Below are 144,179 nucleotides of genomic sequence, written 5' to 3' on the forward strand. Positions count from 1 at the left end.
GCGGGCATCCTCCACCATATGCATTTTGCTGGGGATTGCCATTAGCAATGGGCCACAAGTGCAGGATTTGCTCCCCTATATATATGCACAACTGCATGTGGGTTTGAGCACCTCCTGCGTATGCCAACCTGTCTTCTTAGTTTGTATATGTGTATAGGCAGTGTCACTCACGCAAGGTCACTCTGCATGAAAAAAATGCAGAATGTACAATGTAAATGGTTCCATGTGAAAAACTCAACCAAATGCAGGACGTACTGATTCAAGTCAATGTGTCAGTAATAGAAAACTGGACCACACTGTGGGACACTCTGTTTTCACTGATAGTCGTTAGGACATGCTGTGTGTTATTCCTCAGTTTTTTCTTTTTCATATGCATGAAAAACATAAAAACTAAATGCTTCGGGACAGAAAAAAACCAAGAACTTAAGTCCCCTTTCACACGGGGCGAGTATTCCGTGCGGATGCGATGCGTGAGTTGAACGCATTGCACCCGCACTGAATCATGACCCATTCACTTCTATGGGGCTGTGCACACGAGCGGTGATTTTCACGCATCACTTGTGCGTTGCGTGAAAAACGCAGCATGCTCCTCTTTGTGCGTTTTTCAATACAGAATGCATAGTAAAATAGGGCTGGAGGGGTTAAAATAAAAAATATATAATTTACTCACCTTAATCCACTTGTTCGCGCAGCCAGCATCTCTTCTGTCTTCATCTGTGAGCAATAGGACCTTTGATGACGTCCCTACGCTCATCACATGATCCATCACCATGGTGATGGATCATGTGATGGACCATGTGATGAACGCAGTGACGTCATCAAAGGTCCTACTGCTCACAGATGAAGACAGAAGAGAAGTCGGGCTGCGCGAACAAGTGGATTAAGGTGAGTTAAATTTTTTAAATTATTTTTTAACCCCTCCAGCCCTATTGTACTATGCATTCTGTATTCCAGGCATGCTCAACCTGCGGCCCTCCAGCTGTTGTAAAACTACAACTCCCACAATGCCCTGCTGTAGGCTGATAGCTGTAGGCTGTTCGGGCATGCTGGGAGTTGTAGTTTTGCAACAGCTGGACGGCCGCAGGTTGAGCATGCCTGCTGTATTCAGAATGCTATTATTTTCCCTTATAACCATGTTATAAGGGGAAATAATACAATCTACACTACAACTAACCCAAACCTGAACTTCTGTAAAGAAGTTCAGGTCTGGGTACCACAGTCGGTTTTTTATCACGCGCGTGCAAAACACATTGCACCCGCGCGATAAAAACTGAACATCGGAACGCAATCGCAGTCAAAACTGACTGCAATTGCGTTCCTACTCGCGCGGGTTTTCCGCAATGCACCGGAACGCATCCGGACACGCTCGTGTGAAAGAGGCCTAAGGCGACTTTCACGCTATCGTTTTTGTTGAATCCAGCAGGGTTCAGCAAAAATGCTTCAGTTACTGATAATACAACCGCCTGCATCTGTTATGAACTGATCCGTTTGGATTATCTGTAACATAGCCAAGATGGATCCGTCATGAACTCCATTGAAAGTCAATGGGGGACGGATCCGTTTTCTATTATGTCAGATTTTCCCCATTGACTTGCATTGTGGGTAATGACGGATCCGTCTTGCTCCGCATCCCAGGACGGAAAGCAAAAAAGGAGCATGCTGCGGTTTGTTCTCCAGTATGAGAACGGAACGGAATGCATTTTGGAGCATTCCGTTCTGTTCAGTCACGTTTTGTCCCCATTGACAATGAATGGGGACAAAACGGAAGCAATTTTTCCGGTATTGAGACCCTATGACGGATCTCAATACCGGAAAATATTAACGCTATTGTGAAGGTAATCCAACTTTCACTGACCGAACTCACGCGAGTTTAATGCCACTCATGTGCATGAGCCCTAAAACACAAGACAGCACTGCGTGTGAAACCTGCCTGTGTGCATGAGCCCTAAACGCACCACACTTATTAAGAGCCGTACATCTTTTAATAAAATAGGAGGAATACTCATGAACTACCCAGTCAAAATATGCCATTAATATATGTGGGACATTGGTGCCAATTTTGTTCTGTAAAGAAAGTCCTACATGTCTAGCAAAAATAGAAGGAATATTTTGAAAGACTAAGACATAGATGGCCCGATCTTCATGTGATGAAATACTGTACATGTAATGTAAGTGGTAAGAAACTCATATTATGACTATGTTGTATATGCCACTCTCAGTGTATACAACATCTAAAGTCATTCAATAAAATGAAACGCTGATTATGTTCTGATCTAAAAATCCTATATGCTTGTCACTCAAGATATAGAAGATTTGTACCATCCAGACAGCACTTATTCACTGCCCATCAGTACCTTCAGCAACGTAGGAGTTAATCCATCAGTATGCCACTAAAAGCTTGCCTTTGCTCTATCTGCCTGATAGGAGCTTTCTAGTTTACAAGGATGCTGGCCAGCATTATCCAATCAAGACCTGCCTTCCTGAAAAGGGAGGAGTGGTAGGCAGCTAATGGAGAATCAATCACCCTCCTCCTCCTCGTCTTCCTGTCTCCTCCATTGCACATTCACAATAGCTGGTGCATCAGCTGCTAAACCTGGACCAGCTGTGAGCTGATGACCCAGAGTCCTACACGTAAATTCTCTAGGCATGACCACTGCGCCGAGGACTAATTCACCTAACACATCCCAAAGATGAGGGATTGCAGCATCTTCAAGGGCCTTTCAGCACACAACAAAAGTGCTGTATTCTCTATGATGTAAATGAATCGTTTCAGTGATGTTCCCCTGGCAGATGAGGGCTAAGATGGAAGACGTTTCTACGTAACAATTTTCCATGATTATTTACTTTGCAATCAACTGAATCTTCCTCTGGGAAGACAGGTAGGTCTCTAATAATCACAATGCTATAGATGTACCTGCCCCTGTGATATCATTTTTCTGAGGCATGCTCCCCATCGTATGAGTAAACTATAAGGCCCAGTGTATTACATGGAGACAGTCCTACCAGGAGATTGATGGTGAGGATACTTATATTATGTTAAGTAAACCTGCCATGTGGAAAATTCAATACTGTATGCATTCAGTGATAAGTTTCTAATTAGACCACAGATATGTGTAATGTCTGACATGTTTAGATCATATTAGACAATATAAATAAAAAAAGACTCTTCCCTTGAATTGAGCAGTGGTGGTGTCAGTAGATGAGCACCGCTCAAGATAATACATAATGCAAATACAAGTCAGCCATGTGCATGGTGATGAGGGCCTTAGCAAGTTTAGTAGTATTGCAGGGCCTCCGAGTTTATTGAGACCTGAAGGAACCAAAAGTGCATCTTTAAACTTGACCTAATGAATGGACAGTACAGAGATCTCTCCAATGATCTATTTGTAGCCAAGACTGTAGCTGTAAAAAAGGGACATCCAGTATGTCTTCTACAAAGATTTCTACAGGCACATAGAAAGGGATTCTTTATGGTAAGAGCAGTGAAATTATGGAACTGTCTGCCAGAGGTGGTTGTGATGGTGAACTGGTGAACTCACTAAAAGAGTTTAATGGGGTCCTGGATATATAATTAAACATTTTCAGGTACTAGATTTTTGGACATGGGGTACTGATTTATTTGGTGCTAGACTTCTTTATTAAGGGAAATTTATCAAAGATGGTGCAATGGAAAACTGCTTTAGTTTAGCAACCACTCAGATTCCACCTTACATTTTTCAAAACTCATTTGGAAAATGAAAGGTGGAATCTGATTAGTTACTATGGGCAACTAAGCCAGTTTTCTTTACAACAGTTTTGATAAGTCTACCCCATTGGTTCTAATTTTACTTTTGACAAATTACATGAAAGCTGCCTTTGTTATCCTTTGTTTAGGGCTATAATCTGGTTTGATATTCCTGCAATACCTGCTGAACAGTACGAAGAGATGGGGACCACAGAGGCCACATTGCGTATGGAAAATGTTGATGTGGAAGTTAAAGAAAAATGGCAGGATGAGGACTTTCCAAAGTGAGTTCCTTAAGTGTAAGCGTTTATGTGATGTTGTATAACAGAGGAGAAATGTATTGTGGGTTAATCTAAACAGAATATAAACTATAAATAAAATAAAGCTTAGCACAAACATAATACTCTAGATACAAAATTATTAAAAGCATTATTATTTTTGGGTGGAATATCACTAAGAACCCCTGAAGACATTACTGAAGTCTTCAGAGACTCTGAAAGATCCCAGTGTATATTAAATGCCAATAGACCATATGAAGGAATCTCAAGACTTTGAGTCATACATTGGAAGTTCACTGCATCTTTTTATTGCTGGACCAAGATAGAACATCCATTTGGTGAACAAAGAGCACTCTTCCTAGGGATAGGTTAACATGCGACAGATTTGATGCAGAAATATCTGCAACTGTCCTGTTTATCTGAATGTGGCATGCATAAATCAATGCACATGCTGCAGAAACAATCCCATTCACATACAGTACAGACCAAAAGTTTGGACACACCTTCTCATTCAAAGAGTTTTCTTTATTTTCATGACTATGAAGGCATCAAAACTATGAATTAACACATGTGGAATTATATACATAACAAACAAGTGTGAAACAACTGAAAATATGTCATATTCTAGGTTCTTCAAAGTAGCCACCTTTTGCTTTGATTACTGCTTTGCACACTCTTGGCATTCTCTTGATGAGCTTCAAGAGGTAGTCCCCTGAAATGGTCTTACAACAGTCTTGAAGGAGTTCCCAGAGATGCTTAGCACTTGTTGGCCCTTTTGCCTTCACTCTGCGGTCCAGGTCACCCCAAACCATCTCGATTGGGTTCAGGTCCGGTGACTATGGAGGCCAGGTCATCTGGCGCAGCACCCCATCACTCTCCTTCATGGTCAAATAGCCCTTACTTTCAAAGTTTTCCCAATTTTTTGGCTGACTGACTGATCTTCATTTCTTAAAGTAATGATGGCCACTCGTTTTTCTTTACTTAGCTGCTTTTTTCTTGCCATAATACAAATTCTAACAGTCTATTCAGTAGGACTATCAGCTGTGTATCCACCTGACTTCTCCTCAACGCCACTGATGGTCCCAACCCCATTTATAAGGCAAGAAATCCCACTTATTAAACCTGACAGGGCACACCTGTGAAGTGAAAAACATTTCAGGGGACTACCTCTTGAAGCTCATCAAGAGAATGCCAAGAGTGTGCAAAGCAGTAATCAAAGCAAAAGGTGGCTACTTTGAAGAACCTAGAATATGACATATTTTCAGTTGTTTCACACTTGTTTGTTATGTATATAATTCCACGTGTTAATTCATAGTTTTGATGCCTTCAGTGTGAATCTACAGTTTTCATAGTCATGAAAATAAAGAAAAATCTTTGAATGAGAAGGTGTGTCCAAACTTTTGGTCTGTACTGTATATGGAATAGATTTTCAGTAGCAAATGTTTCTGCAACAAAGTCAACATTCTTGTCCATGGACTCATTGGATGTTAACCTTTTAACAGTCCCATTAAAATTGGAAAAACTCTCCCAAAAATGTCACCTTTTTATTGAAGATTTTTAATGTGTCTGCAGTAAATCTTGTTCGTGCACAACTCAGGGGACATTGCATTTTTAACTAGTGTTGAGCGAACTTGTGTTTGAAGTTCCGCATCTAAAGTTCGGGTTATCGAAGTATCACATTGTGGATTCCGCTACCATGGACCATAACGGAATTTAGAATCCATAACGGGATACTTCGATAACCCCAACCCGAACTGTAGACGCCAAACTTAAAACACAAGTTCGCTCAACACTATTTTTAATCTCTTAGTGACATAATTTTAGCCTTAAGGACCAATAATATTTCCCCCCTTTGTGTTCTAGCAGTCATAACTTTTTAATTTTTTCTTCTATATTTTTTTATTTTGTGGGATTAGTTGTAGGTTTTTTATGAACTATTTTAGGGTATAAGATAAATGAACTTTCAGAGAAGCTACACCAGCATTCTACTGGAGCCCAGCCTGTCAGATACCAGCTGAACAAAAATTTAATCAAATACTCAATTAGGCTGGCTCAGAGTATCTTTGCATCCATATAAATTTATTAAACAGATAAAAGAATGAATTTAAAAACACTTTGATGCATAACCACGTTCCATATTAACATGCAAAAATGCAGAGCTCACGCATATATCAAATAAAACTGGAGTACTCCTATTAAAATGACCACTTTGCTCTTAAAAAATTGTCTTATATGACAATAATTTCTCTAGTATATGTAACATTCAGCCAGTTGGTTGAATCAGGCTGACTCTATTAATGTCATGTAACTTAAAAGTAACGTTACCAGATGTTGGAACCTTCCTGGTTCGGAGGTTTGTGTCTTTGTTCGATTGCTGATGTTTTCAGATGTTCAAAGTTGCACGCACAAACCGCTTCTTTCCTGCCTCGATTCCCGATGAACCACCTGCGAGTCACCGTGGAGTCCACGTGACCACCCGAGGGAGCGGATACAGCAATCCGGATTGGTTCGGCACACTGCAGGCCGCAGTGATGTAAGACGTAGCCGATATAGCAGAGTTCTGTTAGTATAACAAACTTCAGTAGATGTAGCAGAGTTGAATCGGTATAATAGATACACTGGTCCGTCTCAATGTCATTTGGCCGTGCTCTGGACTCAATGCATACAGGCCCGAAACAGAGAGTGTCAGTGTGAATTCTCAGTAACAGCCAACAGGAAAACGTTCAGAGAGCTGGGTCGCATACAGAAAAGCACCCAGGAATTTTGTCTGGGGGGGAGGGGTCCGAAAGGCAAAAAATGTGGCACATGTAGCATGCTGTACCAATTCTTTTGCCAGCCCCTTTTTCAAAGCCCCCTTCATATTTAAAATGCGGCGCGCATAGTGTGCCACGCTGATTCTTTTGCCTGGCCATTTCTAAAAGCCCTGTAGGAGTGAAAAAACGGGGCGCGCGCAGCGTGCCGCGCACATTTTCAGCCCTGCCCATTATTAAAAGTCCATCCTACATATAATAGGCCACTCCCAACAAACACTGTAAAGCTGAAATTCTATTGCTAAAGCCTGTCTCTACACATCATATGGGGAGGGGAGGGCGTGTTCTGGCTGCACTGCCTGCTTCACATTATACAATAAACAGCAGGCTACAGCCAAGAAGCTCCTCCGCTCTCCTCCCTCCCAAAATCCTGCTCAAGGCCTGTGGTTCCCACCATCTGCCACCCTTCCGTGGCCTGCTGCCCACCTTAGCCGTCCTCACACAGCTCTGAATCCTCCTTCTGCAAATGGCAGGGGGAGGATCCGGAGCATCTCCTCTCCTACATAGCGCCCCATATCTCTTACATCCAGTGTTGTAGACGTTCTCTTTCCTCATCTTCTCCATTCAGACCAGACCGCCTTAATGATTTTTCAGCCATCTCCTGTCACTGCAGAGATTGACAAACAGACATTAGTTTCCCACATTTCCATCATCTTGACATCTTCTGAACACCCTTTCCTGACACCCCCAATACTATACTAAAGAAAAAGTTCCCCTGGAAATACTACTACCACACAGTTAGTGCCCCCTTCAACAATTATTGGCACACAGTGCTCTAAAAAACAACTGCGCCCAGACACTAATAGTATAAAGATAATGTCCCCCAAAAATAATTGTGCTAAGCTGATACTGTGCCAGGGTGCCCCCCAAAGTAACAGTCCTCCCCAAAATCCCACCAATAGAAATAATTCTCTGCCAGAGTACACTTAGTAGTAATAATGCCCCTATAGTGCCCATACTAGTTATCATGTTCCTCATGGGCCCCAGTAGTATTAAAGCTCCCCATAATACCCCCTAGTAGTAATAATTCTCCTTATAATATGGCAGTACATGAAATACCCCTGCTTAGTGTCCGCAATTGATCTAATGTCCCCATAATGTATGCCAGTATAAAATACCCCTATATAGTGCCCCAGTAAATGCCCTCATAGTGCTCCACTCTCCCATAGTGCCCTTAAATAATGCCCCATAGTGCCGCTCTCCCCTATAGTGCCTCCCATAATGTGCCAGTAAAAAATGCCCCCTAGTGCCATCAGATGCCATAGTGCCCCCCATCATGTGCGAATAAAAAAGGCCCCTTTAGAGCCCCCAGATGCCCCCATAGTGCTCCTCTCCCCCATGGTGCCCCCCACAATGTGCCAGTAAGAAATGCCCCCATAGTGCCCCCCCCCAAAATGGGCAAGAAATAAATACCCCCAAAGTGCCACCCCCAAAAATATGGGCCTGTAAGAAATGCCAGATGCCCCCATAGTGCCAGCTCCCCCCCCCCAAAAAAAATTAAATAAAATACTTACGCTCATCAGCAGTGATGCGGCCTGTGTCCCCCGCTGTGTGCTGCCAGGCTCATGCGGCGCGATTATAATGACATCATCCCGCCGCCTGAGCGCGATGATAATGACGTCATCGCGCTGCCTGAGCATTAGTGCCTGCGGCCTATCAGAAGAACAGGGAAGGGAGACGGCTCGCCCTCCCGTGCCCCGCTGCAGCACAGCCATCTGTATCGCTGTCCTGAGGACGGCGATACAGATGACTATGGAGATGAGCGCTTATCTCCTACTGCCCCCCACGGCCCCGGCAACTAGAACCAGGGCTGCGCCGCTTGTGGTGATAGGCGGTGCGGCCCTGAGGGATAAAAATAAATAAAAATATTTTCTGGTTGTTCTGGGAACTGTCGGTGCGCCACTGGTCGCATACACACTAGACGCATTTCGGAGCAATGTAAATTGTGTAATGGTTAAATAAGGACCTATTGGTTATGCTATTTATACTCTCTTGTTCTAGATGTTACAGGGAGGGGGGAGAAGGTGCAGGAAGGTGCTCATCCCCTGTAACATCTAGAACAAACTACTGAATTTTCTATGTTTTTTTTATATTGATATACATTTTTTATTGATTATATTTTAGTCTCCATAATGTGTCTACATTTTTTATCTTTTTTTGTATATATTAATTCATAAGCATGAGTATAAATGACAGCTATGAATGGCAATGGCAACCAGTTTGAAATGTTTCATGTTTTACAGCATACTCAAAGAGAGTATACCGTATTTTTTGCCCTATAGGACGCACCGACCCATAAGACGCACCTAGGTTTTTGACGAGGAAAATAAGAAAAAATATATTTTGAACCAAAAGGTGTGCTTTTGGTGGGTTTTGAACTAATGGTGGTCTGTGGATGACACTTTTATGGGGGATCTGTAGATGACATACTGTTATGGGGTCTGTGGATGACACACTGTTATGGAGGCTCTGTGGATGACGCACTGTTATGTGGGGTCTGTGGATGACGCACTGTTATAGGGGCATCTGTGGATGGCACTGTTATGGGGGCATCTGTGGATGGCACTGTTATGGGGGCATCTTTGGATGGCATGACACTGCTATGGGGGGGGATTTGTGGATGACACATAGCATCTTATGCTATGTGTCATCCACAGATCCCCCCCTTAACAGTGTCCCTGTATAGTGAATGACCCCCAATACAGGGGGTGGGGGTCGGCATCTTGTTTTGTAAAGCAGCGGGGCCCGGTGCAATAACTGTATTCTACTACACCGTGCACCGCTCACTGTAGTAATCATATAGGCAATGTTAAATCATCTCCAATCCAGGCTGTAGTACGGTACTTACTACTAACTTCCATAGTAGGCAGGAGGCCGGGCGAGCGGGCGGGAGGCGGCAGCGTAACTCACTTCTAGAGTTGAGCGGACACCTGGATGTTCAGGTTCGGCAGGTTCGGCCGAACTTGAAAAAAAAGTTAATGGGGACCCGAACTTTTGGCCACTAAAATGGCTCTAAAATAGCCCTGGAAAGAGCTAGAGGGCTGCAAAAGGCAGCAAAATGTGCTTAAGAGCATGGCAAATGCTCTGCAAACAAATGTGGATAGGGAAATGTATTAAAAAAACATAAAAGACCTTAAAAAAATAAAAATTAGGAATGATGTAGGAGGAAGAGGTTGAGGAGGCGGTGAATGGGTGGATGTGGTTGTGTAGGCTCACGTGGCGGTCTAGGTGGAAGCGGTGGCGAAGGAGGAATAGGTAGCCAACACAGATGTGTGTTATTTTGCATTTTTACATAGGGGTATCCCCCAAAATATTGGGACATATAAAATAAAAAAAAAGGAATAAGTGCACTTGAGTACAAGAATAGATGGTTGAGGCTGTTAGAACTGTCTATTCTGCACAAGGTACAGACAAGTCTTGTGGGATCCAGGCCTGGTTCATTTTAATGAACGTGAGCTTGTCCAGGTTGGCTGTGGACAGGCGGCTGCGTCTGTCTGTAATGACGCCTCCTGCCGTGCTAAATACACGTTCAGAGAGTACACTGGCTGTAGGGTAGGCCAGCACCTCCAAGGCATACAGGGCAAGCTCTGGCCATGTGGACAATTTGGACACCCAGAAGTTGAATGGGGCAGAACCATCAGTCAGTACGTGTAGGCGTGTGCACAGGTACTGTTCCACCATGTTGTTCAAATGCTGCCTCCTGCTAACACGCTCCATATCAGCAGTTGTGGCGAGGTGACAAAGCTTTTCCACACGTCGGCCATGCTAACCCTGCCTTCTGAGGTGCTGGCGCTGACACAGCTGCGTGGGCGACCTCTTCCTCCTCCCCTGCCTTCGCCTTGTGCTTCCACTTGTCCCCCGACATCAGTCGGGAATGCTCTAAGGAGCGTGTCTACCAGCGTGCGCCAGTAGTCGCGCATCTTCCGATCACGCTCCAGTGAGGGAATTAAGGACGGCACATTGTCTTTGTAACAGGGATCCAGCAGGGTGGCCACCCAGTAGTCAGCAGACGTTACAATGTGGGCAACTCTGCTGTCGTTGCGCAGGCACTGCAGCATGTAGTCGCTCATGTGTGCCAGGCTGCCCAGAGGTAAGGACAAGCTGTCCTCTGTGGGAGGCGTATCGTCTGCATCCTCTGTATCCCCCCAGCCACGCACCAGTGATGGGCCCGAGCTGCGTTGGGTGCCACCCCGCTGTGAACATGCTTCATCCCCATCCTCCTCATCCTCCAGTAGTGGGCCCTGGCTGGTCTAATTTGTACCTGGCCTCTGCTGTTGCAAAAAACCTCCCTCTGAGCCACTTCTAAAAGACTGGCCTGAAAGTGTTAGAGATGACCCCTCTTCCTCCTCTTCCATCATCATCCTAAGTGTTTTCTCAATGAGACATAGAAGTGGCATTGTAACGCTGATAACTGCGTCATCGCCACTGGCCATGTTGGTGGAGTACTCGAAACAGCGCAACAGGGCACACAGGTCTCGCATGGAGGCCCAGTCATTGGTGGTGAAGTGGTGCTGTTCCGCAGTGCGACTCACCCGTGCGTGCTGCAGCTGAAACTCCACTATGGCCTGCTGCTGCTCGCACAGTCTCTCCAGCATGTGCAAGGTGGAGTTCCACCTGGTGGGCACGTCGCATATGAGGCGGTGAGCGGGAAGGCCGAAGTTACGCTGTAGAGCAGACAGCCGAGCGGCGGCAGGATGAGAACGCCGGAAGCGCGCACAGACGGCCTGCACTTTACGCAGCAGCTCTGATTATGTCGGGGTAGTTGTGAATTAATTTCTGCACCGCCAAATTCAGCACATGCGCCAGGCAAGGGATGTGCGTCAAACCGGCTAGTCCCAGAGCTGCAACGAGATTTCGCCCATTATCGCACACCACCAGGCCGGGCTTGAGGCTCACTGGCAGCAACCACTCGTCGGTCTGTTGTTCTATACCCCGCCACAACTCCTGCGCGGTGTGGGGCCTGTCCAAACACATCAGTTTCAGAACGGCCTGCTGACGTTTACCCCTGGCTGTGCTGAAGTTGGTGGTGAAGGTCTGTCGCTGACCGGATGAGGAGGTGGTAGAAGAGGAGGAGGAAGCCAAGTAGGAAGAGGAGGCAAAGAATGTTGCCCTGCAATCCTTGGCGGCGGAAGGGCGTGCGCCAAACAGCTCTCCGCCTGGGGCCCAGCCGCCACTACATTTACCCAGTGTGCAGTTAGGGAGATATAGCGTCCCTGGCCGTGCTTACTGGTCCACGTATATGTGGTTAGGTGGACCTTGCCACAGATGGCGTTGCCAGTGCACACTTGATTTTATCCGATACTTGGTTGTGCAGGGAGGGCACGGCTCTCCTGGAGAAGTAGTGGCGGCTGGGAACTACGTACTGTGGGACAGCAAGCGACATGAGCTGTTTGAAGCTGTCCGTCTCCCCCAGCCTAAATGACAGCATTTCAAAGGCCAGTAGGGTGGCTAGGTGGGAATTTACGCTTTCTCTCCAAGGTTTGTGAGATGGAGAGCTGAACGCTTCCGTGTGACATGGTGGAGATGCTTGGTGACGGAGGTGGTGGTGTTGGTGGCACATCCTCTGTTTGCTGGGTGGCAGGTGCCAACGTTCCTCTCCTCCAGAGGTGGAGGAAGAGGCAGAGGCAGCAGCAGAAGAGGGAGCAGGAGGGGCCCTTTCTTGGTTTTAAAGGTGCTTACTTCACTGCAGCCCGTGTCTCGCATGTAGATGCCTGGTCATGCAGGTTGTGCTAAGGTTCAGAACGTTAATGCCTCGCTTCAGGCTCTGTTGGCACAGCGTGCAAACCACTCGCGTCTTCTCAGCACATTGTGTGAAGAAGTGCCATGCCAGGGAACTCCTTGAAGCTGCCTTTGGTGTGCTCGGTCCCTGGCGACGGTGGCCTGGCCAGGGCCGGATTAACGTAGGGGCGGATGGAGCTGCAGCTCCAGGCCCCTGCATGAAAACAGGCCCAGCAGCCCGCATAGGCCAACCGGAGCTAGGCCCCGTGGCCAGACGTCCGGTTTTAGGCCGGACCGTCCGGTTTTTAGACTCCTGGTCCTCCGTCCGGCCGCAGGCCAGGACAGACGGCCAGAAGTCCTCCTTTTCTGAGGTTATTGGCAGAATGGCAAACGGCAGGTACTGGCACTTTAAGTAACCCTACAAAAAAAAAAAATCGGCCTGCACTCACATTTCAATTTGTCACATCCCACAGACAGTGCGCACTGCGCACTGACATCACACACTGCCTGCTTCGCGCCACTAAGTCACTCTCACGCAGCAGAAGCACACAACAGGTTAGAGCAGCTTGTCGGAACTCCAGTCTCTGTCCACCTCCTCTCATGTTGTCTAGACAGTAGTCTTGTGTTGAGCCGCCTGCCGCCCGGAGATGAATTTTATTATAGTCCTGTGAGTAACTCCTTCCTGTCCTTCTCCTGCAGTCAAACAGCTCCTCAGGTTGGAGCTTCTTCACTTGTGTACTGCGGTGGTGACTCTCAAATTCTCAATCAGCACCTGGTTGGTTGCTCACCTGGTTGCTATGCAATAATGCATCGTTTGATTCGTTTAGACCCTCAGCATCTTCCTCAGACAAGTAGCTGCTGCGTTAACACCTGGTTGCTATGCAATAATGCATCGTTTGATTTGTTTAGACCCTCAGCATCTTCCTCAGACAAGTAGCTGCGTTTAACACAGGTAATTGTCTCAGGAAGATGCTGAGGGTCTAAACGATGCATTATTGCGTAGCAACCAGGTGTTAACGCAGCAGCTACTTGTCTGAGGAAGATGCTGAGGGTCTAAACGATGCATTATTGCATAGCAACCAGGTGCTGATTGAGAGTCTATCTAAGGCTGCATGCACGTGACAGTGACTAATGGCCGTGTGTAACGCCCGTCACACAGCCATTTTTAGCACCAATGAAAGTGTATGGGGCTATTCACATGGCCACTCTTTTTAACGGCCAGTGAATAGCGTCCGTCCAAAAATAGGACATGTCCTATTTTTGTCTGTTTCCACGGCCATGCGGACCCTATTGAAATCAATGGGACCGTTTTTTTTACGATAGACAGGAGTGCACCCGTCTAACAGCCGTTAAAAACGGGTACACTTTAATTAGGAGTTTAAAAAATTGTCCCCCATTGTTTAAATAATGCCCCCATAGTGTCCCGCAGCAAAAAAATATATAAAACTCACCTCATCCACTTGCTTGCGGTGCAGCAGTCTCTTTCTTCATTGAGCAGGACCTGCGATGTGCATGGTGACGTAACCACATGGGAGCGCGCAGTGACATCATTGCGCACATTTGCAGATCCTGTTCAGTGAAGATAGAAGAGACTGCTGCAGCGAGAGCAAGTGGATGATGTGATTTTTTTTTTTTGTAAAATCAACAAAACAAAAACAGGGGTGGGCCATTATGGGGGCATTATTTAAGATGGGGCATTAAAAAATAATTACTACACTATGAGGGACATAATTTAAGATGGGGACCTACATTGGGGGCATTATTAAAGAAGATGTATAACTTATACCAGCTGTACATATATAATTATATACAGGAGATGCCCAGGTTATACCAGCTGTACATATATAATTATATACAGGAGATACCCAGGTTATACCAGCATGCTCCATATCACTATATACAAGAAGATGTATAACTTATACCAGCTGTATAATGTAGTATCTTGCATGGTGTAATATTGAACTATTGTGTGCCACTGTCCCCGATACGATGTCCTCCTTTTCAGGGTTTGATGTCCTCCTTTTTGGGGTTCCGCAAGTGGCCACCCTCGCCCGCATAGGCCGCCTAGCTGAGGTTGCCTGGCGGCCGCCCCGCAGCCCTTTAGTAGGACCGAACCGTGCCGACTGTCAGATGATGACAGGGCCGGCGCGCAAGGAGAAATCTCCCAGGCCGGCCCTTTACAGAACTCACCAGGACAGTGACAGCTGACAGATCAGGTCAGGTGACAGGTCAGCTGTGCACGCCGTGCTGCGTCGTCACGTCAGACTGCTCCCCTGGTGCCTAGGCCATGCCGTAAAGTGAAAGACCGTGACGGCTGCTGCGCGCTGGAAGTTCAAAATTCTTCCTGCGTGGAGTCAGGGGTGCTGCCAGCGGTGAGTCGCGTTCAGCAGCCTTCAGTGTACTGCCCAGAAAACAACTCATAGGCGGTAAGTAAATCAGCATTGGCTCACCTCACCTATTATACACTGCGTGCAGAATTATTAGGCAAATGAGTATTTTGACCACATCATCCTCTTTATGCATGTTGTCTTACTCCAAGCTGTTTTAGGCTCGAAAGCCTACTACCAATTAAGCATATTAGGTGATGTGCATCTCTGTAATGAGAAGGGGTGTGGTCTAATGACATCAACACCCTATATTAGGTGTGCATAATTATTAGGCAACTTCCTTTCCTTTGGCAAAATGGGTCAAAATAAGGACTTGACAGTCTCAGAAAAGTCAAAAATAGTGAGATATCTTGCAGAGGGATGCAGCACTCTTAAAATTGCAAAGCTTCTGAAGCGTGATCATCGAACAATCAAGCGTTTCATTCAAAATAGTCAACAGGGTCGCAAGAAGCGTGTGGAAAAACCAAGGCGCAAAATAACTGCCCATGAACTGAGAAAAGTCAAGCGTGCAGCTGCCAAGATGCCACTTGCCACCAGTTTGACCATATTTCAGAGCTGCAACATCACTGGAGTGCCCAAAAGCACAAGGTGTGCAATACTCAGAGACATGGCCAAGGTAAGAAAGGCTGAAAGACGACCACCACTGAACAAGACACACAAGCTGAAACGTCAAGACTGGGCCAAGAAATATCTCAAGACTGATTTTTCTAAGGTTTTATGGACTGATGAAATGAGAGTGAGTCTTGATGGGCCAGATGGATGGGCCCGTGGCTGGATTGGTAAAGGGCAGAGAGCTCCAGTCCGACTCAGACGCCAGCAAGGTGGAGGTGGAGTACTGGTTTGGGCTGGTATCATCAAAGATGAGCTTGTGGGGCCTTTTCGGGTTGAGGATGGAGTCAAGCTCAACTCCCAGTCCTACTGCCAGTTTCTGGAAGACACCTTCTTCAAGCAGTGGTACAGGAAGAAGTCTGCATCCTTCAAGAAAAACATGATTTTCATGCAGGACAATGCTCCATCACACGCGTCCAAGTACTCCACAGCGTGGCTGGCAAGAAAGGGTATAAAAGAAGAAAATCTAATGACATGGCCTCCTTGTTCACCTGATCTGAACCCCATTGAGAACCTGTGGTCCATCATCAAATGTGAGATTTACAAGGAGGGAAAACAGTACACCTCTCTGAACAGTGTCTGGGAGGCTGTGGTTGCTGCTGCACGCAATGTTGATGGTGAACAGATCAAAACACTGACAGAATCCATGGATGGCAGGCTTTTGAGTGTCCTTGCAAAGAAAGGTGGCTATATTGGTCACTGATTTGTTTTTGTTTTGTTTTTGAATGTCAGAAATGTATATTTGTGAATGTTGAGATGTTATATTGGTTTCACTGGTAAAAATAAATAATTGAAATGGGTATATATTTGTTTTTTGTTAAGTTGCCTAATAATTATGCACAGTAATAGTCACCTGCACACACAGATATCCCCCTAAAATAGCTAAAACTAAAAACAAACTAAAAACTACTTCCAAAAATATTCAGCTTTGATATTAATGAGTTTTTTGGGTTCATTGAGAACATGGTTGTTGTTCAATAATAAAATTAATCCTCAAAAATACAACTTGCCTAATAATTCTGCACTCCCTGTACTGTATACTGTATAATTTATACATGTCATTCAGGAGCATGGAAAAGCTGGGTGATGATTTTTTTCACCTAGCTTTTCCATGCTCCTGAATTGCATATCTGCTTATAGGCATATATATCTTTATAATAGCTGAGCCTGATCTATTATAAGCAGATATGCCATTCAGGAGCATGGAAAAGCTAAGTGAGAAATAGTCACCTAGCTCTTCAATGCTCCTGAGTGGTATATCTGCTTATAATAGATCAGGTATTATAAACAGATATGCCTATAGGCAGATTTGCCATTCAGGAGCATGGAAAGGCTAGGTGACTGTTTCTCACCTAGCTTTTCCATGCTCCTGAATGGCAGATCTGCATATAATAGCTTGGCTATTATAAACATGTATGCTTATAAGCAGATATGCCATTCAGGAGCATGGAAAAGCTAGGTGACTGTTTCTTGCCTACCTATCTTTTCCAAGCTCCTCAATGGCATATCTGCTTATAATAGATTAGCTTTTATAAACACATATGCCATTCAGGAGCATGGAAAAGCTAGACGTGAATAGGGGGGTGGCTATACATAATACAGGGGGGTGGCTATACATAATACAGCCATCTATATAGATGGCTGTATATTTAAACTGTGGCCAGAGATGTACACTTAGGCGAAGTTCACACAGCAGATTTTTCACACGCAAACCGGTGCGTAAATCTGCTTCAAAATTACGCATGAACTTTAGTCCAATAGACTTGAATGGAATTACGCAGACCCGTTCACACTTCAAACTTTATGCATGCGTATTTTCACATGTGTAATTTTGCGTAAATTCACACTTTATTTGTGCTATAAAAAGTTGCTCTGCGTTGCGTTTTCATTTTCTATAAAAAGGCCCATTAAAATCTTCTGCACCAGGCCCATGATGCTCTTAATCCGGCCCTGGGCCTGGCCAGTAGCAGGCGAACTGTTTTGGCGACGGCTGCTCTGCTTTTGCACCCTGCTCCCTCTTTTGCTACGCTGTTGGCTCGGTCTCACCACTGCCTCTTCCTCTGAACTCTGAAAGTCAATGGCACGACCTTCATTCCATGTGGGGTCTAGGACCTCGTCGTCCCCTGCATCGTCTTCCACCCAGTCTTCCTCCCTGACCTCCTTTTCGGTCTGCACACTGCAGAAAGATGCAGCAGTTGGCACCTGTGTTTCGTCATCATCAGAGACGTGCTGAGGTGGTATTCCCATGTCCTCATCAGGAAACATAAGTGGTTGTGCGTCAGTGCATTCTATGTCTTCCACCCCTGGGGAAGGACTAGGTGAATGCCCTTGGGAAACCCTGCCAGCAGAGTCTTCAAACAGCATAAGAGACTGCTGCATGACTTGAGGCTCAGACAGGTCCCCCCGATATGCACGGGGGTGATGTGACAGACTGATGGGCATGGGTTTCAGGCGCCACCTGTGCCCTTTCTGCAGAAGACTGGGTGGGAGATAATGTGAACGTGCTGGATCCACTGTCGGCCACCCAATTGACTAACGCCTGTACTTGCTCAGGCCTTACCATCCTTAGAACGGCATTAGGCCCGACCAAATATCGCTGTAGATTCTGGCGGCTACTGGGACCTGAGGTAGTAGGTTCAGTAGAACGTGTAGCTGTGGCAGAACGGCCACGTCCTCTCCCTGCACCAGAGCCTCCACCAACACCACCACCACGACCATGACCGCGTCCCTTATTAGATGTTTGCCTCATAGTTAGCGTTCACCAAGCAAAGTAAAAAGTGGTTAAGTCTGTTAAAAATAATTAACCGCCAATAAAAACCCTGATGTAGGGTATTGCACAATTATTTTTTTAACTCTATATGACAGCGGTATTTGTGGCCTAAATTTCACAGTAACTTATGCACCTCTAATCACAGATGTGCAGTATATCAGAGTTTTTTTTTTCCTCCAGTAAGCAAAAGCCGTATTTGTGGCCTAAATTTCACAGTAACTTATGCACCTCTAATCCCAGATGTGCAGTATATCAGAGTTTTTTTTTAACCCCAGTAAGCAAAAGCTGTATTTGTGGCCTAAATTTCACAGTAATTTATGCACCTCTAATCCCAGATGTGCAGTATATCAGAGGGTTTTTTAACCCCAGTAAGCAAAAGCCGTATTTGTGTCCTAAAATGAACAGTCCCTTATGCATCTATAATCCTAGATGTGCACTATATGAAACAGAGGGGTTTGTTTCACCCAGTATGCCAAAGCCGTATTTCTGGACTAAATGTGACACTCCCTTATGCACCTATAATCCTAGATGTGCACTATATGAAACAGATGTTTTTTTTTCACCCCAGTATTTTTCCTTCAGTTGACTAACTGAAGGAAAAAAAGTTCGTTTTCAGTAGTAGTTGGCTCAGGGCAGGCTTAAAACAATTGTGCACTGCACCCACAAAACACATTTGCTGTAGATCGCTGAGTAAAGAAGCAGTTCTTCATAAGATTTCTCCCTGATTCCTCCCTCACAGCAGCTGCATCCTCTCCCTACACTAATCCGAGCAGAGTGACGGGCGGCGCTACGTGACTCCAGCTTAAATAGAGGCTGGGTCACATGCTGCAGTTGGCCAATCACAGCCATGCCAATAGTAGGCATGGCTGTGATGGCCTTTTGGGGCAAGTAGTATGACGCTTGTTGATTGGCTGCTTTGCAGCCTTTCAAAAAGCACCATTAAAATCGCTGAACACCGAACCCGAACCCGAACTTTTACGTAAATGTTCAGGTTCGGGTCCGGGTGCCGAAAAACCTAAAGTTCGGTACGAGCCCGAACTTTACAGTTCGGGTTCGCTCAACTCTACTCAATACGTCACGCACCTGCGCCGCCTGCTTCATTCATAAAGTGGGCGGAGCAGGCGCGTGACGTAGTGAGTTAAGCTGCCGCCTCTCACCTGCTCGTCTGGCCTCCTGGCTGCTATGGAAGTTAGTAGTAAGTACCGTACTACAGACTGGATTGGAGATGAATTAACATTGCCTATATGATTACTACAGTGAGCGGGGTCCGGTGTAGTAGAATACAGTTACTGCAGTGTGCCCCGCTGCCATTACAAAACAAGATGCCGGCACCCAGTTCCTCCTCCCTCCCGCTGATACACACGCCGGCCACGTTGTGCAGCAGCGCGGCAGCGATGTATCAGTGTAAAATTGCAGCATTCGCCCCATAAGACGCAGTGCTATTCCCCCTCCCCCCCAAAGGGATTATCCAATACTGATAAAAGTGCTCCCCATTTGCCAGGCCTCCCACGCTGAATAAACTTACCCAGCCCCTGCTCCCTGCGCTGCTCCTGGTCCCTGCACCACTGCTGCTGCTTCTCCCCGTTCAGGGATGAAAACATTCAGTGTCAGGGGTGAGAAGAAATGGCAGGTGGGGACGAGCCACCCTAGTATCAACCACGATGCTAGGGAGGCTCGTCCTTGTCACCGCCTGCCATTGGCTGCCCCGTGCATGTTTTCATCCGTGCACGGCGAGAAGCAGCAGCAGCGGTGCAGGGACCAGGAGCAGCGCAGGGAGCGGGGACCTGGGTAAGTATATTCAGTGTGAGGGGCCCAAGCATATGGGGGGGTTAGGATTGGATAACCCCTTTAAGCACTTTTCCCACGGCTCAAGCTGAGCTCGGGCAGAACAATTAGGTGGTTAAACAATGCTGTTCCAGTTGCTGTGGTGCCCAAGATCTGTTCTCATGGTCTGAATTACTGTACGGTGCCTCTTTCAATACTTTATAAAAATCTAAGTCATGGTGATGATTCTGTGTAAATGTTTGGCTAGCCAGAATGTATGGGCACTATACTGTATGTTGTATGCATCAAGAGAATTTTCCAGCATATAAACCCAAATGTGGTGTGAACCTAATGCTCCAGAATGGACTTCGTTTGCCCTCTTTTGGGCAGCTGACAACATGCAGTTCTTGATGCAACTTGGTAATGATAGTGCTAATTTACCATCATTTTGCAGTGTTTCTATTTTGGAAACATATGGCTATGGTTAGAACAGGGTGACTTGACATTTGCTGCCGCTTATCTCGGGAAACAATGTAGTCGGACTGATTGAGTTTCAGCCTGTCCCATCTCTGTATCTCCTAATGGCTTCACTAGTGAGGACACTCCCTCTATTAGTCAGAGTGGAGAGCCACTGCAACAAGAAGCTCTCACTCCGGAACAGCTTTACTCAAAAAAGCCAGTGATTTCAATAACTGCCAAAACAGGATCCCCATTATAAACTAATGGCTTGGGGATCTTATAGAAGCAGAGGGGTTGTCCACACTAGACCATTCCTTTGATATGGTGGTGGTGTTTGTGGAAAGAGGAGGCTCTGTGTAAGTTCAAGCATCCCTTAGGAAGGGACATAGGTGCCACCTACCAGTGGGCATCATAGAAGTAGTAGTTGGTTCCTTTATGAGATGCATGTCCTGTAAACAATTCATCCCGGATTTTTTTTTTTTTTATATATATAAACTATTTCCTACTAAAGCAGGAAGGAAGAAGTAAATATATAACGCTCATGTACTATGCTGGCCAATAAAATAAGTAGTTTATCTACATATTTTAAAATGCACAATTCAAAGTTCAGTTTCATGGTCTTTTTGATCAGGTCCTGCTAGCTGCAGCTGCAATGTAAGCCATGGTCTTTTAGCACATAATGGCTTAGTGTCTACAACAGGAAACACTTTGTCTAATGTCCATTCATTCACGTCTAAGCAGATGCAGTCTTACAGATGCAAACTAGTGTAAATAAAATAACTATAGAATGATGAATTATCACCACTGTTCATCTGGTGAAATGAAAAAGAATGATATGCATCATATTTATCAGAAATAACATTCCTTAAAGGGGTTGGCCACTTTCTGGTTACTGATAACCAATGTGTATGTAAGATGATTACATGGCACTTACTAGTATAGCCTTTGTTTAAGGGCTCTTTCACACTTGCGTTGTCCGGATCCGGCATGTACTCCACTTGCCGGAATTACACTCCGGATCCGGAAAAACGCAAGTGTACTGAAAGCATTTGAAGACGGAACCGTCTTCCAAATGCTTTCAGTGTTACTATGGCACCCAGGACGCTATTAAAGTCCTGGTTGCCATAGTGGGAGCGGGGGAGCGGTATACTTACAGTCCGTGCGGCTCCCGGGGCGCTCCAGAATGACGTCAGAGCGCCCCATGCGCATGGATGACGTGTCCAATGCGATCACATGATCCATGTGCTTGGGGCGCCCTGACGTCACTCTGGAGCGCCCCTGGAGCCGCACGGATGGTAAGTATACTGCTCCCCGCTACACTTTACCATGGCTGCCAGGACTTTAGCGTCCCGGCAGCCATGGTAACCATTCAGAAAAAGCTAAATGTCGGCTCCGGCAATGCGCCGAAACAACGTTTAGCTTAAGGCCGGATCCGGATCAATGCCTTTCAATGGGCATTAATTCCGGATCCGGCATTGCGGCAAGTGTTCCGGATTTTTGGCCGGAGCAAAAAGCGCAGCATGCTGCGGTATTTTCTCCGGCCAAAAAACGTTCCGTTCCGGAACTGAAGACATCCTGATGCTTCCTGAACGGATTTCACTCCATTCAGAATGCATGGGGATAAAACTGATCAGGATTCTTCCGGCATAGAGCCCCGACGACGGAACTCTATGCCGGAAGAAAAGAACGCAGGTGTGAAAGAGCCCTTACTTGTGTGCCATTTCTATATTCCATAAAGTATACTCCCTTGCCAAGTCATTTGTGCTGTCCACACAGAGATCCTGTCCATAAAATGGCTGCTGATGGAGGGTCATGTGATCAGGCAAATCACCTTCATTTCATGCCTCCTCTATTCAAATATACTGTACCTGCTCTTGAACTGGTGGGAGTTTAGTGTAGGTGCAGTGTAACATTCCATCAGTGGCCATCTTATGGACAGGACCTTTGTGTGGAAGCACACAAGATTTACCAAAAAAGGGGACAAGGTTTATGAAATATAACAAATGGTAAAATTACCAACAAAGGCTATATAAGTAAGTGCCATAATTGTACATACACTTTGGTCACAAGTAGCCACAAAGTGGCCAACCCCTTTAAAACTAGGGATGTTTGTTGTACATGGATTCTGTTCTGAAAAAAGTGTGCCAGGATTTTTTTTTTCATAATGATGGCTGGCTGATTTTAGATGGCCATAAGGTGGCTGCAATACCCAGTTTTATGTGGTTCTGCTCAACAGGACTTAAAGGCATTATCAGGGAGTAAAATATTGATGGCTTGTCCCCACCAATCAGCTGTTTGGGGCTGCAGCTTTAAAAAATATTTTTTTCAGTTTTACACAGTAAAAGCATTTTTTTAAAAATGTTTTTGTGTGGCCATTTTCTTTGAGCCCTATTTTTTTTTATTTTTCTGGCGATGGTCTTGTGTGACGGCTCGTTTTTTGTAGGATTTTTAAATTACTTGATGGGGCACTTTTTTTATTTTTATAAACCTAAACATTATTTTATTTTTTTTAGTTTTTTGTGTCTCCTAGGTCATACAAGACAGTTGGGGGACATTACTTTTACTTTTTTATTGCTGATTTCTCCTGTAACTGGGGCTGACATAGTATTCCCAGTTATAGGGGAAATACAACCTCCAGAGAGGCTGTACAATGTTATATACACAGCCTCACTGCAGGGCTGATCGAGGTCTCAGGAAGATCCAGCAGCTTCCCAGACCAGAATAGAAAGCAGCATAGCGCTTCCTGATCTCTATACACAGCGCTCCTTCAGTGCTGTGTATACAGCGATCCAGGAGCAATGTCCCTGTCTTCTTTTTGGGGTGCCCTGCTGTCACTGATGGTTGGCATGCAGATGCAATCTCTGAACGGACATTCCAGAACGTTCTGACTGCCAGGACGTTTATAGTCTACGGGCGGTCAGGAACTGGTTAAGCCCTTAAAGGGGTTGTCCAGCTTTTTTATTTTAACTTTCAGCAGCAGCCCATTGTACTTGTTGTAATAATACGCAGTCACTTTGCTCTCTGGGATCGCCATCTTCTCATTTTAGATTGTTGGCAAACCTCAAGAAACCACTGCAGCACAATGAATTTGGGTGCAAACTAGCTGCAACCAGCTTTATTCCCTTTTTCAGGAATCTCCAGCAAAACATAAACTGTACAAAATAAAATCCTCAGCTGTCTGGCCCCTAACTACACAATAGTTGTTCCTAACTACCAGGGCCTGACCACTCAGTGTCTCCCAACACCCATTACAGAAGTCATACCCAAATGTCTTGCGCTGGGCTCGGGCAGAAAGTGGAGGGGGAGGGCTGCTTTAGGTGCTGCTTTCTCCTGAATGGTAGCAGCTAGAAACATTCAACTGGTCTTGTTTGAAAGCACTCTTAGGCCCCTTTCACACGGACGAGTATTCCGCGCAGATGCGATGCGTGAGGTGAACGCATTGCACCCGCACTGAATACCGACCCATTCATTTCTATGGGGCTGTTCACATGAGCGGTGATTTTCACGCATCACTTATGCGTTGCGTGAAAATCGCAGCATGCTCTATATTCTGCGTTTTTTACGCAACGCAGGCCCCATAGAAGTGAATGGGGTTGCGTGAAAATCGCAAGCATCCGCAAGCAAGTGCGGATGCGGTGCGATTTTCACGCACGGTTGCTAGGAGACGATAGGGATGTATATCCGATCATTATTATTTTCCCTTATAACATGGTTATAAGGGAAAATAATAGCATTCTGAATACAGAATGCATAGTAAAACAGCGCTGGAGGGGTTAAAAAAAATAAAAAAATAATTTAACTCACCTTAGTCCACTTGATCGCGTAGCCCGGCATCTCCTTCTGTCTCCTTTGTTGAATAGGACCTGTGGTGAGCATTAATTACAGGAACAGGACCTTTGATGACGTCACTCCGGTCATCACATGGTACGTCACATGATCTTTTACCATGGTGATGGATCATGTGATGACCGGAGTGACGTCATCAAAGGTCCTGTTCCTGTAATTAATGCTCACCACAGGTCCTGTTCAACAAAGGAGACAGAAGGAGATGCCGGCTACGCGATCAATTGGACTAAGGTGAGTTAAATTATTATTATTTTTTTTTTAACCCCTCCAGCGCTATTTTACTATGCATTCTGTATTCAGAATGCTATTATTTTCCCTTATAACCATGTTATAGGGGAAAATAATACAATCTACAGAACACCGATCCCAAGCCCGAACTCCTGTGAAGAAGTTCGGGTTTGGGTACCAAACATGCGCGATTTTTCTCACGCGAGTGCAAAACGCATTACAATGATTTGCACTCGCGCAGAAAAATTGCGGGTGTTCCCGCAATGCACCCGCACATTTTTCTGCAACGCCCGTGTGAACCCAGCCTTAGAAATCGAGTCAGGAGTAATCGCGGGTAAAACCTGCTTTTACTTTCACTTTCAGCTTCATTCACAGCATCCCGATTTCTATCAGTGATATCTTCCCCTGTACTGAATATATTAATGTCATTCTGGTATTGTCTGAAAGCTTGGAATGTCAGCCCTTCCCCCTCCCCTTCAGTTTGGAGGAGAATGAGGGAGCAGCTGCAGGGCTGACAGGCTGCTGGAGGAGAGGAAAAAACTGTAAAAATATATAGAAATGTGACATCATCATTGTAGTGACCCACATAATAAAATTGTTATTTTTACCCCATAGTGAACACTGTAAAAAAAAATCCACAAAATAATGTAACAATTGCTGTTTTTTAACCTTTCCCCTAAAAATAAAATATTTTTTTTTTTAATACAAAATATATAACCCCAAATGGTTCCTAAAAAACCAACACCAAATCCCCCAAAAAAAAAAAAAAAAATGTAGAACAAAAAATTAAAGTTATAACTGCTAGAACACAAAGGGGGAAAATATTATACCACTAAGGGGTTAAAAATGCAATAGTGTCCCGTAAATTGTGTGACAGCAAAATTTACTGCAGATGCACATTAAAAATCTACAATAAAAAAGTGACATTTTTGGGAGAGTTTTTCCAATGTTAAAGGGACTGTTAGGAGGTTAAGGGACCAGTGGAAAGGGAAAGGAGACGTTAATGAAAGCTGTTGTTATAAGGTAATTAAAGATCTTTTGACAGACTAGGGGTGGGTTCACACTAGCGTTAGGGATTCTGTTATGGCTTTCCGTTATAACATGGTTATAATGGAAAATAACAGAATGACCAGACAGAATGCAAAACGGAAGCCTTTAAAAGGCATTCCGTCCTAATAGAAGTCTATGGGAAAGCATAACGGATTCGTCTGGGTCCCGTTATGCAAGACGGAAAACAAAGTCCTGTTGACAAGACTTTGTTTTCCGTCTTGCATAACAGGACCCAGACGGATCAATTTTGATTCCCATAGACTTCTATTAGGACGGAAAGCAAACTGAATGCCTTTTAAAGGCTTCCATTTTGCATTCCATCATAATGCAAGTCTATGGGCAGAAGAACGGATCCGTCCTTCCGACTTATGGGTTCTGTTATTTCCTGTTATATAATGGAAAGCCATAACAGAATCCCTAACGCTAATGTGAACCCACCCTAACTGGGGTATATATGCCTAGCTCTAATAAACTAGCAATAAAAAAAATGACAGTTACACTTTAAATTAATGCATTACATGTTTATTGGGTCTTTTCCTGTAACATTATATATCATTCTGCTCAGTTCCTATTGCTCTATAATGTGCTTTCTGGTACCCAACCTTTCAACAAACTTTTCATTAATCAATAGTACAATCTGTGTACATGAGGGCACTTGCTGGCCACTATATGACTTGTATCTGGATTTTTTTGTATCTTTTTTTTTTAGCAGTTTTTCCTTGTGCATGCTGAATGTTTAGTTCTCAGTTCTCCTAGATCTGGTCGGTAGAGACTAGCTGCCATCCACTGCACACCAAAAGTAGACATTAGAGTGGTACTGACCTGTATGGTTGTGAATAAAGCACTTGGGCTGAGATATAAACTTCCTTTGTAGCTACAGCAGTCTCTTTAGGAATCCTGTCTCTCTCAGTACTTTCTCACTCCTCCTGCCTCCCCTCGTCATAGACGTCTATTGACACATCTGTAATATGATACTGCAATGGAGCAGATCTGTTGTGGATGGGTTTAGGACATTTTTCAAATAGAAAAGCCATTACCAAGTGGGGAGAGTAAACAGCTGATAATAGGAGAACTAGACTTTTTTTTACTGGTAAGTCATATTACAAAGTTCCTTATGGTCGCTTGTACTATTGATTTATGCAAAGTTATGTGAAAAGTTGGTGACTGTTTAGGTCATATTATAACTAAACACGTTTTTCCATCTTCTACTCTGCTTACATCATGATGTTTAACTGCAACTATTTGTGTATTGGGCTTTATATGTAGAAAAGAAATGGTCTTCATACTCTGTATCAGGCCTCTTTTGGCTGTAATGCCAGTACAGCCTTGAAATTTTTTTATTTCTATCATTTATACTACCTATATTTACACGTCCCAGTATTTCCATGATGGCACTTCTTAACCTCTGATAATTCATCTGTATCATAGGGACAATATGAGGATCCATATATCTGTCCTGTTGACTGCAAAATCAAATGATCCTGTCATATGTAAAATCTGCATAAATGCACAAGATTCTGATTCTGTTAAACTGTAGTATCTAATCCACAAAGAGGATTACATGGCAGTTCACAAACTGTGGTTATTGGCATAGGACAGGCAGCTGCCATACAGTGTTTCTGCTCCAGTGGAATATAAATACATCTGCTGCAATGTCTAGTCCAAAGAAACGTGAATATAGGAGGGGTAGCTGCTGAGTATCTGCTGCTCGCCTACATGTTTATATAATAACGTTTAAGGATGATAGAAGCACAGTTTGCATTCTTTTAGTAACTTAAAAAAGGACACCAAGAATATAAGTGTGTGTGTGTGTGTGTGTGTGTGGGAAGGGGGGGAGGCAAAATCTCCTTATGGAGAATGCCTAGTAGGCATAAGGAGACTTATAGGCCATACAATGCTCCTCCGGGGAAAAAGATATGCAAATTTGCCATTTTCCAAAAGCTACTCTATTAGTCAATGTCTAATGTTTAAATAGAATACAACTGTCCAGAAAGTGTAAAAAATAAAAAAGTGAAAAAAATAAATAAACTAAAAACAAAAGTAAAAAAAAATCCTATATCCACACACATAATTGGTTAAAAATAAAAAATAAATGTAATACACTACACATGTTTAGTATCACTGCGACTGTAACAATCTGATCTATAAAAAGATCATGTTACTTTTACCACACTGAGAACGCCATAAAAAAAAAAAAACCTGATGGAATTGCAATTTTGCCCATCTCACTTCCCAAAAAATGGTATAAAAAGTGATCAAAAAGTCATATGTGAATAAATTAATTTAGTGGCTCACCTGTCTATAGTTATCGATATGGTGCTCTGTCAAATTGATTGACCCCGTCAATACTTTGTAGGAAAACAGTTATGGCAGAGACAGGCACTCCTCATCTGAAAACACTCAGAACCAACATGCTTTCTATACAAACATTTATTGTGCAAACATTTCATACATTTTTATATTAATTAAAAACAAAAACTAAACATGACATGATTGTAAAATACAAAAAATATTAAAATAAAATATAAAATACAAATATATAAAAATATTTTGAATTGAAATAGCCCCTAATGGAGCCGGAAAAAGGGGATACCTTCAATGCCAATAAGGACCAAATTGGGTCCACAAATAAACCACTTATATATAAACCTTATGTGATACTCCAACTTCAATAGGTGAATTTGGGCTGTCCATATATTGGATGTTCATATAGTACTGATGTTGATGCAAAAAAATGGATACTGATAATTTATGTATATATACAGCCCAAAATCACAACTATATTCAGTACGTTAGTTTCTCCACGGATATTCAATAACTGGGATAAAAAGCTGATTAGTTCAACAAGTCTTCTATTAGTAGTTCCACTATTCATCCATACAGTTTGATGCGATTAGTAGGTGGATATGTACTACTAGTTGTGGTATGGCATATATTCAATTTACAGTATCTACCTCTTGACGGTTGTCTTCATAAGAATGTCCACCATGTCTATATGCCACACTCTTTTGATGTATATATTATGTCCGCTTTTGGGACATTAAATGGTTGGTGCATATATTTTTTGTAGCATACAGTAGTGGGTATATATATACAGTACAGACCAAAAGTTTGGACACACCTTCTCATTCAAAGAGTTTTCTATATTTTCATGACTATGAAGGCATCAAAACTATGAATTAACACATGTGGAATTATATACATAACAAACAAGTGTGAAACAACTGAAAATATGTCATATTCTAGGTTCTTCAAAGTAGACACCTTTTGCTTTGATTACTGCTTTGCACACTCTTGGCATTCTCTTGATGAGCTTCAAGAGGTAGTCCCCTGAAATGGTCTTCCAACAGTCTTGAAGGAGTTCCCAGAGATGCTTAGCACTTGTTGGCCCTTTTGCCTTCACTCTGCGGTCCAGCTCACCCCAAACCATCTCGATTGGGTTCAGGTACGGTGACTGTGGAGACCAGGTCATCTGGCGCAGCACCCCATCACTCTCCTTCATGGTCAAATAGCCCTTACTTTCAAAGTTTTCCCAATTTTTCGGCTGACTGACTGACCTTCATTTCTTAAAGTAATGATGGCCACTCGTTTTTCTTTACTTAGCTGCTTTTTTCTTGCCATAATACAAATTCTAATAGTCTATTCAGTAGGACTATCAGCTGTGTATCCAGCTGACTTCTCCTCAATGCAACTGATGGTCCCAACCCCATTTATAAGGCAAGAAATCCCACTTATTAAACCTGACAGGGCACACCTGTGAAGTGAAAACCATTTCAGGGGACTACCTCTTGAAGCTCATCAAAAGAATGCCAAGAGTTGTGCAAAGCAGTAATCAAAGCAAAAGGTGGCTACTTTGAAGAACCTAGAATATGACATATTTTCAGTTGTTTCACACTTGTTTGTTATGTATATAATTCCACATGTGTGAATTCATAGTTTTGATGCCTTCAGTGTGAATCTACAATTTTCATAGTCATGAAAATAAAGAAAACTCTTTGAATGAGAAGGTGTGTCCAAACTTTTGGTCTGTACTGTATGTCCCCAGTTAATGATTATACATCACTTCCCATCAGGTAAATATGTCCGCCGTTAGGTATCATTGCAGTCATTTTGATGTTGATTATAGTGGTTAATACCACTTACAGTTAGTAGATCCTTCTATAAAACCTGGCGTCCCACGTAATGAATATTGAAATAGAAGCGCTGCTCGTTGGTGATAGAGCGGGTACTGATACCTATCTGACAGTCTCGTCCGCGCAGTTTGATCTCGGCGTCTCACATGTTCCCAGCGTGTAAAGGGGTCAGACGCACTGATTTTAATCCATCGGAGTCTTCATACAATGCAGGTGGGAGAAGGAATGCCCACAGAGAAAAGCTGATGTCTCCTCCCTGGTGTTCCAATGCTGTTACTTAGCATACAGCGCAGGAGCATGTAACGGGGGCCACAGCGGCGCCCAGAAATAATAGTAACTGCAAGGACATCCCCCATGTATGCCCTACATGTCCTGCTACTTAGTTAATAAAGTATGGACCCATGAAAGGTCCTCCAGTGGCCAGCGGGGCTCAAGAGGCAGTTGCCTTGGGCCCCCCAGGAGCAACTGGGCCCAAGGCAGCTGCCCCTTTTGCCTCGCGTTGAAGACGGCCCTGCCTATGGTCCGGGGACAAAAAATACCAAAGCTGATGCGTTATCCTGAAGTTTTCCAAGAGGGGGTGATGTGGTTGATCCGCTGCCGATTTTACAAAAGGGGATGGTGTTCTCTGAGTTACACTCAGACCTGGAGGGGAGGGTGTTGGAGGCTCAGGAGGACGCCCCGGTTTCCTTCCCCCCCAGGAAAGTTGTTTGTGCCTTTGAACTTGCACCTTGAAATATTAAGAGAACATCATAACTCTGCACTCGCAGGGTCCCCGGGTAGTAGGGCAACCTCGGAGCTATTGTCTCGTCGTTTTTGGTGGCCGAGGTTGCATCAGGATGTAGTTGATTTTGTGTCCACCTGTACTACCTGTGCATGCACTAAAGTCTCTCATACTCGTCCGGCGGGGTCCCTGTTACCACTGGTCATTCCCAACCGGCCGTGGGCACACCTATCGATGTACTTTATCACTGACCTACCTGTATCTGCGGGTAAAACTGTTATCCTGGTAGTTGTAGACAGGTTCAGTAAAATAGTGCATTTCTTTGCTAAGACCCTGGTTTTATCAGTGAAATTGTGAAGCTTTTGATGTTGTTTTGGATCGAGAAACCCAGTTTATTTCTAAATAATGGAAAGCTTTTTGTTCTCGTCTGGGTTTGTCTTTTTCCTCAGCCTTTCATCCGCAGTCAAACGGCCAGACTGAATGCACTAACCAAAACCTAGAGACTTACCTTAGGTGTTTTGTGTCTGAAAATCAGGAGGAATGGTCATCTTACTTACCTTTTAGAGTTTGCTATAAACAATCGCCGTCAAGGATCAACTGGTAAGTCACCATTTTTTGGTGCATATAATTTTCATCCTCAGTTTTGTACTTTCAGTGAGGGGGAGCCGTCTGGGATTCCTGAAGAAGAACGGTTTACGTCATCACTCTTCTCTGTATGGCAGAAGGTTCAAAGCATTTTGAAAAATATAGAAGGCAGATATAAAAGTATGGTTGATAAGAAACGTTCGCCAGGTCCGGACCTAGGGGTGAATGACTATGTGTGGTTGTCGACTAGAAATATTAAGTTAAGTTGATTTTTCACTGACGCTATGCCTGTTGATTTTTTATTGATGCTATGTCGGTTGATTTTCACTAATGCTCTGTCGGTTGATTTTCAAGGCATTGGTACTATTCTTAGCAGCCATGAGTGACGGCCGAAAAAGGCTATGTGGAGCAGGTTACCGAAAAAATGCAAAAATTAGGCGTGAAAAACAAGCCAGGGAGCTTGAACAGACAGAAAAATTTGAACTATTTTTCGCGAAACCTGTGGCTTCTTCTAATACTGAGCAGGGTGAGGAGGTAGTTGAAGATTTAACTGCTGACATCTGTGAAACTGATGTTGCTACATGCAGTTATGATACTTCAATAGCTACCAGTAGTACTAATATTGCCAGAGAAACTGAGACTTCTGAATCAGGTCCTTCGAGTTCAGTAGAATTTGATGATCCTGCTGTACAAATAGGAGTGAGCTCTGACCTTGCTGAATGGGTTTTAAATGATTGCACCAGAGACCATGTGGCTAAACATGGAATAATTCAAAATGAGAATCTGGACTTTACACAGTCGAGAAGGCTGTATGCTGACCATTCTAGGTTGCTAACTAAGCACCTTTTTGAAAAAGAAAACTTTAATGGAGAGAAACAAAAAAGGAGCTATTTGGTTTCCTCCAAAGCAAAGGAGTAGTGTTTTGTGCTCCATGTCGTTTGTTTGGTGGCAAATCCCAGTTGGCAGAAAGTGGCTTCAATGACTGGAAAAATGGCACGGCTCGATTAAATGAACACGAGCGTTCAGCTGAACACAAATCCTGCGTGCTATCTTTAAAATCAAGAGCATGTACACTGGGGACAGGGGCGTAGCTATAGGGGGTGCAGAGGTAGCAGGGATCCTGGATCCTGAGGGGGCCCAAAGATCCTTGTGGTGCATATCAAGACACCGGTATAATAGAAAGTGCATGCTGGTCCAGTTACACCTCTGGCTGGAGGGAAGGGGTTAGGTCAAGAATTTGGCATGGGGGGTTAAAGTTTAAAATTTTTGCTTCAGGCAGCATGAAGGCTATGTGCTCCCCTGCAGGGCCAGTGCTACCATAAGGCAGACCAAGCGGCTGCCTTAGGGCGCACCCTGGGGGAGGGCGGAAAGATGAACCTGTGAGTGAGGGCCATTCGGCCCTGCTCCTCACTCACAGAGCAACACGGCAGCATGGTCACGGGGTCAGGCCAGGGAGGGTGTCACTGGCGAGTGGCGCAGCGGCGGCGGGCGACAGCAGGGACTGGAGCTGACTGTGTCTGTAAGTCTGACTCTCACACAGCCAGATTGCCGCAGCAGCAGGACAGGTGGGTAGGTGATCACTGATGAGCACACTAGCGCCAAGGTGCACGGCATAAATGTGTTTTAAAAAAATTATTACACAAACAACAATCATAAATGGAGGGGGGGTGGTGACCGTGACATGATGGGAGGGGGGACAATGTCTCTAGTCTGTAACAAGGGGATGGGGCCAGGGCCGGCCGGCCGGGATGATGTGCCATAGGGGGGGACTGAAATGTGACACAATAGGGGGTAATGATGTGATCATGATGTGACGGTTTGGAGGGGGAGAAATGTGACATGGATGGAGGGGGAGAAATGTGACATGGAGGGGGGGAAATGTGACATGGAAGGCTGATGTGACATAGGGGGATGATTTGACATGGAGGGGGAGAAATGTGACATGGGGGCATGATGGCTTACATGGAGGGCTGATGGATGGGGGCTGATGGCTGACATGGGGGGCTAATGGCTGCCATGGGGGCATGATGGCTGACATGGGAGCATGATGGCTGACATGGGGGGCTGATGGATGGGGGGTGATGTCTGACATGGGAGTCTGATCTGAGGCATTGGGGGTCTGATCTGAGGTCTGATTAAAATTGGGGGTCTGATTGCTGGTCTGACCTGAGGTATAAAGGAAAATATTATTTTCTTATTATCCTCCTCTAAATCTTAGTTGCGTCTTATGGGCCGGTGCGTCTTAGAGGGCGAAAAATACGGTCCTCAAACCAGCGATTGTCGGAAGCAGAGAGAAGATACCAGGACCACACAGAGGAGAAGCCAGCTGCTGTCGACGGGACCAGGGCCAGGTGAGCTGCGAGGGGGGCGCCAAAATGTAGCTTCGCTTGTGTTGGCAAAAATCCTTGCACCGGCCCTGCTCCCCTGCCCCTGGCCACAAAGCACTGAGGGGAGGGGGCCCAAGGTGAACTCTTGCACCAGGACCCATGAGCCTTTAGCTATGCCCCTGACTGGGGAGAATTGATGAAAGTCTTACCAAGCAGCGTTCTGATGAAATTCAATATTGGAGAAATGTTTTAAAAAGAGTTGTTGCTGCAGTTAAGGCACTTGGCACTCGAGGACTTGCTTTCAGGGGGAAAGATGACCGTTTTGGTTCCACACACAACGGAAACTACATGATGATGTTCGAATTTCTGTCAGAATTTGACCCATTTATAGCAGAACACATTGCCCATTACGGCAATGCAGGAAAAGGAGTCACATCTTACCTCTCATTCACTACCTGTGAGCAGTTTATTCAGCTTATGGCAGATTCTGTTACAAAGCAGATAGTTAAGGAGGCAAAGGCTGCTAAATATTACTCTATCAGTGTTGATTCAATACCTGACAGCTCCCACACGGATCAGCTGGCCTTCATCTTAAGGTATGTCAAGGAAGATGGCTTACCGGTTGAGCGCTTTCTACATTTTATTCCAAATCCTGGACATAAATCGGAACAACTGGCTGAAGTGGTCCTCACCACTCTTAAGTCATATGATCTTGATATTGCCAACTGTCGTGGTCAATCATATGATAATGCAAGCAATATATATGGCCATTATAGAGGCTTGCAAGCCAGAATTCTGGAAAGAAACCCACTTGCTGTGTATATTCCATGCTCTGCACACTCTTTAAATCTAGTAGGGAAGCATGCTGCTGAAAGTTGTCCTGAAGCCTGTTCATTCTTTGGTCTCCTACAATACCTTTAAAAAATTTTTACTGCTTCCACTCACAGATGGGAGATTTTACAAGAACATTTATCATCTGTGCCAAACACTGTAGCGGTAAAGAGATTATCTGACACACGGTGGTCAGCCACGGAAGATGCCTGTCGAAGCTTAAATCGAAACCTTAACAAAAATTAAGGAAAATACTGCAGAGGCACCAGGAACATGCAAGGAAGCTGAAGGTCTTCTGAATAAAATACCTCTGGAGACTGCACTTATGAGTGGTTTGTGGGGTACTATCCTGGATAGATTTGGTGCAGTTAGCAAAAAACTCCAAAGCATTGGCATTGATGTTGGAATTGTAGGGGAGCTGTATGAGTCACTGATCCAGTTTGTTCGAGAAACCAGAGGCATATTCCCGACTTTCGAAGCTGCTGCAATGGAAAAATCAGTTGTGAATAGTGTTGAGCGAACTTCTGTTGTGGTCCGTGGTAGCGGAATCAATAAGGGCCGATTATTGATTCCGCTACCACGGACCACAACGGAATTCGGAATCCATATCGGGATTCTCCGCTAACCGGAAGCCGAACTTTAGACGCCGAACTTAAAACAGAAGTTCGCTCAACACTAGTTGTGAAGGATTATGAGACTAAGAGGAAAGGTGTACAAGCAAGGAAAGGTTCAGCAACTTCCAGCAATGCACAGGCAGAGGTAGCCCAAGAAAACTTTTGCATTAACACCTTTTATGTTATTTGTGACAACTTAGTTGCTGAACTTATGAGAAGAAAAACGGCATATGACTCTTTCTTTGGAAAGTTTAAATTCATTACTGATCTATCAAAAATCATCAGCAATTTCACAGCATGCAAAAACCTTTGTTCTTCTTACAGCAAAGACTTGGTTGATGAGTGCCTCCACTTTCGTTCATACCTAATAAGTTCTTCTGCAGAAGATACCTCTGTTCTGGTGATGTCCCGAATGATAAGAGAGAGAGGATTGCAAAGTATTTATTTAAATGTGGACATTGCTCTCAGAATGTTTTTGTGTACAGCAGTAACAAACTGCTCAGCTGAGCGTTCTTTCTCGACTTTGAAGTAAGTGAAGAACTACTTGCGATCCAGAATGGGAGAGGAAAGATTGAACTCCCTGGCAGTGTTGGCAATCGAGTCTGAACTCACAAAATCTTTGGACTATGAAGAGCTCATCAACAGCTTTGCCACACAGAGAGTTCGGCGAAAGTCACTTTAGTTTCCAAGTATGATTTAGATCTAATAGTCTAATATTCAACAGTTTGCACTTAAGTCAGAAATGTTTACAGTTTTATTTGTTGTATTCAACAAGTTGCATTTTAGTTTAATATATTTATATATTTAATTAAAGTTATCTAAGTTATTAAAAACCTCATCTTGTCAGTTTCAGGATGAATTAATTGATGTAAGTAAATGGTGTGTGAAAGTCTGTGCTATGGCTAAAGTAATGTAAAGGACTGGATGTGTTGATATGTACAGTGGCATTGTCTTGTATGAATGACACAAATTGTGTATGCATGTCCAGTAACAGCTGTTGAAGCCTTGGTGCTGTTACTGCTCATGTGGACTGACCACGTGCTAATTCAAACAATTTGAGTGTCTGTGATCAATATAGTATAGTTGACCTGGATGACTGATCTTTGTAAAGTGGTTGAATTTACACTTTATATTATTATAGTCCTGATCAAAAGTTTAAGACCAAAAATCATATTTTACATTGTTGGATCTTAACAAGGTTCCAAGTAGAGCTTCAACATGCAACAAGAAGAAATGAGAGTGAGACAAAATACTTTTTGAGCATTCAATTAATTGAAAATAACGATTAAACTGAAACAGGCTGTTTTTCAGCTGATCCAAATTTTAGGACCACATGCCTTTAAAAGGCCAAATCTGTGCAAAGATGTGGATTCATTGTCATTTTCTGTCAGGTAGTCACACGCTGTGATGGCAAAGGCAAAAAAACTTTCCCTTTTTGAACGTGGTCGGGTTGCATAAGCAGGGTCTCTCACAGCGCGCCATCGCTGCTGAGGTGGGACGCAGTAAGACAGTCATTTGGAATTTCTTAAATGATCCCGAGGGTTATGGAACAAAAAAGTCAAGTGGAAGACCCAAAAAAAATTCATCAGCACTGAGCCGGAGGATCCAATTGGCTGTCCGTAAAGACACTGGGCGATCCTCGACCCAAATTAAGGCCCTTACTGGTGCTGACTGCAGCCCCATAACCATCAGACGGCATTTGAGACTGAAGGGCTTCAAAAACAAAAAAAGTCTTCAAAGACCTCGTCTCCTTGAACACTGCAGAACTGCTCATTTGGACTTTGCAAGAGAGCACCAAACATGGGACATTCAAAGGTGGAAGAAAGTTTTATTCTCTGATGAGAAAAAATTTAACCTTGATGGTCCTGATGGTTTCCAACGTTACTGGCATGACAAGCAGATCCCACCTGTGATGTTTTCTACACGCCACAGTGGAGGGGGCGCCATAATGGTCTGGGGTGCTTTTTCCTTTAGTGGAACAATAGAGCTTCAGGAAGTACAGGGGCGTCAAACGGCCGCTGGCTATGTCCAGATGTTGCAGAGGCCTGCAGGACAAGGGACTTCTTCCAGGAGAATAACATCACTCTTTTGGCCCATCCTGCGTGTTCCCCTGATCTAAATCCAATTGAGAACCTTTGGGGATGGATGGAAAGGGAAGTTTACAAAAATGCGTGTAATATACAGCGGCTCACCCTCGCTACGTACGGATAGGTGCTCACCCTCTAGTCCTACCCTCAGGACTCAAAGGATAAAGAAATATGTAGAAGATTGAGGGGGCACTCACACAAGGGATCACTAGATAAATGTGGTACAGATATTTATTAATAATATTAAGAACATCCCCTAAAAATCATTAAAACATAAATAAAATATATATGCACTGACAGTATTCACTGAAATAGTTCACTGACAATATTCACTGACACCAGACTCTAAGGATGAATATGGGATTGCCGACAATGTAATATAATGACACGGTAATTGTCCCAATATAAGTTCTGTTCCACCCAGGTGCAGGGATGAAGTCAATGATAATGCAATAAATACCGGCCTATTTGGAGCGGTGATAGTGCTAGTGTCCCTTTGTCCGTTTAGGACATACAGAGGTAGGTGGCAAGTTTGGAGACTGAACTCCAGTACTTACAGTCTCTTTGTCGCTTGCAGTACTCCGGTCTAACCCTTCCTGGCTGGCTCTATGCAGCGCTGATATCCCAGGCGGCCGTGCACTCACCGCGTCCTGCGTTGTGCACTCGGCCAAGACGTGGCGTCCCACGTGACCTGGTTCTTTAGGGTGCCGGCTGGACGCTGCGCTGACGTCACTGGTGTGCGACGTTAGCCTCCGATACTGTGCTGGAGCGCAATTTCATATGCCAATATCTTTAAAGTGAAGAGCTTGTTTCTTCTTTTCCAGAATCCACGCTCACTCTGTCTATGCCAGACGCGTTTCAGGGTCATACACCCCTTCCTCAGTGGCCAACTGAGTGAGTGGATTCTCACTCCTTATATGTGGGTTGTTGAATTTCCCACAATCCCACTTTTCTGGGCTTCACCTAATAGGTGGGGTGGATCACATTGTTGCTTAATTGTATCACTATTCACAGCACACTATAGCTTATTTAAAACATAATTAAATGAATTTTATAACCATAAATACCATTTCATATATTTATTAACAATGAAAATAAACATAAAAACAGGTTCATGGAGAGGGCTCAACGGTCAGAATGACATTTTGGAGAAAATCGCACATAAAACGCATCCAAACCGCATTCAGTGTGAACTGCGCCATATGTGCGGTTTCACTATTTTGCTACTTTGCAGGGTATTAGAATGGAGCCTATCCATGTATATTGTTTTGGCATACATTGATTGTTGATTTAGTTGCCAGATTTATTAATTGAGCCGCTGTATATTACACGCTTTTTTTCTAATATAGTACCCTTAACAGCTGAGCTCCCCCCGCTGCGAGATGGACATTTGGGAACACTTGGATAACAAGTACAGAAAAATTGAAGCTTTTACCTTCAATATAGAAGGTGAAGCATCAGCAGATATGAATAGATCAATGGATGATGTTTTTAGGGTTCTGGAGAGGACTCTGCAACGGCAGTTGCGCAACAAGTGGGAGATTCGATCACTTGCGCAATATCTAGATAAGGGCCTCATCCCTAGAGGTTTGTCACTCACCAAAACACCTGCATCAGATTTGGTGGATGAAAAATTTAAAAAAGAATGGGATGATTTCCTGAAAACACAGTCAGGGGCTCTTATACAGATGATTATAAAAAGAAGGATGCAAATGACAGATGAAATGACAGGGCAAATAGATAATTTAAAAAAAGAAATGGAAGCATTCCCAGATACTGATGCAGTTCGTAAATGGCATGAGAGAATCTGCAAAAATCTAGACATATTGGAAAGGGAAATAATGGGCAAAAAATCAAGAAAATTATACAATATGGAGAGGAAGGTGGTCACTGATAGATATGAACAAAGGGAAGTAGAGCACATTAGAACACAGGGACATTTTGATAATGTCAAAACCACAAATAGATTTGAGACACTTGCAACACCTCATTTTTTAGATGTTACACCCCCACATCACAAAACACGCACGAGGAGCACACGCACCCCTACCCCACCACGACAAGAGACACAAATACACAATCACCCAACACAGGGCTATGTTCACGATTACAACTTGAGGGAGCGTCCGAGGGAGTATGCACAGAACAGAGGGTATCACTTAACACACAGACAGGAACACAGACAGGAACACAGACACCATCAGAACACAGTGTATCACCACACACCAATAATGAACAGGCAGAGACACGAGCACAACGAACAACACGGAGAGGACGACATGCACAAAAAAAGAAAACACAGAAATTAGTAGCAATACCTACCAATGGAATAAATATCAGCGACACTGTCCTCACAGATATCCAGGCGCAACTTCTAAACAAAGGTCTGAAGTTTGCTCCCACTAATCCTATGGATAAATTTGCCACATATATTGGTGTGGAAAAGTTCATTAGACGCCTATGTCTTAAAAAATATTTCCTAAAAAATCCAATAAATAGGGAGGCGGATCTGTTGGGGAATACTATCAAATACCCACATACAGATCTAAAAGCCAGGTCAAAAAAATTCCCTAGACAGGAGATTAGTAGCGAAATGGCCACATTCAAGAACAACGTAGAACGTGACCTGAGAAGAATAAAAAGCTGTAGGGTCAATGCAAATATGAACAAAGAGGAAATTAGGGCCATTAAATCACTACAAGAAGCTAACAATATCACAATTAGGCCAGCAGATAAAGGCGGGGCCGTTGTGATACTCAACACAGTAGATTATATACAGGAATGCCGCAGACAATTAGGATCAGAGCACACATATCAGAGACTTAGAGGAGATCCAACACAAGAATATCATAAGATTTTAAAGGATTACTGCAGTAGGGGAACACAAGCAGGTTTTCTCTCAGAACAGGAAGCGAGATTTATCATGGACACCGAGGGGAGGATCCCGATGTTTTACTGTGTCCCCAAGATTCATAAGAGCCTTGAAGCACCTCCAGGCCGCCCAATAGTGTCTGGCATTCAGTCTATATCATGTAATCTATCTAGATATATTGACCAATGGCTCCAACCTTATGTTAAACAGGTGCCATCATACATCCGTGACACCACCGACATTATCAAAACATTGGAAAATGTCAAATGGATGGATGGATGGATCTTGGGGACACTGGATGTCGGATCCCTCTACACGGTGATAGATCACACCGGGGGGATTCAGGCATTATATGAACAACTATCGGGTGAAGCTAGGCTCCCCAGAGAACAGCTAGCATTCTTACTGGAAGGTGTGAGATATATCCTAACTCACAACTATTTTGCTTTCGAAAATGAGTTTTATCTGCAATGTACCGGGACTGCCATGGGCACCAGGTTCGCCCCCAGCTACGCCAATTTATTCCTGGCGCAATGGGAGAGGGAGGTTATTCTTCCCAAACTGGGGACGGACCTGGTGCTGTGGCGACGGTACATTGATGATATTGTATTCATTTGGCAAAACACAGCTGAATCCCTTGATTTGTTTCTAAACAATATCAATAACAATGATAAGAATCTAGTATTCAGCCCTACCACTAGCAAAGAAAAGGTTGAATTTCTTGACTTGGAAATATGGATTAAGGAAGATAAGTTACAATGTAATACGTTTTTCAAGCCAGTGGCCAAGAACAGCTTCATCAGGTTTGCCAGTTGCCACCTTCCACGGTGGCTGATCAATATACCCACTAGTCAGTTCCGCAGACTTAAACGGAACTGTACTAATGACAGCAAATTTGATGAAGAGGCCACTGTCTTGAAACAGCAATTGTTGGATAGAGACTATCCGGTCCAGGTTGTTAACAAATCATTGGCAAAAGTAAAGGAGATGGAAAGAGAACAATTCTTTATGGCAAGTGAGCCACAAGCACAGGACGAAACAATAAGGATCATTCTCCCATTCAGTTCCCAATATAGAGTGGTAGAAAAGAGTATCCGAAAACATTGGGGACATCTGCTGAATGATAAGATAATTGGGCCCCTTTTGAGCGATATACCAAAAATAACATATACAAGGGCCAATAATTTAGCAGGCAAAGTAGCCCCAACTGTTAAAGTGAATAAGGACAATCAGAAACAAGCCAGCTGGCTGACAATAAATGGGTTCTTTAAGTGTGGCAGGTGTGCGAATTGCAAAATAACAAGTTTCCCCAAAAAAACTACTGCAGTGGTGTCCACAGTCAACTCCTTTAGTCTAGAAATACAAGAGTGCTTAACCTGTGATTCAACTGATGTTATCTATGTATTGGAATGTGGATGTAGGAAACAGTACATAGGTAGGACAAAAAGAACACTTAAAAAGAGGGTAGCGGAACATGTGGCAAATATCAAAAAAGGCCTAGAGACACACTCCCTATCAAAGCACTTCAAAGTTCAACACAATTGTGACCCAATCAGCCTTAGATTCACAGCTATAGAAAGGGTCAAAAAACTATGGAGAGGGGGCAACCACATTGCCCACATGTCTAGGCAAGAATCCCGCAGAATCTTTGAATTTGACACTATCGTTCCCAGAGGTCTCAATGCCGAGATGGAGGTATTTGGGTTTCTATGAATATCGGGGGGTCGTCCGGTGGGGATGGGAAATCGCAGCACGCTGACTATCAGCGCTGTGATCTCCCCTCCTCACTGGAAGGCTCCTCTGAAACACAATTAATAAATCTGGCAACTAAATCAACAATCAATGTATGCCAAAACAATATACATGGATAGGCTCCATTCTAATACCCTGCAAAGTAGCAAAATAGTGAAACCGCACATATGGCGCAGTTCACACTGAATGCGGTTTGGATGCGTTTTATGTGCGATTTTCTCCAAAATGTCATTCTGACCGTTGAGCCCTCTCCATGAACCTGTTTTTATGTTTATTTTCATTGTTAATAAATATATGAAATGGTATTTATGGTTATAAAATTCATTTAATTATGTTTTAAATAAGCTATAGTGTGCTGTGAATAGTGATACAATTAAGCAACAATGTGATCCACCCCACCTATTAGGTGAAGCCCAGAAAAGTGGGATTGTGGGAAATTCAACAACCCACATATAAGGAGTGAGAATCCACTCACTCAGTTGGCCACTGAGGAAGGGGTGTATGACCCTGAAACGCGTCTGGCATAGACAGAGTGAGCGTGGATTCTGGAAAAGAAGAAACAAGCTCTTCACTTTAAAGATATTGGCATATGAAATTGCGCTCCAGCACAGTATCGGAGGCTAACGTCGCACACCAGTGACGTCAGCGCAGCGTCCAGCAGGCACCCTAAAGAACCAGGTCACGTGGGACGCCACGTCTTGGCCGAGTGCACAACGCAGGACGCGGTGAGTGCACGGCCGCCTGGGATATCAGCGCTGCATAGAGCCAGCCAGGAAGGGTTAGACCGGAGTACTGCAAGCGACAAAGAGACTGTAAGTACTGGAGTTCAGTCTCCAAACTTGCCACCTACCTCTGTATGTCCTAAACGGACAAAGGGACACTAGCACTATCACCGCTCCAAATAGGCCGGTATTTATTGCATTATCATTGACTTCATCCCTGCACCTGGGTGGAACAGAACTTATATTGGGACAATTACCGTGTCATTATATTACATTGTCGGCAATCCCATATTCATCCTTAGAGTCTGGTGTCAGTGAATATTGTCAGTGAACTATTTCAGTGAATACTGTCAGTGCATATATATTTTATTTATGTTTTAATGATTTTTAGGGGATGTTCTTAATATTATTAATAAATATCTGTACCACATTTATCTAGTGATCCCTTGTGTGAGTGCCCCCTCAATCTTCTACATAAGTTTACAAAAATGGACAACAGTTCCAGACAGTAGATGGCCTTCGTGCGGCCTTCTTCACCACTTGGAGAAATGTTCCCACTCACCTCATGGAAACGCTTGCATCAAGCATGCTGAAACGAATTTTTGAAGTGATAAACAATAACGGCGGAGCTACTCATTACTGAGTTCATGTTTGGAAGTTGGATTTCAGTTTTGGGGGGTTTCGTTTTTTTTTTGGAGGTGTGGTCCTAAACTTTTGATCAGCTGAAAGACAGCCTGTTTCAGTTTATTTGTTGTTTTCATTAAATTGAATGCTCAAAAAATGATTTGTCTCACTCCCATTTCTTCTTGTTGCATGTTGAAGCTCTACTTGGAACCTTGTTAAGATCCAGCCATGCTAAATATGATTTTTTGCCATTTTTAAAGTGGTCTTAAACTTTTGATCAGGACTGTATATGTAAAGATTCTCTTAAAATAATAGATGCAACATTTGGTACAGAAAACACAAAATACTGGCCTTCGTTATTCACTTTTAAATACAGAAAGGAAGATGTGAAGCTCTAACAAGAAAGGGGTGGGGCCTAAAGAGGAAGGGGTGGAGTCTACAGAGGAAGGGGTTTGGCTTTGACAGGAAGAGGTGGGTCAAATTTATATTAGGGGGTGCCCGAGTTTAGTCTTGCCTAGGGCAGCACAAAACCAAGATACACCACTGAGTAGATACTGTAGGTTAAATATATACGCCATACCACAACTAGTAGTATATATCAACCTACTGATCGCATCATAAACTGTATGGATGAATAGTGGAACTACTAATAGAAGACTTGTTAAACTAATCAGCTTTTTATCCCAGTTATTGAATATCCGTGGAGAAACTAACGTACTGAATATAGTTGTGATTTTGGGCAACTACTTAAGTTGGAGTATCACATAAGGTTTATATATAAGTGGTTTATTTGTGGACCCAATTTGGTCCGTATTGGCATTGAAGGTATCCCCTTTTTCCGGCGTCATTAGGGGAAATTTCAATTCAAAATATTTTTATATATTTGTATTTTATATTTTATTTTATTTTAATATTTTTTTGTATTTTACAATTATGTCATGTTTAGTTTTAGTTTTTAATTAATATGAAAATGTACGCAATGGTTGCACAATAAATGTTTGCTCTTTGGATCTCATCTTGAGAGTTGACAGCAACAGATTCCAAATGCAAATAGCAGACTTGAAATGAACTCTGGACCTATTATCTGCTCATTGTAATTGGGATAATGAGGGAATAACAGACACCTGGCCATGGAACAGCTGAGAAGCCAATTGTCCCATTACTTTTGATCCCTTAACAAGTATGCAAACTGTTGTAATTCCTACACCGTTCACCTGAATTGGATGTAAATACCCTCAAATTAAAGCTGACATTCTGCAGTTAAAGCACATCTTATTCATTTCATTTCAAATCCATTGTGGTGGTGTATAGAGCAAAAAATGTTAGAATTGTGTCAATGTCCCAATATTTATGGACCTGACTGTATATCATGTGAGAACTTTGTTTATTACTATTAAGTGATTATCAATTATTTAAATGTATTGACACCTTATAAATATGCACAGAGACCATGTATGTATTGCTTGAGAATGGCCCCAGAAAGCGGACTGAAACGTTGCATGGGTGGATAAAGGACTTCACATTTTTTCATCTATTTGAAGTGCTGCAGTCTTCTTTTTTTGTATGCTTTGACGGTGGGTCGCATCCAAACTCCTGACTTTGGCTACGGTTTGTGCTGCCTTGAATTTTTCTATTTTGTGTGTATATGTGTGTATATATGTAAAATATACACACACACACAGCACCGTCCAAAGAAAGCACGGGTGCAATGCCCAAATGAGAGACCAGCACAGTCCCAAAATACAAAAAAAAACAAAAAACAGGCAGCACTCCAGAAGTGAAAAAGTAAAAAAAACTTTATTCACCCATGTGGAAGGAAAGCAAAGTTTCGGCTCAACACTAGAGCCTTTCTCAAGCAAAGTGACTGGACAAAAGCTGAGTATATATAACGGATACAATCAATGTGCAATTTACAACATAATCAAATTTAAATAATCAATCAATCAAAATCAGTGATCAAATTCAATGTTAAAATACAATGTATGTGATACAATACGTATATACAACCTGTAATATAATAATTCATAATATACCCCTTATTTTGTATACAATAAATATCATAAAAAGTGAAAAAAACATATAATTGATAGTCAATATACATCCTACACATATGTGATAGTGCTAATTATAAAGTGACCAGTGCTAATTATTGTTAGTGGGGCGGAGAGAATCAAGCACATGGAGGACAGTACCAGTGAGATTGTAGGTGAATGGCGATCTTCTTATGCTGCATGCTATCCGTGGCATCCCGTGCGGCTGAGTGCGCATGTCCAGGAAGTGTTGCGTACCATCCGCCTCTCAGAGACCGGTGGCAGTCAGCGCATGCGCTTTGCTGTTGTACAGCCACGGCAGCCATATTGACTAAGGGAAATACATATCTCAGACTACATCTCAGAACTGAGCATATAATCTTCATAATTTCAACATCATTACACATGTGAACTGTCTGTATAAGTCAGGATAAGGGCACCAAAGCCCAAAATATCCTGAATATGAGCCAACGATATGATGGGACAGCGAGAGCGAATGTATAATTTCCATGACACATCGCTCAAACGCAAAGGGACACATCAGACAGACACAATCACGTCAGTGTGATGCCTGTAACCAATGGATCCCATTCCCCCACATCTCACAAAAGGCCTAAGAGGGTTCTCCTCAATGACAGACAGAAATGTATCAGCCACATATGAAGCAAATCATGTGAAAATAGTAATTCCTAAAAAATAAATAAAAAATAGAAGCAAAGCAGACAGGTAGGCAACACCACCAGGATCCAGTTAGTTCATGACAAATAGAGAGACATTCACAAGTACGGTCCATTCCTCCATGTGTGTATGTGTATATACATGGCTCAAAAAAATAAAGGGAACACTTAAACAACACAATGTAACTCCAAGTCAATCACACTTCTGTGAAATCAAACTGTCCACTTAGGAAGCAACACTGAGTGACAATCAATTTCACATGCTGTTGTGCAAATGGGATAGACAACAGGTGGAAATTATAGGCAATTAGCAAGACACCCCCAATAAAGGAGTGGTTCTGCAGGTGGTGACCGCAGTCCACTTCTCAGTTCCTATTCTTCCTGGCTGATGTTTTGGTCACTTTTGAATGCTGGCGGTGCTTTCACTCTAGTGGTAGCATGAGACGGAGTCTACAACCCACACAAGTGGCTCAGGTAGTGCAGCTTATCCAGGATGGCACATCAATGCGAGCTGTGGCAAGAAGGTTTGCTGTGTCTGTCAGCGTAGTGTCCAGAGCATGGAGGCGCTACCAGGAGACAGGCCAGTACATCAGGAGACGTGGAGGAGGCTGTAGGAGGGCAACAACCCAGCAGCAGGACCGCTACCTCCGCCTTTGTGCAAGGAGGAACAGGAGGAGCACTGCCATAGCCCTGCAAAATGACCTCCAGCAGGCCACAAATGTGCATGTGTCTGCTAAAACGGTCAGAAACAGACTCCATGAGGGTGATATGAGGGCCCGACGTCCACAGGTGGGGGTTGTGCTTACAGCCCAACACTGTGCAGGACGTTTGGCATTTGCAGAGAACACCAAGATTGGCAAATTCGCCACTGGCGCCCTGTGCTCTTTACAGATGAAAGCAGGTTCACACTGAGCACATGTGACAGACGTGACAGAGTCTTGAGACGCCGTGGAGAACGTTCTGCTGCCTGCAACATCCTCCAGCATGACCGGTTTGGCATTGGGTCAGTAATGGTGTGGGGTGGCATTTCTTTGGAGGGCCGCGCAGCCCTCCATGTGCTCGCCAGAGGTAGCCTGACTGCCATTAGGTACCGAGATGAGATCCTCAGACCCTTTGTGAGACCATATGCTGGTGCGGTTGGCCCTGGGTTCCTCCTAATGCAAGACAATGCTAGACCTCATGTGGCTGGAGTGTGTCAGCAGTTCCTGCAAGACGAAGGCATTGATGCTATGGACTGGCCCGCCCGTTCCCCAGACCTGAATCCAATTGAGCACATCTGGGACATCATGTCTCGCTCTATCCACCAACATCACGTTGCACCACAGACTGTCCAGTAGTTGGCAGATGCTTTAGTCCAGGTCTGGGAGGAGATCCTCAGGAGACCGTCCGCCACCTCATCAGGAGCATGCACAGGCGTTGTAGGGAGGTCATACAGGCACGTGGAGGCCACACACACTACTGAGCCTCATTTTGACTTGTTTTAAGGACATTACATCAAAGTTGGATCAGCCTATAGTGTGTTTTTCCACTTTAATTTTGAGTGTGACTCCAAATCCAGACCTCCACGGGTTGAAAAATTTGATTTCCATTTTTTTATTTTTGTGTGATTTTGTTGTCAGCACATTCAACTATGTAAAGAACAAAGTATTTCAGAAGAATGGAAAATGCAAATGTGATCGCACACTACATCCAGCACTCTGCCCTCCATGCTGGATGAGACATTGGTTTATATTTTGGCCAAAGCATAGTAAGCCACTCACCGCGTCAAGGTTGTCTCATGAGTGGTCCCTAACTCTTGTTCCTACCTGTTCATGGGCCATGACAGCCACATAAAATCCAGGGAATGCAGGTCAGCATGCAAGCCAAGTACACTTTGCTTGTAACCCTGTCCGGTGCCATTACAGCTTTCATCGGATCCAGGGATGCAAGTACCAACATGCATGCTGAACCCACCATATACTTCTCCTGGAGCCAGATGGCTAATGGTAGGTTCTATACAAGCAGACTCAGTTTTATACTGACTTTAAAACCAGCCTCAAGGACAGATTAACTGGTCAGGTGTGCAATGACTCCAAGGAGATCGCCACGCCTCCAATATATACTACAAAGAAAAAAATAAGGGGTTGGGTCAGCACAACCTGCCTGCAGGTGCACATCACTATGGCGAAATACATATACAAACGGAAAATGCAAATGTGATCGCACACTACATTCAGCACTCTGCCCTCCATGCTGGATGAGACATTGGTTTATATTTTGGCCAAAGCATAGTAAGCCACTCACCGCGTCAAGGTTGTCTCATGAGTGGTCCCTAACTCTTGTTCCTACCTGTTCATGGGCCATGACAGCCACATAAAATCCAGGGAATGCAGGTCAGCATGCAAGCCAAGTACACTTTGCTTGTAACCCCGTCCGGTGCCATTACAGCTTTCATCGGATCCAGGGATGCAAGTACCAACATGCATGCTGAACCCACCATATACTTCTCCTGGAGCCAGATGGCTAATGGTAGGTTCTATACAAGCAGACTCAGTTTTATACTGACTTTAAAACCAGCCTCAAGGACAGATTAACTGGTCAGGTGTGCAATGACTCCAAGGAGATCGCCACGCCTCCAATATATACTACAAAGAAAAAAATAAGGGGTTGGGTCAGCACAACCTGCCTGCAGGTGCACATCACTATGGCGAAATACATATACAAACGGAAAATGCAAATGTGATCGCACACTACATCCAGCACTCTGCCCTCCATGCTGGATGAGACATTGGTTTATATTTTGGCCAAAGCATAGTAAGCCACTCACCGCGTCAAGGTTGTCTCATGAGTGGTCCCTAACTCTTGTTCCTACCTGTTCATGGGCCATGACAGCCACATAAAATCCAGGGAATGCAGGTCAGCATGCAAGCCAAGTACACTTTGCTTGTAACCCCGTCCGGTGCCATTACAGCTTTCATCGGATCCAGGGATGCAAGTACCAACATGCATGCTGAACCCACCATATACTTCTCCTGGAGCCAGATGGCTAATGGTAGGTTCTATACAAGCAGACTCAGTTTTATACTGACTTTAAAACCAGCCTCAAGGACAGATTAACTGGTCAGGTGTGCAATGACTCCAAGGAGATCGCCACGCCTCCAATATATACTACAAAGAAAAAAATAAGGGGTTGGGTCAGCACAACCTGCCTGCAGGTGCACATCACTATGGCGAAATACATATACAAACGGAAAATGCAAATGTGATCGCACACTACATCCAGCACTCTGCCCTCCATGCTGGATGAGACATTGGTTTATATTTTGGCCAAAGCATAGTAAGCCACTCACCGCGTCAAGGTTGTCTCATGAGTGGTCCCTAACTCTTGTTCCTACCTGTTCATGGGCCATGACAGCCACATAAAATCCAGGGAATGCAGGTCAGCATGCAAGCCAAGTACACTTTGCTTGTAACCCCGTCCGGTGCCATTACAGCTTTCATCGGATCCAGGGATGCAAGTACCAACATGCATGCTGAACCCACCATATACTTCTCCTGGAGCCAGATGGCTAATGGTAGGTTCTATACAAGCAGACTCAGTTTTATACTGACTTTAAAACCAGCCTCAAGGACAGATTAACTGGTCAGGTGTGCAATGACTCCAAGGAGATCGCCACGCCTCCAATATATACTACAAAGAAAAAAATAAGGGGTTGGGTCAGCACAACCTGCCTGCAGGTGCACATCACTATGGCGAAATACATATACAAACGGAAAATGCAAATGTGATCGCACACTACATCCAGCACTCTGCCCTCCATGCTGGATGAGACATTGGTTTATATTTTGGCCAAAGCATAGTAAGCCACTCACCGCGTCAAGGTTGTCTCATGAGTGGTCCCTAACTCTTGTTCCTACCTGTTCATGGGCCATGACAGCCACATAAAATCCAGGGAATGCAGGTCAGCATGCAAGCCAAGTACACTTTGCTTGTAACCCCGTCCGGTGCCATTACAGCTTTCATCGGATCCAGGGATGCAAGTACCAACATGCATGCTGAACTCACCATATACTTCTCCTGGAGCCAGATGGCTAATGGTAGGTTCTATACAAGCAGACTCAGTTTTATACTGACTTTAAAACCAGCCTCAAGGACAGATTAACTGGTCAGGTGTGCAATGACTCCAAGGAGATCGCCACGCCTCCAATATATACTACAAAGAAAAAAATAAGGGGTTGGGTCAGCACAACCTGCCTGCAGGTGCACATCACTATGGCGAAATACATATACAAACGGAAAATGCAAATGTGATCGCACACTACATCCAGCACTCTGCCCTCCATGCTGGATGAGACATTGGTTTATATTTTGGCCAAAGCATAGTAAGCCACTCACCGCGTCAAGGTTGTCTCATGAGTGGTCCCTAACTCTTGTTCCTACCTGTTCATGGGCCATGACAGCCACATAAAATCCAGGGAATGCAGGTCAGCATGCAAGCCAAGTACACTTTGCTTGTAACCCCGTCCGGTGCCATTACAGCTTTCATCGGATCCAGGGATGCAAGTACCAACATGCATGCTGAACCCACCATATACTTCTCCTGGAGCCAGATGGCTAATGGTAGGTTCTATACAAGCAGACTCAGTTTTATACTGACTTTAAAACCAGCCTCAAGGACAGATTAACTGGTCAGGTGTGCAATGACTCCAAGGAGATCGCCACGCCTCCAATATATACTACAAAGAAAAAAATAAGGGGTTGGGTCAGCACAACCTGCCTGCAGGTGCACATCACTATGGCGAAATACATATACAAACGGAAAATGCAAATGTGATCGCACACTACATCCAGCACTCTGCCCTCCATGCTGGATGAGACATTGGTTTATATTTTGGCCAAAGCATAGTAAGCCACTCACCGCGTCAAGGTTGTCTCATGAGTGGTCCCTAACTCTTGTTCCTACCTGTTCATGGGCCATGACAGCCACATAAAATCCAGGGAATGCAGGTCAGCATGCAAGCCAAGTACACTTTGCTTGTAACCCCGTCCGGTGCCATTACAGCTTTCATCGGATCCAGGGATGCAAGTACCAACATGCATGCTGAACCCACCATATACTTCTCCTGGAGCCAGATGGCTAATGGTAGGTTCTATACAAGCAGACTCAGTTTTATACTGACTTTAAAACCAGCCTCAAGGACAGATTAACTGGTCAGGTGTGCAATGACTCCAAGGAGATCGCCACGCCTCCAATATATACTACAAAGAAAAAAATAAGGGGTTGGGTCAGCACAACCTGCCTGCAGGTGCACATAACTATGGCGAAATACATATACAAACGGAAAATGCAAATGTGATCGCACACTACATCCAGCACTCTGCCCTCCATGCTGGATGAGACATTGGTTTATATTTTGGCCAAAGCATAGTAAGCCACTCACCGCGTCAAGGTCAGGAGAAGTATATGGTGGGTTCAGCATGCATGTTGGTACTTGCATCCCTGGATCCGATGAAAGCTGTAATGGCACCGGACGGGGTTACAAGCAAAGTGTACTTGGCTTGCATGCTGACCTGCATTCCCTGGATTTTATGTGGCTGTCATGGCCCATGAACAGGTAGGAACAAGAGTTAGGGACCACTCATGAGACAACCTTGACGCGGTGAGTGGCTTACTATGCTTTGGCCAAAATATAAACCAATGTCTCATCCAGCATGGAGGGCAGAGTGCTGGATGTAGTGTGCGATCACATTTGCATTTTCCGTTTGTATATGTATTTCGCCATAGTGATGTGCACCTGCAGGCAGGTTGTGCTGACCCAACCCCTTATTTTTTTCTTTGTAGTATATATTGGAGGCGTGGCGATCTCCTTGGAGTCATTGCACACCTGACCAGTTAATCTGTCCTTGAGGCTGGTTTTAAAGTCAGTATAAAACTGAGTCTGCTTGTATAGAACCTACCATTAGCCATCTGGCTCCAGGAGAAGTATATGGTGGGTTCAGCATGCATGTTGGTACTTGCATCCCTGGATCCGATGAAAGCTGTAATGGCACCGGACGGGGTTACAAGCAAAGTGTACTTGGCTTGCATGCTGACCTGCATTCCCTGGATTTTATGTGGCTGTCATGGCCCATGAACAGGTAGGAACAAGAGTTAGGGACCACTCATGAGACAACCTTGACGCGGTGAGTGGCTTACTATGCTTTGGCCAAAATATAAACCAATGTCTCATCCAGCATGGAGGGCAGAGTGCTGGATGTAGTGTGCGATCACATTTGCATTTTCCGTTTGTATATGTATTTCGCCATAGTGATGTGCACCTGCAGGCAGGTTGTGCTGACCCAACCCCTTATTTTTTTCTTTGTAGTATATATTGGAGGCGTGGCGATCTCCTTGGAGTCATTGCACACCTGACCAGTTAATCTGTCCTTGAGGCTGGTTTTAAAGTCAGTATAAAACTGAGTCTGCTTGTATAGAACCTACCATTAGCCATCTGGCTCCAGGAGAAGTATATGGTGGGTTCAGCATGCATGTTGGTACTTGCATCCCTGGATCCGATGAAAGCTGTAATGGCACCGGACGGGGTTACAAGCAAAGTGTACTTGGCTTGCATGCTGACCTGCATTCCCTGGATTTTATGTGGCTGTCATGGCCCATGAACAGGTAGGAACAAGAGTTAGGGACCACTCATGAGACAACCTTGACGCGGTGAGTGGCTTACTATGCTTTGGCCAAAATATAAACCAATGTCTCATCCAGCATGGAGGGCAGAGTGCTGAATGTAGTGTGCGATCACATTTGCATTTTCCGTTTGTATATGTATTTCGCCATAGTGATGTGCACCTGCAGGCAGGTTGTGCTGACCCAACCCCTTATTTTTTTCTTTGTAGTATATATTGGAGGCGTGGCGATCTCCTTGGAGTCATTGCACACCTGACCAGTTAATCTGTCCTTGAGGCTGGTTTTAAAGTCAGTATAAAACTGAGTCTGCTTGTATAGAACCTACCATTAGCCATCTGGCTCCAGGAGAAGTATATGGTGGGTTCAGCATGCATGTTGGTACTTGCATCCCTGGATCCGATGAAAGCTGTAATGGCACCGGACGGGGTTACAAGCAAAGTGTACTTGGCTTGCATGCTGACCTGCATTCCCTGGATTTTATGTGGCTGTCATGGCCCATGAACAGGTAGGAACAAGAGTTAGGGACCACTCATGAGACAACCTTGACGCGGTGAGTGGCTTACTATGCTTTGGCCAAAATATAAACCAATGTCTCATCCAGCATGGAGGGCAGAGTGCTGGATGTAGTGTGCGATCACATTTGCATTTTCCGTTTGTATATGTATTTCGCCATAGTGATGTGCACCTGCAGGCAGGTTGTGCTGACCCAACCCCTTATTTTTTTCTTTGTAGTATATATTGGAGGCGTGGCGATCTCCTTGGAGTCATTGCACACCTGACCAGTTAATCTGTCCTTGAGGCTGGTTTTAAAGTCAGTATAAAACTGAGTCTGCTTGTATAGAACCTACCATTAGCCATCTGGCTCCAGGAGAAGTATATGGTGGGTTCAGCATGCATGTTGGTACTTGCATCCCTGGATCCGATGAAAGCTGTAATGGCACCGGACGGGGTTACAAGCAAAGTGTACTTGGCTTGCATGCTGACCTGCATTCCCTGGATTTTATGTGGCTGTCATGGCCCATGAACAGGTAGGAACAAGAGTTAGGGACCACTCATGAGACAACCTTGACGCGGTGAGTGGCTTACTATGCTTTGGCCAAAATATAAACCAATGTCTCATCCAGCATGGAGGGCAGAGTGCTGGATGTAGTGTGCGATCACATTTGCATTTTCCGTTTGTATATGTATTTCGCCATAGTGATGTGCACCTGCAGGCAGGTTGTGCTGACCCAACCCCTTATTTTTTTCTTTGTAGTATATATTGGAGGCGTGGCGATCTCCTTGGAGTCATTGCACACCTGACCAGTTAATCTGTCCTTGAGGCTGGTTTTAAAGTCAGTATAAAACTGAGTCTGCTTGTATAGAACCTACCATTAGCCATCTGGCTCCAGGAGAAGTATATGGTGGGTTCAGCATGCATGTTGGTACTTGCATCCCTGGATCCGATGAAAGCTGTAATGGCACCGGACGGGGTTACAAGCAAAGTGTACTTGGCTTGCATGCTGACCTGCATTCCCTGGATTTTATGTGGCTGTCATGGCCCATGAACAGGTAGGAACAAGAGTTAGGGACCACTCATGAGACAACCTTGACACGGTGAGTGGCTTACTATGCTTTGGCCAAAATATAAACCAATGTCTCATCCAGCATGGAGGGCAGAGTGCTGGATGTAGTGTGCGATCACATTTGCATTTTCCGTTTGTATATGTATTTCGCCATAGTGATGTGCACCTGCAGGCAGGTTGTGCTGACCCAACCCCTTATTTATTTCAGAAGAATATTTAATTAATTCAGATCTAGGATGTGTTATTTTTGTGTTCCCTTAATTTTTTTCAGCAGTGTATATATGAAGATCTGTCCAGTCGTTTGGTCGCGCATAAAGAACAGACATATCACGGGGTGTTTACTGCCTTAAAGGGGTTGTGTCACTTCAGCAAGTGGCGTTTATTATGTAGAGAAAGTTAATACAAAACATTGCTTCCTTCACTGATTGGATTCATTTTTCCAATCAGTAATTATCATATTATAAACTGCTCATTTCCATGGTTGCGACCACACTGCAGTCCAGCAGGGGTGGACGTGCATGCACACTATAGGAAAAAGCACCAGTCTATGTGAGCTCCCGCTGTCTTAGCCACCAGAGAGGCTGGCGCGTTATCCTATAGCGTGCAAGCATGATCACCGCTGCTGGATTGCAGGGTGGTCGTAACCAGGGCCGGTGCAAGGATTTTTGTCAACACAAGCGAATCTACATTTCTGCCCCTCATGATTCATGTCCATTTCTTGCCTTCCCCCATCATTTCACATTTCTGTCCCTCATGATTCATGTCCATTTCTTGCCCCCCCATGTGCTAATATCATAGTGCCATCCTCTCCCCCTGCCCCCTAATGTGCCAGTATCAAGTGCCTCTTTCCTCCCCCCTCCATGTGCCAATATCATGGCGCCAATAGCCCCCCCTCCCCCGTGGCAGTAAAGTAACAGTCCGGTATTTAAAAAAAAAAAACTTTTATACTTACCTCCATGTCAGCGATGCGATGCAGGCCTCTTCCGGCCTGTGTTCCCACCAGCCTCTAGTGTTTAAGATTTGGTGCTCGTGTTCTTATTTAGCCTGTCTTTCAGAAAAGTTTATGCTGGGATTCAAACCCATGACCATCTGTATCAGAGGCAAGACACTTACCCACACAGCTATGAGAGCTGTACAGCCAGTTACTGAAAATAAAAATAAAAATATAAGACTTCTACTGTAGATAACTTTGATACCTAGTGTATATCCATACACATGACAGCTGCCCGAGTACACTGTGTATGGATGTAGCAGAGCTGGGTGTGTTGGGGCAGGTGTCATGTGTATGGATGTACACTAGGTATCAAAGTTACCTACAGTAGAAGTCTTATATATATATATATATTTTTTTTTTTATTTTTTTATTTTTTTAAGTAACTGGCTATACAGCTCTCATAGCTGTGTGGGTAAGTGCCTTGCCTCTGATGTGAAAGGTTGCGAGTTCGAATCCCAGGAGAAACTTTTCTGAAAGACATGTTAAATGAGATTTAAATACACCAGGGTCTCGTAGCTCACAGTGTGTTTTGTGTTGCTGCGGCTGCTGCCCCAGCCTGTCAGCTGCGTGCCGCTCGCTCTGTGACTGAGACAGTGAGGGCCAGGCTGCGTGGGACACAGGCTCAGCGGGGCAAGTGTAAGTTAGAAAGTTAATTGTTTGCCGCCCCCCCCCCTTCTCTGTGCCCTCAAGCAGCCGCTTGGGCTGCCTTATGATAGAGCCGGCCCTTGTCGTAACCATGGAACAAGCAGTGTATAATGTGATGGAAAAATGAATCCAATCAGCAAAGGAAGCAATATAGACAATCACAATACATTAGTAAAGCCCCTTTCACACGGGTGAGAATTCCGTGCAGGTGCAATGCGTGAGGTGAACGCATTGCACCCGCACTGAATCCAGACCCATTCACTTTATTGGGGCTGTTCAGATGAGCAGTGATTTTCACGCATCACTTGTGCGTTGCGTGAAAATCTCAGCATATTCTTTATTCTGCGTTTTTCACGCAACACAGGCCACATAGAAATGAATGGGTCTGCATGAAAATCGCAAGCAAGTGCGGTTGCGGTGCGATTTTCACGCATGGTTATAAATAAATAAATTAACTCACCTCATCCTGTTGTTCGCGCAGCCGACATCTTCTTCTTTCTTCTTCTTTCAGGACCTGCCAAAGGACCTTTGATGATGTAGAAATCTTCTATCTTCATTCAGCAGGACCTGTGCTGACGTCACCGGGCTCACCACGTGGTGAGCGCGATTACGTCACCAAAGATCCTTTGGCAGGTCCTGCGACAGGATGAGGTAATATATATATATTTGTGGTCGTGGCTACTGAGAGAATGCACCCTACCCCACCTGAACCTAGCTAACACCTAAGCGGTTAGAGTTGTGCCGCAACCGCGACATAGCAGGGACACCAGAAAGAGGGCAAAAAGGCATACAGAGTAGCAAGAGTAATTTATTGCAACATAATCATAAGACCAAATTTTGGAAAGCCAATGACATCTCGGCTTTGGGATGAGGGATGTAGCGACTAAAGAAGGAGGAGCTCCAGCGTCCCAACTTCTGGATAACATGCGCTGGCACCTGATTTTAGGAGGCCGCGGACGCTGCTCCTATACAAAATGAATGACCTGAAATCGAGACGGGGTCGCCGCCCAGACTCCCAACTAAGGAGCGTATGTGAAACACAAACTGATGAGTACTAAGTGGCGACACCCCAAAAGGCAACAGTGGACTATCTGGCCTGTGACCTACCAAGGCTGCCTGCAACTGCTGAAGGACCCTGACGGGGCACCACCGGTGGGACGTGGGAAAGTAGGACACTGGGACCGGGGGACCCGTCTGAGAGGTCTTGGATGTCCTCAGTAATAACGTGAAACCCTCAAGATGCGGAACCAGTTGGCTAACTGTGCCAAACTTACTGCTATTGGGGGGACAAGTAAACTCACCAGGCCTCAAGAAAGGCTAAATAAATAGCTGCTTTAAGCACCAAGCTGGGCAAAACCCTGAAAGAATTCTTATCCAGAACATCAGACAGGTTACGGAATAGCCTACCAGTAACGGCTTGTCTGCGTATCTGGTCTCCTGGGCCACATCTGCTTAACCCCCTCAGCATTGCTTTGACTTCGTGAACAGAAAACAACGAACCCCGTTCTGGATGGCTAACGGAAAGGAAATGCTGCACCCCTGACAGGTAGGATTTCACTGTGTTGTGTGACAGCTTAAGTTCCGAGTGGCAGTAACCTATAAAAGCAAGAATGTACTCAATGAAGCTGGTCTCTCCTTGAGGGCATTTCTCCAGGAACTTGCAATATACGGCCCACCCGGTGCGGTAAGCCCTAGCCGTGTTCGGAGAAAGTGACTTGGCTAATAAAGTATGGGCTGTGGCTAGGTGTCTAGTCAAACTAGAATTAGCAACTCGTGGGGAGGGACAGCAGCGCCTGTAACATCCGCTTCTGGCATGATCTGTGAAAAAAGGGGAAAATTTGCCCTCGACAAGGCGTCAGCTGCCACATTTTGAGAACCTGGTATATGCGTACTAGTAATACAGAAATAATGTTGCAACGAGAGTTGAACTAGACGCCTCATGAGACACATGACATGTGAAGATTTAGACAAACCACTGGTTATAATATCTACCACTGCGGCGTTGTCTGTTACAAATAACACAGTGAGATTTGTCCAGCGGCTGCCCCAGATAAAGGCGGCCGCCACTATGGGGTACAGCTCGAAGAGTGCTGAGGTCTGCAGGAAACCCGGGATCTGTCTAACCTTAACTGGCCACTCACCTGCGACCCAGTGGGTGCAAAAAATAGCAGCAAAACCTGTGCCAGCAGCTGCGTCCGAGAAAATTACTGGAGACAAGCTAGACAATTCGAGAATAAACAAGGACACCCCATTCCACTGGCTGAGGAAGTGGTCCCACATGTGTAGGTCAGATAAGGCATGACTATCCAGGCGTACCGGGCTGTCTTGGTTCGGAGCAGAAGCGAGAAGGGCCAACAAACGGGAAATCAATGACCTGCCTTGTGGAATGATCCTCATCGCAAAATTTAACATGCCCAGTAACGACTGTAAATCAGCCTTAGTGACCACGGTGGTAACTGAGAACCTGTAAAAAACTTCCCTGATCCTAACTAACTTATCTGATGGCAACCTGGCTAACATGTTCTCCGAATCTAACACTATGCCTAGGAAAGTAATGATGGTTGTGGCTGGTCCCTCAACGTTCTTGGGGGATACAGGGACGCCAATCTGAGAAAAGCAACTCAAAAGCCTCCCCAGACCCTGGGGGCCCGGCCCTGGCCTCTCGATCAGCAGGAAGTCATCCAAGTAATGGATGACGTGTTCACAGTGGATTTTATTCTCTAATACCCAATGGAGGGCCTGAGCCAACTGATCGAACAGCCACGGGCTGCTCTTAAAACCAAAAGTAAGTTTTGTGGAAAAGTAGTATTGGTCCCTCCACTTAATGCCGTGCCACTGCCAGAGAGCAGGTGCAATAGGGAGTAACTTAAAGGCATCAGAGATATCGGCTTTGGACAGAGCTGCTCCGGGTCCTAACTGAATGATAATGGCAATGGCCTGGCCAATGGAAGAATACCTCATACCCACTTCCTCTGATGGAATAAGGGAATTGAGGCTAGGGACATGGGAACCATGCGGGGCAGACAGGTCTATGATCAGTCTCTCCTTCTTACTAAACTTACCCGTGACCACCCCTAGGGGAAAAGGGGGCACCATAGAAGGACCGATCAAAAAACCCTTATCTAACTCAGCGTTTATCAGCTTGTCTATGGAGCTAGAATTCTTGCCGGCTGACTGAAGATTCTTACATTCATGGGTAAACTCTGGAACAGTGACCAACCCGGTATGAAAACCTTTAGAAAATCCTGAAATTAAAAACTCCAAGAAACCTGGATTAGGATGACTTACCAAGAACCCCTGTAAGCAACCCGTATCCACGACACTCATGTAAGCTTTGATTGACTTTAATGTGCATGCGACTTTGGGGTGGGCCCTGAAGCAATTAGAACAAATGTGTAGCAAGCGGGATTGACTGAAATTACACGAAGAGTAATTATAATTGTTACAAAGCCGGGCCCTACCCAACTGAACAATAGGCCGACCCAACTTGCAAGGAATACCCCTCTTAGTCAGTTCCGAAATAAGCCTAGGGATAGTCCATGCACGAAGGGACGGAATACTGCCCCCTTCAAATATTCCCACAACATCCTCATCCACGGAAGCCTCAATGATATCCGAAGCTCGCGACATAACAGCTGTAGAGACAATACAACACGAAACAACGGATAGCGAATGAGACATGAACGACACTAGCAACCTCTCTCATCCCCCCCCCCCCCGACGTGTACCCCTACTACCTGGTAGGTAAGCCAAGATCCTGGACGTAACTTGAGAGAAACGCTGGAACCTGGAAGCAAACAATAATGCCGTCAACACCGGATTACACACCACGCCGGGATGAAAACCACAAACAACGGTAAGAGGAGGGTGAGCAAACGACTAGCGAGTAGAATTGAAGGAGACAACGTAACTTAAATAATTTACTGTTTACCTCACCTTCTTCTTCCCTCTTTTTTTAATTTTATTTTCATTTTAATTTTATTATTTTTTATTATACCACTCCAAAAAGTTCCTCATAACAAGAACCTGACCTGTGACCGTAACCACCCAAATTACGGCCAGCGAGCCGTACCCACTAACCCCGCCTACTGCCTGAGAGAAGTAAAAGAACGACACCTGCGACTATGACCTGCCTCCCTAACGGGGAAAGCCCAGGTGATAAGGCGCTAACGGAAGCCAACAAGTGAAAAATAAACCGCAGCCAGAGACCGCAAAGCACTCCCTCCAAAACCACCCCCCCTAACTCCCTACCCTACACTCCTCCGCATTAACCCCCTAGACTCCCTGGACACGGTTATACAATTAATAATTATTACACATTCTACTCTCCTGCTACCACCCCACAAAGACTGGCACCCTCGAGACTGCTACTGACTGACCCAAAACAGGGCTCTACACACACCCTGCACACCACCTGCCAGTACTGGCAACAGCAGTGACAGACCAGCGAAAACCCTAACCTTCTCAAGACCCCCTCATCAAGCCCCGCCCCCCGCTCCCCGTATCCCTGCCTATCTAATAGCACGGCGGCCCGTGCCAGACTTTGAGACGAACAGCTGATTGGGGACACGCTGCTCCCTGCACTCTGACGTGTCTTGCCGCGTGGGGAGCTAGCGTTGCTCCCTGGCAGACCGCTCCGGTGCGGGGGTGCCCCCCCTCCCGTAGGGGGCCGACCCACCGCCGGCCGGACTTCAATGCGCTGGGCTGCAGGACGTAGCAGCTACTTACCAACACGGGACGCTGCAGACCACGAGGCACAGCTACACCACACACACCGCTCTCAGGACACGCCGCTCTTCAACCAAGGGAACCAAGGTACCGGTCCAAACGCAGAACGACGTGCAAGGTGGGAGGGACGCCGGACGAACATAAAGGCTGCGGTGCCCCTCCCACAAATACAGGCCATTGAATCGGCCTTTACATTTTTTTTAACCCCTAAAGCCACATTTTAGTAAGCATTCTGTATTAAGAATGCTATTATTTTCCCTTATAACCATGTTACAAGGGAAAATAATAAAATATACAGAAAACCTAACCCAAACCCGAACTTCAGTGAAGAAGTCCGGGTTCGGGTCTGGGTACCACAGTCAGTTTTTTATCACGCGGGTGCAAAACGCTTTGCACCCGCGCGAAAAAAACTGAACATCGGAACACAATTGCAGTCAAAACTGACTGCAATTGCGTGCCTACTCGCACGATTTTCCCCGTTCGCAGACTCAACGCATCCGGACCTAATCCAGACATGCTCGTCTGCAAGGGGCCTAAGTGTCTTGCATTAACTTTCTCTACACAATAAAGTGAAGTGACACAACCCCTTTGAGGTAGTAAACACCCTGTGGTGGCTTAGTAGTAAAGTGTTCTTTGGAAAATACAAGACAGTGAGGGGAAGATTTATCAAACTGGTGTACAGTAGAACAGTCTTAGTTGCCCATAGCAACCAATCAGATTCCACCTTTCATTTTCCAAAGGAGCTGTGAAAAATGAAAGTTGGAATCTGATTGGTTGCTATGGGCAACTAAACCAGCTCTACTTTAGTTTGATAAATCTCCCGCTGTCTACAATCTGGAAGCATAATTATGTCCATGACTTTTATAAACCTATTGATATTTTACAGGCCACTTCCTGAAGACACAGGATTGGATACTCTTGGTTCTCCCACAGATGACATTACATCTTGTAGGTACTTTACTAAACCAAAACTTTTCTAAGATGAAAAACATTACACACATTTTTATATTTATCCATTTCTTTTTATTTAGCTCCGCCGAGTACGCTAAACATCAGTGGATCTCATCGCAAGCGTAAAACCCTAGTAGCTCCAGAGATTAATATCTCATTAGACCAGAGTGAAGGCTCTGTACTTTCTGATGACTTTCTAGATACGCCAGATGATCTGGACATCAATGTGGATGATATTGAGACTCCAGATGAAACAGATTCATTAGAGTTCCTGGCCAATGGAAATGAGTTGGAATGGGAAGGTAGGATGATCACATTGGTGAAGTCTGTGATCACTGCGTTGCAGAACAAGTGATTTGAGTGGCTAATTGATCAGTTCTGATTTCCAGAAGTTGTCCAATTTCTTGCAAATAATGTAATCATAATTCTAATGCAAATATATAGCAATGGACATTGTGTTCCAGGTTAAACCTCTGGTGCTGCTTAATATGAACAAGCAATGTGGTCTAGTATCCAAGTTAGATGTTGGTAGACAGGGAGGGCCAACTACATATTACTTTATCCAGTCTCTTGTAGTGCTGTGTGTCTGCCAGCTTTGAGATAAGCATGCACAGCCATAAGCACTGTAAAACATAATTTACATACACTATATGCAGGGATTAAGAAACAAAGCATCTATGGTATGGGAACCTGAGGACAGAGCGGTGAAGAACACTATATCACCGCTGATTACTAGCAATACAATAGGGTTTTTTTTCTATACCATATTATTTTATTTTTCAAAAAAATAAAAAAATGTAAAACATTTTTTCATGTAGGTTAATCTCCTGACTTTAGGACATCTGTGTGACATGCTGTGGAACGAGTGTAGAGTCCATATTTTTTATTTCAGCAGGAATACATTCATATCAAATGTTCTCCAGGTAAATCATTTTATCTATAGATGACACACCTGTTGCAAGTGCCAAGAATATGCCTGGAGACAGCGCTGACTTGTTTGGTGATGGAGCTGTGGAAGAAGGCGGTACTACAAATGGACGCATGTGGAGGACTGTGATCATAGGCGAGCAGGAACATCGCATTGATCTGCAAATGATCAAACCATACATGAAGGTGGTTACACATGGAGGTGAGGGGTTACCACTATTATATTTATCTAATACTGTCACATCTTGATATCAGTAGGAAAACATTTCTTCACCTTATACCAGCCTCAATAGTATCTGTGCTTACTTTAGGCTAATCTCTCTCCTTTTGTTTCAGGGTACTACGGTGAGGGTCTGAACGCCATCATTGTATTTGCTGCTTGTTGTCTACCTGACAGCACCTGTCCAGATTACCATTACATCATGGAGAATCTTTTCCTGTACGTTAAGATGATGAATATAATCAACTGCCACAAGCTCTGGGCTTATCCTCCACTTGCACAAACATTGGCATCATGGATCCCACTTGTAAAAACTGCAAACCATTAACATTAGAGTCAGTTGCAAGAAAAAGTATGTGAACCCTTTGAAATTATAGAGATGTAAACCTCCTGGCACTCTGGAGGGTTGCTGCTTGGAGTCGGGTTCCCGCCCCACGTAGTAAATAAAATAAAAAACTCCAGCAATGAGCGTTTGTATCAAAGAATATTGCGTTTATTTTGAAAATGCGGCGTCGAGATGTGACGTTTCGGCCACTTAGGCCTTTATCAAACTATTGCCGCTATCGGGAGATACGCCAGTTGTAATTGCGCTGTGAGATATAGTGTGTATCCACACACTATATCTCACAGCGCAATTACAACTGGCGTATCTCCCGATAGCGGCAATAGTTTGATAAAGGCCTAAGTGGCCGAAACGTCACATCTCGACGCCGCATTTTCAAAATAAACGCAATACCCTTTGAAATTATATGGATTTATGCACATATTGGTCATAAAATGTGATCTGATCTTCATCTAAGGCTACTTTCACACCTGCGTTTAGGTGCGGATCCGTCTGGTATCTGCACAGACAGATCCACACTTATAATGCAAACGCTTGTATCCGTTTTTTTTTTGTTCATGATAATGCAAACGGATCCGTTTTGATTCACATTGAAAGTCAATGGGAGGCGGATCCGTTTTCAATTGCACCATATTGTCAGTAAAAACGGATCCGTCCCGATTGACTTACATTGTAAGTCAGGACAGATCTGCAAGCAGCGTTTTGGTGTCCGCCTCCAGAGCGGAATGGAGGCTGAACAGAGCAAACTGATGCATTCTGAACGGATCCTTATCCATTGAGAATGCATTGGGGCTGAACTGATCCGTTTTGGGCCGCTTGTGAGAGCCCTGAAACGGATCTCACAGGCGGACCCAGAAACGGCAGTGTGAAAGTAGCCTAAGTTACAACAATAGACAATCACAGCCTGCTTAAACTAATAACACACAAAGAATTAAATGTTACCATGTTTTTATTGAACACACCATGTAAACATTCACAGTGCAGGTGGAAAAAGTATGTGAACCCTTGGATTTAATAACTGGTTGAACCTCCTTTGGCAGCAATAACTTCAACCAAACGTTTCCTGTAGTTGCAGATCAGACGTGCACAACGGTCAGGAGTAATTCTTGACCATTCCTCTTTAAAGAACTGTTTCAGTTCAGCAATATTCTTGGGATGTCTGGTGTGAATCGCTATCTTGAGGTCATGCCACAGCATCTCAATCGGGTTGAGGTCAGGACTCTGACTGGGCCACTCCAGAAGGCGTATTTTCTTCTCTTTAAGCCATTCTGTTGTTGATTTACTTCTATGCTTTGGGTCGTTGTCCTGTTGCAACACCCATCTTCTGTTGAGCCTCAGCTGGTGGACAGATGGCCTTAAAGGGGTTATCCCATCTTAGACAATGGGGGCATATCGCTAGGATATGCCCCCATTGTCTGATAGGTGCGGGTCCCACCTACAACGAGAACGGAGCCGGGGAGAGTTGTGGCTGGAGGACCCCGGGTTTCCCAGGGTCCGTCCACCACCATGCACAGCTCCCCGCCTCTCCCATTGAAGTGAATGGGAGCGCACCGTGCATGCGCGGCCACAGCTCCCATTAATTTCTATGGGGCCGACGGAAACAGCCGAGCCAGCGCTCGGCTATTTTCGGCGGCTCCATAGAAATGAACGGAGGGCGGCTGCGCATGCGCAGTGCGCCCTCCTCCACTTTCTCCGCTCCATTTTCCTTGGACCCGCACCTATCAGACAATGGGGGCATATCCTAGCGATATGCCCCTATTGTCTAAGATGGGATAATCCCTTTAAGTTCCCCTGCAAAATGTCTTGATAAACTTGGGAATTTATTTTTCTTTCGATAATAGCAATCCGTCCAGGCCTTGACGCAGCAAAGCAGCCTCAAACCATGATGCCCCCACCACCATACTTCACAGTTGGGATGAGGTTTTGATGTTGGTGTGCTGTGCCTCTTTTTCTCCACACATAGTGTTGTGTGTTTCTTCCAAACAACTTAACTTTGGTTTAATCTGTCCACATAATATTTTGCCAGTACTGCTATGGAACATCCAGGTGCTCTTGTGCAAACTGTAAACGTGCAGCAATGTTTTTTTGGGACAGCAGTCGCTTCCTCTGTGGTATCCTCCCATGAAATCCATTCTTGTTTAGAGTTTTACGTATCGTAGATTCACTAACAGGGATGTTAGCATATGCCAGAGACTTTTGTAAGTCTTTAGCTGACACTCTAGGATTCTTCTTCACCTCATTGAGCAGTCTGCGCTGTGCTCTTGCAGTCATCTTTACAGGACGGCCACTCCTAGGAAGAGTAGCAGCAGTGCGGAACTTTCTCCATGTATAGACAATTTGTCTTTCCATGGACTGATAAACAGCAAGGCTTTTGGAGATACTTTTATAACCCTTTCCAGCTTTATGCAAGTCAACAATTCTTAATCGTAGGTCTTCTGAGAGCTCTTTTGTGTGAGGCATCATTCACATCAGGCAATGCTTCTTTGTGAAAAGCAAACCCAGAACTGGTGTGTTTTTTTATAGGGCAGGGCAGCTGTAACCAACACCTCCAATCTCATCTCATTGATTGGACTCCAGTTAGCTGACACCTCACTCCAATTAGCTCTTGGAGATGTCATTAGTCTAGGGGTTCATACTTTTTCCACCTGCACTGTGAATGTTTACATGGTGTGTTCAATAAAAACATGGTAACATTTAATTATTTGTGTGTTATTAGTTTAAGCAGACTGTGTATTGTTTTGACTTAGATGAAGATCAGATCACATTTTATGTTCAATTTGTGCAGAAATCCATTTTTCTTGCAACTGAGAGTACATTATGGGTGTTTTAAAACTGAAAAAGTATTTGCCACCCTCCCCCATAAGCAATGAATGCTTTCTTTAAAGAGGACCTGTGCCCTCTCCCAACATGTCTGTTTTAGTAATTACTTGCATTCCCCACATATTAACAGTTCTGCAGCACCTATTGTTATGACTCTGATTCCTGCAGTTTGAAATGAAGGTCCAGATGGGTATTACCAGTTAGGGATGTGTCCCTGCACAGTCTGACGCTATCCAATCAGTGCTGCCAGTGTCAGACTGTGCAGGAGTACACCTCCAAATGGTAATGCCCAGCTGGACCTTCATTGCAAACTGCTAGCATTTCATTGATAACTTCTAGCAGATATAATAAAGAGTCATAAGAACAGATGGTCCAGAATTATTATTACAAGGAAAATGTAGATACTAAAACAGAGACTTCAGGAGAAGTTATAGTTCCTCTTTCAAGATTATTTTCTACTGGCATAATCCAATTACCTTTCAAGTTTATCGACAGGTGGTCTTTTGCATTCTTTAAATGGTTTTATGAGATTTTTATACTGATGACCTGTTCTCTGGATACATCATCAGTATCTAAAAGGTGGAAGTTCAACACCCGGGACCCTCGCCGCTCAGCTGTTTGAGAAGGCGTTGGCACTCCTGTGAGCACCGCAGCCTTTTGTGAGCTCACCGAGCTCAGCGTCATACCTTGTATAGCGGTTGTGCTTGTTATCGCTCTCAGCCCCATTAACTTGAATGCTGCTGAGCTGCATCTAGGCCACGTGACACATTAACGTGTCGTCACTCGTTCTAGGAAAAGCTGTGATAAGGTTGCAGTGCCACAGGATAGGTTATCAGTATAAAAATCTTGGAAATCCCCTTTAAGTTCTGGTACATTGCAGTATGATTAATAGGAGATGCCAAATATGCCATAAATGCCTGACTGGTGACCCCTGACAATCACTAGAACTAAGTGGTAGCTGTGCTAAGAAAGGGCTGTGCCACTATGTCTCCTATTGGCTTCATGTGGCTTTTTTTCTGAGTGGGCCATTGACTATAAAGGGCTAGCCAGATCTCATATCTTTGTCTATAGTTAAATGTTATAAAATTATGGGGGAGATTTATCAAGCTTCTTGAACCTGAATTGTGCAGTAAAAAAGTCAGATTGTTCAGATTTTAGATTGTGCTGTACTGACCTGCTGAGATCCGTCAAATTGTTAGGGATCATGCGCGTCTCTATGTGTGATCACGTTTAAAAACTATGCATATCTTTGCAATGTATTTATTCTTTATTTGTCCAATGCAGAAAAAATACAATAAACAACTCTTTGAATAGTCTAGGCCTGTGATGGCTAACCTTCGGCACTCCAGCTGTGGTAAATCTATGCCTCCCAAAATGCAAACTTGTTTCACTGTTCTCAAAACTCCATAGAAATGAATGGAGCATGCTGGGAGTTGTAGTTTTACCACAGCTGGAGTGCCGGAGGTTAGCCATCACTGGAGATTTAGCTATAGAGAAGGTTATGTGAAAATGCCTGAAAAATCCACACAATATTTATAAAAAGAAGCAACAAAGGATAAAAAAAAACCACTAATTAAAAAAACCACCAGGAGTAAAACAACACTTGCGTGTCCTATGTTTCATATTTCCCATAGACCTTCTGCTAGCATCTGGAGCTAGTGCTTTTTCCACAAAAAATGCTGTAAAAAAAATATGAAAGTCCAACCAAAAAAAAAAAAAGCTATTAAAAACCTACGTGTGACAGCATGCTAAAGGAGTATATACCCTTTATATATCTCCAACCTCACAAAATAACCCATATATTTACTACTTGTGCTTGGTTTCGGCAGATATGTAATAAGTAGTTTGGAGTTGCTAGTGGCTGAGGATTACATGATTGTTTACCTGAATGGTGCCACACCTCGACGTAGAATGCCGGGGCTAGGATGGCTGAAGAAGTGCTATCAGATGATAGATAGGAGGTGAGTTTATATTGGGATCTAGTGATGTGCCCATTCTAATATATTTACATTTCTGTCTTTATTATTGAGCTTGCAATAACCAAGAATGACTACTTACTGCATGTTAATCACAAATAATAAACCATCCTATAATTTGTATATTCAGGTTGGGCAATAGGATAACCCAAGTTTTGATTGAGTAGACATCAGCTTTAGTTTAAATGACTGAAGTGGAAAATATTTAGACATTTCACTACCAACAGAACATATAGATTCTAACTACTGCCTATGAATCTTTTCTATGGCTACAGTCACATCTGTGGGACACAGTGGCGTACATAAAGAAGTAAGGGCCCTATAGCAGGATCAAACCCCCCACACAGGACAACAAGGGTTTCTGCCTAAACCCTTTTCAATGACCCTTGGGCCATTTTTCCGCTGCTTAATTTGCTAAAAGTTGTTCCTTTAGAGGGTAGAGTCCTGACCAAGTTTTCACCTCCAGTAGAAGAGGAGATAATCCCAACTAAGACTGGGCCCCTTCTTGCCCTGGGGCCCATAGCAGTCGCATGGTCTGCCGCTATGGTCCCCTTGTGGGACTCTTTGTTTATGTTCCAATGTAGGAAAAAACAAACAAAAACAAAAAAATGGAAGCAATGGATCTGTTAAATGACTAACAGCAAAGGCACCTGATGGACCTCATTGACTATAATGAGTTTGATTGGGTTTCCATTACAGTTTCAATCATTTTGCTGAACAAAATACCACTGCATGCTCTGGTATTTTCTCCTGTTTTTATCTGTGATGGAGACTCCTAACAGACCTTTGCTGCAGATGTAAACCTAAATGACAATAACTTTAAGTACAATTGTGGCAAAAAGTTTTGAGTCTGACTCTAATTTTGGTTTTAACAAAGTCTGTTAATTCAGTGTTTTTAGCTCTTTTTGGCAGATGTTTCTATAGTATACTGAAGTACAATTAGAACTTGCATTTCATAAGTTATTTTTTTTTTTCACTTTTCTTGACAAATACACCAGGTTTATGCAAAGACTCAGTGGGTCATTTATCATACTGAAATACGCCTATATTAGGCGTATTTCAGGTGCAGATGGTGGCGCAACAGTTAGTTGCGCAGCTATCTGTGACTTCTCCCAGATCTAAAATTGTGGACATGGTGTGGGCGGGGAAGGGGATGAGCCGACAGGTGCATCTCATTTACCAGTTTCTACGCCTGTTTTAGGCATAGAAAGTGGTCTAAATGTAAGACCGCTCGGAAGCTGTCTTACATTTAGAACTGACGCTAGAAGTGCCAAAGTTATGGAGAGGCCCAAAATTTCATCATGCTAAAAAAACATTGTTCATAACCAAATTGCTCCTGTATGGCTTGGAGAATTTGCTCTTGGAGGAGGTTTTGATGCCATTCTTTATTCATGGCAGTGTTCTTAGGCAAAATTATGAGAGATCCCACGCCCTTGGATGAGATAGCCTTTTCTTCTCTTAACAATCATTTTTTAAAATGTCCCAAACACTCTGAAGGGGGCTTCATCAGAGAAAATAACTTTACCCCAGCCCTCTGCAGTCCAATCCCTGTACTTCCTGCAGAATGTCAGCCTGATCTTAATGTTTTTCTTGGAGAGATGTGGCTTCTTTGCTACCCTTCTTGACACCAAGCTATTCTCCAAAAACCTTTGTCTGACTGTGCAAAGTGGCGTAGCGTGGGTTGCCAGCACCCGGGGCAAGCCAAGTATTGCGCCCTGCCCTTCCCCCCCCCCCCCCACCTGTGGTCACGCCCCTTTTTACATATTATGCAGTAGATATCACTTGCAGTCATACGTAACACTACAGATAACACAGTGATAACTCTCGGAGTACAGATAATGTCGTAGATGGGTGTGAGCCCCCAGAATTCAGAACACACACAGTGTGACCTGAAGTCTGTGGCCAGGCTGCTACAGTGTGGGCCAAATTCTATATCCACCCTCCCATCACTACAGAACATACAGGGTAATACAGCGTCCCATATCACTTACATCCAGTGATGTCTCCTTTGCTGTAGATGTTCTCTTTCATCATCTTCTCCTTTCAGACCTTCAGACCAGACCACCATTTTTCAGCCATTTCTCGTCTCTGCAGTTCGACAAACAAAATCTTAGTTTACTACTTTTCCATCATCCTCCCATCTTCTGGACAAATCATCCTACCATACCACCCTCAATACCGTGACGATGTGCTCCCCAATATTATACTGCAGAAACCGATAAACCCCCTGACAATACTAGTACCACACAAATAATGCCCCCTCCAATAATTATTGGCACACACTGCCCTAAAATTACTGTGCCCAGTAAATAGTGCCCCTGACCCTAATAGTGTAAACATAATGTCCCCCAAAAATAAATTTGGTAAGCTGATACTGTGCCAAGGTGCCCCCACAGTAATAGTGCTCCCAAAAGTCCCACCAATAGTAATAATTCTCTGCTAGAGCACACATGGTAGTAATAGTGCTCCTACAGTGCCTCCAACATGTCCCCACTGTGCCCCAGAAGTAATAATGCTCCCATAGTGCCAATACTAGTAATCATGTTCCCCATAGACCCCCAGTAGTAATAAAGCCCATCATAATGCCCCCAGTAGTAATAATTCTCCTTATAATGTGTACCACTGAAAAAAAAATACCCCCTTTTAATGCCCCCAGTTGAGCTAATGCCCCCATGGTGCCCCATAATGTGCCAGTATAAAATACCCCTATATAGTGCCCCCAGTAAATGTCCCCATAGTGCTTCTTTCCCCCCTTCCTCCTAATGTCCCCCATAATGTACCATTATAAAATGCCCCATATATAGTGCCCCAGTAGATGCCCTCAGTGTCCCCCATAATTTGCAAGTATAAAATACCCCTTCTTAGTTCCCCTCATAGATGAGCCCATAGTACTCCTCTCTCCCCTTCCCCATAGTACCCACCATAATGTGTCCCAGTATAAAATTCCCCTATATAGAGCCCATCATATAAAATACCCCTTCTTTGTGGCCTCAGTAGATGCCCCGATAGTGCCCCCAATAATGTGCCAGTAAGAAGTGCCCCCATAGATGCCCCCACAGTGGCAACCCAATAATGTGCCAGTAAAAAGTGCCACCAATAATGTGCCTTTAAGAAGTGCCCCATAGATGCCCCCGAATAATGTGCCAGTAAGATGTGCCGCCATAGATGTCCCCAATAATGTGCCAGTAAGATGTGCCGCCATAGATGCCCCCAATATTGTGCCAGTAAGATGTGCCGCCATAGATGCCCCCAATAATGTGCCAGTAAGAAGTACCCCCATTGATGCCCCCACAGTGCCCCCAATAATGTGCCAGTAAGATGTGCCCCATAGATGCCCCCAATAATGTGCCAGTAAGAAGTGCCCCCATAGATGCCCCCTAATCATGTGCCAGTAACAAGTGCCCTCATAGATGCCCCCCAATCATGTACCAGTAAGAAATGCCCCCAAATCATGTGCCAGTAAGTAGTACCATATAAAAAAAATAAACACTTATACTTACCTCCATCAGGCTGGCAGCGATGCGATGACGGCACTAGCAGCCTATCAGAGGAACAGGGAAGGGAGACGCTCCCCTGCCCCGCCACAGCACATCTATCTGTATACAGATGACTACGGAGATGAGCGCTTCCACAATGGAAGCGCTCATCTCCCTGTGCCCTGCCACCGCCCCCCCACTTGTCACCAGGGCCGCGCCGCCTGGGGAAATCGCCTCACTTTGCCTAATTGGCGGTGCGGCCCTGCTAGCCCCTCCTGGAATCTTGCGCCCGGGGCAGCGGCCCCCCAGCCCTCCCCCCCACACACACACACACACACACATGCTACGTCACTGACTGTGCATGCAGATTCACATGTCAGTGTTTTAGTCAGTGATTGTGAGCCAAAACCAGGATTGGAGCCTACACAGACAAGGTATAACCCTTTTGCTACCAGCGCCAGTGGCGTACCGCCAATATAGGCAGACCACGCCGTTGCTATGGGGCCCGCAGCACAGGGGGGCCCGGAGCGCATGGAAGGCCCCGCCCCCTAAGTCTACTCTGCACAAGTTTTTATTCATAGTTAATTGAGGCGCTCAGGCTGCCGTTGCCCGCCCACTTGTGTTATTCCGCCCCCCCCCCCTCCCCTTGGTTTACGCGCCAGCTTCCTTTCTGACCTGGCTACAGGCTCCAGCTGCGGGCTCCCGGCGTCTGCTGCATTTCACACTGGCCGATCCTGCTGCTAATTGGCCAGTGTATCGCAGCAGGAGCAGGCTCAACAATCACAGAGTGCGCTCGTAGTTGTCCTCCTACCTCCGCTCTAAGCTTACGCGCTGCCCGCCATCTGCCCATCAGCCAGTGAGTGCAGCCTCCCCGACACAGACAGAAGGACCGCTCCATAGTGTGCCTGTCACAGTAAGAAGACAGCAGTCAGTCAAAAAGTTAAAGTTCATGTATGGTTGGATGGGTATTCTTGATGGGGGGGAGGGCAGCAGCAAGCAGTGTTTTTTTTTGGGGTGGGGGGCCCTGTAAGATCATAGAGGACTCAGGAGGACAGTGTGGTTTCCTCCTAACCCTCCCCCTTCCCCCGGGGGGAGCACGCTGTCCTCCTGAGTCCTCTATGAACCTACAGGGCCCCCCCTCCCCAGCACATCAGTCACCTTGCGGGGGTGGGGATATGATTAGTGGCTATGTTCACACTGTGCTATCTAACCCCTATAATGCCCCCCAAAATGCCAGGGCACCGTACTTACCTCATTCTCCGGCACCCACATTGCTCCTGATGCCCACACAGCCGCCACTGCCCCCATCCCGTCACGCAGATGAAAACATCCAGCGACATGGGGGGGGGGCAGCCAATAGCAGGCCACGATGGAAACGAGCCTCCCTAGCATCGCGGGTGACGCTAGGGAGGCTCATTTCCGACACGGCCTGCTATTGGCCGCCCCCCCCCCCCCCCCCCCACTGGGCATAAGTATTATCTGTATGCGGTGCCTGGGCATTTTGGGGGGCATTTTTCGGATACTGGAGTTTTTTATTTTTTTTTCGTTTATGTATTTTCGTTTTTCTTCCGTATCTTCCTTCAGCCATAACTTTTTTATTTTTCCATTCACATAGATATATGAGGGCTTAATTTTTGCGGGAGAAGTTGTTCTTTCATATGGCATACAATGTAGTGGGAAGCGGGCAAAAAAAATTCCAAATGGGGTGAAAAAATAATAATTCTCCACAGTTTTATGGGTTTTGTTCCTACGGTGTTCTCTTTGCGATAAAACTGACCTGTGCCCTTCATTCTCTGAGTCAGTACGATTACAATGATACCACATATGTACAGTTTTTTTTTTATGTGTAAATAGTGTAAAATAAATTAAAACTTTGAAAAAAAAGTTATTTACTTTTTCACATCACCATATTCTGACCCCCATAACTTTTTTTTATAGTTATATCTACTGATCTGTGTGGGTGCTCATTTTTTGCTGTATTAACTGTAGTTTTTATTGATACCATTTTGGAATGTGTGTGCCTTTTTTATCACATTTTTGGGTGTTAGAGAAGTGATGAAAAAATGGCGCTGGTAGCAAAGGGGTTAAGATGTGGGGATGGGCTATGTCAGGCCTTAGCACAGTGGACACAGGCACTCGTTCAGCTGTGCTCGCATACATATGGCGCCCTGTATCCACTGTCCTGTGCCCACTCTGCTAAAGTCCACATAGCCCATCTATGTCCAGCTTTACCAAAGCAGACGGGCAGGAGCAGTGATGTGTGCTGTGCATGGCTCACTGCAGCCCCAGTGAGCTCCTTACTCCCATACAGCACTGTCATATCAGCGGTGTATGAGAGGTAATAAAAAATAAAATAAAAAAGATTTATCCCTAACTGTTTCAGTAGGTCAAGTATACATTTCTTTATTGGCAAATGGGGGTGTGGCAGGGGGAGGAGCCAGGGCAGGGTTAGGGGGCCCAAGTCAGATTCTTGCTATGGGGCCCAGTGATTTCTATGTACGCCCCTGACCAGCGCAGTACATGTACAGCGCTGGAGCGATAAGCAAACATGGCGCCTGCTCGCACGTGCAGGGGGAGTCATGGTCGGCAGAGAAGAGGCTGACAGCATTTAAACTGCAATTCTTATTTTGGGCACCAGGTGGCAGGCCAACATAAGAAATGAGCAATAGACAGTAATAAATTCATTAAAAAAATTCTAAATTTTTGAAAGATATAAAAGTTTAAATCACCCTCCTTTCTGTATAATAATAAAAAAAAATACCTAAATAACAAAAAATATAAACATCATAGGAATCACCGGAACTGAAAACGCCCGTACTATTAAAATAAAAATATTTTTCCAATATGACGAATGAATATAAATGTAAAAAAGTATTGTAAAAGTATAATGTAAAAAAGGGTTAAAATGACCAATTTGCCATTTTTTTCATTGCTTCCCTTATCCAAAAAAATGTAATAAAATGCGATCAAAAAGTTACACACACTCCAAAATGGTATCAATAAAAACTACAGATTGTCTCTCAAAAATGAGCCCCGACACAGCTCAGTAGATATAACTATAAAAAAAAGTTATGGGGGTCAGAATATGGTGATATAAAAAACAACAACTTTTTTTTCAAAGTTTACATTTATTTTTACACTATTTAGACATAAAAAAAACTATACATACGAGGTATCGTTGTAATCGTACTGACCCAGAGAATAAAGGGTCATTTTTGCCGCAAATGGAACACTGTGGGAACAAAACCCATAAAATGGTGCAGATGCACCTGTTTGTTTAGAGCCACACCTGGCTTTGGCTCAAAATCACTGATGGAAATCATTGACCGAACACTGACTGTGTGAATAAGGCATTAGGAGATGGTCCTGACACTTGCTGGACTTTCTTGGGTGCCCGGAAGTCTTCTTAACAGAAACTGAACCTCTCTCCTTGACGTTCTTGATGATCTAATAAATGATTTAGGTGCAATTTTACAAGCTGTGCCCTTGCCTGTGAAGACCTTTTGGCGTAACACAAGCATCCCCCACCCTTTTTAAGATTAGTTCATTTGCATGGCAAAGAATGACTTTACAATTAAAGGCAATTCATCTGATCACTCTCAACAATCTAGAGTTAATGCAAATGGACAACATAAAAACTGAAGCAGCAAACTTTGTGAAAACCCAAATTTGTGTCAGTCTCAAAACTTTTTCCCATAACTGTATACACATTGACAAAACATAATGTACTCAGATAGAATGGTCATGTCAGGGCTTCCAAATTAAATTTTTCAGCAGGATAATGCTCACCCACACACAGCAAAGATTGCACACTATCTTGGCTTGTCCATTCACCAGATTTATTGCCAATCGAGCAATTATGGGACCAGCTGGTACACCAGCTTTGGCAACCTATGAGTGTGCAGGATCTACATGTCAAAATGCAACATCTGTGGACAAATGTGCTCCAAGACACCATATGGAACCTGTATGCCTCCATACCTAACTGTATCTTACCTTATATTCAGGCTAGAGGCGGTCCAACAAGGTACTAGAGCCTCCATTCAGTTGTACAGTTTTTCCCAATAAACGTATTCTTTTGATCTAATATTGCAATCACTTACATATATGATCATTATATTTACACATAGAAAGTTTCATTCGATTTCAACTACTCCTTCTTGGTGCATTACTTGGTGTGTTATTTTTTTTTTTGTCAATGAGAGTATATTAAATGGCCTGGCAACAACATTAGAAATGACAAGAGATTTTCCAGATTGTACATACACTGTCTGCATAATTATTAGGTATTTTGACCATATCATTTTTACGCATATTTTTCTACTCCAAACTGTATAACCTTGAATGCTTATTGGCTTGAAGCCTATCTGGTGATGTCTAATTGTGTAATGAGGGAAGGTGTGGCCTAAGGAGATCAAGACTCTATATCAAGTTGTGCATAATTATTTAAAATGGGCCAAAAAAGGGATTTAACTGACGCTGAAAAGTAAAAAATTGTTAAAGGGGTTAGCCACTATATAAGTACTTTCCACTATATAGTGGGAGGTAGGGTAAAAAAAGAGTTTCCTAATATACTTTATAAAAAAAAATCTGAATGGTAATGTTTTTATAATGAGCCCCGCCCCCTCAGCCCCGCTCTGTGTGCAGCCAGTTCGTCCATGGCTGCACGCGACATGGAGGAGTGTCAAGATACTAGTGGAATACTGCTGGAATCCAATGGCAGGGACAAGGCCTGTACACAGGAAGCACCGGAGTCTTGAATAGGAGGTTGCAGGACTGAAGGATAAAGCAGAGCCAAGCAGGCGGAGCCGTTACTGGTAGCAATGGTGCAGAACCGAAGGATGGAGCAGAGCCAGGCAGGCGAAGCCGTTACCAGTAGAAATGGTGCAGGACCGAAGGATGCAGTAGAGCCGAGGTCAGACGAGCAATGGATCAGGACAGGCGTCACAGGAACGTAGTCAAGCAATCTGGGTCGGCAACAGGAGGCAGCAGGATGTCACAGAGTAGCAAGGTAAACCGCAAGGAGGAGGAACAAACCAACTCTGTGACAGGGCGTCTGCCCTGGCGCAAGGCTAGTAATGCTGCTTCAGCTGTAGCACCTCGATCGGGATCATCAAACATTTGACTCATGGCATCGATAAAGTCCTCTAAGTGATTTAGCCGGTCGTCTTTAATCTCAATCAATGGACTAGCCCAGGCAATGGCTTTATGTGTCAGCAGCATAATAATACATAAGACTTTAGATCTATCAGTAGGAAACTGAGTTGAATTCGCATCAAAGTATAGCCTACATTGATTAAGGAACCCCGGAACTTGTCGCGGTCTCTGCCAAATATGAATGGTGGTAACTTAGGGGTCATTGCAGGCACTATAGCGGGTGGTACAGAAACTTGATTCTCCAAGTGGACTATCCGGTCGGATAATGTCTGCACTGTACCACGTAGCTTATGAATCGGTTGTTCAAAAATTTTGATGTTGTGGGAAGTCTGTCCTTTAATGGCGTCATATTTATTTTTTAAAGTCTGCATATTAGCCATAGCAGTCTGCAGTTGCTTAATGCGAACCTCTGAACTCCCAGTCCCGGCGGACTCCATTTTTGGCTTGAGTATTCTGTCACAATACTAGTGGAATACTGCTGGAATCCAATGGCAGGGACAAGTCCTGTACACAGGAAGCACCGGAGTCTTGAATAGGAGGTTGCAGGACTGAAGGATGAAGCAGAGCCAAGCAGGCGGAGCCGTTACCGCAGACAGGACTCAGGACGGACAGACAGACAAAGACTGACCCCCAGAACCACAGCTTACAGGACTATATAGCTGGGTAACGAGGCACCTGGTAAGCCACACCCAGGCACAGCAGACAGGGGAAGTTAACCCCAACAGAACCGGATTAAAGATACACAGGAACAGCACACAGGCGAATACAGGGACAGGCGTAGTCCCTGGCAACCAGCATACTCGGATACAGAACTGGGCATTGCCCTTGGCAACCAGGATACACGGATACAGAACTACAGATACAGTCAAAGGGGTACACAGGCAGGTTCACACAAGATACGGCAGCCAGAAGCAACCAGCCTGCACGGAATCACCCGCAGCCAGTACGCAAAAGGAATGCAGCCAGCCAGCACGGCAACACAGTCACGGTGAACCGCGCCGTGACAACCCGTTTTAAAATGGTTTTCCAGTTTAATAATCAAATGCCGAAGTTATAGTCTTGCGAGACTTCGGTGATAACTCATTTCGCCTCGCAGGAGCCCATACTTTTTAATGGTGTACGGAGATGAATCTCCGTACATCATTAAAGCCAAGTTTGGAGCGAAGCAATTTTGGATCTAGGATCTGAAGCCCGCCTCGCTCATTCCTACCTATAAGTCTCCATACCATGAAGCACTTTCAATAAGTATGTCTCCACACCCAGCTGATCTCTTTAAGGAGAACCAGTATCTTGTCTAAGCTGCATCCAATGTATTGCACTCAACCAGCCAGAATCCTACTACGTACTGACAAGGGGCAAGCACCCCAAAACAGCTGTCTATGGATGTATTTGGATGAATTTAGTCATAGTATGAATGTACAATATCAGATTGTTTCTAAAACTGCCATACATGACTGAACCATGCAGCACTATATTCACAAAACATTCTGTTCACAGTTTGATTTTTTGGAATTGAATATTTTTGTTTTCTCATACAGACTGAGAAAAAATTTGAAATCTTTAATAATTGTCCACCCTTCCTGGTTCATCAGGACTGTATTGGCAATCTCCAGACCATTCATAAGGTAGGATTATATTTTTTCAGCAGTATTCACAAAGCTGACTGATACTGTAGTTGTAAATACTGATGGGTGTAATACTGAAACAGACATTGGTCCTCAGTCTTAGGGCTCATGCACACGAACGTATTTTCTTTCCGCTTCCGTTCCTTTTTTTTTTTTTTGCGGACCGTATGCGAAACCATTCACTTCAACGGGTCCACAAAAACAACGGAAGGTACTCTGTGTGCATTCTGTTTCCGTATTTCCATTCCGTAAAAAAGTAGTGCATGTCCTATTGTCTGCAAATCACGGTCCGAGGCCCCATTCAAGTCAATGGGTCCGCAAAAAATATGGAACGCACACGGAACACATCCGTATGCCATCCGTATTTCATCCGTATTTTGCAGATCCATACTGTACAAATGCTATGCCCAGCCCATATTGCTCATGTGTTTGGTGATTAATAAGTTACTGTTTCCGTTTCCAATCCGCAAAAAAATTGATCGCATACGGAAACAATACGCATATGTTTTGTAGAATAACGAAACACGAGGACTTAAATTGGAGAAAAAAAACCCTCAGATACAGAACAACGGATCCGTGAAAAACGGACCGCAAAATAACAACCGTCGTGTGCATGAGCCCTTAGGCCTATTTCACATGAGCATATTCAGTCTGGGAAACACACTCTGTGTGAGCTTATCAAGTGAGTGGGACTGGGCTGTAATGTATGACCAATATGCAGAATTTTAATGAATAATTTTTTTTTTAAACTTGAGATTCCTTGCAAACAATTTGCCAATTGTAGCAGAGATACATTCGATTTTTTTAGTCGTCTTGCTATTCTAGCAGAAAGAGTTGACTGGCGAAGCATGTACAGTCAGGTCCATAATTATTGGGACATCAACACAATTCTAACATTTGTGGCTCTATACACCACCACAATGGATTTGAAATGAAACAAACAAGATGTGCTTTACCTGCAGACTGTCAGCTTTAATTTGAGGGTATTTACATCCAAATCAGGTGAGCGGTGTAGGAATTACAACAGTTTGGATATGTGCCTCCCACTTGTTAAGGGACCACCAGAAGTAATGGGACATAATAATAATCATAAATCAAACTTTCACTTTTTAATACTTGGTTGCAAATCCTTTGCAGTCAATTACAGCCTGAAGTCTGGAACGCATAGACATCACCAGACGCGGGGTTTCATCCGTGGGGATGCTCTGCCAGACCTCTACTGCAACGGTCTTCAGTTCCTGCTTGTTCTTGGGGCATTTTCCCTTCAGAAAGTGAAATGCAAGCTCAATCTGATTCAGGTCAGGTGACTGACTTGGCCATTGCATAACATTCCACTTATTTCCTTTAAAAAACTCTTTGGTTGCCTTTGCAGTATGCTTTGGGTCATTGTCCATCTGTACTGTGAAACGCCGTCCAATGAGTTCTGAAGCATTTGGCTGAATATGAGCAGATAATATTGGCCGAAACACTTCAGAATTCATCCTGCTGCTTTTGTCAGCAGTTACATCATCAATAAATACAAGAGAACCAGTTCCATTGGCAGCCATACATGCCCACGCCATGACACTATCACCACCATGCTTCACATATGAGGTGGTATGCTTAGGATCATAAGCAGCTCCTTTCCTTCTCCATACTCTTCTCTTCCCATCACTCTGGTACAAGTTGATCTTGGTCTCATCTGTCCATAGGATGTTGTTCCAGAACTGTGAAGGCTTTTTTAGATGTTGTTTGGCAAACTCTAATCTATTCCTGTTTTTGAGGCTCACCAATGGTTTACATCTTGTGGTAAACCCTCTATATTCACTCTGGTAAAGTCTTCTCTTGATTGTTGACTTCGACACACATACACCTACCTCCTGGACAGTGTTCTTGATCTGGCCAACTGTTGCGAAGGGTGTTTTCTTCACCAGGGAAAGAATTATTCGGTCATCCACCATAGTTGTTTTCCGTGGTCTTCCGGGTCTTTTGGTGTTGCTGAGCTCACCGATGCGTTCCGTGATTTTAAGAATGTTCCAAACAGTTGTTTTGGCCACACCTAATGTTTTTGCTATCTCTCTGATGGGTTTGTTTTGTTTTTTCAGCCTAATAATGGCTTGCTTCACTGATAGTGACAACTCTTTGGATCTCATCTTGAGAGTTGACAGCAACAGATTCCAAATGCAAATAGCACACTTGAAATGAACTCTGGACCTTTTATCTGCTCATTGTAATTGGGATAATGAGGGAATAACACACACCTGGCAATGGAACAGCTGAGAAGCCAATTGTCCCATTACTTTTGGTCCCTTAACAAGTGGGAGGCACATATGCAAATTGTTGTAATTCCTACACCGTTCACCTGATTTGGATGTAAATACCCTCAAATTAAAGCTGACAGTCTGCAGTTAAAGCGCATCTTGTTCGTTTCATTTCAAATCCATTGTGGTGGTGTATAGAGCCAAAAATGTTAGAATTGTGTCGATGTCCTAATATTAATGGACCTGACTGTATGTACAGTGTTTTTGGTCTTCTTTCATGGGGACTAGGATCTATTATGTCCTGATCATGTGATGGACACACATGCGTCCAGCTCGTTGTAGACACTGCTCTAAGTTACTGTTATGAGCCACGTGATTTTTAACTACTGGATGTAAATAGTGAAGGTTTTTAAGGATCTTAAACACTTGATGAATTGGTACGAAGTAAGAAGTAAATAACTGAATTAAAGAAAAAAAAGTGCACAACTGAGGTACAAGGTTCTGCACCAAGAACATTATATGAAAAATTAAAGGGGTTTTCCCCTCTGAAAGGGAGACCTGCAGCTCCCTCACAGCATAGCAAGCACAACGCCGTACATTGTATAGTGACTGCGCTTGGTGCCAGGCCTATTTACTTGAATGGGACTGAGCTAAACAAAGGAAATGTGACCAATAAATGTGTTGTCATTTGCCTAGGAATGTGGGGATGCAAGGAGTCAGACCCCAAATGATAAGATATTGATGACCTATCCTAGCTCATCAATATTTTACTCCCAGAAAAACTGTTTAACCTTGCCAGTTGCCGATGCAATATGGAATGAACTGTGTCTTCAAAATGTGTTAAGAGTTTCTCTGCCTTCATTTATTTGTAGAAAAATATAGCTAATGTGAAAAAGATGAAAGAAGGCATTGGTTTAACTCTTTTCAAACCCCATTTTCTTATCTAATCTAAGTCTAAAGACAATTGTCTTAAAGGGAACCTGTCATCAACTTTATGCTGACCTCACTGAGGGCAGCATAAAATAGTGAGAGAAATGCTGATTTCAGCGGTGTGTCACTCATCAGCTAAAAGTGGTTGCCGAGAATCAGCATCATAACAATCGCAGACCGGGCCTGGAAAAGAGTCAAATCTACTTGAGAAGAGTCATGGTTATTCATAATCTCCTGCACTCTCACACATCTGCTGATGATTGGCAGTTCTCTCCTAGACATCAGCAGGTGGACGGGAGAGCAGGAATTCATGAATAACCAGGACTCTTCTCAGGTGGCCGTGACTCTTTTCTAGGCCCAGTCTGCAATGATTGTGATGTTGGTTCTCGGCAACAACTTACTTTAAACTTATAAATGACAGACCGCTGAAATCAACTCACCTGTCTCTACTTTATACTGCCGTTAGTATGGGCAGCATAAAGATGATGACGGGTACCCTTTAAACTAAAAGCATGAGTAGTAGGACAGACTGTTTGCTAGGGATGTGTTGCCTGACAAAGTAAGGCTACTTTCACACTAGCATTCGGGTGTCCGTTCGTGCGCACCGTTTGAAGGGGCTCACGAGCGGCCCCTGAACGCAGCCGTCCGGCCCTAATGCATTCTCAGTGGAGGCGGATCCACTGAGAATGCATCCGCCTGCCAGCGCTCAGCCTCCGCTCCGCTCAGTGAGCGGACACCTGAACGCTGCTTGTAGCGTTCGGGTGTCCGCCTGGCCGTGCGGAGGCGAGCGGATCCGTCCACACTTACAATGTAAGTCAATGGGGACGGATCCGCTTGAAGATGACACTATATGGCTCAATCTTCAAACGGATCCGCCCCCATTGACTTTCAATGTAAAGTCTGAACGGATCCGCTCAGGCTACTTTCAGACTTAGAAAATTTTCTAAGTAATAATGCAGACGGATCCGTTCTGAACGGATGCAAACGTCTGCATTATCGGAGCGGATCCGTCTGATGAAACATCAGACGGATCCGCTCCGAACGCTAGTGTGAAAGTAGCCTTAATCTGTATTGGCACTGTGTTAACGCACAGATGTTGAAAGCAGCTTGGCAGAAATCACACCATGCATCTCAGACTGCTGGATTAATCCGATTTTTATTAAAAAAAATAGAACACTCATAACCAAAACAAAAGAAGTGATGTCCTGATACAAACTGAAGATGGTACAAATACAGACATGTTACATTGACTGTTTACTATGGTCTTTGACAGCGTGAAGTTTATCAGTAAGATACAGTATGTGCATAGTCTGGAGGAACTGGAGCAAATAATTCCTATGGAGAATGTACATATCCCTGAATGCGTCTTACAGTAAGTTAAGAATATATTGCAAATTGAATGTTATATATGGACTTCATTTCCTTCTGTATTTAAAGTAGTATCCTTTTATTTCTCTGTTTTACCAAACCAATCCTTTAGTTTAAAAAAAGAAAATCAAACATCAAATATTTTCAAACTATACTTTGAAATGTAATATTATTGCCAAGTTGTAGTTCTCCGTTGTCATAGTAACATAGGGGGTCATTAACAAACAGATATACCCCCCTTTCTGGCATATATCTGTCACAAATTGCAGCACAAAGGTTATTTGCACCACAATCTTCCCCTTTTCAGTCACTCACGCCAAGTCTAAAAAAGGGGTCGTGGTGTAGGCGGGCCCTTCTCGTGTATCATTTTCTGCAGCATTTTCGTCGGCGCCTCTACATAACTTGGGTGGATTAACCGCCAGCACAGAAGGGACGAAGACCAGCGTCTAAATCGCCATTCTCATAAATGTCCTCCATAGTATGTTAGGCTGAATAAAGACATCCATCCATCCAGTTCAGCCTGTTATCCTGCAAGTTGATCCAGAGGAAGGCAAAAATCCACTGTGAGGTAAAAGCCAATTTTTCTCATTTAAAGGGAACCTGTCACCGGGATTTTGTGTATAGAGCTGAGGACATGGGTTGCTAGATGGCCGCTAGCACATCCGTAATACCCAGTCCCCATAGCTCTGTGTGCTTTTATTGTGTAAAAAAATAATAATTGATACATATGCAAATTAACCTGAGATGAGTCCAGCGTGAAGGAGCCCAGCACCATCCCGCATCCTCAGAATCTCCTCCTTGCTCCCCAACGTCAGAAAGCTAGATCGCCGTAATCTTGCGATGCGTGAGCTATGTGGACTGGGTATTGCAGATGTGCTAGCGGCCATCTAGCAACCCATGTCCTCAGCTCTATACACAAAATCCCGCTGACAGGTTCCCTTTAACGGGAAAAAATTCCTTCCCGACTCCAATCAGATAATCAGATATAAGGCTACTTTCACATCTGCGCTTTGTATTCCAGTTTTGAGATCCTGCAGAGAACCTCAAAACTGCAAGCTGTGGTTTTGTGTCCGGTCTGTGAAAGGGAACAAATCAGATCTGGCACTAAAAAAAAGTAAGTCAATGGTGCTGTTTTTGGATCCTAAAAAAACATATCCATTACCCATTTAATAATGAAGACTGACTACACACTGCGGTCTTCATTATTACATGAAAGGCAGTTGGCAGGCTATTTGGCCACGTGGTTCCTCACTGCAGCATGGCCGCTCTGTATATCCTCCAGGCAGAGTGGCCTGGCGGATATACATGATTTATAGCAATTTATGACTAATTCGAAACAAATCGAATTTCTTGACTAACTTCGGCAAAGTTGCCACATCAAAATTTTGCTCATCTCTAACTATAACCTATAATATTATTACACTCCAGAAATGCATCCAGGCCCCTCTTGAACTCTTTTAGTGAATTCACCATCTCCATCTCCTCAGGCAGAGAGTTCCATAGTCTCACTTTTCTTACTGTAAAGAATCCTCTTCTATGTTTGTGTACAAACCTTCTTTCCTCCAGACGCAGAGGATGTCCCCTTGTCACAGTCACAGTCCTGGAGATAAATAGATGATGGGAGAGATCTCTGTACTGACCCCTGATATATTTATACATAGTTATTAGATCTCCCCTCAGTCGTCTTTTTTCTAAAGTGAATAACCCTAATGTTGATAATCTTTCAGGGTACTGTAGTACCCCCATTCCAGTTATTACTTTAGTTGCCCTCCTCTGAACTCTCTCCAGCTCTGCTATGTCTGCCTTGTTCATAGGAGACCAGAACTGTAAACAGTACTCCAAGTGTCAGTACTCCAAGTGTCAGGAATACGTTCTCATCACATGCATAATCTTATTGGCCTTGGCAGCAGCTGCCTGACAATGGATTCTACAGTTAAGTTTGCTGTCCACTAAAATTACTAAGATTTGGTACACATTTACACATTTGCCGGGAACAGCCTGCTGGATCCGTGGATACTGGGCGCAACCATGCACTGCCGAGATACCATCCGGCCCCATTCACTATAATATGGCGAGGAGCACCCAGCAGTTTTTGTCCACCCGCTTCTCTGTATACTTGCCGGGTAGCGGCCGAATCTCTGACGGTCCCCGGAAGAACCTGCCGGATCTGGTTTACCGCAAATGTGAAACAGGCCTAAGTGCTTTTCCATGTCGGTGTTACCCAGTGTTTTACCATTTAGTGTATACAGGTGACTTGCATTATTCCTTCCCATGTGCATAACCTTACATTTATTAGTGTTAAACCTCATCTGCCAATTCTCTGCCCAAGTGATGGTGACCCAATCTGAGTGTGTACTGTTAATAACCACCCTCTGTTTTCACCGAACCAGTTACTTACCCACATACACACATTTTCTCCCAGTCCAACATTCTCATTTTATATACTAGCCTTTTATGTGGCACAGTAACAAATGCTTTGGAGAAGTCAATATATTCTATACTTGTCCGCAAAACGAACAAGATTGAAATGTTCTAGTCCACAGACTTGTGGATGTGTACAGCAAACGGGTGCGCTGCCCGCATCTTTTGCAGCCTCATTGAGATGAATAGGTCCACGTCAGATCCACAAAAAATGCAGATCGACTGTGGACAGAAACTACGGCCGTGTGCACGGGTCCTAAGACTGACAAAATAACAAGCCTGGTTGCTGGTTGGAGAAATCTAGACTTGCTGTTTGTCGTCATTTCTGTTTTATTATAATTAGCCGAGAAGGTAGCATACATAGAGTAATGTCATATTTTACTGCATAGAGTATAACATGTTATTATAGCATTTCTGAGTAAAAATATATTTCTATTTGTTATGGCAGTGGATGTGAAACCACTGATGGGTGTTAACCAACAGATTTGGCTTTGGGCTAATCTTAAGGGCATCATCCTGGCAGTCCCCTGGTATTCACCCCTTAACCCTTGTACAGGGATCTGGACTTCACTGTAGGGGAAGCACCAGGTTGCTACCTCCTGGAATAGTCTCTGTGTGATTGGCAGCTGACCAATGCTAGTCAGAGACACCATTGGGGGGTACCCAGGGATCAAGCAAAACTGTAGTCAGAGACATGCTGGGGTCACAGCAGGCAGAGTTGAAGCAATCTGATAAACAGACTGAGGTCCAGTGTCACGGATGATGTTGCAGATAGCTGGAAGTTATGAATAAACGTCCGACTGGCTTGATCCCAAACTAAGGAGCATATAGGTGACCCCTATAAAACCCTAAGAGCTCACCCTGACTGCTAAGCACATACAAGGGTCTCAAAGGTAGATGATTGTATGCCCCCGTACCTAGACTGTACCAGACACCTGAAAACCCTATAATAGTGAGAGGATACGACCACCGACTCCCTGTACTTCATACGGAGGGAGTCAGGGTCACCTAGAATCAAGACAGCAAGGAAACACAATACATGAAAGGACTTATCTGAACAAGCAGTAGCAGAAGCCTCCAGCAGTGAACACTTCAATCCAGGAAGTAGTGTAAACCGCAAAGTGAGGCAGTATGGGAGGGAATATAAAGGAAAGAGGATTAGTCTAAATAGTTGACACCTGGGAGAAGAAAATAAGATGAGAAAGTGAAACCAAAACAAAGAACATCATGCAAGAGGTAGAGAAGGACGTCTGTCAGACCTTCTCACAGAAGTGGCGGTGACATCCAGGCAGGCAGTGAATGATCAATAAGGTCAAGCACAAGTCAAGTCTCAGCGGAAGGTCAGAATCTGGGAAACGGGCAGAATTTGGTTGACAGCTAGACAAATAAATACAGCACACTTTTGCAGGAACTAGCAATCTAGACAACCTATTGCTTAGGCCCCCCCCCCCTTTCCTCATAGGGCAAGGTCCATAAGTACCCAAGGGTGGCCAGCCAAAGGGCCGGTGTGAATTGGGGTGCATGTGCTGGCCCTTTAAGATCCAGGGGAAGCATACACACACGTCCTATGGGAGAGGGAAGAGAAGGTAGACAGGTCTGGGCAAATGCCTCCAATGTAACACTATTGTTTCCAATTAATGCAATAAAATATTAATTTTAAAGTAAACATAAAGGGGTGTTCCACTGTCTAGATATTGATCAATAACAAATTGGTTGGGGTACAACCTCCCAAATCCCTACCGATCAGCTGTTTTCTGTAGCCACAGATGCTGGAACCAACACAGTTGAAAGCACAGGAAATAAAAAAATTCTGGCCATTGTGTAGTGGCAGTACTGTGACCTCAAAGTCGCAAACAAATCCAGCACTGCTGGATTTTTTTCAATTCTGGCATAATGTCGTAAAAACCTTGAGTTATCTTTTCATGGGACAACACTAAAGATATGGAATTTTGATACAATGTAAAGTAGTTAGTGTACAGCTTGTATAAGGGTACTTTCACACTAGCGTTAAAGTTTTCCGGTATTGAGTTCAGTCATAGGGGCTCAATACTGGAAAAAAACGCTTCAGTTTTGTCCCTATTCATCATCAATGGGGACAAAACTGAACTGAACAGAACGGAATGCTCCAAAATGCATTCCGTTCCATTTAGTTGCGTTCCCAGACCGGAGAGCAAACCATAACATGTTGCATTTTGCTTTCCGTCCTCTCTGCCACAATAGAAAACTGATCCATAGTGTGAAAGTAACCTAACTTTGGTGTAAACTTGGTGTTTCCTCAAAATAGCTCAACACACAGCCATCAGGGGCGTAACTATCATAGTGGCAGACCAGGCGACTGCTATGGGGCCCAGGGCAAGAAGGGCCCAGTTGTAGTTGGGATCATCTCCTCTTCTACTGGAGGTGAAAACTTGGTCAGGACTCTACCCTCCAAAGGAACAACTTTTTGTAAACGAGGCAGTGGAAAAATGGCCCAAGGGTCATTAAAGAGGGTTTAGGCAGAAACCTTTCTGTCCTGTGTGGGGGGCCTGGTTTGATCCTTGCTATGGTGCCCTTACTTCTCTATGGTGAAAAAAAAGACAATGCAACAGCACCCTGCATACCAGATAAAGTACAATAATGCCTTAGTCCCAAAAATTATTATAGTGCTAATGCTACGCTTATTTATAAAGTGAGATGCTTGGCAAATGCATTTTGTACAAAACCATCTGAGCCTGTCTGCTGAACGTTAAGGCGATCTCTGTTAGACGGGTCCTAACACTAAATACTACCTGTTATGCGCCATAATGGCCGCAATAAAGTTCAGGAAGTGTTGGATCCACATGCATGTCAACTCTGCCTTTTACCATTTTTGGTGCCATAATGGCCTCCATTACTTACAAGGGATACAGGTACCAACATGCATGCCGAGCCCACTCCATACCTTTCCTTGTGGCAGACAGCTTCCAATAAATGTAGTGAGAACAGGCCACTGGCATTTGCATTAGCACTATAATATTTTTTGTGACTATGGCATTACTGTACTTTATCTGTTATGCAGGGTGCTGTTGCATTGTCTTTTTTTCACTATGTTTTTAGCCACGGCAGCGTGCACCTGCGCATTGGGTTGTGCTGACTAACCCCCTTGTATTGGCAGACTTACTTCTCTATGTACGCCACTGGCAGCCATTAATGTCTAAATTGCTGGCAACTAAAGTGAGTACACCCCTAAGTGAAAATGGCCAAATTGTGCCATTTTGTAACTCGTTAGTGTTACAAGGTTTTAGGTGTGAATGGGGAGAAGGTGTGTTAAATGTGGTGTTATCGCTCTCACACTGCTGAATACTGGTCACTGGAAGTTTAACATGGCACCTCATGGCATAGAACTGTCTGAGGATCTGAAAAAAAGAATTGTTGCTCTACATAAAAGATGGCCGAGGCCAGTGGCGTAGCTATCAGGAAAGCAGGGGAAGCAGCTGCTTCCGGGCCCGAGCTCAGAAGGGGCCCAGGCGCAGTCACTGTACTTCATTACCCCAGCTGACTTCTCCTGCATCGGGTCCAGAGTCCTGCAACCTGACATTAGTGACATTGCTTCGCCTCTCCCTCTCCTCAGTTCTGATGATGGACAGTGACAAGCATTAGGACGGCCCGATGTGGGCGGAGCTATACTAGCCCCGCCCCTTTCATACCCGCGATTCCTGCAGCCTGAACCTTCCCTGCCCAGCATGCAGAACATCAGTTGGATTGCCACAACTGCACCAGTGATGTGAGTAGCAGGGTAACTGCGGTTGTATTCCGCTTTCTCAGGCTGTGCACATGTGACCTGCAGTACAGTAGGAAAGCTGGGTGAATTTTATCATGAAATGTCATCATCCAGCTTCCCTGCTATCCTGCATGGCACAAGTGCAGAGGTATTGGAGTATGTGGGAGAGGCACAGCAGGAAAGCTGGGGGTCTATATATCTGAATTGTATATGTGTGCGTCCATGTATGTGGTGAGCGCATGTATGAGTGCGTCCATCTATGTGGAGAGTGCGTGTATGAGTGCATCTATGTATATGGTGAGTGCATGTATGAGTGCGTCCATGTATGTGGAGAGTGCGTGTATGAGTGCATCTATGTATATGGTGAGTGCATGTATGAGTGCGTCCATGTATGTGGAGAGTGCGTGTATGAGTGCATCTATGTATATGGTGAGCACATGTATGAGTGCATCTATGTATATGGTGAGCACATGTATGAGTGCATCTATGTATATGGTGAGCACATGTATGAGTGCATCTATGTATGTGGAGAGTGCGTGTATGAGTGCATCTATGTATATGTTGAGTGTGTGTATATGAGTGCATCCATGTATGTGGAGAGTGCACCCATGTATGTGGAGAGTGCGTGTATGAGTGCATCTATGTATATGTTGAGTGTGTGTATATGAGTGCATCCATGTATGTGGAGAGTGCATCCATGTATGTGGAGAGTGCGTGTCTGACTGCATCCATGTATGTGGAGAGTGTGTGTCTGACTGCGTCCATGTATGTGGAGAGTGTGTGTATGACTGCGTCCATGTATGTGGAGAGTGTGTGTATGAGTGCATCTATGTACAGTACAGACCAAAAGTTTGGACACACCTTCTCATTCAAAGAGTTTTCTTTATTTTCATGACTATGATGCATCAAAACTATGAATTAACACAAGCTCATCAAGAGAATGCCAAGAGTGTGCAAAGCAGTAATCAAAGCAAAAGGTGGCTACTTTGAAGAACCTAGAATATGACATATTTTCAGTTGTTTCACACTTGTTTGTTATGTATATAATTCCACATGTGTTAATTCATAGTTTTGATGCCTTCAGTGTGAATCTACAATTTTCATAGTCATGAAAATAAAGAAAACTCTTTGAATGAGAAGGTGTGTCCAAACTTTTGGTCTGTACTGTATATGTTGAGTGTGTGTATATGAGTGTGTCCATGTATGTGGAGAGTGCATCCATGTATGTGGAGAGTGCGTGTCTGACTGCGTCCATGTATGTGGAGAGTGCGTCCATGTATGTGGAGAGTGCGTCCATGTATGTGGAGAGTGCGTCCATGTATGTGGAGAGTGCGTGTCTGAATGCGTCCATGTATGTGGAGAGTGCGTCCATGTATGTGGAGAGTGCGTCCATGTACGTGGAGAGTGCGTGTATGACTGTGTCCATGGCTGCAGTATGAAAGGTACAGAGGCTAAAATACTTGTGGATATGTAGAGGTAAATCAGACATGTCTATTACAATTGCAGCGCAGGTTTTAAAGGGTTTGAGTTGAATATAAACTCCGTCAGCAACTGTGAATGATAAAAAACAATAAAGTTGTGCTAAAAATGAGAGATAAATAAATACAGTAAATAAAAAGTCACAAAATAGCTATATGAGAGGGGTTTGCACAGGAGGAGGGGGTTTGTGAATAAGTGTGTAAGTGTGTGTGGGGGGCAGGGGCGTAACTAGAAGTGACTGGGCCCCACAGCAAATATTTGTAAGGGCCCCCCAGCACGCTTCACACCTCCCTCCTCCTGTGTAAACCCCACTCCTTTAGCACAGACAAGGGCCGGGGGCACAGGCCAGGGGGGCGCAGATAAGGGCCAGGGGCGCAGACAAAGGCAGGGGGGCACAGATAAGGGCCAGGGCTCAGGGGTACAGACAGTGGCCAGGGAGGCGCAGACAGTGGCTAGAAATGTATGCGCCCCACCCAGAGCAAACTTATGAATGCCCAGAGCAACTTCCCCACAACCCCTCCCTAGTTGCGTTGCTAGGGCTGGTGTCACCCGGTGTGGTAGAAAATGGTGTCACCCCCCCCCCCCCCTTTCCAAAGCAATAATTTTTTTGCCATATAAGGGAGCTATGGTGGTGCTACTGCCATAGGAGGCATCCATTAGCTCAGCAGACCCCCCCCCCCCCTAGCAGTCAGAGCCTGGTCTCGGGAGGGGCACTTTCAGATTATTTTCTGTCCGCCGCCACAAAACAATGGTGCTTATAGAACAGACTACACAGTGTAGCGGTATACTGTATATTGTGTGGCACAGTGTATGTTACATGTGTGTAACATAAACATATTTCATATGAAAACTTACAATTACTTGGCTTGGCCCTTGGGGATCTCAGACACCACTTCAACACTTTGGCTGGGGGGCTCGGTGGAGCTGATGTTGTGTTTTATCCTAATGAGAAAGATTTCATAATAAGGATTTGGAGAAGGGGCAGAGGGATAGCAGAGCAGGGAGAGGCTGGTGCTGCTACTAGGGGGTCATACCATGGGGGAGTAATAAAGCCCACCATAATCCCCCCCCCCCAGTAAAAATAATTCTCCTTATAATGTGCAAAACATACCCCCTTGTAATGCCCCCAGTTGAGCTAATGTCCCCATTGTGCCCCCATAATGTTCCAGTATAAAATACCCCTATATAGTGCCCCCAGTAAATTCCCCCATAGTGCTCCTCTCCCCCCTTCCTGCTAGTGCCCCCCATAATGTACCAGTATAAAATGCCCCATATATAGTGCCCCAGTAGATGCCCTCAGTGTCCGGCCTCTGATAGGCTGCCGGCTTAGTGTCCCCCATAATGCCCCCCAATAATGTGCCAGTAACAAGTGCCTCTCTCCTCCCCCCACATGTCCCAGTATCATAGTGCCATCTCCCCCCCAATGTGCCAGTATCAAGTGCCTCTCTCCTTCCCACCCCCCATGTGCCAGTATCATAGTGCCAACCCCCCCATGTGCCAGTATCAAGTGCCTCTCTCTTCCCCCCCATATGCCAGTATCATAGTGCCAAACCCACCCATGTGCCAGTATCAAGTGCCAAACCCCCCCCACGTGCCAGTATCAAGTGCCTCTCTCCTCCCCCCCATGTGCCAGTATCAAGTGCCTCTCTCTTCCCCCCCCATGTCCCAGTGTCATAGTGCCATCTCCCCCCCCAAAAAAGTGCCAGTATCAAGTGCCTCTCCCCCCATGTGCCAGTATCATAGTGCCAAACCCACCCATGTGCCAGTATCAAGTGCCAAAAAAAAGTGCCAGTATCAAGTGCCTCTCTCCTCCCCCCCATGTCCCAGTATCATAGTGCCATCTCCCCCTCCCAAAAGTGCCAGTATCAAGTGCCTCTCTCCTCCCCCCCATGTCCCAGTATCATAGTGCCATCTCCCCCCCCCCCCCCAAAAGTGCCAGTATCAAGTGCCTCTCTCCTCCCCCCCATGTGCCAGTATCAAGTGCCTCTCTCCTCCCCCCCATGTCCCAGTATCATAGTGCCATCTCCCCCCCCCCCAAAAAAAAAGTGCCAGTATCAAGTGCCTCTCTCCTCCCCCCCATGTCCCAGTATCATAGTGCCATCTCCCCCCCAAAAGTGCCAGTACCAAGTGCCTCTCCCCCCCATGTCCCAGTATCATAGTGCCATCTCCCCCCCAAAAAGTGCCAGTATCAAGTGCCTCTCTCCTCCTCCCCCCCATGTGCCAGTATCAAGTGCCTCTCTCCTTCCCCCATGTGCCAGTATCATAGTGCCACCCCCCCCCATGTGCCAGTATCAGGTGCCAACCCCCCTCCCCCCCATGTGCCAGTATCAGGTGCCAACCCCCCTCCCCCCATGTGCCAGTATCAAGTGCCTCCCGCTCCCCCCATGGCAGTAACAGTCAGGTATTAAAAAAAAAAAAAAATATTAACACTTATACTTCCCTCCATGTCAGCGATGCGATGCAGCCTCTTCCTGTGTCCCGCCCTGTATGTCCATATATGGAGTCAGTGCTTGTGTATTCTAAATTAGCCTGTATTTTAGAAAAGTTTCTGCTGGGATTCGAACCCATGACCTTCTGTATCAGAGGCAAAGCATAAGAGCCCACCAGCTCTTATGGCTGTGTGGGTAAGTGCTTTGCCTCTGATACAGAAGGTTGTGGGTTCGAATCCCAGACACATCTCTCCCTCTCCTGAGGACGGCAATACAAAGTATGTGGGTAGGCTTAATACAGCCTGCGCAGACTTCAGGAGACAGTAAGATTAGATCATATTAGCAAGGGGGCCCGGTCCGCTGCTGCGCCTGTTGTGAAGGGGCCCTGAACATTAAGACAAGAATTGATCATGATTAGCTATTTACCTAACTTGAAAATAAACTGTCACACACGCTGCCGGGCCCCTTGGCAGCCCGGGCCCCGAAGCAGCTGCTTCCCCGGTAGTTACGCCACTGGTGGGGGGCCTAGTCAGTTCTAGCTACGCCTCTGGCCGAGGCTATAAGAAGATTGCCAACACCCTGAAACTGAGCTGCAGCATGGTGGCCAAGACAATACCGTGGTTTAATAAGACAGGTTCCACTGTATATGGCATATGGAAAAACGGAAAGGAAACTGAAACACAACGGAAACAAAAAACGGAACAACGGACCACAAAACACTGAAAAAGCCATACTGTCGTGTGCATGAGCCATAAAGGTGATGCACAAGAAAGCCCGCAGTTTGCTAAAGACAAGCAGACTAAGGGCATGGATTACTGGAACCATGTCCTGTGGTCTGATGAGACCGAGATAAACTTATTTGGTTCAGATGGTGTGAAGCGTGTGTGGCAGAAACCAGGTGAGGAGTACAAAGACAAGTGTGTCTTGCCTACAGTCAAGCATGGTGTTGGGAGTGTCATGGTTTGGGGCTCCATGAGTGCTGCCGGCTGTGGGGAGCTACAGGTCATTGAGGGAACCATGAATGCCAACATGTACTGTGACACACTGAAGCACAGCATGATCCCCTCCCTTCTGAAACTGGGCTGCAGGGCAGTATTCCAACATAATAACGAACCCCAAACACACCTCCAAGACGACCACTGTCTTGCTAAAGAAACTGAGCGTAAAGGTGCTGGATCGGCCTAGCGTGTCTCCATGCCTAAACCCTTTTGAGCATCTGTGGGGCATCCTGAAACGGAAGGTGGAGGAGTGTCAGGTCTCTAATATCCACCAGCTCCGTGGTGTCATCATGGAGGAGTCGAAGAGGAATCCAGTGGCAATCTATGAAGCTCTAGTGAACTCCATGCCCAAGAGAGTTGAGGCAGTGCTGGGAAATAATGGTGGCCACACAAAATATTGACACTGGGAACAATTTGGGCATTTTCACTTAGCGGTGTACTCACTTTTGTTGCCAGTGGTTTAGACATTAATGGCTGTGTGAGTTATTTTGAGGGCACACAACATTTACACGGTTATACAAGCTGTACACTGACTACTTTACATTGTAGCAAAGTGTCAGATCTTCAGTGTTGTGCCATGAAAAGATAGGATAAAATATTTACAAAAATGTGAGGGGTGTACTCACTTATGTGAGATACTGTATGCTGTGACCCCATTAAAGGGGTTATCTAGGAATGGATAATAATGACCTTTTCTCAGGATACATCATCATTATCACATCAGCAGGGGTCAGAGTCCCGGCACCAATGCCAATCAGCTGTTAGAAGAAGCCACCACGCTTACTGGAGCTCTGGTGAGCACAACAGGCTCCAGGCATCTCTCCAAGCATGGCGCCATACATAGTACAGTGCCTGTGCTTATTATTGCAGCCCAGCCCCAATCTGCTCTATGGGACTTAGCTGCAACCAATGTACGGTGAAGTCACATGACCTAGGAAGGTGCTGCAGTGCTCACAGAGCGCCAGCCTCTTCTAACAGCTGATCGGCGGGGGTCCTGAGTGTTGGACTCCTGCTGATCTGATATTGATGACCTATCCTGAGGATAGGTTATTAGTATTAATTAACAGATAAGCTCTTTAAGTTCAATGGATTAACTGCTATACACAATTTTTGGTCAGGTAAGGCTACTTTCACACTAGCGTTCAGAGCGGGTCCGTCTGATGTCTGCTCAGACGGATCCACTCCTATAATGCAGACGTTTGTATCCGTTCAGAACGGATCCGTCTGCATTATAGTTTGAAAAAAAAACTAAGTGTGAAAGTAGCCTGAACGGATCCGTCCAGACTTTACATTGAAAGTCAATGGGGGACGGATCCGTTTGAAGATTGAGCCATATGGTGTCATCTTCAAGCGGATCCGTCCCCATTGACTTCCATTGTAAGTCTGGACGGATCCACTTGCCTCCGCACGGCCAGGCGGACACCCGAACGTTGCAAGCAGCGTTCAGGTGTCCGCTCGCTGAGCGGAGCGGAGGCTGAACGCTGGCAGACTGATGCATTCTCAGCGGATCCGCGTCCACTGAGAATGCATTAGGGCTGGACGGCTGCGTTCGGGGCCGCTTGTGAGCCCCTTCAAACTGAGCTCACGAGCGGACACCCGAACGCAGGTGTGAAAGTAGCCTAACTGGTGTCACTGCCAAGATTGCCGCACAGCCCCATCCTAAAATCAAACACACCATCTTACAGCAATTTTTATGGTGTTTTCTGCTTGTTTAACTGCTTTTCTGGTCGAAAGATTGTTTTTGAGCTTTTGAGCTTATAGCAAATAATTAATGCTTGGTGCATATCATGTTTTTGTCATGTTTAACATATACAAAAAAACGTATATATTAAACGGTTCCCTCTGATGGATGCCATACAACGGCATCTGTAACCACAGAGTTCCATTGTAGAAATAAAATGAAGTATACGTATTTTTACTGGACTCTGCAGGATGGAAAAGCATAGTGAATTATGCTTTTGTATCTTTTTTTTTTTAACGTATACGTTAAACTTAGGGCAAATCCATAATGGCAATATAATAGGATGCTGCGGGCATCCTCCACTGTATGCATTTTTGCTGGGGATCGCCATTAGCAACGGGCTACAAGTGCAGGATTTGCTCCCCTGTATATACTGTATATGCACAACTGCATGTGGGTTTGAGCACTTCCTGCCTGTTTAACACCACGCCATTTTTTTCAAAAACATGATGGACACTAAAACAACTGTGTGTGTGAAATACACCCATCATGTACATTTGATGTTATAGTACATGAACATTTGCTATTTGTTATATTTTTGTTGTAGGTATGATGAAGAAAGAATTAAAGCTAGGAGAGAAAGGTAAGTAGTAACATTCCCATGAATAGATAAGCCTTAGGCCTCTTGCACACAACCGTATGGCTTTTTCAGTATTTTGCGGTCTGCAAAAAACGGATCCACAAAAAATACTGATGACGTCCGTGTGCATTTCGTTTTTTACGGAACGCAAAAAAAAAAAAACATAAACGGAAAAAAAAAAACGTGTGTGTGCTAGAGGCCTTAAAGGGGTTGTCCGGGTTCAGAGCTGAACCCGGACATACCCATAATTTCACCCAGGCAGCTAGATTGCGCAGGGCAAGGGCTCTTTCGTTTACAATAACACACTGCCGGGCGGAAGCTTCCGCCTGTCCGTGTGTTTGGGGATGTCAAGGGCTCTGATGGGCGTGCTTTAGCGCTGCCCTAGCCGTTCTACAGGCTAGGGTAGCACTAAAGCCTGCCCATCAATGCCGGTGACGTCACCGGGCTTCCTGGCAGCCCCATGGAGAGCCCGGTACGTCACCGGAACTCCGGAAAATGCCTTTGCCCTGCGCAATTTAGTGCAGGGCAAAGGAGAGCATCGGAGCATGAACTGCTCCAATGCTCAAGTCAGGGGGCTGCCTGGGTGAAAATGGAGGTATGTCCAGGTTCAGCTCTGAACCCAGACAACCCCTTTAATGGGCAAACTGACCATTTTTGATGTTGTACTTTTAGAGGCTCTGTACCCCTTACAGCAAAATGATGGAACTGTATGTTATTTGTGTGTAAGGGAAGTATAGCGTAGGATCATGAGCTGCGGGGGTGTTGGCTGTGTAATATATCTATCAACCAGCTGCAATCATAAGGATCAGAGGGATGCTGATCCTGGTCATTTAATCCCTCAGATACTGTGGTCAATAGCGGCTGTGGCATCTGAAAGCTTAGAGGGAGAATTCTGATGAGTGGGAGGTGCCATATTCGATTTCGCAATATTTGATTGCATATTCATCTTATATTAGTCTAAATCGAATATTCGTCATTATTCTATTTATCGCAAATAATATGCGATTTAATTATTCGCGTATTGCAATTTTTTTTTTTAACTGTATAGGGCAACTTTCCTTTTGGTTGGCTATGGCTAATATGTGTATTTTACGAATATTCGCTATATTGCTATATATTCTTGTTTTAGAATATTACGAATATTCTAAAAAACTAAGTTTTAGCAATAAAGCGAATATTCGTAAAATACACATATAGACTGCAATTTAGCTAATATAGTGCTATAATCTTTTTTTTTATAGTCTAATTTTTTTTGTCTCTTCAGAAGTTCAGATTTGGAAAAAATGTACACTATAAAAAAAAAATACTATAGCACTATATTAGCTAAATTGCAGTCTATATGTGTATTTTACGAATATTCGCTATATCTTCATGTTTTAGAATATGACGAATATTCTAAAAAAAACTAAGTTATAGCAATATGGCGAATATATTCGTTATTTAGAATATTCGTCTTTTTTTTTTCTATCTGTACTGTTATTCCACTTTGGCATACTCTTCCCCGACAAGCGTCCCCGTCACCATGGGAACGCCTGTGGGTTAGAATATACCATCGGATCTGAGTTTTCACGTTCTCAGGGAAAACTCAGATCCGATGGTATTTTCTAACCCACAGGCATTCCCATGGTGACGGGGACACTTGTTGGGGAGGAGTATGCGAACAACTGTACAGATTGGGAAAAAAAATGCAAATATTCTAAATAACGAATATATTCCCTATATTGCTATATATTTGTTTTTTAAAATATTCGTAATTTTTTCAATTATTTTCCATATGAAAACATGATTCCTTCCTGCTTAAGTTGCTTGTGGGCCAATGACTCATTGACCCACAAGAAAGAAGCAGGGAGGAATCATGTTTTCAGATGTTAAAAAATGCACTATATTCAAAATATTTGCGAATTAGTGAAGTTGCGATATTCGCAATTAATATTTGCTATTCGAATATTCGCTTTCAACACTACCCCCCCCCCCCCCCACCCATGCTGAAAGTGTGGAGTATCGAAAGGAAACTGCCTGTGGCAGGGCGAAATAGAAAGCATGTAAAAATCTCAGACTGCAATGCGATCAAAGGATCACATAGTCAAGGGGACTAAAAACTTAAATAAAGGTTTTTAAAAATATTGGGGGGAAAAATCCACAAAATATTAGAAATTTAAATCACATCATTTCCCAATTTTATGTATGCAAATAAACTATTAAAAAATAAACATAATTGGTATTGCATACTATTAAAATCTAAAAATATGCATCATGCATGGTGAACACTAATGAAAAAAATATAATTGCCGATTTGTCTAGCTCTACAAAAAACAAGCTTTCACACAACTCTGTACAGTCGTGGCCAAAAGTTTTGAGAATTACATAAATATTGGAAATTGGAAAAGTTGCTGCTTAAGTTTTTATAATAGCAATTTGCATATACTCCAGAATGTTATGAAGAGTCATCAGATGAATTACATAGTCCTTCTTTGCCATGAAAATTAACTTAATCCCAGGAGGGTGATGCTTGAAATCATTGTTCTTCCATTGTTAACCATGGTGACCTGCAAAGAAACGCGTGCAGCCATCATTGCTGTCACGAGTTGGAGGTCCCAGGAGAGACCACCGCGTCGTCATGCAATAAACAAACGGAAATCAGGTACAGACACATAAGAGTTTATTGCACAAACAAAACAGGGAAGGCAGCACAGACAAAACAAGAGCTCTATGTACCATCAGCACAGTGGGAGAAAACCCCCCCTGCGCCACTGTCTAGTAATACTCCAGAGGGGCGTGACTAAGCAACTCCTGGTATTCACTAAAGCCCTAGATGGTAGGGTTAGACTTTGCCGCAGGAATTTGCCTGGGTCCACTCTGGAGCGTGAACTAGACAGTGACAGCAGGAACAAATGGACAACAGGTACCAGAAGGTACCGACGGCACATAGGCAAACATAACAGACAGGCAAATACAAAACAGGGCAACTAATAATACAAGCAGGAGTTCTCGCAAGGGAGCAGGAGTGGCAATGAGCAGAGAAGGACTTGCTCCACCAGTAGTAAACTGCATGGCCTTGCGCATGCCACTCTGCTGCAAAAGCTTGCTGAACAGAGACATATAACATAACAAACATAACTGGCATAACAGATAACAAACACAGGAATGAGGACGGGAGAGAACGTAAATGAACAAGTAGGGAAACCCACAGAGCACAGACAGACAGACACGGATCCCATGGGTCAGCAGCATGGGAGAGAGAGTACAAACCAGGAGCAGGACAAGACAACATACACCAGGAGAGCTGACCCAGAACTGAGGAAACCTCAGCCTTAGGCCTCCTGCACACGACCGTTGTGTGCACCCGTGGCCGTTGTGCCGTTTTCCGTTTTTTTTCGCGGACCCATTGACTTTCAATGGGTCCGTGGAAAAAACGGAAAATGCACCGTTTTGCAGCCGCATCCGTGATCCGTGTTTCATGGCCGTGAAAAAAATATGACCTGTCCTATTTTTTTCACGGCCAACGGTTCACGGACCCATTCAAGTCAATGGGTCCGTGAAAGAACACGGATGCACACAAGATTGGCATCCGTGTCCGTGATCCGTGGCCGTAGGTTAGTTTTTATACAGACGGATCCGAAGATCCGTCTGCATAAAGCTTTTTCAAAGCTGAGTTTTCACTTCGTGAAAACTCAGAACCGACAGTATATTCTAACACAGAAGCGTTCCCATGGTGATGGGGACGCTTCTAGTTAGAATACACTACAAACTGTGTACAAGACTGCCCCCTGCTGCCTGGCAGCACCCGATCTCTTACAGGGGGCCGTGATCAGCACAATTAACCCCTTCAGGTGCGGCACCTGAAAGGGTTAATTGTACTATCATATCCCCCTGTAAGAGATCAGGGCTGCCAGGCAGCAGGGGGCAGACCCCCCCCCCCCCTCCCCAGTTTGAATATCATTGATGGCCAGTGCGGCCCCCCCCCCCTCTATTGTAATTATTCGTTGGTGGCACAGTGTGCGCCCCCCCCTCCCTCTATTGTAATAATTTGTTGGTGGCACAGTGTGCGCCCCCCATCGGCCCCCCTCCCTCTATACCATTAACAACATTGGTGGCCAGTGTGCGGCCTCCCATCTCCCCCCCCCCCATCATCATTGGTGGCAGCGGAGTTCCGATCGGAGTCCCAGTTTAATCGCTGGGGCTCCGATCGGTAACCATGGCAACCAGGACGCTACTACAGTCCTGGTTGCCATGGTTACATAGCAATAGTACAGTAGTAGAAGATTCATACTTACCGGCTGCTGCGATGTTCGTGTCCGGCCGGGAGCTCCACCTACTGGTAAGTGACAGCCTCAGGTCTGTGCGGCGCATTGCTAAATGAACTGTCACTTACCAGTAGGAGGAGCTCCCGGCCGGACACGAACATCGCAGCTCCCAGGTAAGTATGAATCTTTTACTATTGTACTATTGCTAGTAACCCGCTGCCACCAATGATCGGGGGGGGGGGGGGAGGCCGCACACTGGCCACCAATGTTGTTAATGCTATAGAGGGAGGGGGGGGCCGATGGGGGGCGCACACTGTGCCACCAACGATTTATTACAATAGAGGGAGGAAGGGGGGGGGGCGCACTGGCCACCAATGATATTCAAACTGGGGAGGGGGGGGGTCTGCCCCCTGCTGCCTGGCAGCCCTGATCTCTTACAGGGGGATATGATAGTACAATTAACCCCTTCAGGTGCGGCACTTGAGGGGTTAATTGTGCTGATCACGGCCCCCTGTAAGAGATCGGATGCTGCTAGGCAGCAGGGGGCAGTCATGTACACAGTTTGTAGTATATTCTAACTAGAAGCGTCCCCATCACCATGGGAACGCCTCTGTGTTAGAATATACTGTCGGAAATGAGGTTTCACGATCTAACTCATATCCGACAGTATATTCTAAAATAGGGGCGTTCCCATGGTGATGGGGACGCTTCAAGTTAAAATATACCATCGGATTGGAGAAAACTCCGATCCGATGGTATAAAAGGGACTCCAGACTTTACATTGAAAGTCAATAGGGACGGATCCGTTTGAAATGGCACCATATTGTGTCAACGTCAAACGGATCCGTCCCCATTGACTTGCATTGTATTTCAGGACGGATCCGTTTGGCTCCGCACGGCCAGGCGGACACCAAAACGACTTTTTTTTCATGTCCGTGGATCCTCCAAAAATCAAGGAAGACCCACGGACGAAAAAACGGTCACGGATCACGGAAAAACGGGACCCGTTTTTGCGGACCGCAAAAAAATACGTTCGTGTGCAGGAGGCCTTATATACAGGTTCCATGGGTGCAGCAGAGAAGCCACACCCAAGGAGCAGACAGAGAGTATTAACTCCTAATAGACACACAGGGGAGTTAACCCATAAAGAACCACAAATAACACACAGGAACAGAGCTGCAGCGAGAGCATAGACAGAAGGTCACAGCCAGCGGTAATGACTGTGACAATTGCATTGCATAAAAATGGCTTCACAGGCAAGGATATTGTGGCTACTAAGATTGCACCTCAATCAACAATTTATAGGATCATCAAGAACTTCAAGGAAAGAGGTTCAATTCTTGTTAAGAAGGCTTCAGGGCGTCCAAGAAAGTCCAGCAAGCGCCAGGATCGTCTCCTAAAGAGGATTCAGCTGCGGGATTGGAGTGCCACCAGTGCAGAGCTTGCTCAGGAATGGCAGCAGGCAGGTGTGAGCGCATCTGCACGCACAGTGAGGCGAAGACTTTTGGAAGATGGCCTGGTGTCAAGAAGGGCAGCAAAGAAGCCACTTTTCTCCAAAAAAAACATCAGGGACAGATTGATCTTCTGCAGCAAGTATGGTGAATGAACTGCTGAGGACTGGGGCAAAGTCATATTCTCCGATGAAGCCTCTTTCCGATTGTTTGGGGCATCTGGAAAAAGGCTTGTCCAGAGAAGAAAAGGTGAGTGCTACCATCAGTCCTGTGTCATGCCAACAGTAAAGCATCCTGAGACCATTCATGTGTGGGGTTGCTTCTCATCCAAGGGAGTGGGCTCACTCACAATTTTGCCCAAAAACACAGCCATGAATAAAGAATTGTACCAAAACATCCTCCAACAGCAACTTCTTCCAACAATCCAACAACAGTTTGGTGAAGAACAATGCATTTTCCAGCACGATGGAGCACCGTGCCATAAGGCAAAAGTGATAACTAAGTGGCTCGGGGACCAAAACGTTGACATTTTGGGTCCATGGCCTGGAAACTCCCCAGATCTTAATCCCATTGAGAACTTGTGGTCAATCCTCCAGAGGCGGGTGGACAAACAAAAACCCACTAATTCTGACAAACTCCAAGAAGTGATTATGAAAGAATTGGTTGCTATCAGTCAGGAATTGGCCCAGAAGTTGATTGAGAGCATGCCCAGTCGAATTGCAGAGGTCCTGAAAAAGAAGGGCCAACACTGCAAATACTGACTCTTTGCATAAATGTCATGTAATTGTCGATAAAAGCCTTTGAAACGTATGAAGTGCGTGTAATTATATTTCACTACATCACAGAAACAACTGAAACAAAGATCTAAAAGCAGTTTAGCAGCAAACTTTGTGAAAACTAATATTTGTGTCATTCTCAAAACTTTTGGCCACGACTGTAGTTACAGCTGTCATATGCCAACCTGACAGGAACAAGAAGTAGGATCACATCGCTCCTCTCTGTTCCTGTCAGGCTGCTCAGCTATGACAGAGGATCGCATCTATTCTTCAGAGCGAGCATACATGAGATGTGCTTTAGGCCTATTGCACACGACCGTATGGCTTTTTCAGTGTTTTGCGGTCCGTTTTTCACGGATCCGTTGTTCCGTTTTTTGTTTCCGTTGTGTTTCCGTTTCTGTTCCGTTTTTCCGTATGGCATATACAGTATACAGTAATTACATAGATAAAATTGGGCTGGGCATAACATTTTCAATAGATGGTTCAGCAAAAAACGGAACGGAAACAGAAGACATACGGATGCATTTCCGTATGTGTTCCGTTTTTTTGCGGACCCATTGACTTGAATGGAGCCACGGAACGTGATTTGCGGGCAATAATAGGACATGTTCTATGTTAAAATGGAACGGAAATACGGAAACGGAATGCATACGGAGTACATTCCGTTTTTTTTGCGGAACCATTGAATGGTTCCGTATACGGACCGTATACGGAATGCAAAAAACGGTCAGTAAACGGGAAAAAAAAACGGCCGTGTGCAGGAGGCCTTAAAGGGAACCTGTCACCGGGATTTTGGGTATAGAGCTGAGGACATGGGTTGCTAGATGGCCACTAGAACATCTGCAATACCCAGTCCCCATAGCTCTGTGTGCTTTTATTGTGTATAAAAAACTATTTGATACATATGCAAATTAACCTGAGATGAGTCAGAGCTTGAAAATATGACTCTTCTCTGGTCACACAAGTAAGATATCACTCTTTTATGTTAATTTGCATATGTATGAAATCGTTTTTTTTTACACAATAAAAGCACACAGAGCTATGGGGACTGGGTATTGCGGATGTGCTAGCGGCCATCTAGCAACCCATGTCCTCAGCTCTATACACAAAATCCTGGTGACAGGTTCCCTTTAATGCTGAGCAGGCTGACAGCACATCTAATTAAGGCTACTTTCACACTGGTGTTTTGGTTTCCGTTTGTGGGATCCGTTCAGGGCTCTCACAAGCGCTCCAAAACGAATCAGTTTTGCCCTTAATGCATTCTGAATGGATAAGGATCCGCTCAGAATGCATCAGTTTGGCTCCGTTCCGCCTCCATTCCACTTTGGAGGCAGACACCAAAATGCTGCTTGCGGCGTTTTGGTGTCCGTCTGATGAAACTGAGCCAAACGGATCCATTCTGACACACAATGTAAGTATATGGGGATGGATCCGTTTTCACTGACACAATATGGCACAATAGAAAACGGATCCATCCTCCATTGACTTTCAATGGTGTTCAAAACTGATCTGTTTTGGCTATGTTAAAGATAATACAAACGGATCCGTTCTGAACGAATGCATGCGGTTGTATTATCTGAATGGATCTGTGCAGATCCATAACTGATCCGCACCAAACACGAGTGTGAAAGTAGACTTATGTGAAGTGACTGCAGCACTGAAGCACAGTATTGAGAGTTCCTGTCCCCTAACCAGTTGCAGAAGTAGCAGTAACCTGACACGTCACATTCTAGGACAAGTTGCCGGAGGCCATCAAGAATCCTTTTAACCAGTTAGTGACCAGCCTGTTTTGGGACTTACTAACCAAGCAATCTTTCATGTTTCCATTGTTGCATTCCAAGAGCTATAACTTTTTTTTTTTCTGTCGATGTAGTTGTACGAGGGCTTGTGTTTTGCAGCACATGTTGTAGTTTTCAATGGCACCATTTTGGGGTACACATAACTTACTGATTAACTTTTATAAACTTTTTTTGGGGTGTGAAAAGCAATATCACCACAATAACTTTATTCTCTGGGTCAGAACGATTACATTGGTCTAAGTTTAAGAGATAAAAGGGGGCTGACGTAGTTTTCTCACCAGGCGCAGGGACTTCCATAGATGTTCCTAATTTATGACAAGGCAAAAGTTAGATAAATCTAATGGCAGTGCAAGGGTAAAAAGCAGTCTTAGTAAATGTGCCCCATCTTAACCACCTCAGCCCCCAGTGCTTAAACACCCTGAAAGACCAGGCCACTTTTTACACTTCTGACCTACACTACTTTCACCATTTATTGCTCGGTCATGCAACTTACCACCCAAATGAATTTTACCTCCTTTTCTTCTCACTAATAGAGCTTTCATTTGGTGGTATTTCATTGCTGCTGACATTTTTACTTTTTTTGTTATTAATCGAAATTTAACGATTTTTTTGCAAAAAAATGACATTTTTCACTTTCAGTTGTAAAATTTTGCAAAAAAAAACGACATCCATATATAAATTTTGCTCTAAATTTATTGTTCTACATGTCTTTGATAAAAAAAAAAATGTTTGGGTTAAAAAAAAATGGTTTGGGTAAAAGTTATAGCGTTTACAAACTATGGTACAAAAATGTGAATTTCCGCTTTTTGAAGCAGCTCTGACTTTCTGAGCACCTGTCATGTTTCCTGAGGTTCTACAATGCCCAGACAGTACAAACACCCCACAAATGACCCCATTTCGGAAAGTACACACCCTAGGGTATTCGCTGATGGGCATAGTGAGTTCATAGAACTTTTTATTTTTTGTCACAAGTTAGCGGAAAGTGATGATTTTTTTTTTTTTTTTTTCTTACAAAGTCTCATATTCCACTAACTTGTGACAAAAAATAAAAACTTCTATGAACTCACTATGCCCATCACGAAATACCTTGGGGTCTCTTCTTTCCAAAATGGGGTCACTTGTGGGGTGGTTATACTGCCCTGGCATTCTAGGGGCCCAAATGTGTGGTAAGGAGTTTGAAATCAAATTCTGTAAAAAATGACCTGTGAAATCCGAAAGGTGCTCTTTGGAATATGGGCCCCTTTGCCCACCTAGGCTGCAAAAAAGTGTCACACATCTGGTATCTCCGTACTCAGAAGAAGGTGGGGAATGTGTTTTGGGGTGTCATTTTATATATACCCATGCTGGGTGAGAGAAATATCTTGGTCAAATGCCAACTTTGTATAAAAAAAAAGGGAAAAGTTGTCTTTTGCCAAGATATTTCTCTCACCCAGCATGGGTATATGTAAAATGACACCCCAAAACACATTCCCCAACTTCTCCTGAGTACGGAGATACCAGATGTGTGACACTTTTTTGCAGCCTAGGTGGGCAAAGGGGCCCATATTCCAAAGAGCACCTTTCGGATTTCACAGTTCATTTTTTGCAGAATTTGATTTCAAACTCCTTACCACACATTTGGGCCCCTAGAATGCCAGGGCAGTATAACTACCCCACAAGTGACCCCATTTTGGAAAGAAGACACCCCAAGGTATTCCGTGAGGGGCATGGCAAGTTCCTAGAATTTTTTATTTTTTGTCACAAGTTAGTGGAAAATGATGATTTATTTATTTATTTATTTTTTCATACAAAGTCTCATATTCCACTAACTTGTGACAAAAAATAAAAACTTCCATGAACTCACTATGCCCATCAGCGAATACCTTGGGGTCTCTTCTTTCCAAAATGGGGTCACTTGTGGGGTAGTTATACTGCCCTGGCATTCTAGGGGCCCAAATGTGTGGTAAGGAGTTTGAAATCAAATTCTGTAAAAAATGACCTGTGAAATCCAAAAGGTGCTCTTTGGAATATGGGCCCCTTTGCCCACCTAGGCTGCAAAAAAGTGTCACACATCTGGTATCTCTGTATTCAGGAGAAGTTGAGGAATGTGTTTTGGGGTGTCTTTTTACATATACCCATGCTGGGTGAGATAAATATCTTGGTCAAATGCCAACTTTGTATAAAAAAATGGGAAAAGTTGTCTTTTGCCAAGATATTTCTCTCACCCAGCATGGGTATATGTAAAATGACACCCCAAAACACATTCCCCAACTTCTCCTGAGTACGGAGATACCAGATGTGTGACACTTTTTTGCAGCCTAGGTGGGCAAAGGGGCCCATATTCCAAAGAGCACCTTTTGGATTTCACAGGTCATTTTTTACAGAATTTGATTTCAAACTCCTTACCACACATTTGGGCCCCTAGAATGCCAGGGCAGTATAACTACCCCACAAGTGACCCCATTTTGGAAAGAAGAGACCCCAAGGTATTCGCTGATGGGCATAGTGAGTTCATGGAAGTTTTTATTTTTTGTCACAAGTTAGTGGAATATGAGACTTTGTATGAAAAAAAAAAAATCAGCATTTTCCACTAACTTGTGACAAAAAATAAAAAATTCTAGGAACTCGCCATGCCCCTCACGGAATACCTTGGGGTGTCTTCTTTCCAAAATGGGGTCACTTGTGGGGTAGTTATACTGCCCTGGCATTTTCCAGGGGCCCTAATGTGTGGTAAGTAGGTAAATGACCTGTGAAATCCTAAAGGTGCTCTTTGGAATATGGGCCCCTTTGCCCACCTAGGCTGCAAAAAAGTGTCACACATGTGGTATCGCCGTATTCAGGAGAAGTTGGGGAATGTGTTTTGGGGTGTCATTTTACATATACCCTTGCTGGGTGAGAGAAATATCTTGACAAAAGACAACTTTTCCCATTTTTTTTACAAAGTTGGCATTTGACCAAGATATTTCTCTCACCCAGCATGGGTATATGTAAAATGACACCCCAAAACACATTCCTCAACTTCTCCTGAGTACGGAGATACCAGATGTGTGACACTTTTTTGCAGCCTAGATGCGCAAAGGTGCCCAAATTCCTTTTAGGAGGGCATTTTTAGACATTTGGATACCAGACTTCTTCTCACGCTTTGGGGCCCCTAGAATGCCAGGGCAGTATAAATACCCCACATGTGACCCCATTTTGGAAAGAAGACACCCCAAGGTATTCAATGAGGGGCATGGCGAGTTCATAGAAATATTTTTTTTTTGGCACAAGTTAGCGGAAATTGATATTTTTAATTTTTTTCTCACAAAGTCCCCCGTTCCGCTAACTTGGGACAAAAATTTCAATCTTTCATGGACTCAATATGCCCCTCACGGAATACCTGGGGGTGTCTTCTTTCCGAAATGGGGTCACATGTGGGGTATTTATACTGCCCTGGCATTCTAGGGGCCCTAAAGCCTGAGAAGAAGTCTGGAATATAAATGTCTAAAAAATTTTACGCATTTGGATTCCGTGAGGGGTATGGTGAGTTCATGTGAGATTTTATTTTTTGACACAAGTTAGTGGAATATGAGACTTTGTAAGAAAAAAATAATAATAATTCCGCTAACTTGGGCCAAAAAAATGTCTGGAGCCTTACAGAGGGGTGATCAATGACAGGGGGGGTGATCAATGACAGGGGGGGTGATCAATGACAGGGGGGTGATCAGAGAGTCTATATGGGGTGATCACCACAGTCATTGATCACGCCCGTGTAAGGCTTCATTCAGACGTCCGGATGCGTTTTGCGGATCCGATCCATCTATCAGTGCATCCGTAAAAATCATGCGGACGTCTGAATGGAGCTTTACAGGGGGGTAATCAATGACAGGGGGGTGATCAGGGAGTCTATATGGGGTGATCACCACAGTCATTGATCACGCCCCTGTAAGGCTTCATTCAGACGTCCGGATGCGTTTTGCGGATCCGATCCATCTATCAGTGCATCCGTAAAAATCATGCAGACATCTGAATGGAGCTTTACAGGGGGGTGATCAATGACAGGGGTGTAATCAATGACAGGGGGGTGATCAGGGAGTCTATATGGGGTGATCACCACAGTCATTGATCACGCCCCTGTAAGGCTTCATTCAGACGTCCGGATGCGTTTTGCGGATCCGATCCATCTATCAGTGCATCCGTAAAAATCATGCAGACATCTGAATGGAGCTTTACAGGGGGGTGATCAATGACAGGGGTGTAATCAATGACAGGGGGGTGATCAGGGAGTCTATATGGGGTGATAACCACAGTCATTGATCATGCCCCTGTAAGGCTTCATTCAGACGTCCGGATGCGTTTTGCGGATCCGATCCATCTATCAGTGCATCCGTAAAAATCATGCAGACATCTGAATGGAGCTTTACAGGGGGGTGATCAATGACAGGGGTGTAATCAATGACAGGGGGGTGATCAGGGAGTCTATATGGGGTGATCACCACAGTCATTGATCACGCCCCTGTAAGGCTTCATTCAGACGTCCGGATGCGTTTTGCGGATCCGATCCATCTATCAGTGCATCCGTAAAAATCATGCAGACATCTGAATGGAGCTTTACAGGGGGGTGATCAATGACAGGGGTGTAATCAATGACAGGGGGGTGATCAGGGAGTCTATATGGGGTGATAACCACAGTCATTGATCATGCCCCTGTAAGGCTTCATTCAGACGTCCGGATGCGTTTTGCGGATCCGATCCATCTATCAGTGCATCCGTAAAAATCATGCAGACATCTGAATGGAGCTTTACAGGGGGGTGATCAATGACAGGGGTGTAATCAATGACAGGGGGGTGATCAGGGAGTCTATATGGGGTGATAACCACAGTCATTGATCATGCCCCTGTAAGGCTTCATTCAGACGTCCGGATGCGTTTTGCGGATCCGATCCATCTATCAGTGCATCCGTAAAAATCATGCGGACATCTGAATGGAGCTTTACAGGGGGGTAATCAATGACAGGGGGGTGATCAGGGAGTCTATATGGGGTGATAACCACAGTCATTGATCATGCCCCTGTAAGGCTTCATTCAGACGTCCGGATGCGTTTTGCGGATCCGATCCATCTATCAGTGGATCCGTAAAAATCATGCGGACATCTGAATGGAGCTTTACAGGGGGGTGATCAGGGAGTCTATATGGGGTGATCACCACAGTCATTGATCATGCCCCTGTAAGGCTTCATTCAGACGTCCGTATGCGTTTTGCGGATCCGATCCATCTATCAGTGGATCCGTAAAAATCATGCGGACGTCTGAATGGAGCTTTACAGGGGGGTAATCAATGACAGGGGGGGTAATCAATGACAGGGGGGTGATCAGGGAGTCTATATGGGGTGATTACCACAGTCATTGATCACGCCCCTGTAAGGCTTCATTCAGACGTCCGGATGCGTTTTGCGGATCCGATCCATCTATCAGTGCATCCGTAAAAATCATGCAGACATCTGAATGGAGCTTTACAGGGGGTTGATCAATGACAGGGGTGTAATCAATGACAGGGGGGTGATCAGGGAGTCTATATGGGGTGATCCCCACAGTCATTGATCATGCCCCTGTAAGGCTTCATTCAGACGTCCGGATGCGTTTTGCGGATCCGATCCATCTATCAGTGCATCCGTAAAAATCATGCGGACATCTGAATGGAGCTTTACAGGGGGGTGATCAGGGAGTCTATATGGGGTGATCACCACAGTCATTGATCATGCCCCTGTAAGGCTTCATTCAGACGTCCGGATGCGTTTTGCGGATCCGATCCATCTATCAGTGGATCCGTAAAAATCATGCGGACGTCTGAATGGAGCTTTACAGGGGGTTGATCAATGACAGGGGGGTAATCAATGACAGGGGGGTGATCAGGGAGTCTATATGGGGTGATCACCACAGTCATTGATCACGCCCCTGTAAGGCTTCATTCAGACGTCCGGATGCGTTTTGCGGATCCGATCCATCTATCAGTGGATCCGTAAAAATCATGCGGACGTCTGAATGGAGCTTTACAGGGGGGTGATCAATGACAGGGGGGTAATCAATGACAGGGGGGTGATCAGGGAGTCTATATAGGGTGATCAGGGGTGATCAGGGGCTAATAAGGGGTTAATAAGTGACGGGGGGGGGTGTAGTGTAGTGTAGTGGTGCTTGGTGCTACTTTACTGAGCTACCTGTGTCCTCTGGTGGTCGATCCAAACAAAGGGGACCACCAGAGGACCAGGTAGCAGGTATATTAGACGCTGTTATCAAAACAGCGTCTAATATACGTGTTAGGGGTTAAAAAAAACACATCTCCAGCCTGCCAGCGAACGATCGCCGCTGGCAGGCTGGAGATCAACTCTCTTACCTTCCGTTCCTGTGAGCGCGCGCGCCTGTGTGCGCGCGTTCACAGGAAATCTCGCGTCTCGCGAGATGACGCGTATATGCGTCCAGGCGGAATGAATCAACCACCTCCAGGACGCGTCTGTGCGTACAGCGGTCCGGAGGTGGTTAAAGGGGTTGTCAGAGTTATGAAAAAAAAAAAAATATAGCACTGAAAATCTGATGGGCAGCAATACATAACTAAGCTAAGCAAGTTTTATGCAAAAAAATATATATATATATTTCCTCATTTTCCTGGTTCTTTTCTGGCCCTTTGTTTACATGCAATAAAAACAACCTCTGCCCCTCCCCCTGCACTGCTAAGGGAGTGGATACAAGAGCTGCCCTGAGTGACATGTCTGCCTGCTGGGAGACTCTGCAGCATGTTGTATGTGTAGGACTACAAGTCCCAGCTGTATAATGACACTGCTAAGGGAGTGGATACAAGAGATGTCCTGAGTGACATGTCTGCCTGCTGGGAGAATCAACAGCAACTTGTAAGTGTAGAACTACAAGTTCCAGCTGTATAATAAAACTGCTAAGGGAGTGGATACAAGAGCTGCCCTGAGTGATATGTCGGCCTGCTGGGAGAATCAACAGCAACTTGTAAGTGTAGAACTAAAAGTCCCAGCTGTAAAATGACACTGCTAATACACACAGGATCTTTCCCCTACCTTCTTGTGCAATGCTCTCTCTAGTCTGTCAGCTCCAGTGCCCAGAATTGTCTCCTCACTGCCTGCTGCAGCTAGCCAGTCTGTGCAGCTGAAGGGGTTAAGAATCCTAGGATAGAGCAGACAGCCAGCAGTGAAGGGGGGCGTGGCCAGCACAGTGACAGAACTTTATCAGAGCAGGGAGAGAAGCTGACATCACAAGTCATGTGACCCTCAGTGAAATCTGAGAAACCAGCTACTGCAGATAAAGTGAGTGAATTGGAAAGCTGTTACATTTGCCTAGTTAGGAACATAGAACAAAAAAATAACTCGGATAACCCCTTTAAGGGAATTGTCACATGGTCAGTATTTGGTCAATATTTTTAATCAGTATTTGTAAGTCAAAACCAGAAGGGCATCCAAAATACAGATGAAGCACAAATCTTTCCATTATCCCATTTCTCTAAGCTCCACTCCTGGATTTTCATTCCTAAATATTGATGCAAAATACCGATTGTGACAGTGCCTTATATACAGACAGTAATTACAATCAAACAAGGCACAGGTACATAACTTTTACTGTCATCTTAACCAGTGTGTATTTTATCAGCTCAAACATTCAGGCTGTGTTTACATGCTTCATTTTGGCCATGATGTGGTTTCTTCAGTGACTTTACAAATTCGCTAAAAAAAAATAAACAAAATGTCAAAAACTGCACCACTGTCGCATTACACTGAGGGCTCATGCACACGAACATAGCCATTTGTGCCCATTCACTTGAACGGAGTGCTTCCGGGTTTCTCTCTGTGCCTCCGCACAGCAAAAAAATAGAACATCACGGGCCCCTTCATGTTAAATGGGTCTGCATCCGTCTGTGGAAACCGTGCAGATCTTGTTCGTGCATTGGGAACCACAAATTGTGGCCCCCAATGCATGAAACGGCCAGCACACGTTCATGTGCATGAGCCCTTAGATATAACATCCACCAAAAAGTAAAGCATTGCACATGTATATCTATAAATTCATATGATTACTTAGCTATCTCACAGAAAACTATTCATATGTAGCAGTCTGACTTTCAGAATATTTTTTGCCATAAAGGCATGGTATTAAAAAAAAATTCCATGAATTTCTCAATGTCCTTTGTGAGACTAATAAAGCAGATAAATAACCATAAAAATAATTTTAGAAAAGGCAAAAAAGCAACAAATGGGAGTCATTTTACATAATGCCAACCTAGGTTACCATAAAGGTAACCTGCCAACCCAACATACACTGCCCCACTAGCTTTCTCAAGAGGTACTGTAAATGTGTGAACACAGCCTCAATTTATGTAAACTTGATGAGGACAATCTGTGTTATATCAGATATCAATATGATCACTAAAGGATATGCGCAATTATGTCATAATAAATAACATTACTTGACCAAAACTAGCATTACCTGACCAAAAATACACATCTTACACATTCTGTCTGGGGTATGTAAACCTATGAACACAACTATACAGTCAGTTCTCTGAAAGTCACCTGAACATACTGATGAATGGAATGTATCACAAAGTGGATAGGTTTTATTTATCTTACTTATATGGCGGCACCATATTCCACAGCACTGTACAGACATTATCATTACTCACTGTCCCCAGTAGAGCTAACAATCTAAACCAGAATGTTTTGTTTGGTGGGAGAAAATCATAGCACTCAAAGTAAACCTACGCAAACACGGAGAACATACATATTCAAACCTATAACCCCAGAGCTGCAAGGCACCAGTGCTAACCACTGAGCCACCCTGTTGCCCATACTGAAGGTCCTTGCAAAGTTCGTACCTGGTTAGCACAGAGGTGAAATTAAACTCTGAATTTAACCCATAGGGTACCAGTGCTGTATATATACGGCGCTGGAAAGTGTGTCTGCGCCCGCCTGATCAGCGGCAGGGGTCCGGCAGTCACTGATGGCTGGACCACTGCTGTATGTGCCAACATCTGTGAAAACAATAGATGCCGACGCATTAACCCTCGCAATGCTGCGGTCAGCGCTGACTGCAGCATGTGGGGTATCCTGACAGGTGTCCATCGGGTAACTGCGCTGTTGTGACGGGGACCCGATGGCTGGGAAGGCAGCTCAATGCCTTCCTTAGGCATTGTGGCTGCCTTCCCTGTTAGCCTGTGACATCCAGCCCCCTGCATCTCACAGGAAGCATTACATTGAGTAATACACTTACAGCCAATGCATTACAATACAGATGTATTGTAAAGGGGATCAGACCCCCAAAAGTTGATGTCCCAGAGTGGGACAAAAAAAAGAAAAGGTAAAAAAAGTAAAAAGATAAAGTTTTACACAATAAAAAATTTAAGTTTCAAGTAAAAAAAAAAAGCTTCCTTTTCTCAAACTAAAGTAAAAAATTGTTAAAAAAATAGGGAAAAAGTTGACATATTGGGTATCACTGCGTCCATATCGACCGGCTCTATAAAAATATCACATGATCCACCCCATCAAGTGAATGCCGTAAAAAAATGAATAAAAACTGTTACAAAACTGCCATTTTTTGGTCACCTTGCCCCACAAAAAGTGTAATATCAAGCGATCAAAAAAACGTATGTAGCCCAAAATGATACCAACCAAACCGTCATCTCATCCCGCCAAAAATGAGCCCCCACCTAAGACAGTAACCCAAAAAATAAAAAAATATGGCTCTCAGAAAATGGCAACACAAAAATGGCTTTCAATGGCTATTCAAAAATGCTTTTACTGTGTAAAACTTACCAAAAATAAAAATGATAGACATATTATGTATCGCCGCATCCATAACAATGTGTTCTATAAAAATATCACATGACATGCTCCCTCAGTTGAATGCTGTAAAAAAAATAATGTTTTAAACTATGCCAAAAAAGCCTCACAAAGTCTTATGCACCAATGAAAACATCACCTCATCCTGCAAAAATGAACCCCTACATAAGACAATTACTCAAAAAATAAAAACCAATGGCACCCATAAACCAATCCATCAAAATCTGCACTGCAAAAGCCATATGGCGCTCCTTCAGTTCTAAATCCTGGCATGTGCCCCCACACAGTTTACCACTACATATGGGGTGTTGCCGTATTCAGGAGAAAATGGGTAACAAATTATGGTGTGCTTTTTCTCCTGTTACCCCTTGTGAAAATGAAAAATTTGGGGATAAAGCAACATTTTATTGGAAGAAACAAAACTTTTCATTTTCACAGCCGTTTCCAAATTCCGTAAAACACTTAGGGGGTCAAAGTATATAAAGTATATGTTTTATATCTCTGGGATCGCGTAGAAATATAGCAGAAATATAACATGGTTATAAGGGAAAATAATAGCATTCTTAATACACAATGCTTACTAACATGTGGCTTGAGGGGTGAAAAAAATTAAATAAAATTAACTCACCTTATCCTCTTGTTCGCAGAGCCGGGCCTGTCTTCTTTGTTCTTCTTTAGGGACCTGCAAAGGGACCTTTGATGACGTAATCGTGCTCACCATGTGGAGAGAGCGGTGACGTCAGCGCAGGTCCTGCTGAATGAAGATAGAAGAGCGCATAGTGAGCGCAATTACGTCATCAAAGGTCTTATTTTCCTTTATAACCATGTTATAAGGGAACATAATAAAATGAATAGAACACCTAACCCAAACCCGAACTTCAGTGAAGAAGTCCGGGTTTGGGTACCACATTCAGTTTTTTCTCACGCGCGTGCAAAATGCATTGCACTTGCGCGGGGAAAAAACTGAACATTGGAACGCAATCGCAGTCAAAACTGACTGCAATTGCGTGCCTACTCGCACAGGTTTCCCGCAATGTACACACGACGCATCCGGAGCAAATCCGGGACGCCCGTGTGAAGGAGGCCTTATTCTACTTACAGGATCATGCATATGGTATCGCGTGTAAAACAAACTCCTGCCCGGCCTAGGTTTTGCTCCGCTTCATCAGGGGCGTCTGATTATGTACATTATACAGTTTTGAATCATTTGAAGGGTGTAGTTTCTAAAATGGGGTCATTTATGGGGGGTTTCCATTACATAAATCCCTCAAAATCACTTTAACTGAATTGGTGCTTAAGAAAATGGTTTTGGAAATTTTGTAAAACATTTTAAATTGCTTCAAAAATTCAAAGCCTTCTAATGTCCTAAAAAAATAAAATTGTGAATTTTTCCACATTTTTGGTAAATTTTGGATTATTTTAAAAAATATAATATATCGACTCAAATTTACCACTGTCATTAAGTACAATGTGTCACGGGAAAACAGTCTCAGAATGGCTTGGATAAGAATTCCAAAGTTATAATCACATAAAGTGACACATGTCAGATTTGCAAAAATCGGCCTCGGATTTAAGGTGAAAAGTGCCTCAGTACTGAAAGGGTTAAAGGGGTTCTCTGGGCTTTAACTATGGATGATCTTTCCTCAGAATAGGTCATCAACATCAGATCGGCACCCCCGCCAATCAGCTGTATGAGTAGATGGTGCGCACAGTGTGCATTGTGTGCACCGTCTCCTCATACAGCTGATTTTGATGACCTATCCTATTGGTGGCAAACCTATGGAACGGGTGCCAGAGGAGGCACTCAGGGCCTTCGCTGTGGGCACCCACACCCTGGAAAAAGTCTATGGTGTACCAATATGCCTTAGACATTTCCTGCCATTCATCAGCGCATGGCGCACTATGAACAGCATAGGCAGCCCATTGATTGTAGGCAGGCTATTATAGCTAAATGATAAAAGTACATGGAAGATATACTGTATTACTTGTTAAGGGCTCATGCCCACAAACCTAAGGGCTCCATGCCTGTTCTGTGGACCGCATATTGTACTCTGTAAAGTACAATATATAGCAAACAGTCTACGTAAGGGTACTTTCACACTTGCGTTTTTCTTTTCCGGCATACAGTTCCGCCCTAGGGGCTCTATACCGGAAAAGAACTGATCCGGTATATCCCCATGCATCCTGATTGGAGAGCAATCCATTCAGGATGCATAAGGATGTCTTCCATTCAGTCATTTTGACTGATCAGGCAAAAGATAAAACCGCAGCATGATACGGTTTTATCTCCGGCCCAAAAAAACTGAAGACTTGCCTGAATGCCGGATCCGGCATTTTTTCCTATAGGAATGTATTAGTGCCGGATCCGGCATTCAAAATACCGGAATGCCGAATCCGTCCTTCCGGTCTGCCCATGCGCAGACCAAAAAAAAGGTGAAAAAAATAAATGCCGGATCCGTTTTGCCGGATGACACCGGAAAGACGGATCCGGCATTTCAATGCATTTTTCTGACTGATCAGGCATTTTTAAGACTGATCAGGATCCTGATCAGTCTTACAAATGCCATCAGTTGGCATACGTTTTGCCGGATCCAGCAGGCAGTTCCGGCGACGGAACTGCTTGCCAGATCACTCTGCCGCAAGTGTGAAAGTAGCCTAAGACTTCGATCACATCAGGTATGCAAGCTAAAGACAAATCCATCACGTGGACATAGACAAATGCCACCCAATGGACCACATTAACTATAATAAGGTCCACCAGTTTACCGGATAAAAAAGTGCATACAGCATGCAGATGTACAGGTCCTTTTCAAAAAATTAGCATATTGTGATAAAGTTCATTATTTTCTGTAATGTACTGATAAACATTAGACTTTCATATATTTTAGATTCATTACACACAACTGAAGTAGTTCAAGCCTTTTCTTGTTTTAATATTGATGATTTTGGCATACAGCTCATAAAAACCCCAAATTCCTATCTAAAAAAATTAGCATATCATTAATAGGTTCTCTAAACGAGCTATTAACCTAATCATCTGAATCAACTAATTAACTCTAAACACCTGCAATAGATTCCTGAGGCTTTTAAAAACTCCCAGCCTGGTTCATTACTCAAAACCGCAATCATGGGTAAGACTGCCGACCTGACTGCTGTCCAGAAGACCATCATTGACACCCTCAAGCAAGAGGGTAAGACACAGAAAGAAATTTCTGAACAAATAGGCTGTTCCCAGAGTGCTGTATCAGGGCACCTCAGTGGGAAGTCTGTGGGAAGGAAAAAGTGTGGCAGAAAACGCTGCACAACGAGAAGAGGTGACCGGACCCTGAGGAAGATTGTGGAGAAGGACCGATTCCAGACCTTGGGGGACCTGCGGAAGCAGTGGACTGAGTCTGGAGTAGAAACATCCAGAGCCACCGTGTACAGGTGTGTGCAGGAAATGGGCTACAGGTGCCGCATTCCCCAGGTCAAGCCACTTTTGAACCAGAAACAGCGGCAGAAGCGCCTGACCTGGGCTACAGAGAAGCAGCACTGGACTGTTGCTTAGTGGTCCAAAGTACTTTTTTCGGATGAAAGCAAATTTTGCATGTCATTCAGAAATCAAGGTGCCAGAGTCTGGAGGAAGACTGGGGAGAGAGAAATGCCAAAATGCCTAAAGTCCAGTGTCAAGTACCCACAGTCAGTGATGGTCTGGGGTGCCATGTCAGCTGCTGGTGTTGGTCCACTGTGTTTTATCAAGGGCAGGGTCAATGCAGCTATGGAGATGAAGATTTCATTTTTCAGCACTGGTAAATGGTTTACTGACCATGGTATTACTGTGCTCAATTGGCCTGCCAACTCTCCTGACCTGAACCCCATAGAGAATCTGTGGGATATTGGAAAGAGAAAGTTGAGAGACGCAAGACCCAACACTCTGGATGAGCTTAAGGCCGCTATTGAAGCATCCTGGGCCTCTATAACACCTCAGCAGTGCCACAGGCTGATTGCCTCCATGCCACGCCGCATTGAAGCAGTCATTTCTGCAAAAGGATTCCTGACCAAGTATTGAGTGCATAACTGAACTTAATTATTTGAAGGTTGACTTTTTTTGTATTAAAAACACTTTTCGTTTATTGGTCGGATGAAATATGCTAATTTTTTGAGATAGGAATTTTGGGTTTTCATGAGCTGTATGCCGAAATCATCAATATTAAAACAAGAAAAGGCTTGAACTACTTCAGTTGTGTGTAATGAATCTAAAATATATGAAAGTCTAATGTTTATCAGTACATTACAGAAAATAATGAACTTTATCACAATATGCTAATTTTTTGAGAAGGACCTGTATATAATGCTTACTATGTACATCAATGCAAGTGAATCATTGAAGTAACTGGCTATTTCTTCCTATTTCAGGGTAGAAGAAAAAGAGGATAATGTTGTAACAACAAGGTAGATTGTATTTCACATTATTTTAATATATTCATGAAATAATATTTATCACAATAAATATATCAAGAGTAATATTTAACAATAAATATACTAGATAATATGCTATTAATATAATAATTTTATAATAAATATTGTACTGGTAGGTTATTGGCCTGATTAAATATAGACTACTACAATGAAATCATTGTTGAACTCCTTTATTCTAGCGTTCCACAGGCTGAAAATCCCGCTTGTAAATGAAGTTTTGGAAACAAGATGGCTTTGGTGCACCTCTTTACCATGAAACTATCCTTAATTTGCCATTGATGCTCCCTGTCTGGATTTTCACCTTCAAAACTCTTTGGTCTGCTCAGAAATGCTTTCCAACTCTCAAGTTTAGTGTATTGTTAACTTATTTCTGTGAATTATGTATCCTTCTTACCAATGAAGTCTTGGATTTCCTTCACTGGATAGCAAATGAACATGTTAAAGTTTTTCAACTATTGTATACATTTTTCTCATGCATGTATGCAAGTTTGACGATTCCAGCACATACTGTTACAATGGAACAAGAATAGGTTTCAGGTATAATAGGAGATTGAAGAAAACCGTTTCACAAGAAAAATTCTTGACAGAATTTTGGAAACAGACACGGTGGAGCGGCAGGGTCAAGATTTGCAACAAATGAGGCTTGTTCATAACTTGAGGAATCAGTAAAGAAAATAATTTTAACTCATTCATCTTTGGTAAAATTCTGATGACTTTTAAAGCGTTTCAAATGAAAATATAGGAATTAAGGGGAAATTGAAGTGTTTGTGGCCACTCAATATTTGCAACTACACAAGTGTTATATTTAATATGAGAAAAAAAAAGTCAAGGACTGTCATCCTTGTAGGGGTATTCCAGGATTTTGTTACTGATGGCCTGTCCTTAGGATAGGCCATTAATATCTGATCAGCAAGGGTCTGATGCCCCACTGAACAGATGTTTCAGTGTAAGGGTACTTTCACACTATTGTTATTCTATTCCGGTATTGAAATCCGGTAAAGGGTCTCAATACCGGAAAAAACTCATCAGTTTTGTCCTAATGCATCCTGAATGGAAAACAATCCATTCAGTATGCATCAGGATGTCTTCTGTTCCGTCTCTTGTACGGTATTTGACTGTACAAAATACTGCAGCATATTTTTTCCGGCCAAAATACCGGAACAATACCGCACTTGCCGGATATGGCATTAATTTCCATAGAGATGTATTAATGCCGGATCCGGTATCAAGTGTTCCAAAAAATTGCTGCATCGCCGGAACCGGTTTTCAGGTCTGCGCATGCGCTGGGCCATAGGAAGAGCGGGTTTCTCTTTTGATCTTTGAAAAAAATGTAAATACCGGATCTGTTATTCCAAATGATACCGGATGAGGCGGATCCGTAAAAAATTGCTTTCCGTTTGTATACAGATTGACGGAACTGCCTACCGGATTCTAACAACACTACTGTGAAAGTACCCTAACTCACTAACTGGAAATACACAGTAGTGGACGGAGCTGGTTACTGAATCACTGCTCCCATTAAAGGTTTTTTTTTTTTACTGATAAGCTATAGGTCATCAGTATCTGATTGGTGGGGTCCAACACCCAGGAATCCTGCCGATCAGCTGTTTGAGAAGTCAGCAGTGCTCCTGTGAGAGACGTGGCCTTCTCTCTGTCTCTCTGCTTTTCCTAGGCCAGAGACAACACGTTCATTGTTCACATGGCCTAGGAGCTGCTTAGCCCCTTTAAAGTCAATGGGGCTGAACTGTAATACCAAGCACAGCCGTTATACAATGTACGCTGCCTTCTCAAAACAGCTGATCGGCGGGAGTCCCAGGAGTCGGACCCCAACCGATCCGATACGGATTACCTATTCTCTGGATAAAAAAAAATCTTGGAAAACCCTTTTAAAGATGGCCTATATTCCATCCTGAGGATTGGCCATCCATAACCAAATCCTGGACTACCCCTTTAAATCATTTTGTAAAGAGTAATAGCAAAATATCATCAAGTTTGTAATTTATTGTATACCTATATTTCCTGTATGAAATGTCTAAAATGTATTTCATAATTGTGTAAAGTAGCATACAGAAAACAGGACTAAGGCACGTTGCATAGAAATGTTGTCTACCTTTGAACACCAGTTCACAGTTTCCCTTTAGAATCGTATGTAAAAGTTGAATAATTCGCACTGCATTACTTATCATGTTGTGATCTTGATTTACAGTCTATATTATAGTTTAGAAGTAGAACTAAGATCCTGCCAAGCTATAACCTGATCAATGTGACAGTAATGTAAGGTTTACGTAAAGAAAACTTGTCACATTGAACATGTGGTCTGAACTGTGGGCAACATGATCTAGAATATGAGACGCTAACCAAGTTGATGAAAAGATTCAGTATAAATTGCTATTTTTTTCCTTTTAATTCATTCTCATTCTGGACTTAGAAGTCCACTGGGCAGTTTTAGGCTACTTTCACATTAGCGTTTTCAATTCCGCTATTGCAATCCGTCATAGGATCTCAATAGCGGAAGAAAACACTTCAGTTTTGTCCCCATTCATTGTCAATAGGGACAAAACGTAACTGAACAAAACGGAATGCACCAAAATGCATTTCGTTCCATTTGGTTGCCTCCCTATCGCAGACAGAAAAACGCTCCAAGCAGCGTTTTTCTGTCCGCGATGTGGTGCGGAGCACGACGGATCCATCGTGACTCACAATGTAAGTCAATGGGAACGGATCCGTTTTCTTTGATACGTTATTGTGCAAACACAAGAGTGTGACTACGGCTACTTTTACACTAGCGTTTTCAATTCCGCTATTGAGATCCGTCATAGAATCTCAATAGCGGAAGAAAACGCTTCAGTTTGGTTCCCATTCATTGTCAATGGGGACAAAACTGAACTGAATGGAACGGAATGCACTAAAATGCATTCTGTTTCATTTGATTGCGTCCCCATCGCGGACAAACGCGGACGGACGCTCCAAGCAGCGTTTTTCTGTCCGCGATGTGGTGAGATCAAGATGGATCCGTCCTGACACACAATGTAAGTCAATAGAAGACATAATACAACCGGATCTGTTCATAACGAATGCATGCGGTTGTATTATTGTAACGGAAGCGTTTTTGCAGATCCACGACGGATCCACAAAAAACGCTAATGTGAAAGTAGCCGTATCAACTTCTCATTTTCTGCGTGATTCTGTATAGTTATCTTTTTTATAAACGTCTCTGAGTCATATTTCCACTAGTGCCAGATTTCTCTTTAAAGGGTTTCTGTCACCCCATTAAACCGTTTTTTTTTTTTTTTCTTTACTAATAATCCCTATAGTGCGATCTCATGATACATAAGCAAATTAATCATTTTGGTTCAGTAGAATTTGCTAAAAATCGATTTTTAAAATATGCTAATTACCTTGCTACCAGCAAGTAGGGCGGCTACTTGCTGGTAGCAGCCGCATCCTCCGATGGTAATGACGCCCCCTCGGCATGCTGATTGACAGGGCCAGGGAAGGGAATCGTTCTCTGCTGGCGCTGTTAGAATTTGAAATCTCGCGCCTGCGCCAGGCGCACTGAGAGGCGGCCGCTCGCTCGACCGCTCCATCCTCAATGCGCCTGCGTCGATGACGTCATCAAGTACACCCGGAAGAGAAGACGCCGGCATCGCTGGAAGGAGGCGGAGAGTCTGGTGACGTCGCTGGATGCTCGAATCAGGTAAGTATGTACATAATAAGCATGCTGCCACAAAAACCACCAACGAAATGGGAATAAATAATTTTATAAAAATGACAGTTATTAACACTATACCACCAACGATTATTAATAATAAATCTCTTCCGGGTGTACTTGATGACGTCATCGACGCAGGCGCATTAAGGATGGAGCGGTCGAGAGAGCGGCCGCCTCTCAGTGCGCCTGCGCCGATTGAAGACAGGTACGGCGCAGGCGCGAGATTTCAAATTCTAACAGCGCCAGCAGAGAACGATTCCCTTCCCTGGCCCTGTCAATCAGCATGCCGAGGGGGCGTCATTACCATCGGAGGATGCGGCTGCTACCAGCAAGTAGCCGTCCTACTTGCTGGTAGCAAGGTAATTAGCATATTTTAAAAATCGATTTTTAGCAAATTCTACTGAACCAAAATGATTAATTTGCTTATGTATCATGAGATCGCACTATAGGGATTATTAGTAAAGAAAAAAAAAAACGGTTTAATGGGGTGACAGAAACCCTTTAAGAGATTTTTTTCTATTTGTAATAAAATTAATGAACTACGATTTTTAGGCTAAATGCACACAATCAGGATTACATGCTGATTTTCTGCACGGATTTGTGTGTGGATAATCCGCCCCATAGGTCATATACATTGTATTCTATGAGAATTTTAAATTCTCATGTACACAATGCAGATTTTGACCTGAGGTGCGGATTTTAAAATCTGCAGCATGTCATTTGATTTAATTTTTCCTGACCGGATTTCATGCAGACTTTCTCCATTCACTTCAATGGGGAGAGAAAAATCTTCACCAAATCCGCATGAAAATCTGCATGTAAATCCGCAATAGTTGATGCAGATTGTCCAGACGTATTTCCCTGCAAACACCTGCAGATTGTCTGCACATAAATCCTGATCGTGTGCATTTACCCTAAAGAATTGTCAGAACTGTATATAGTACCAAGATGGATATATGTGTATATAACAATGAAACCCTTGATGTTAAAAAGACACATCAGATTTATATGTTTACCATGGTAAATAGACATGACCTATTCAGAAGTAAAGCAAAGCAATGTCATTTTAATGATCTCAACTTTAGTAAGTTACTACTGTTTTAGTTTCCGGCGCCAGTGGCTGATGAAAACAGCTGATCAGTGGGGATGACAGCAACTGATGTGATATTGATGACCCATCTGGAGGATATCAATATCTAAAAGCCGGAATACCCCTGTAAGAGATAGTAATCACAGAAACTGAGACAGAAATTAAAGGGGTTATCTGATCTAATTGCATTATGCTATATTTTTTTACCTTACCATAAGAGCTACACTCACCCTGTAAGGTAAAAAAGTCATCATAATGAAATACTTGTAAGGGCAGATTCACATACATCAGTTGTACCCCAGAGCCAGACACAACTTACATGTACTGCACTTAAGTGCACAGATCCAGCTTCCACAGATCAATAGTGCCAGATAGAAAAAGTAGCATGCAGCAGTTATCGGTCTTGGGCTATTTGACATCCAGCGTCACAAATATACACCATCCCATAGAAAACGAATGGAACCAGTTCTGGCTTCAGTTCCCCTCCAGTGTTTTCTGTACCATGCCAGAGGGGAACTGAGCTGGATGGCAAGGTATATGTGAAGCGGGCCTAATAAAAATTAAAAAAAAAGCCTCAAAATCCCTAAGTATGTTCAGACAGTTAAACACATGTTGGAAAAACCTAATGTGTATTTGCTGCAGACTCCGTGGCAGAAATTCACAGCTGACACTCAGATTTTTGCTGTGGATTTGTAGTTTGTCATACAGCAAAGCTGACTGCAGATTATCCCAATTCAACCCATGCCAAGAAGGGACATGTCCATTCTTTTTTTCCGTGCCATGGTTTTAGAGAATGCACATGAAAAAATCTTTATCATATAAGCTATGACACAAAATTCCCATTGAAAACAATAGGAGATATTCACAAGATTGTAAATAGATTCTAAGCGGATTTCGGAGCAGAACACACTTTGTTTTATTTTTTGAGAAATGCCTAAATGGATATCCAAACTACCTAAATACCATTTTGAATAATTTGAGATATGTAGATTTTAAAGAGGAGTAATTTATTGGAGGGGTCTTATATATAAATATATATACTTTATATAAAAATGTCAAGAGTCACATAAATATTTTAACCACTTAGTAATGTAGGAGGTTGGGAGGTTAAATATAGATTATTACTGTAGATAACAGGGCAATCCAGTAGGTAGTAGTGCATTGATAGCATCCCACTCAGTATTATACAAATTATAAGGATCTGACACTCAATAGATTAAATTACTATTCTTTTTATTTATTCACAATCCAAATATAATACAAGAGACATACCATATTTTTCACTTTATAAGACACACTTTTCCCCCTCAAAAGTGGAAAGGCTTACTAGTTCACAGTAGGACCAGCGAAAAGTAAATACAGCGCCCCTGGTGCTAGTTTTACTCACCACTCCCTGGTCTTCTGCCAGAGCTGGGCTGTGTCCTGATTGCTTACAGTGCATACAGTACGTGCTGGATTTTAAGTTCTTTTTACTTATTTTTTTCTCTGATCTGATGTCTGATTAACATTGGGGGTCGGATCTGATGTCTTATTACCATTGAGGGTCTGATATGAGGACGGATTGACATTGGGGTCTGATCTGATGTCTGATTAACATTGGGGAGTTTGATCTGAGGTCTGATTAGCATTGGGGGGTCTGGTTAACATTGGGGAGGTTCTGATCTGAGGTCTGATTGACATTGGGGGTTCTGATCTCAGGTCTGATTAACATTGGGGAGGTCTGATTAACATTGATGGTCTGATCTGAGGCCTTATTAACATGGGGGAATCTGATCTGAGGTCTGACTAACATTGGGGTCTGATCTGAAGTCTGATTAACATTGGGGAGGATCTTATTAACATTGGGGAGGTTCTTATCTAAGGTCTGATTTAACACTGGGGGTCTGATCTGAGGTACGATTACCATTGGGGTCTGATCTGAGGTCTAGTTGACATTGGGGGTTCCGATTTGGAGTCTGGTGAACACTGCAAGGTCTGATTAACATTGGGAGTCTGATTAACATTGGGGCGTCTGATCTGAGGTCTGATTAACATTGGGGCGTCTGATCTGAGGACTGATTAGCATTGGGAGGGTCTGATCTAAGGTCTGATTAAGGCCTCCTGCACACGACCGTATGGCTTTTTCAGTGTTTTGCGATCCGTTGTTCAGTTTTTTTGTTTCCGTTTCTGTTCCGTTTTTCCGTATGGCATATACAGTATACAGTAATTACATAGATAAAATTGGGCTGGGCATAACATTTTCAATAGATGTTTCCGCAAAAAACGAAACGGAAACGGAAGACATACGGATGCATTTCCGTATGTGTTCCTTTTTTTGCGGACCCATTGACTTGAATGGAGCCACGGAACGTGATTTGCGGGCAATAATAGGACATGTTCTATATTTAAATGGAACGGAAATACGGAAACGGAATGCATACAGAGTACATTCCGTTTTTTTTTGCGCAACCATTGAAATCAATGGTTCCGTATACGGACCATATATGGAACGTAAAAACGGCCAGTAAACAGGGGGAAAAAACGGTTGTGTGCAGGAGGCCTAATATTGAGGATCTGATTTGAGGTCTGATTGACATTCAGGGTTCTGATCTGTGGTCTCATTAACACAGGGGATTCTAATCTGAGGTCTGATTAGCATGGGAGGGGTCTGATCTAATGTCTGATTAACATTGGGGATCTGATTTGAGGTCTGATTGACATTGGGGGTTCTGATTAACATTGAGTGTCTGATCTGAGGTCTGATTAACATTGTGGGTCTCATATGAGGTACGATTACCATTGGGGGTGCAATATGAGGTCTGGTTGACATTGAGTGTTCTGATCTGTGGTCTGGTTAACACTGGGGGATCTAATTAACATTGAGGGTCTGATTAACATTGGGGATCTGATCTGAGCTCTAATTGACATTGGGGGTTCTGATCTGAGGTCTGATTAACATTGGGGGGGTCTCATTAACATTGGGGGTCTGTTCTGAAGTCTGATTGACATTGGGGGTTCTGATCTGTGGTCTGGTTTGGGGGTCTGATGAAGATTTGGGTCTGATTTAGATTGGAAGTCTGATCCAGTCGGACTGGGGTTCCTTGGGCCCTCCAGAGGAAATTATTCTTAGAGCCCAACCTCTTTATCATCAATAAAGTCTAATATGTTTTGAATCAAAGAAAAAGACCCTAGTGGCAAGTGAGCAGCTCTAAAGGCAGCTACAAATGGGATTTTTCTCCTGGAACTTTGGGGCCCAATATGGTTTCGGAGAATGGGCCAGAGGATCATCTGGTACTCTGGTGGGCCAGTCTGACCCTGCCTCAGAACTTAACAGAGTTTCTAAGTCCCCAATGAGCGAATTCCTCCAGTAGGTAGATATGATCTTCCTTCATCACCCATTTAGACAATGACGGAGACAAGCTATCCTTTTTTTTACATTCTGGTTCCTGATAGAAAATATTTGACTAGCCCTAATGTCTTAGGAGGTATGGTTTAAGGAAAGATATGTAATATCACCTTAGCTTGAAAAGGAAATTTTAGTTTACAAATTCAATTAATTCGAGCAAGAACATTCCAAAAATCTTTACGCATTGACATAACTACCACAAAGGTAGATAATATCCCTCTTCCTCCTGACATTTCCAATAGACATCTGGATCACAGTTGATTTGTACAAAATTGGGCTCACTGGCCCACTATTCGTTTTCCTGACAATGCGCACCAAACGCCAATTTTCTGTTCCTGAAGTGGTATTTCATGAGTCAAATGGGTATTTTCAGCGGACCAGTACCTCATATTAAGGGAATTTACGTGACATGATAAATGAAACCAAGCTTTGCCTGTCATGAAGTACAGAAATGGGTCCAATAGTCTGTCAGCAACCAAGTATAGTAATTTAAGCGTATAGCTTGGTCAGACTCTCAGTTCCTGCACACACATTATTCGGTACAGTTTCAGGCTCAGAGATTTCAGCACTGGCTGACACGTCTTCATCCACCCTGATCGATGGAGGCCTTCTTCATGCTTGCAACAGAACCAATTTGATGCCATTTCTGAAAGAGACTCTGAATACAACGTTTAGCTGATGGTTTTGTTACTGGGTACTTGCGTTTCCTTAATCGATCTGCTTTGCACATAGCCTTCCACAATCACTATTCACCGTTCCAGGGAGAACACCATGTTTCTGACACAATAGGACACTTATCAAACTTAATAATAAATCAGCCTTAGTTGCCCATAGCAACCAATCAGAGCTCAGCTTTCAGTTTCAACAGGGCTCTGAAAAAAATTAAAGCTGAGCTCCGATTGGTTGCTATGAACAACTAGACAGATTTACTATTAGGTGGTTTGATTTGGAGATATTGGAGACAGGCTACTTTTCCATGGGCCACCCTGTATTATTATCTGTATATTGTATTACAGCTTTCAAAGTGTTTAGAAAGTTATTGAACAAGAAGAAGTTATAATGGGACTCGTCTAGTAGTATAGACAGCTTCCTGTCAGTAGGGACGCACTGCCGGACTGGGTTCCTTGGGCCCATCAGAGGAAATTATTCTCGAGCCTATATCATTAATAAAGTCTCATTGTTTTGCCTGGTGGGCCAATCCGACGCTCGTCTGATCTGATGTCTGATGAAAATTTTTTTTTTTTCTTATTTTTCTTCTCTAAAACCTAGGGGCGTTTTGTGGTCAGGTACATCTTAAAAAGCTAAAAATACAGTATAAAAATATAATGCTTCATGGATGCATCCATACAAGGAGGATATATAGATAGATATATACAAACCGGATTCCAAAAAAGTTGGGACACTAAACAAATTGTGAATAAAAACTGAATGCAATGATGTGGAGATGGCAAATGTCAATATTTTATTTGTAATAGAACGTAGATGACAGATCAAACGTTTAATCCGAGTAAATGTATCATTTTAAAGGAAAAATACGTTGATTCCAATTTTCACGGTGTCAACAAATCCCCAAAAAGTTGGGACAAGTAGCAATAAGAGGCTGGAAAAAGTAAATTTGAGCATAACGAAGAGCTGGAAGACCAATTAACACTAATTAGGTCAATTGGCAACCTGATTGGATATAAAAAGAGCTTCTCATAGTGGCAGTGTCTCTCAGAAGCTAAGATGGGTAGAGGATCACCAATTCCCACAATGTTGCGCAGAAAGATAGTGGAGCAATATCAGAAAGGTGTTACCCAGCGAAAAATTGCAAAGACTTTGCATCTATCATCATCAACTGTGCATAACATCATCCGTAAATTCAGAGAATCTTGAACAATCTCTGTGCGTAAGGGTCAAGGCCGTAAAACCATACTGGATGCCCGTGATCTCCGGGCCCTTAAACGACACTGCACCACAAACAGGAATGCTACTGTAAAGGAAATCACAGAATGGGCTCAGGAATACTTCCAGAAACCATTGTCAGTGAACACAATCCACCGTGCCATCTGCCGTTGCCAGCTGAAACTCTACAGTGCAAAGAAGAAGCCATTTCTAAGCAAGATCCACAAGCTCAGGCGTTTTCACTGGGCCAGGGATCATTTAAAATATAGTGTGGCAAAATGGAAGACTGTTCTGTGGTCTGACGAGTCACGATTTGAAGTTCTTTTTGGAAATCTGGGATGCCATGTCATCCGGATCAAAGATGACAAGGACAACCCAAGTTGTTATCAACGCTCAGTTCAGAAGCCTGCATCTCTGATGGTATGGGGTTGCATGAGTGTGTGTGGCATGGGCAGCTTGCATGTCTGGAAAGGCACCATCAATGCAGAAAAATATATTCAGGTTCTAGAACAACATATGCTCCCATCCAGACGTCATCTCTTTCAGGGAAGACCCTGCATTTTTCAACAAGATAATGCCAGACCACATTCTGCATCAATCACAGCATCATGGCTGCGTAGGAGAAGGATCCAGGTACTGAAATGGCCAGTCTGCAGTCCAGATCTTTCACCTATAGAGAACATTTGGCGCATCATAAAGAGGAAGGTGCAACAAAGAAGGCCCAAGACGATTGAACAGTTAGAGGCCTGTATTAGACAAGAATGGGAGAGCATTCCTATTTCTAAACTTGAGAAACTGGTCTCCTCGGTCCCCAGCCGTTGAATCTTATTTACGATTTGTATAGTGTCCCAACTTTTTTGGAATCCGGTTTGTATATATATATATACATATATATATATATATATATATATATATATATATATATAAAAAGGTAAGTATATGAAGATTAATAATCACAAAAATATGAGCACTAGATTTTGTCATGTAGAGTAAATATTCCCTGATTTTGGTAAAAGATCATAAAAGTGCAGAGAGCAAGTAAAATAGGGATGAGCGAAACATCCGAGGTCGATTCGCATAAAACTTCGTTTCAATACTGTACGGAGCAGGAGCACCGTACAGTATTAGAATGCATTTATACTCTAGTATAGTTAGGCACACCTACATCTGGACACACCATGGATTCAGTATTGTTAGTAAAACGTGATTATATTAATTAGTATTGTTAGAATATATATTAAAAAAATATAAAATATCTCCTAAAAATCTCATTAAAACATCCTAAAATACAAAAAACTGTTCTTGATTGCCCACAATATTATCAATAATTGCTTCTAATGACAGTGTAGCCTGCAAACACAATTATAAAAGCTATGGTTTACACCATATACAGTAAATGTGCCTCAATAAAGGGGTGTATAGTATACAGTGTAAACCTGCAAACAATAGTATGAACTCCTTAGTATTAGCAGAAAAGAGTTGTATGTCCCAGGGAGCCAGTAGTGGGGTGAGGAACTCACTGGCAGTAAGCAGCTGACAGCCCAGAAACGTGGTACAAGTTTAGGGATAATCCAAGAGGGGTAGTCAATGTCCAATCCGGGTCGAGGCAGGCAGCGAAGGTTCAAGGCGGAAGACAGTCCAAGGGTCAGTAACTGGGAAGGATACAAAGAAACAACAGGCAAATAGGAGGATACGCAGGGACGCTAGGTGTTCACCATAAGGTGGAATAACTCAGCAATGAGCCAGAGCTCAGGCCAGGTCTTTATAGCCAGGGAAGGTAGGAACCACCCCCTGGTCCCCAAGGCAACCAGGAGGCCTCCCTCCCCGGGAACCAATGGCAGGCGAGGAAGGTGTAAGGTGTGTACTGGGAACCTCCCCCAGCAAGGCTCACACCTGACAGCCGGATAATGCAGGAACGCTATGCACCCGGGAATGCGCGCGCAGCCTGCGTACTGCGCATGCGCACCCGCCACGCACCCGCCCCTCGGGCACCAGGTGTTCTACCGAGCTGAAGGGGAACCCGTGCCCTGCACCGTACCCGCGGTTCCCGAGTAGGGGTAAGACCTACTCGGGGACAGAGCCCTCCACCAAGGAGCGGCCTCCGGACGAGACCCTGGGAAGGCCTCTCGGGGTGAGCCCGATGGAACGCCCGCACCTTGGCGGCCGCATGGACATTCCCCAAGGGCTCCCAGGAACGCTCCTCGGGACCGTACCCCTTCAAGTGGATGAGATACTCTAGGATCCCACGCTGGCGGCGGGAGTCTAGGATCTCCTGGACTTCGTACTCGTCATAGTTATTCACCTGGATGGGAGGTGGTGGAGCAGGCGCCCGGTCCGGGAACAGGTTGGCTTGGTGTGGTTTCAACAAGGACACGTGGAATACCGGGTGGATTCCCAGGGAAGTAGGCAACCGGAGCTTGGCTGCAACGTTGTTGACCATACTCACGATCTCGAAGGGACCAAGGTAACGGGGTCCCAGTTTTCGGGAGGGACAGGACAGCTTGAGGTGCTGTGTGGAAAGCCACACCTTGTCCCCATCTTTGTACCTGGGGAACTCTGTGCGTCTACGGTCTGCCTGTGTCTTGTGCCGCTGCTGAGCGGCCTGGAGTTGTTGCGTTAGGGTCCGCCTCAGTTCTCGTAGGAGCCGGAGCCGTTGAGCCACTTCAGGCACCGTGACATCAAGGGGGAGATCCGGGAGAGTTGAGGGATGATAGCCGTAGTTGGCATAGAATGGTGAGAGTCCGGTGGAGGAATGATTGTTGAAGGAAAATTCCGCGAAGTGGGGATGGCTCACCCAGTCGTCTTTTAGATGGGATGTGTAACAGCGAAGGAACTGCTCGAGGGTTTGGTTGGTCCTTTCGGTCTGCCCATTGGACTGGGGGTGATAGGCAGAAGACAGGCTGCGAGTGATATGAAGGCTACGGCAAAACTGGGTCCAAAAGCGGGAGGTGAATTGCGAGCCCCGGTCTGAGACGATGGAATCAGGGAGCCCGTGCAACTGGAACACGTGTTGGAGGAACAACTTCGAGGTTTGTTGGGCCATCGGGAGACCGGAGGTCGGAATGAAGTGGGACATCTTGGTACATCTGTCCACCACCACCATGATAGTGGTACAGGCTTGTGAAGGCGGTAGGTCCACAATGAAATCCATGGCTATGTTGCGCCATGGAAGGGTTGGCACTGGCAGAGGCTGTAATAACCCAACAGGTTTTGAGGTGGGACGTTTGTAGAGTGCACACACGGAACAAGACTCTATGAAGGAGCGTACGTCGGCTGCCAAAGAGGGCCACCAAAACCGACGTAGGATGCATTCCGTGGTGTTGCGCCTACCTCGGTGGCCTGCTGTGGGGTGGTTATGGTGATGCTGTAGTACAGGCAGTCGCTGGGAGACTGGGACATAGATCCACTGTTGGTGGTAATAAAGCCCTTGCTTCATTGGCAGATGGGTTGCCTTCTCTGGAGCTGGCGTGTTGGCCCGTCGGATCCTCTCGATCAAGGAGTGTTGGGTGGCTAGAAAGTATGCGGCTGGCAGGATCGGTTCCGGAGGTGCAGGATCAGCCTCGGAGGAGCACATACGGGACAAGGCATCAGCCTTGCCGTTCTTGGATCCCGGTCGATAAGTAATCTGGACGCGAAAACGGGAGAAAAAGAGAGCCCACCTGGCTTATCGAGGACGCAGTCGCTTGGCACTGCAGAGATATTCGAGGTTGCGATGGTCGGTGTACACCACCACAGGGTTTTCGGCTCCCTCCAGCAAATGTCTCCATTCCTCCAGGGCATCCTTGATGGCGAGCAGCTCCCTCTCACCCACATCATAGTTGCGTTCGGCCCTGGTGAGTTTGAGGGAATAAAAGGCAACGGGATGGAGAAGCTGCTTCTCCCCTTGGACCTGGGGCGTCCGGTTGTACCAGTATAGGTGCCTGTGTGAACAGCCTCTTGAGGTGCTGGAATGCCTGTTGGACCGTCGGGGTCCATTCAAACAGGGTGTTGCTCCTGGTCAGTGCAGTGATGGGAGCGCAGATCGCTGAAAAGTTCCAAATGAATCGGTGGTAAAAATTGGCAAAACCAATGAACTGCTGCACCATCCGCCGATTGCGGGGGACAGGCCAATTCTGGATGGCCTGGATCTTCCTGGGGTCCATCTCCACTCGGCCTGGGGATAGGATGTAGCCCAGGAACTCGATGGACGAGACTTCGAAGGTGCTTTTTTCAAGCTTGCTATAGAGACTGTGGGTCCGCAGATGCTAGAGCACCGAATTGACATGCCGTTCGTGTTGTGGCAGTGATCTGGAAAAGACAAGGATATCGTCTAGATATACCACAACATGGGTATCCAACAGGTCACGGAAGACGTCATTGATGAAGCACTGAAATGTGGCAGGGGCGTTACAGAGCCCGAAGGGCATGACAAGGTACTCGTAGTGCCCAAACCGTGAGCGGAATGTTGTCTTCCACTCATCCCCCTCCTTGACACGAATCAGATTGTAGGCCCCCTGGAGGTCAATCTTGGTGAGGAAATGGGCATCCTTGACTCTGTCCAGCAAGTCGGGAATGAGAGGCAGTGGGTACCAGTTCTTCTTGGTGATGTCGTTCAGGGCCCGGTTATCGACACAGGGCCGGAGACCCCCATCTTTTTTTCCCACGAAGAAGATGCCGGCCCCGACTGGAGAGGTCGAGGGACGGATGAATCCCTTCGCTAGGCTCTCCTCTATGTAGTCCTTCAGGGCCCTGGTCTCGGGTTCGGACAGATTGTACAAGCGCCCGTACGGCAGTGGGGCTCCAGGGAGCAGGTCAATGGGGCAATCATAGGGCCTGTGTGGCAGCAAGGCGTCTGCTCCTTTTTTTTCAAAAACGTCTGCATAGTCCCGATATTTGTCGGGTAGTCTGTGTTCAACGGTGCCCAGAACCGTAGGAGGGCTTGGAGCCGGAGACGTGTGAACAGGAGAACCGGAGGGGGGCGTGAAGGTGATGGAGCCAGAGGTCCAGTTGATCGTGGGGTTGTGTCTCCTAAGCCAGGGGATGCCTAGAATGACTGGAAAAAAGGGGGAAGGCACGATGTCCCACACGATCTTCTCGGAATGGTAAAGGCCGATGCGGAGGAACAAGGGATGGGATTCCATGGCGATAGGTCCCGTCTTTAGGGTGCTGCCATCCACCAGATGCAGCTGGGATGGGTTCTTCTTAGGGCGCAACTGGATGCCTAGTTGGGAAGCCAGATCCTTGTCCATAAAACAGCTGCTTGCGCCCGAATCAATGATGGCAGAGAGATCAATATTGTTGTTGCCCAGCTGCAGGGAAACAGGCATGGTGAGATGAGACGAGTTGTTATACATAGGTAGGTTAATGCATACCGTGGGTGTCTCCGGCCTACCTGTAGGAGGTTTGATGGGACAGTCCTTCAGGAAATGGCCCGGTTTTGCGCAGTATAAACACAGATGCAGGGTTCTTCTCCTGGTTCTCTCCACCGTGGACATGGGACCCCGAACAGCCCCGATCTGCATTGGCTCCTCCTGGTTATCGTCTGCCGCCACAGGAACAGGAACCGGAAGCCGGAAGGATTCCGACCGGCGCTCCGGTAGAGGCGGGGTCTGTTGTCGCTCCTATCGTCTTTCCCGGAAGCGGCGATCCAGGTGGGTTACTGAGTCCATCAGGCCCCCCAAGGAGCCCGACATCCCAATGCGGGCGAGCTCATCCTTGAGCTGCTCGGACAAACTGATGCGGAACTGGTCAATCAAGGCCACCTCGTTCAAGCCTGTATCCGGGGCTACCTCACGAAATTCCATGATGTAATCCTCCACTGGACGTCTGCCCTGGCGGAGGGTGGCAAAGGTACCCCTGGCGGTTGAAGAACGCAGGGGGTCATCATAAAGTCTTTGCATAGCTGCGGCAAAGGACTTCCAAGTTGCCAGCACTGGGTCATCGGCTAGTAGGAGTTGGTGCGCCCAGGTCTGGGGAGGCCCTGAGAGCAAGGAAATTGCCGTGCGTACCTTGACGAAGTCCGTGGCATATGTACGAGGCTTCAGGGAATACAACAGCTCGCAGGAAATGATGAAGGAGCGGTACTTCCTCCGATCGCCTGAAAACCGTTCAGGGAGGCTGACTGACGGCTCGCTAGAGACCACTTCCAGGGTGCGCGCCGGCGTAGGGGGAGGTGAGGGTGGTAGCGCGGTGCGCTCTGCGATGCGTTGCTCCTGTGTGGCAACCCTCTGCAGCAGGTGCTCATGACTGGCTTGCATCTCCTGGAAGGCCTGCGTCATGAGGTTAAGTTGCTGGGTCATGGCCGTCATGGGATCCACTGCTTTTGCGGGTTCCATGGTGTAGGCTGAGGTATTCTGTCAGACGTCCCAGGGAGCCAGTAGTGGGGTGAGGAACCCACTGGCAGTAAGCAGCTGACAGCCCAGAAACGTGGTACAAGTTTAGGGATAATCCAAGAGGGGTAGTCAATGTCCAATCCGGGTCGAGGCAGGCAGCAAAGGTTCAAGGCGGAAGACAGTCCAAGGGTCAGTAACTGGGAAGGATACAAAGAAACAACAGGCAAATAGGAGGATACGCAGAGAGGCTAGGTGTTCACCATAAGGTGGAATAACTCAGCAATGAGCCAGAGCTCAGGCCAGGTCTTTATAGCCAGGGAAGGTAGGAACCACCCCCTGGTCCCCAAGGCAACCAGGAGGCCTCCCTCCCCGGGAACCAATGGCAGGCGAGGAAGGTGGAAGGTGTGTACTGGGAACCTCCCCCAGCAAGGCTCACACCTGACAGCCGGATAATGCAGGAACGCTATGCACCCGGGAATGCGCGCGCAGCCTGCGTACTGCGCATGCCCACACGCCGCGCACCCGCACCTCGGGCACTAGGTGTTCTACCGAGCTGAAGGGGAACCCGTGCCCTGCGCCGTGCCCGCGGTCCCCGAGTAGGGGTAACACCCCCTGCTTCCTGACAATATCTTATGTTGATGTTGCTAATTAATATACATTTGTGGTCGTGGCAACCAAGTACGTACCTATCCTACCTAGGATACCCTATCCCTAAGCGGTCAGAGTTGTGCCGTAACCGCGTCGTGGAGGGACGCCTGAAAGAGGGCATCCCCTTTGAGAGTAACAGGAGAAAGGGGTGGGTGGGAGGGAGAACTCTGCACTTCGTACGCATGTGGGAGGGTGCCGGCCGTTGAAGTAGGTGGCCAAGCCCCTCCCACAAATACAGGCCAATGAATCGGCCTTTACACTTGTGGTCGTGGCAACCAAGTACGTACCTATCCTACCTAGGATACCCTATCCCTAAGCGGTCAGAGTTGTGCCGTAACCGCGTCGTGGAGGGACGCCTGAAAGAGGGCAAAAAGACATACTGATAGGCAGAAATAATTTATTGCAAAGTCGTTACAAAGCCAAAGTTTGAAAAGCTGCCGACATTTCTGTTTCGGGGTGAGGTATGTAACGATTGAAACAAGACGAGTGCCAACGCCCCAGTTTCTGTATGACATGCGCAGGCACTCGGTTTTTGGAGGCCGCGGATGCGGCACCTATGCGAAATGAATGACCCGAAATTGTGGCAGGGTCACCGCCCGTGCTGGCCACGAGTGACCTTACATGGGATATGAACTGATGGGTGGTGAGTGGAACCCCCCCGAAGGGTAACAATGGACTATTCGGTCCGGCCTCGGACAAGGCAGACCGTAACTGACGAAGTACCGTCACCGGACACCATTGGTGTGTTGTGGGAAAGAAGGACACCGGAACAGGGGGGCCCATCTGGGAGGTCTTGGACGTTTTGAGCAGTAATACGAACCCGTCGGAGTTCTGGACCAGCTGGCTGAGCGTGAGGAACTTGCTACTGCCTAGCGCGCAGGTGAACTCCCCAGGTCTTAGGAAGCCGTAAAAGGCTAGATAGATGGCGGATTTAAGTACCAAGCTGGCCAAAACCCCGAAAGGATTACCGTCCAAGGCGTCGGATATTTTGCGGAAAAGAGGGCCGGTGACCCCTTGCCTGCGTACTCGGCTTTGAGGCCCGCACTTGCTCAAACCCTTGAGAGCGGCTTTGACAGCATGTATGGTAAACACTGATGCTAGCTCGGGATGGCTAAGAGAGAGGAAGTGTTGCACTCCCGCCAGGTACGACCTCACTGTACCGTGGGAGAGCCTGCGCACGGAGTGGCAGTAACCGATGAACGCCAGGATGTACTCTGGAAAACTGGAGTCCCCTTGAGGACATTCCCCTCGAAACCTGCAGAACGTCTTCCACCCGGTGTTGTATGCCCTGGTTGTGTTAGGTGAGAGGGAATTGCGTATCAGAGCGTGAGCCGTCTCAAGGTGGTTGGTTACATTATCCTCAAGGACTCGAGAGGAGGGACGGTGGTACCTGTCGCATCTGCCTCTGGCATGATCTGAAAGAAACGGGAGAAGTTAGCCCTCGACAAGGCGTCAGCAGCCCCGTTCTGCGCACCTGGCACATGCGCACTGAAAATATGAAAGTGGTGCCGTAGGGAGAGCTGCACCAACCTTCTGAGAAAACACATGACTTGGCTGGACTTAGACAGCCCACTGTTGAGGATGTCTACCACGGCTGCGTTGTCAGTTACAAACAGAACAGACTGACACGCCCAGAGACTGCCCCAAATGTGGGCGGCTACCACGATGGGGTACAGCTCGAACAGCGCCGAGGTTTGGAGGAACCCCGGAATTTGTTCCACCTCGGCAGGCCATTCGTCTGCAACCCAGTGGGTGCCGAAAATGGCGGCAAACCCTGAGCCCGCAGCTGCATCCGAAAACACTGTAGGCGACCGACAAGACAGCTCGGGTACGAATAGTGACACCCCGTTCCATTGGCTCAGGAAATGGTCCCACATGTGGAGATCCGCTAGGGCTTGACTGTCCAGGCACACTGGGCTGTCCTGTTCCGGGGCGGAACTTAAGAGCGACAGTAGGCGGGATATGAACGCCCTGCCCTGCGGGATGATGCGCATGGCGAAGTTCAACATGCCCAGTAGAGACTGAAGGTCAGCCTTAGTGACCACGGTTGTGACTGTAAACCTGTGGATGACTTCTCTAATCCTCGTTAACTTATCCGTAGGCAACCTAGCTAACATGTGCTGGGAGTCTAACTCAATGCCCAAGAAGGTGATGACTGTGGCCGGGCCTTCTACCTTCTTGGGGGACACCGGGACACCTAACTGGGAAAAGCACCTAAGCAATTTTCCCAGCCCTAGGGGAACTGCCCCTGGCCTCTCAATCAGCAGGAAGTCGTCCAAATAGTGGATGACGAACTCACAGAGGACCCTGTGTACCAAAACCCAGTGGAGAGCCTGAGCCAACTGATCGAAGAGCCAGGGGCTGCTCTTGGAACCGAAGGTGAGTTTGGTGGAGAAATAATACAGGCCTCTCCACTTGATGCCGTGCCACTGCCAGAGGGCTGGCATGATGGGGAGCAACTTAAAGGCATCCGATATGTCGGCCTTGGACAACATGGACCCTGGGCCCGTTTTCATGATGATGGCGATAGCCTGGTCGATTGAAGCATATCTCATGCCCACTTCCTCCGAAGGAATGAGGGAGTTGAGGCTGGGGACCTGGGAGCCATGTGGGGCCGACAAGTCGATAATGAGTCTTTCCTTTTTACTGAACTTGCCTGTAACTACCCCCACGGGACTGACTCTCCAGCGTTGAAAGGGGGGCACACTAAAGGGACCGATCAAGAACCCTTTGCTTAACTCTGCCTCTACTAGTGTGTCTACCGAAGCGGGATTTCTTTCAGCTGACTGAAGGTTCCTGCATTCGTGTGTGAACTCTGGAGTCGTGATCAAGCCCGTATGGAAACCCTCGTGAAATCCTGACACCAGGAACTGTACAAACCCTGGATTGTGATGACCTTGCAAGTACTCCTGTAGACGGCTAATATTGACCACACTCATATAATTTCTAACCGACTTTAATGAGCACGCTACTCGGGGGTGGGCCCTAAAACAGTTGGTACAGATATGTAACAGACGGCATTGACCGAAATTACAAGATGCGTAATTGTAATTGTTACATATCTGTGCCCTGCCTAGCTGAACGATGGGCCGGCCCAGCTTGTCTACTGAGTTGGGGGGTCTGAAGACGTCGAGTGGACCAGCTGTAGAGCTGGAGGGGTAGGATGCCGTGCTGACGGCGGACTTATCGCACCACTCGACAGAGTGAAAGATAGACTGGCAGGCGGAACAGGAGGGAGCTTTCAGACCTGCAAAATGCCTACAGAAAAGCTCAGTGTCCAGGTTGGACCAGTCAGTGACGTGTTGGAACTGGGAGAGAGCCGCTGCCGCCTTAGCTGAAAACGAACAGTGATAGTCGTAGAATGCGCTCCCTCCATACCTGTGACCCAACTCTGTGACCCTGAAGAGATACAGGTCTAGTTCTTCCCTCCTGTCCGGCCTGGCAGTGCAAATCACATCCCTGAAAAGGCTGAACGCCATGACGAATTCCGGTATGGACAATTTGCGGTTGAGCCGGTGGTCGCGGCTTCTCAGTACCACTGACACTTCCCCGCAAGCTATGACCTTGTTGTCAGATAGGTCCCTGGAGGCTATTAATAGAGACGCAAGATTGACATCCCTACCCTCCAGGATGTCCTTCCTGATGTTGATCGGGACAAAGTGGGAGGGAGTCACGTTGGGGACGGACTGGACAGAGCGAATGTCTGCGGCGGCAGAAGTGGAGGCGACCGCAACCTCGAGGGAGGGCACTGGTAGGACTGCGCTGCGAGCCTCGATAGACTCTAACCTCGCCTGCATGGACGTGACGGCAGACGTCAGACTGTTTAGCATGACATGTATCTGAGTCAGCGAAGTTTGCATCGTGGCCGCAGGGGGATCATTGGTACTAGGTACCAGGGAGTCCTTCCAAAGGCGATACAGTTCCGCTTTTCTGGCAGACGCTGGGAAAGGGACGCCCTGCTTTGTCAGCGCCGCCATAAGCCTGGGGACGGTCCAAGCACGTAGGGACGGTATACTGCCCCCTTCAGATGTCTCTGCTACGACCTCGTCCACTGACGCCTCGATGATGTCTGACGCGTGTGACATCGTGGCTGTGAAAACAGTAACGTAAAAATGACCGTCTAGCCTGGATGACCGCCGGAAACCGTGCAGCAGTCTAAACCATGTAATGAAAGGGTGAACTATCCCCGTGAGGAATGTACGATGACACCAGAAGAGCCGTGAAGGAGTGGCCAGGAACCGCCACCCGGTAGTCCATGCAAGGAGACCTGCCGTACTTACCAACTGAGAAGCACTATACTCTGACTTCCGTGGAAGTATCAATGAACACAGAACAACCTGTACGTAAAGTAATGTATGAGACACAAGCCTGACAAAGGCAGTACCTACCCGTCCCCCAAGGTGAACCCCCACTACCTTGGTTGACAAGGAAAATCAACTGAGATCCAAACCAACTTCTCTCTGACTAATAACTGCTTTGAACCTGGAAAACAACGGGACAACGAAAGAACCAGTCAATGCGTAAGGCTCAATTGTAGAACGTGGGTTGTGAGTAAAGGTATAGTCGGCTAACGAGAGTAGGTATACTGATTGACATTGACCACTACCTGACGTTGGCGGTGAAAACCCCTACCTATCTAAGCGGCACAGCGGCCTGTGCCAGACTTTGGTGTGGGCGAGGAGCGGGGCCGTTGCGAGCCCCACCGTGCCTCACGGTAACCACGTGGGGAGCGCGGGGCTCCCTGGCACCGTGAACCAAGTGGGGGTGGTCCTCTGGGCAACGACCGACACCCCACGCCAACCTGTCTCAGGTGCCACGTGGAGAGCCAGCGCATGTCCCTGACAGGGTGCTCAGTGCGGGGGCCCCTTGTCGTCCCGGGGCTGGGCCGCCCGCCGGCTGAGCACTACTGCCGCGTGGGGAGCAGCGCAGCCCTCTGGCATGAAGTTGACACAGGGGGGGCACCCGGCGTCGAGGGCCCCACCTAGCCAAGACTAGAAATGCCGCGTGGGGGGCCTCACCGGTCCCTGATGGAGAGCCCAGTGCGGGGGAGCCCTCCTGCCTCTGAGGGGCCAACCCACCGCCGGCTGGGCATCTCCACCACGTGGGGAAACGGTGCTGCCCCCTGGCATGGGGGGAGGCTTTACCAGACACAGCCTCCCCCCTTCTAATGTGAGGGCGTGCCACGTGGGGGGCCCACCGCTCCCTGATGGGGTGCCCAGTGCGGGGGTGCCCCCCTGCTCCATGAGGGGCCGACCCACCGCCGGCTGGGCCCCTCCACCGCGTGGGGAACCGGTGCTGCCCCCTGGCATGGGGGGAGGCTTATCAGACACAGCCTCCCCCCTTCTAATGTGAGGGCGTGCCACGTGGGGGGCCCACCGCTCCCTGATGGGGTGCCCAGTGCGGGGGTGCCCCCCTGCTCCATGAGGGGCCGACCCACCGCCGGCTGGGCCCCTCCACCGCGTGGGGAACCGGTGCTGCCCCCTGGCAAACTGACATAACGGGGCCTAAACTCCCGGCGTGATGGGCGGAGCTACGTGATGCCGCCCCGCCCCCTGGTAAGGCGCTCGTCACAGGGGTGCCTCCCCTGGCTAGGGGCCGGCCCACAGGTGAGGGAGCGGAGCAGCATCGGCTGAGTTTGTGGACGGAGGCGGGCGGGGAGGCGGGCGGAGGGGGGCCTCTCGTGACCGCTGGCCCCGCCCCCCGCCGGAGAAAATGACAAGCTCGGACCTGGGCGGCGGAGGAGGGGAGTGCCGTATCCGTGGGCTCCCTCCCCCCGCCGGCGGCTGAAGGGGTACCGCCGCTGTGGACGAGCAGGAGGGGTCCCCGGACTGCAGAGGCCCCACTCCCTGCTGTATGCTGGCGACGTAGTGGCCCGGCGCATGGCGGCCCCTACTCACCAAAGGGCCGACCACCGCACGCACATCCACTCACCTTCTCTGTCGACACCGGACTGCCAGGTACGAGCGCACACTTCCTGAGAACTCTGCACTTCGTACGCATGTGGGAGGGTGCCGGCCGTTGAAGTAGGTGGCCAAGCCCCTCCCACAAATACAGGCCAATGAATCGGCCTTTACACTTGTCTTTCAGCAAAAACACAAGTCTGCACTGCACCGTCTGTCCTCGCCGTGCCACAGAACAGGTAAATGGATAAAAAGTCTCTTTAAGGCCTCTTTCACACTACCGTATGGCTATTTCAGTGTTTTGCAGTCCGTTTTTCCGTTTCCGTTGTGTTTCAGTTTCCGTTCCGTTTTTCCGTATGGCATATACAGTATACAGTAATTACATAGAAAAAAATTGGGCTGGGCATAACATTTTCAATAGATGGTTCCGCAAAAATGGAACGGATACGGAAGACATTAGGATGCATTTCCGTATGTGTTCCATTTTTTTTGCGGACCCATTGACTTGAATGGAGCCACGGAACGTGATTTGCGGGCAATAATAGGACATGTTCTATCTTTTAATGGAACGGAAAAACGGAAATGGAATGCAGTACATTCCGTTTTTTTTGCGGAACCATTGAAATGAATGGTTCCGTATACGGACCATATACGGAACGGTAGTGTGAAAGAGTCCTTAGAGATTTTAACAGAATTTTTAGACTTTTTAAAGAGACTTTTTATACATTTACCTGTTCTGTGGCACAGTGAGGATAGACGGTTCAGTGCAGACTTGTGTTTTTGCTGAAAGACAAATGTATATTAGGCTACTTTCACACTAGCGGCAGGATGGATCCGACAGGCTGTACACCCTGTCGGATCTGTCCTGCCGCTATTTCGCCGTGCGCCGGACCGCCGCTCTGTCCCCATTGACTATAATGGGGACGGGGGCAGAGCTCCGGCGCAGCACGGCGAGAGGCCGCCGGACTAAAAAGTCAGACATGCAGTACTTTTAGTCCGGCGGCCTTTCGTCGTGCACTGCCGTGCTGCGCCGGAGCTCCGCCCCCGTCCCCATTATAGTCAATGGGGATGGAGCGGCGGTCCGGCGGCACGGCGAAATAGCGGCAGGACAGATCCGACAGGGTGAACAGCCTGTTGGATCTGTCCTGCTGCTAGTGTGAAAGTAGCCTTAATTAGCAACATCAACATAAGATATACAAGGAGTTCATACTATTGTTTGCAGGTTTAGGGCTTGTTCACACGAACGTTTTTTTGTGTTCCGTATACGGGCCGTTTTTGTATTTCCATATACAGGCCGTTTTTTTTATTTCCGAATACGGAAACATTCATTTCAATGGTTCCGCAAAAAAAAAAATGGAGTGTACTCTGCATGCATTCTGTTTCCATATTTCCATTTTTCAGTTCCGTTTAAAGATAGAACATGTCCTATTATTGCCCGCAAACCACTTTCCGTGGCTCCATTCAATTCAATGGGTCCGCAAAAAAAAACGGAACACATACGGAATGTACTCCGTATTTCATCCGTATCCGTTCTCTTTTTGCGGAACAGTCTATTGAAAATTTTATGACCAGCCCAATTTTTTCTATGTAATTACTGTATACTGTATATGCCATACGGAAAAACGGAATGGAACCGGAAACACTACTGAAACAAAAAACGGATCCATTAAAAACTGCCTGCAAAACACTGAAAAAGCCATACGGTCGTGTAAACAAGCCCTTACACCGTATACTATACACACCTTTATTAAGGTTCATTTATATGGTATATAATTTTATAATTTTGTGTTTGCAGGCTACACTGTCATTAGAAGCAATTATTGATAATATTGTGGGCAATCAAGAACGGTTATTTGTTTTTGTATTTTAGGATGTTTTAATGAGATGTTTTGAAGATATTTTAGATTTTTTTATATATATTCTAACAATACTAATAAATATAATCACGTTTTACTAACAATATTAAATCCATGGTGTGTCCAGATGTAGGTGTGCCTAACTATACTAGAGTATATGTATATTTATGATAGATTGGATGAGTCGATAAGTTAGAGCCCCCAGTCCAGATAAGTTAGCAGGTGAGCCACCTCATAATCCATTTATATTTATTAGAAAGTATTGGCTCTGATGAGCCAAAGTTATTACTTTGCAAAGTCTCGCGAAACTTTGCGTAATAACTTCATAAATTCATTTCTACTGTAAAAAAACATTTCCCAAACTTGGGTTTAGTTCCAAGTGGTAGTATGACTAAAATTCTGTTACTTTAGCCACAGATACAACATTGCATTCTAGTGGTAAGAACAGAGAATAGCAACAATCATGACAACATGTAAATGCTCATATATTCAGTAAAAGCCAGGGCCAGGCCCCTTTGTGACCAGCCTGCTTTGGGTCTTAATGACAAATATATATACATATATTTTTTTCTTCATTTTTTCATCGTCGCCTTCCAAGAACTATAACTTTTTATTTTTCCATCTATGTAGCCATATAAGGGCTTGTTTTTTGCAGGAAAAGTTGTAGTTTTTAATAGTGCCATTTTGGGCTACACAAAACTTACTAATTAACTTTTATTACCTCTTCTGGGAGGGGGATGGGAAAAACAGCAATACTGCCACTGAGTTTTTACATCATACATTTTTCACGCAGTGCAATGTATTTTACGGTTGGTGCTATACTGACATCCACCAGCAGGCTGTGCCAGAGAGGCATGGCCTGCTGGGACACGCTGGATGCAGGCCTGAGGCCTTCATTAGTCCCTGGCCTGAAAGCACAGACATCAGCACCCCATGATATCATTCGTGGGGTGCCTCTGTAACCACTTGCATGCCATGGGCGCTAATGCTAGCAGCATCAAGGGGTGAAACAGAGCAGGAACGCAGCTCTCATGCTAGAGCCAACCCTTTGCTCTCTGCTGCACAGAAGAACCGTGCAGTGCTTAGACTGGGCTGCTTTAACCACCTCAGCCCCCAGTGCTTAAACACCCTGAAAGACCAGGCCACTTTTTACACTTCTGACCTACACTACTTTCACCGTTTATTGCTCGGTCATGCAACTTACCACCCAAATGAATTTTACCTCCT

At 45.0% G+C, this 144,179-nt stretch overlaps 2 protein-coding genes across 2 annotated transcripts; one reads left to right on the plus strand and one right to left on the minus strand.

Annotated features, from left to right (window-relative positions):
- The first annotated feature begins 2,570 nt into the window (after positions 1 to 2,570).
- ATCAY (ATCAY kinesin light chain interacting caytaxin) lies at positions 2,571 to 119,126 on the plus strand. The gene is made up of 12 exons (XM_040420422.1): positions 2,571 to 2,879; positions 3,874 to 4,008; positions 61,096 to 61,157; positions 61,241 to 61,462; positions 62,104 to 62,289; positions 62,424 to 62,526; positions 67,300 to 67,431; positions 77,618 to 77,704; positions 82,148 to 82,246; positions 95,597 to 95,632; positions 118,104 to 118,139; positions 118,346 to 119,126. The coding sequence occupies exons 2-12, from the start codon at positions 3,926 to 3,928 to the stop codon at positions 118,377 to 118,379; spliced, it is 1,080 nt and encodes a 359-aa protein (XP_040276356.1). The 5' UTR covers positions 2,571 to 2,879; positions 3,874 to 3,925; the 3' UTR covers positions 118,380 to 119,126.
- Positions 119,127 to 133,837: 14,711 nt separating this feature from the next.
- Positions 133,838 to 134,551, minus strand: RTL6 (retrotransposon Gag like 6). The gene has a single exon (XM_040419824.1). It carries the CDS (start codon positions 134,549 to 134,551, stop codon positions 133,838 to 133,840), a length of 714 nt encoding a protein of 237 aa, XP_040275758.1.
- Between the last annotated feature and the right edge of the window lie 9,628 nt (positions 134,552 to 144,179).

Source organism: Bufo bufo, chromosome 2 (genome assembly GCF_905171765.1).
Source record: "Bufo bufo chromosome 2, aBufBuf1.1, whole genome shotgun sequence".
NCBI classification, from domain to species: Eukaryota; Metazoa; Chordata; class Amphibia; order Anura; family Bufonidae; genus Bufo; species Bufo bufo.

Coding starts and splice junctions, on each gene's coding strand:
- ATCAY (XM_040420422.1), top strand. CDS start 3,926: ATGGGGACCACAGAGGCCACATTGCGTATGGAAAATGTTGATGTGGAA. Junction 62,290..62,423: donor GAAGGTGGTTACACATGGAG/GTGAGGGGTTAC, acceptor CTTTTGTTTCAG/GGTACTACGGTGAGGGTCTG. Junction 67,432..77,617: donor TATCAGATGATAGATAGGAG/GTGAGTTTATAT, acceptor TTTCTCATACAG/ACTGAGAAAAAATTTGAAAT.
- RTL6 (XM_040419824.1), bottom strand. CDS start 134,551: ATGGAACCCGCAAAAGCAGTGGATCCCATGACGGCCATGACCCAGCAA.